Genomic DNA, 144,179 nt, shown 5'->3' on the forward strand with positions numbered 1-144,179 from the left:
AATTTCAGTCTGTTTTATTTGATATGACAGTTATGGCACCTTAACTTGAAACTGTTGGTTTATTCCCAAGTGCAGTCTTTGCAAAGAAGGCCAGAAGAAAATCCCACACAGAGAATAAACCACAGGCAAAATGTTTAATCCGATACTGCTGGCTTCATTGTTAATTACCTCTCAAGGGGCTAGGATGTCAATAGATAGTGATCTGGTATCTTGGAGTCTTTGCTGTTAAATGCATGATCAATACTAAATAGAATTTTAACTGCCCATGATTTAATTAGGAGTGGTTCTTTTTATCCTGCATACAATACCAGAATCTCACTCAATAAAGTACAAAGGAAGATTGCCATGACGGTGGTATATTCATTACATTCTGGGGCTATGCAAAGAAATAGGGAAAGAAGATTGTGCTGCTAAGAATTTGCAAATAGCCTATAACATGGCAGGAGTCAATCTTCTATAAGTCATACAAGGAGCAGCGGCTGAGGGAGCTGGGGTTGTTTAGCCTGCAGAAAAGGACACTTTTGGGAAACCTTGTCACTCTCTACAGCTGCCTGAAAGGAAGGTGTAGCAAGGTGGGGGTCAACATCTTCTCCCAGCCCACTAGCAAAAAGGGAAATGACCTCAAGCTGTGTCAGGGGAGATTCAGGTTGGGGATGAGAAAGAATTTCCTCATGGAAAGGGTTGAAAAGGGTTGCAACAGACTTTCCAGGGAGGTCGTGGAGTCACCATCCCTGGAGATGTTCAAGAAACAGCTGGATGTGGCACTTAGTGTTCTGGTTTAGTTGACAAGGTGGAGATCAAAGATTCTACTTTATCTTGGAGTTCTTTTCCAACCTAAATGCTCAATTCTGTGAGTTTCCCTTCACCCTAAATTAATCCAGATTATTGCAAGTACAGAATACTGAAAACTATAGCTGTATGTACTTAATGTTTTGCAGCTCCAAAAAAGAAAATTCAAATTTTTAATTAAGACAATTGTTTTTAAATGGAGGTTATGTGGCATTTCAACTGGAAATAACCAATCCCTTGAATATTCCTTGAATATGCCACATTCCTGAGCTCCAATGAGCACTGGAAAATGAAATCATATTACTATCTGTGAAAGATCAGATCTTTTAGCATGTTTTATACAAATTTATACAAATACATCTAAGCAGGACATCTTGTTCATCCTCACATACGACCAAATAACCTGTTTCTGTAGAGGCTAAATGCTACAACTAATTAAAACAGAAAAGCACAAGAGTTACCAAATAAAATGCAGTTATCACTTCGGAAAATTAATTAGGGATCATATAATAGCAAAGGGAAATCAATGGGCTATAGGACCAGAGAAAACAGAAATAAGTGTGTGAAAAATATGAAAGCAAAAATATATGAAGAAAGACTAAATGCTAGGATGCAATGGTAATGCAGTTAATGATGGAAGAAGATAGGTCAATATACACTTCTTTACTCAGAAGGAAACAGAATGATCAATCCTCTTATCACACAAGGAAGATAAAGTACTTTCCAATCCATTAGAGAGCAAAGAGGTATAAAACAATATCTACATGTTGTAAACATTTAATGAAGATACACATTTTTAATAAATTTTGGAATACAAGGGAATTTCCTGCAGTTTGAAGACTGATGTAACTATATAACCACTTCAAAAATAAGGGAAGTAACCATAATAAATGCAAGCTGCTACTTTTTCATCAAGTTGGAGGTAAATTGGTGAAAAACAGGAATTGAGATTCAGTTAATTAAAATTTAAGATCAGAAACCTACTTAATCTTCTTCAAAAAAAAATTTTTCAAATAGCTGAAATGAAAAAAGCTAAATATAGAGAGCTGCTGACTGACATTTAAAATTTATTGAGAATTATCTCAAAGAATTGATATGCTATTTATTTTAAAAAATCTTATAATTTATAACTTTTAATAAACAATGCAAACTAACCAGGAAAATACCTGGGAAATATCAGGGAAATATTTCACAGGTGTTAAGGGGTCTTCCTCTAAGAAGGCAACAAGGGTGACAGCCTAGCTGAAGTGAGCTACAGATAAGCAGAAGCCTGAGGTGTTCAACAATTTTTACCTCAGTCCTCAGTGGCAACTGCTCTTTCTACACCTCCTGATTGGATGGGCAGCAGGACAGCAGGGACCAGGGTGAAAAAAATTCTTTCCACTGTATTTAAAGATCAGGTTTATAACCAGCAGAGGAAGCTGAATGTATGGAAGTCTGTGGAACCCAATGAGATGCATCCCAGAGTCCTGAGGGAACTGGGTGATGTAGTTGCCAAATCAGTCTCCGTGGCATTTTAAAAGTTATGGCAGTCAAGTGAAGCCCCAGATGACTGGAAGAATTACCCACATTTTTAAAGGGTATTGTACCCATATACTCAAAGGGGAGAAAGAATGTTTCTGGGGACTACCAGCCTGTCAACCTCACCTCTGTTCTTGGGAAGATCTGGAACAGATTCTCCTAGAAGCTATGCTAAGGCCCATGCAGGACAGAGACGAGATTCTAGAAAGACAGCATGGCTTCACCAAGAGTAAGTTCTGCGTAAGTAACCCAGTGGCCTTCTATTACAAGATGACTTCATTGATCCAGACTTCCATAAAGTCTTTGACACAATCCCTCACAATATACTCTATAATATTTTTCACAATATACTCTCTAATTTGGAGACAGACAGGTGAAACACTCAGTGGATAATAAGGAATCGCTTGATTGTTTGCTTCCCTGGGGTAGTGATCAATAGTTCAGTCACAACAAACATCAATGGCAAGGGGTGACCTTCAGGGGTCTCTATAGGGACCAGTGTTATTTAATAATATCTTCATTAATGGCGTAGACAAATGGACTGAGTTCATTCTACACAAATTCACTGATGACACCAAGCTGAGCAGTGCTGTTGACACTTTGAAGGATGGGATGTCATCCAGAGGAACCAGGACAATCTCCAGAGGTGGGGTCTATTGGACTCCCATGATGTTTAACAGGACAAAGTCAAGGCAGTGCATCTGGGTCAGGGCAACCCCTGGTATTAACACAGGCTGGGGGATGGACAGATCAAGGGCAACCCTGTTGAGAACGACTTGGGGGTGCTGGTGGAAGAGAGCCTGGACATGAGCTGGCAATGTGCACTTGCAGCCCAGAAATCCAATGTCATCTTGGGCTGCATCAAAGGAAGTGTGTCCAACAGGGCAAGGGAGATGATTGCCTCATTCTATTGGGTTCTTATGGGACCCTACATGGAGAATTGCATCCAGTTTTGGGTTCCTCAGCACAGGAAGAGCAGAAACCTGTTGGAGCTAGTCCAAAGAAGGGTCACAAAAATGCTGTCACTAAAGTACCACAATGTACTTTATTTTGAATTGAAGAAAGAAATTAGTTGTAAGAATCAAATTTTTAGGCTTGCAGATTGCTGTTAAGCTTTTAAGATTTCTAAAGTATTTCATAACTGTACTTTCCTCTATATACTTCTTTATTCTTATTTTGTTCTTGAAAGTATTTGACACCTAATACTGATTGAAGCATCATCTACTTTAGAGATCTAGGAAGTCTTGTTTGTCCTGCAAGAAGCAAACATTACGCCAGAATGTCAAGTTATTTCATTCCATGACTAACATGCTCTAATCATGAAAAATATGTCTGTCATGTCTAAGTAGTAACTGTCCCTTAGGACTTAGAATTTTCAGCCATTATGCCTCATCAGCACTTTCCCAGCTTTAGCAAATAATTTCAGATACAGAAACTTCTCAAATAAAAGTTCCCTATAATAAAAACATTTTCTCCCTGATTTTATATAAATACCTGTCACATATCAATTTTTGCATAGAACAGAATCTATATTATTGTTTGTATTTAATTTTTTTTTTTTACTCTTTCTTGTACTTCCTCCAGTTTTAACATAACCGACTGACAATATCTAAAGTCCAGGAATGAGCATCACATTAACAGTTTAGTAATATGCCATCCAAGACTGCATTTCAGAAATGTATTTTTTTTTGATTATGTACTAATAGTTGGAGTTCTCATTCTCTTAATCGTATAGCAAGATGTGAAAAGCAAGAATTGACCATGACAGGAGTGCCCAGAAAGAGAAGCTGGAAATAAAGCCAAAATCTTTATCATTACTCTTAATTAAGAAATATAACAATCTTTCAGACTAATTAGGGAATGTCTTCCTCTTTTTACCTTGAAACAGAGTTTATGTTTAGACAATTACATGCTGTGCTTTTCTCAGATGCACCCTTTCAGTTCACATACAGACACAAGGATTACTATGACATTTAGATTCTTATAAACACAAGAGACCTGACAAAAACACCTGGAAACCTGTCCTTATATTATGATTTTTAATGGTATATAAACATCCAATTAAATAGGTATAAAAAAAAAATAGGAAATGCAGAACTTTGTATTACAGAGGTATCTTAAAATTTTCAATTTCTGGAAGTTAAAAAGAAAGAAAGAAAACAACAAACTTTGGGCTAAAATGTGACTTGAATGCTTTCTAAATGTTTTCCAATGTATGGGAAAACTTTTATTTTTGTATGATCTCTTAAAGAACTAAAAATTGCAACCTCTGGTTGCAGCACACAGGGAGTATATCATAGGACTGCTGTGAAGTCACCCTCACCAGGATTACATTATATATAGAAAATTACTTTTCCAGCTATCATTTTGATACATATGGAAAAATATGCAGACCTTTAAAAGGAGTACTGAATTTCTTGACACCTTGCACAAATGTGAGATAGAAAAATCACAGCATACTGCCTTTTAAGGTTAGGAGACAATCACTTCTGTAGTACAAGCGATTTTAAATACCAGTTTCAGAATCAGATAAGTCACTTAAGATGCTGCATTTTTTCAATTAACTGTAATGGAAGTCTCAGATAATCTACTGTCTGCAGAGGCCAAAAGACAATTAAGAGGAACCCTACCCACTGTGTCTTTCTGAGGTATCCATTAGTGCTCCCTTGCAACAGTACAGGAGTATGCTGCCTGCTAGGTATATACCTTGCTCTTTAATTCTACATACTGTCTCTCCAGATGAAATTCTGAAGTTATTTTTATTGGAGGTTATTCAACATGTATAGAAAACAGCAGGTCTAATTCTATTAAGACCTTTCAGATGATTGTGTTCCTCACTTCATCGGTCATATTCCCTAAGGAGCTGAAACACTATCAGCAAGGACTGAGTTCCACCTTGGTGGCTCCCGAACACTATATGATGGCCTGCATCAACAGAAGATTGGCCAGCAGATCTGTCCCTCTGCTCTGCTCTGCTCTGCTCTGCTCTGCTCTGCTCTGCTCTGCTCTGCTCTGCTCTGCTCTGCTCTGGTGAGACCCCACCTGGAGCACGGCATCCAGCAGTAGAATAATGCTCTAGCACCCAAGAGTCCTAGGTGGCTATTTCACCTATTTCAGAACAGGAGAGGGAACTCCATCCTTCCAACATACCTCTACAGAGTTGCCATTTATCTTTTTCCTAATTTATTGAGGATCTATGTGACCACTGCCTAAAAATTCTGTATTTTTAAAAAAAATCCATAAAACAAACAAACAAAAAAAACCCACTGAAATGTTCTTTAGTGTATTATGAATGCTAGCAAATAAATTATAATTTTAATTAAATCACTAGCATTGTAGAATTTTCAGAGAAGGCAAATTCTGTATATCAGAAAACTATAATATTTTCATTTCATTGATTACAATATCAAGGAATGGAGAAAAATGATGAATGAGAATAATATGTGTAATGCAGTAATATCTTCATATGTAAACACATTATTTCTTAGCAGGTTCTGCTATTTATCAGTTTTCAGTAAAATTTGGTTGATGTTTCTAAAGAAATGATATCTTAGTATGAAAATTTTGAGAGGACCCTGAGCCTGGAAATCATTATTACTGTTGCAAAATTATGCTATCTGCTACCAGAAGGTCACACCTGACCATTTTCCTTGCAGATATATGAGCTGCCTGTTAGAAATATTATTCCTCTTAAGAAAATGACATTGCATTCATGTTAACAGCCTGCCCTCTGGACCACTCTTACCAGATCAATCACCTGGGTAATTTTAAACAAAGTCAAAAGTTTACAGTTAGTCTAAGTCTAAGCATACTAATCATATGCTTATTAGTAATTTTGGTACAATTGTATTAGCATTTGCCGTTCCAATTGCCCAGTTTCAGATAATTCCCAATACTGGCTCAATGAATATTAAAATACACATACTTTCTAATATTGACGCCTTTCTCCAATGATTTAACTTTTTAGTACTCCAGAGAGGGAGTACTAGAAGGAAGTGCAACAAATCAAAGTCCTGCGCTCTTCTTTGGAAGGAGTTTGCTGCTAACTATGATTAAGGTGGCTCTACTTTCTCTTTGCAGGAGAAATAGAGTGTTTATGTCAGTGATATCTTCCTTCTCTCTCTTGAAGTCACTGTCAGTCATCTTTTCACAGTTTCTAACTCAGCTAGCATAATTGCTTTGACTTCATTACTTGGTAATGCCATTTTGCATCTTAATTTTCTACATGTGATAAGGTCTACGTTTTCTTCCTGTCTTCATTATTAAAAAAATAATAATCCCTCTCTCCCTGACTTCCCCAGCCTCAAAAAAACCTCCAAAACCTGAAACAAAAGGGCTCCCAGGGCTGTATTTCTTTATCGACACAATACTGACCGTTTCTGAGTTACGTATATCCATGGAGCCTCTGACACTGCCCCGTGCTTGCATTTTCAATTTATGCTAAAATTTCATGTTTGCCCTTTTGGAGATGCTACTTACAATCCCCTGTGTTTCCTCAACAGCTTTTAAGCTGTAATTTCATAACAGTATACATATATTTATTTTTTATTAGCACAACAAGGAAAACAAATACATGTAGAGAAACTCACAGTGCTCTGATAAACATTTGGTATAAAAATCGCCTGATTTAAGTTATCTCATGTATTATTGAAACTGCTCAACACCAGTAATTTCAGCTATATATCTAATATATCTGACTCTGTCTAATAATGTGTAGATTGTACGATTCAAGATGTTATAAATGTTTCTTAAATTTCATAGTTGAAAAGAAAATGCATACAGGAGAGTACTGACTATATCGATATGAAAGACTGTACAAGATTCATAGCTGCATATGCTTCACTGGCAACCATCTGGAATCAACATAATGAAATAAATCATATTTTCCATTGGTGTAGTAACTATAAGCAGATTGCAAAGACTGTTTGAGAAAACTTCACTGAATGAAACAGTTTTAATGAAATTAACAAAATGTTGCATGTAAGAGATAACATTCACGGCAACATTTTAAAAGTAAAAATAATTTTAATTGACAATGACTCAGGAACCAGAAATAATTGCATTACCAGTAATTTAAAATCATAGAATATAGCGTGTTCTGCAAAAGAAATACCATTATGCTTGGGAAAATGAGACAGTTTGGAAAAGAAGTCCAGAACAAAACAAAGTCCTGGAAGGAAAGGCATGAAAATGCATGTTGAAGGAGACAAAAAGAAAGCACCAATGAAAGCTAAAACTTCTTGATTTGATACATTTTATTATTGACAGGTTAGAAAACAGCTTCTATGTATCAGATCAGTAATTCTGTTTGGAACCTTGTGAAAAACAGTCAGAACTATGTTGAGGTCCCTCTTTCTTCTGGGGGAAGGGAGGAAAAAAATGAAAGAGAAAGAGAGGTGAAAGAAAGAGAAAGAGAAAGAGAAAGAGAAAGAGAAAGAAAAGTTATAAAGAAAAAGAAAAAGAAAAATATATTGAGGCTTGTCTTGAAGGCTGAATGATTTCACCAGAGCAAAATTATGCTAAGACCCAACTAAAATAGAGATGAATTATGTACTGGGAGAAAGAAATACAAGCAGCAAGATTATTGCTGATGTTTATACACTGTGCTTATATGACTGCTTATATACTAACAAAACAATAAGTGCTTTGTAATAAGTGTCAATGCATCTTTTAAAAGTATATTTTGAATTATGCTAAAAATCTGATTTTTCCATTAAATTCAAAAGACCTTGGTATTCTTAATGCCATATTTGATGAAAATGAGTCAAAAAGCACAGACTATTTTTGTAATATGGTTATGAAGTAACCTCATTACAATGGTAGAAAAAAAAAGAACTATTAGTTAATTAGGTAAGAAAGGGTAGAAATCTAAAGTGGATACTATGGAGAACTTAATGAGCTTAAGCTATTTGGGAATTCCACTGCAACTGAAGCAGAAATTTGCTGAATATCTTCCACTTAAACAAACATGATGAGGAAGCAAAAGTCAATATATAACATGTCAACCTGACTGTGAGAAAGTGATGCTTATTATGGCAGATAGCATAGTTTTTCATTACCTATTCTCAAAATTTTCTTGAAATATCTGTTATTAATACTTCATTTACAATAAAACTATACATTCTGACTTCCCAAGATTCTGACAGACTGCTGATATTTCAAATTTTTCCTTAAACTCTATTTCTTATGATCTAATTATGACTGCCATCTATTTAATTAGTTTCCATTTTTATTACAAAATGAAATATCCACTTGAATTAATTTGTTCCACTCTTAATATCTTATCCAGTCCATGATATCACAACTTAACTGTCACTTCTTACTAATCAAAAGTCTAAAAAGCCAAAATTTGAACTTCAGAAAAATATCTTGTGTTTCATTTAATTTCATCTGCAATTGTCAGTAAAAAAAGAAGAAAAAACTTCTGGTTAATGATCTTATGTTTCACTCTACCAACAACTCAATTCATTTAGCTAAAGGAAACTTCTTAGAAATACAGTGTATTGCAAATGTTCAGTAAGTAGATCTCCATAGCCTAAACATATTAACAATATTTATGCCAATAGATACACATTCTTCCATTTTACGGTACAGACTGTTGTGTTGGCAAAACTTTCACAGTATTTCAAACACTGCTGATATTTAGAAAATGCTTCTTCTGCATAAGTACATGCAAAGGCAGCTGTCAGTATCCTCCATTTGTTTTAGCTGCAAGTAACACTTTTCATAACTGCAGCTGGTTTTGAAAAATGCCAATAATAAAAGCAAGCTTTACTTTTAATGGATTGTGTGTTTAGTTTAACAGTCTGCCAGTCTCCTAATTTTCAAGACATATTTAGATTAACTTTACTCCCTAGTTAGAATTCCTGCACTTTGTTTTTTCCTGGGATGGCAGTGAAAGAAATTCTTAGGAATAGGATGTATGCTGGCACAGTATCTACCATTCTAAGAGTGTATTTCATCCAGTATTGAAAAATGGTAAATTGCCACTCTAAAATAAAACCCTAAATGAAGTTAAAGTATGAAGATTTTTGTCAAATTACAACCATACCTTTAATGTTAAAACATATCTTTTTCACACGAAAACACAAGGCACCTGTTAATGAATGCAGTACAAGCAGCTAGTCGCTGTCACACTGCACAAATAAGCAAATGGTTCTGGTTCTGGCCAAGACACACTTAATTTTTGCTGTAGCTGGGAGGGGCATGGCAAGGACCTGGAGATTATTCTACACCACCTCACATCATTGCCAGGGCCAGGGGAAAGGGACTCCCTTCCAGGGAGAAAGGGCTCTTTTCAGGGCAAGTACGTGTGGTGGAGGCGACAGTGGGCTATTGGCTACTGCTGGAGAATATAATGTGAACCATTACTTTCTTTTATTGTTGCTGTTACCGTTCATTTTCTTATCTCATTGCTGCTTCCACTAAATTATTCTTACCTCAACCTTTTGTGCCTCCCATTCTCCTCTCCAGTCCTCTCAGGGGGGAGGGAAAGAGAGGGAGCAAGTGAGCTGCACATGACTTGAAGAGTCTCAGTGGGAGACTCCCAAATTCCTAAGCAGCATTCCTAAACCACAACAGCTTGCAAACAAGCTTTAATATAAATAAACAGACCACTTGAAAGTGGGAGGAGGCGTCATTAAACAGTGTATTTAAGAAATATGGACCACTTCAATATGTTACTTACTGCCTCACCTAATTTTCTTTTATTTTTTTAATACAGGCCATTATTTGTATAATTACACAAGTAAAAGAATTAATGGGAAAAAAAAGTGTTTACAGTGACTTTAAGTTACAGATTTCAAGAGGTAAAGGGAAATTTAGTTACAGGGTTCACTGTTAGAGGTCTCTGTAGAAGATAAAAGGTGAGAACAGGTGAGAAGATGAAAGTATTAGAAACAAATCAGATATATGTCACAGATCAGAATCAAAATTAGTGACAAATTTTGAGATTGAAGATATTAATATTCAACAGAGTTGAAGGTGGCAAAATAGCAGAAAATGATGCATCAGGAAAAAAAATTTCTATGGTTACCATCACCAAAGCAGCAGCTTGCAACTCTTCTTTTGTCGATGAAGAGAACAGAGCATTCAGAACATGTGGGGGACTGGACTGTCTCAGAGGGTTATGTAACACTGGGAGAGTGGTTATAAAAACATGTGAGATTTCAGCCCATTAAAAATACCAATTTTATGCAAAAATGTTTTTTGTCCCCTGTTTTACTTTTTATCCTTATCATTTTTTTTCCCTGGGTGTACATTTTGCAAGATAAACTCCTGATATATCACTGAGCATAGTAATCTGATAGGAATGGGAGGGGCTGCTATGTAACATCAGAACGCATCCTAAAACCTGTTTTGCTCTTTAAAAAGAAAAAAAATTAGGTTCCCACAGTATAAATTGCATATAGGTACACAGTATCATCATATACAGTAAGATATTTTATGAAGAGGGAATGATGGAAAGACATAAAATACACAAATTGCTTTATTGCTCATGTTTGAATACCTGCCATAAAAAGGAAATAATTTAGACAGCTATTGTTATGGGAAAGTAAATAAAAATGTAACAAAATCTAAACATTAAGTTACAGAATGCATTTTATCTGTAGTAAATAGTGGTTAGAGAGTGCAGGAGTTCCAGGCAAGTCTTAACAAATATTAAATTCACTGAAGAAAAAAAGTTGTTAGAAGATATGAAAAAAGTTCCCTAAAAATGCAGGGTTTTTTTGAGATAGAATGACAGCTATTTAAAGAAAACTTGAGAAATTAGTCTGAATGTGAAAGCAAATGAGACTATTTTAATAAAAACTCAAACAGAAGTTTAAAATACACAGAAAATCAGGTCTTTTAACTCAGCAAAGAGCAGCATTGATGGAATGGTAAATAGAAAGTTTCAAACATCATGAAAATTTAGTCTAGGAAATGCAAACACTTACTGGAATTAATTAATTCACTTCATATAATTTAAATCTAAAAAATATTTCAAAATGCATAAAAAGATATTAAACCACTTTGTAATTTTCTCTGATGTTATGCTCATTGTTCCATTGTCTTTTGGGGTCTTAAAGTTGATGGTCTGGGAAGGGGGTACAGTGAACTGTGAAAGTTCCAAGTTCATTCACCAGAGAAGCATCATGTCAATGGTATCTTCTTCCCCACTTTAGCACTGCTGGGAGTCACTTTCATACTCTTGCTAATGTGCTCTATAGCTTGCTCTTTTTTGGGTTTGCAAATCTGTATTATATCTGAATTTACAGTGTGTGGTGTATTTACATACTTGGAGGCATGGGTTGTGGATTTTTAAAAATTTCCTTGTGATCTTTAAATTGGTTTTACACAGTTCTTAGTGATGCATCTCTTTGATGACTAGGAATGCCCATTGGTGAGGTCCTTGGGCTTCCAATACTGTCTGGTGCCCATACATTTGAAGTTTCTCCAATCATCCCATGCCTGTGCTTGCCAATATTGTAGTGTTATTTAGGGTCACAGACACTTTACGAATAGGAAATACTTGCTATTACTGTCACTTCATTATAAAAGATATATAATATGACATTTCCCCACAAAGCTAAACAGAAGTAAGCAAAAGCTAAAACTAAGGGTATAATAATCAACTGTCATTTGATCATTGCTATTACAAGCTAAAACACAGCTCCAAGCTGGTCAAGACCAGTGTGTTTGAAGTCTGTGTTGTTAGTTTAACATAAATCCTGTAAGCCTGTTACAGCTGTACCTTAATACTCCCTAGGTTACAAGGCTATGCTTGTGCACTTGTCAAAATAGCAAAGGTCACTAACAGTGAAGGAGATAACAAGAACAAGGAGAGAAACACCAGCAGCCTTCTCGCCGCAGGAATTGGCTCTCAGTGCTGAAAGTGTCACCTAATGCTATATTGCATTGCACTCAGAAGTGTGACTGCAGCTGAATGTGAAAAAATTAATTTCATAGAGAAAAAAGGGGGTGGACTAGTGGAGATTTATATGAAGTTGTTTTTCAGGACAGGGAAACCTACAAACCAATATAAAATATTTTTTAAAATAAGCGCACTGGCACATAGACACAATTATGACAGATAAATGCTTGATAATAACGTCTCTACTTCATATATAGGCTTGAAATTAATATGATGGGCATCACAGTAAGCTTACTGTCTTTTCAGTTGAAGTAATTTAAGACTGTGAATACTTAAAGAATTACTTAATGACTTAAAGTTACAGTCTCAAAACGCTGTGCCCTGAGATAAGCCACCAGAACAGAACTTGAGGTAGGTGCAGATAGCTCAGCAGGAAGCAGCTAATTCCAGGCCTAAATGAGACAAAGATTTGGTTAGCATCTGGACAAAAATTCCCACCATGGAAAACAGGGGGGAAAGGATCAAGTGCTTATGCATATGCCATTTCAAATTATGAGAAAAACATCTACACCCCATGAGTACCCAGGATATGGACTGCACAAAAGTGGTGCCTCCAGAAGAACAACCTGGGATGCCAACACCAAAACCCAAGGCAAAGAAGGAACAGCAGGATACCACAGGAATCCACGTGGTAGTAATATATTTTCCTTAATCTCTCCTCTGACTCTTTTTCTCTTTCTCCCATGTTCTCTCTTCCTATTTCTTTTTCTCTCTCTACCTCACATTTCATGTTAAATAAAATCTTTACTTTTGATTTTGGCACATAGTCCTATTTGCACCGAAATTTGAGCAAAATAATTTCTTATAATTAGATCATAACATTATTTTGGTGTCAGAATTGGAATGCTGTTCTTCTGTATTAACATTGGAAACCTTGTCATGTCCTTGTTCTGAGGAGGTTGTGTTAACTTTTGAAAATTTTGTGACAAATTTCCTCTGAGGGAATCTGTGTGTGGGTTGTGTAGCTCCCTCTGTGGGAATTTCTGGGAAAATGGCTATCCTGGATGTCCTGTGTAGTAAAGAAAATATTTTGTTGTGCTTCCTTGAAAATTTGTTAGTCTACTCTCTACCTGAGATTGAGGGTCAACTAATTCCACTCCTCCTCAGGAAGGGAGTTGGCATAAGAAAATTGGGATAAAGAGCAATTGGTTACCCAGAAACTTGAAAATTAAATAATACTACTTTTACAAGATTTGGTGAAAGAATTGAACTTTCAGTTAAACGAGGAAAATTTAAAAAGTCTGCAGGCAGAGCTGCTGCTTGTTGATGACCATGACCAATTTAGAAAGCTTCAGATGAAGTTTCGGAATGTGCTTGAAAGAACCATAGTGGAAGAACTGCAGGATGTAGAACTTGTAACATTCTCAAACTATGGTTTTGTGACTCAGATCTTTCATGTTTGGTGAAGAAGGTGAGAGACAGTGAGTGAATCTGATAAATTTTTCTGATGATTTTTATGATAAAGAGCAAGACATATTCTTTGCACTGGCATCTGATGACAAGGAAGTATCATATGACCCTTAATTAAGATTGAAACTACAAATAATTGTCAAGGTCAGCAAGCTTCTGCTAAAATGGTACCCTGTGCAGCTACTGAAATGTCAAAATCTGGCCATAAATAAGTCAAGATTGAAATCCTGTCAGTATTAAAGCAGTGGGATGCCAAGAAGATGGTTAATGCTTCCTGGGCAGCAAAGAGTCAAAAATCACTGGAGTAAATGAAGCAAGGATTACATGCTGAGGTTAATTTATGGCACCCATGTGAGGAACGGAAATCAGTTAATCTTAACCCTGAAGAAAAACCAGAGACACCACTATCACAATACTACGGTTTTTCTGCAACACAGAATGAAATTTCCGAAGTTGTAACTAATTTGACTTTACTAACAGCTGCAGTATTAATTATTGCAAACCTAGTTAGAATTTCTGACACTAGCACAAATGCTTTGGCAGTGGAGAGATGGTTTTACATTTCCCTTCTAATTCTCTAATCTGGTCACTTTGTTACATCTCTTATAACGGAACCATAACAAAGACTTACTCAAATGAAAGTGGGTCAAAACTTCACAGTAAAAATGAATAAAGAATTAAAAATGTGCATTGGAAAGATTCAGCCAGAAGCTGTTTAATTTTTAGGAGCTCATTAAGTTTGGTAAACTCTGAGATAATTAGTCTAATGGCAAAGAAGGTATCATAATCTTATAAAAGATTATTTGCCTTTGAAAGGTTTATTTCATCATCGAAAGAATATTAACCTCTTCATATATTTATTCCTTGAGATGTTTATTTTTTGTCTGACAATTTTAAAATTGATCCTTATGTTTAGAGAAAAAAAGGATTTTCCACATATATATACAGTATTTGTTCCATTTTGAACACAAATTTATAGTCTGTGAAAATTTAATACTAACAGTAGCTAAACACAACTTACTTTATTTATCTTATACATATTTGCAAAGAACTGTTAACCTTTATTATGTGACTAGTCAGTCTTATTTTGCAGAGAAGTGTCTGGGTGCCAGTAACTCCCACGACCTACAATACCTTCTGCCTCCTCATGTCAGAGCTATGGACAATTCTTCAGTTCTCTAAATACCCATAAACATGATTCATTATGCATAACCATGAACAGGGCCACACTGGGATATGACACTTAGGGTTTTTCCATCTTTTTCCTTTGGAGCTCATTGCTTTTCTGTCTTTTGTTGCTGCCTTAGCTCTGGCTTTATTTTCTGCTTTGTCTTATCCCTCCTGAGCCCTTATTCTTGTTCAACTTACATTTTAAATTGATTCTTTTGTTAATATAGTGGAAGTGTATTTATTATTTATTCAAATGACTATATGACATTATCATATTCTTATACTCTAGAACATACAACTCCATCATCATCCTCACTTGTGAAATACTGAGTTATTTCAAATGTAAGTGCAATATTTTTCCACCTACTCCAGGGACTTGGTTATTCATAGAGTACCATGCTTTTGAAGACATACAGAGCGATTGAATTAGTTGTGAATCATTTATAAATCCTAAGTAAAGCAAGAGTTGCAATGCGATACATGTGAATGTTATCTCTGCGTACACAGGACTCAGGCAATGCATAAAAGCAAGAAACACCAAAACAACAAAGGCCTTTAGTACTAAATTATGTGGAATTTCTGCCATGGCAACATTAACAATGTTGCCTTGTCAGAGCTGCCAGCAGTTTAATCTGGTCATGGATTTCCCCCAAAACTCAAAGTTTTGTTGATGACAGGACTGGAGTGATAGTTAAATGGAGGGTAGACTTAAGTTAAAGTCACTAATCATACCTAAAAATACAAACATAATCCAGGATCTTTTTTTTTAAAAAATAGTTGAAATGTAAATTAAAAAAAACCAAAACAATATAAAGGTTGATCTATGTACAGCTCTAGCTCTGGCAAAAAAAAAACATTCTCATGAGTATTAATGAAGCTTCAGCTGACATTAGCTAAACAGGATGCCTTTATTTTACTGATGCTCTTTACTACTATTGTTTCATGACTTCATGAAAATATTTTCCAATTAAGATTTGTATCAGCAGGAACTCCAGAGGCATTGAGGATGGTCCTGTGCATGGCCAGGAGCTGGATTCAATGATCTTTGTGGATCCCTTCTAAATCAGAATATTTTGTGATTCTGTAATTCTTTCACAAGCAGTATGGTCAGGTCTTTTGATTAAAAAAAAAAAAAAAGTTCTTCTCAGTACACTTCTACGTTCTATGCCATTGTTTTTGAAGGTACTGGTACCAGAAGGCTTAGGGAGCTGATTTTCCTCCTCCACTGCACTCTAATGAGACCCCATCTAAAGAAGTGTGTACAGCTCTGGGGCCCCCAGCATAAAAAGGCCAATAAATCCAGAGGAGGGTCAAAAAGATATTCAGTGGGCTTGATCACCTCTTCTATTGAGGCAGCCTGAGGGAGCTGGGGCTGTTCAATCTGAAGGAGAGAAGGCTGCAAGACCTTAGAGCAGCCTTTCAGTACTTAAAGGGGACTTACTTACAAGAAAGCAAGAGAAGGACATTTTATAAGGTTGTGTAGTAATGGGACAAGGGAGAATGGGTTCAAACTGAAAGAGAGAGAAGGTTTAGATTAGATAATAGGCAGAAACTCCTTACTGTGAGGGTGGTGAGGCACTGGAACATGTTGCCCAGACAATCTCTGTGTTCCCCATCCATGGAAGTATTCAAATCCAGATTGGCTTTGAGCAACATGATCTAGTGGGACGTATTCTTGCCTGGACCAGACTGGTTTGAGCTAGATTATCTTTAAGATGTCTTCCAACTCAAACTGTTCTAGGATCCTGTGATTCTAAACACCTTGCAGCAAGGCAGCCTGGACATTTTTCTTCAACAGTCAGATTGCACATTTTCTCTCTTTACCTTGAGTTCAGATACAGCTTTTTTCTCATGGGTGGAACTCATGGTATTTTACAAAAATCTAGACCTCTGCATGTATTTACACACATAGATTCATATATATATATAAATACATATATACATATATACATATACATATACATATATACATATATATATGTATACACAATATAACATATGTTACACTAAGAAGCATCAAGGACTCATCCTGATATTATATTAATAAAATGAAGAAAAACATTAAGGGTGCTTAAAATCAAGCAGAATTGAAAATAAAGGTTTCTATTCAAAAGACATGTCCATTGGAATGTATACCATTACCAGTTGTGCACATTTCACCCCTGCAATGATAAGGAAATGGCTGTAATACATCCACCAAATCTGGAGCAATGCAAGGGAGATATCCAGTAAGGCACTGCATGTTCTGGGAAAAGACAGTCCCAAAATCACAGAGTATTCTCTTCTGAAAAATGATAATATATATGTCATATGTGTTCTCTGAGCAAAAGCTACAGAATTTATTCATACAGGAATTAAAAAGTGCCAAGTTGGCTATGGAAAGTATGAATTTCATATAGTCTACCAACACATGAAAATAAATGCTGCTGAGTTTTTTTGGTTGGTTGGGGTTTGGGATTTTTTGTTTGTTTGTTCGTTCATTTGTTTGGGTTTTTTGAGGAGGGGGTGTTATTCGGTCAGTTGGTTTCAGTTTTGGTTTTTTCCAATAGTGTGGTTAAATTGTCTTACCAGTCAGAACATGCATTTGATATGTAAAAGATTTCTGTTAGCTAATAATTTGGTGTCCAGAGTACATGAGAAAACAGAATGAATGATGAATTCTAAGGTGGTTTGGGTACAGAAAAATGGATCATTTTTATGGTATTCAGAGACATAACTCATTTTTGTATGAAGTATTTGATTACAGCTCCTGCTTTTTGGCAGATTTTTTTTCATAATGGTGCATTGTATATCTGAAATTAATAACATGAGTTGTCATGGATAAATAAGTGCCATTACATAAACTAAATGAGCCAAGCTACTAAAATGACTGGTAAATGGAAGTAAACAGCCAGTGAAAGGAATAATCATTTCATGAGTTAAAAACAAATTATGTTAAATCCTTTGGAAAGCAGTATAGCTTTATATCTTTAGCAACCTAAAGAAATATCTGATCAAACACACCAGCACTAAGTTATAGAGTCTGTTATTAGGTATTCAAAACTAGCTTCACAATCAGATGGAAAATTCAACATTCTGCTTATCTGTTCCTGGAACGACTTTTCTCTTCGTGAAAAAAAAAAAAAAAATTAGTCATTTGGTTTGCTGTTATCTCAGCAACCACAGGACACATCCTGCACATTGGACTGTGGTACCACTTAAGTAAGTAGGACTAGTCCTTTCATTTAGACCATGTCTCAATAAAGGAACTAAGACTTTGAAGTAAAAGACTGTGATTCTTGCATGTGAGCATAGTATACTTTATGGAAGTTTTGGAAATATTTATGCAAAACCTATTTAAAAGGAAGATATTTTTGGTGCTACAGGTTACTGTACAACACAGACAAAGTCATTATTCTGTTCTTCTGCAGGACATAAGCACATAATCAGAATCATCAAGGCTGGAAGAGATCTTCAAGTTCATCAATCCAACCATGGACCCATCACCACCATAATCACCTGTAAACCTATCCCTGAGTGCTCTGGAACACTTCCAGAGACAGTGACTGCACACCTCCTTGAGCAATTTATTACAATGCTTATCCACACTTTCAGTGAAATATTTTTTTCTAATATCTAATCAGAACTTTTCTGGTGCAATTTAAGACTGTCTTTTCTCATCCCTTCACACAAGACGTGGCAGAAAATACTGATTCCCACCTTGTTACCACCTTCTTTTCAGGCAATTGTAGAGAGCAGAAAGGTCTTCTCTGAGCCTCCTCTTTTCCAGGCTCACAGATCCACCCCCTCAGCCACTCCTCACAGGACAGAAGAAAGATGAGACATTTTGAGGAGTACATGAAGTGCACAGTGATGAAGTTGTAGAAGGGATGGCGGGGAGCTGGAGATATACAACTTCCTTATGAGAGGAAGCAGAAGGACAAGCACTTCTCTCTCTGGTGAGCAATAACAGAACCCAAGGGGACAACATGAAGCTCAGTCAGGGTAAGTTAAGTCATGATGCTAGAAAAAGGTTCTTCACACACAGGGTGGTTGGGTGCTGGAAAGAATTTCCCAGGGAAGTGGTCACAGAACCAAGATTGACAGAGTTCAAATGTTTGGACAATACTCTCAGGCACATAGTGGGATTGTTGGGGCTGCCCTGTGAAGGGCTAGGATTTGGACTTGATCCCTGTGGCCCCTTACAATCACAATATTCTATGATTCTGTGATACTCTTTACATCCTTCACCAGCTTTGTTGCCCTTCTCTGGACATGCTCCAGCACATCAATGTCCTTTCTGAAGTGCAGGATTCAAAACTGGATAAAATCCTGGAGGCATAACCTCACCAGTGCTGAGCACAGAGGGACAATCACTGCCCTGGTCCAGCTGGCCACTCAATTCTTGATACAGACTAAGATGCCACTGGCCTTGGCCACCTGGGCACACACTGGCTCACATCCAACTGGCTGTTGACCAGCACCCCAAGTTTTTTCCATTGAACAACCCTCAAGCCATCCTTCCCCAGCCTGTAGTGCTGCATAAGATCATTGGGGCCCAAGTGCAGGACCCCACATTTCACCTTATTATAGCTCATACTGTTGTCCTCAGCCCACTGATCCAGCCTGTCCATATCCCTCTGTAGACCATTCCCAGTGTCCAGCAGATCAACACTCCTGCCCAACTAGGTGTTATCTGCAACTTAATGAGAAAACATACTAAAGAGGATCATATAGAATGTGTCTGTGTGCATAATGAAGACATAGAAATAGTTAATTATTTATACTAGAGAACAGTCAGTTATGCTATATTTTATTTTAGGAGAAACTATAGTTTAGTTTAGAAAATAACCAAACCACAGAGAAATAGAACTAAAAATCAGTTAGTGGACCTTGACTCACAATGCTAGCAATGAAATTTGATTATTAAAGAAAATAGGCATGCAAGAGAAAAAATTAATCCAGTCTGAAAATCAACTCTTTCACACTACCTATAGAAATGATAATCATAAGTGGCTCAAAATTATTTTCAAAATATCCATAATTTTTTATATACATCACAGCCATCCTTTTTCCCCAAAGTCAGTTCTCATGTTTACAATTTATCAACAACCTCTAACCATGGAAACCAGAATTAGTGCTACTTAGACCTTTTCATGAAGGCAAATAATAATTATAATGGCCACTTGCTTTCAGTATAAACCAACACTCAAAGATGATTTCTGAAAAAAGAAATGAATGTGCAAGAAGCAACATGATGCCTATAAACTATTTATGAAAAGAAATTTAACCCACAAATTAAGAGCTAATGGGTAAAATATTGCTAAGCTTAGTCAGGTGAGTAATGTCATCTATTTCAGTACAACTCATACAAGTGCAGCTATGTGATTTCACTAAAATGAAACCCTAAGCAACATCCGTAACAGCACTAATGTGCGATAGATGCTCACCACAAAAGCAATTAAATACTCTGCAGATCATCTAGTCCTCTGATTGTCAGCTTTATGACTAGAAAACAAATTGTTCATTTTTCTAGTCCATCTATGTTTTTTTTTCTCGATTGCTGATTCAATTGCAAAGGCTTCATTGGTGTGGCTAATTTCAGTATAAGTGTTTTTCCCACTGTCTTCACCTCTATAATTACTTGCCAGGATAGAAAGCTTTTTCTGAGGACCTAACATCGGTCCCAAATGGTTGTATGTGCGCCATCTTGTCCATGCTTGATGTGAGGTGTTAATTAGAGACAGTTACCTGCAGTACACCCTTAGATATAAATCAAAAAATATTTTTGCCTCAAAACAGCCAGATCTATCCTTTGCTACATTTAAATTAATTTCCCACAGATTTATTGTGTGATTCAACTATTTACTGTCATCATAATTTCATTGTATTGTTTAGTAAAAATAGAATCAATCCTCTGACCAGTAAACCTGGAGCAAAGATTCTTGCTCCATCTGCCTCTGCTTCAAAATATAGGGCAAAAATTAGTCTGGGGAGTCTTGTTTGTTGCCAGTGTTGCTCCTCCTACTGCTGAGTTAAACCTCCTTTTCTAGAGAACTATTTACCTAACGGTTCTGTCATGATTTACTTAATTTTGGTTTTGTTTATGTACAGTTCAAGGGTATTTTGCACAGTCTTACACCTGTTAATTTCAGAGAAAATGGTTTTCAAAAATTTTAACAGCCTAACTTAAATTATGGAAGAAACATTTTAAAATAACTGCTAATTTCAAATTCGCTGATTTAGGAATATTCAGGTTCATGTACAGTATTCATTTAAGGACTGTAATCAAAATGACAGTAATCAGACAATATTATTAGTTCACTTTCAAATCACACTTGTCCCCAGTCAGTTTTAGGTGCCTTTTTGATTAGTGAAGTCCTCAAAATCTAACCAGCAAAAATAATGTTTTGATATGACACTTGCTATCTTTGATACATGCAAAGTTTAAAACTGCCTTTCCCATAAAAAAAAATAAAAAAAATGCGAAAGATTGAAACTTCAGGCAATGTTCACTAAATTTCAGAAATTAAATTTAGAGTTGTAGAAGAACAATTTGAAATGGTTCACTACAGGTTAAGCTGATGCATCAACCCAGTCATTCATTCCCTGGAAAAGTTGAATATACCCATTGCTATCAAATGTCAACTGGCTCAAATAAAAATCTCTTCCTATGAAGAGCTAAGTCACATTTTATACATAGAAACAAAAATAAAATAAAATAAAATAAAATAAAATAAAATAAAATAAAATAAAATAAAATAAAATAAAATAAAACACAAAACAAACAAAGGTACCAAAACACATAGTTGGTTAAATCAGCACTCCAGGACATATTTACATACATTGGTAACTGACCTTAAAAGTTCACAATGTTTCTTAAATAGCTCAAATATTATAGCATTTATTGCACTTTTTCTTATTTATTTTCCTCATGGCTTTTGACAAAATTTTTGAATATTGTAATACAAACCATAAAGCTATATATACTAACAAGCCAACTTTTAACATTAATTCAATGTAAAGATTTTTAGTGGTTTTACACATGAATTCTTTAGGGCAAACACATTGCCTCTATTTTTTTCTCCACTTTTTTATACTTTCTCACAGGTGAAAGGTGTAATCTGCAGAACACCTCTATTTGTACATAAAGCAAAACTTAAAAGATTAAGTCCTCTGTAGCAAGCAAGGATAGGTCTGTTTTTAAGAAAAGCTGGGACCTCTGAGAAATAAACTTTAGTTTTATGAAGCAATTATTTTCTGACACCTCAGCCTGGATTTTTTCAATTCCCTCTTAAGCCTGCATGTTTGTCAGTGCCAAAGTGTCTGTTGCAAAACCAACTAAAATGATGAGATTTTTTTTTAGCTACATGAAAACATATGGTTGTCTCATAGAGATACCAATATTTTTTGAAGTTGACTGTATTAAGACCATGCTGGGGTTTTTGTATTTTTTTTTTTTTCATTTTAGCAGATACAACACTTTATCCAATATCTAATACACACAAATACATACGCATTCTGTGAACTTTGATATCTGTATTTCCCTAATTAATATTGAAGACAAATAGTAATGAAACACTTAAAAATTACTTTTCTTTAACTGCAACAAAAAATAATGCCATCATCCTGCATTTGGTTTATGCATGCATGACTGGTTTTGATAAGATAGCTGTGAGTATCAAATTGACAGGTACATTCATCGCAAAATGCTGATTGAGACCTCTTGGACAAACAAAGCCTTAGAGAAACAACTTGTTCCTGACTGATACACAGTAAGAAGTCTGGGAGCAAAGGACATGGCAGGGAGAGAGTCAGAATTTCTTTTTCTACACTTTTGCTTTCGACTTGCTCATCAGAGGCGCACCACACTTGCACTGAGTTAAGTCTTTGAGGCCTGAAGACACAATTAGCCAAGTCAGACATCACACAAGTATGTGATCCCCAAATGTTTCCATTTAATGGGCTTTAACAAATTGTTCAGAAATAACTTAATCAAGTAGGAGTTTATGGAAACTGCTTTCAGTTGAATTTCCCATGTTCTTACCTCAGGGCTCCAGTACTTTTGTTTAATAATGCAATAAGAGCATTCATGATCAAAGAATATCCAACTGCAACAAACCAAAAAGGTGTCAGTCTGATAAAACTGAAAGAGGCATTTATGACTTGTATTTCTAGGGAAAAAAGAACTTAACATCTGAACAAAAATTTTTGAAAAAAATAGAGAATCCATGGATCATCAGGATTTTAAACCTCTTTGGATTTTGTAAAGCTATGAAACAACTCTTAAAAATTCGAATTATTGACTTAATAAGGCTTGGCTATTTATTTATTTCAAATCAGACTTTCAAGGTGATATATTTGACCTGTCTAAGGAGCTGGCCTTTTACAGGACTGTGGTAATGTTTTTAGTGGGCATGACAGGTTTCCAAGGTCAGAGAATATTATAGTCACAGGCATTATTCAATGATGTCAAGAAATTACTCTTTTAAAAGAATGAATATTTATCATAAGGGATTAAAATTACCAAGATAAAAACTTCCTTCATAAAAAAAATATCTTTTTACATGTTGACTAAAACTGCTTTTTGTGTAATTCAACACAAAAGCATTTTCCTACTACATGTTCCATAGAAAAATAAATGTGGAATAAACAAAAGGTAGTCATGGACAGGGGGAATCTTTTGACAAAGTATAAGAAGATTCTAGTGGGACTTGAGCTACAGGAAAAAAATTGAGGGGACAAAGAAACTTGTAATATTCAGAATGTGAAAAATCTATTGCTATCACGCTTCTCTTACAGAGCAATAATTCTGCATAATCCACTATAGATCCGTATGAACATTATATATATTTATCTCATACCTACATATCTGCAGGGAGAAAATAAATTTCTTTGGAGTTGCTGAGCTGCAGCTCTCCATGATCTATAATTGGATTAATAAATATGTTCATTCATGAATCAGAAGATACAAGCTGAAGTCACAGAGCTGAAACAGATCCAAAGCCACCCATAAAACCATTCTGATATTACTTCTTACAAAGGATTTAAAAGGTATATTGTGGTTGTAAATTTCTGGTTTATAGACAGTTCTTACTATATAGTAATTTTGCTTTTGCCCTTTTAAAAGATCCCACAAACTGAAAAAAATAGATTAATATAATTACAACAAAATGGATAATATTTTCACTCTAATTTTTTGGCACTGGAGATATTTCTGTTCCATAGGAGAATAAAAAGCCATTCCTGACTTTCTCTTCTCTTCTCTTTATTTTACTCTGCACTTTTGTGAAAAAATTCAAGTATTTTTTGTGTTGGGTGGTTTACATAGGTTTTTCTGGGTTTTTTGGTCATAACAGAATTGTATTACTTCAACTGAGCAGAGTCTGAGGAGTGTAAACCTAGAAAGGTTATTGTCACTCCTTCTGGAGACATTTATAAACTTAATGATGTCTTAAATGAATGATGAAAACTATTCTCAAATGCACAGATCATAATGTTATTTTTTTCATTAAGAATTTTTTTTAAAAAAAATGATGAAACATTGCTTTTCTTTGTGTATGATTTCATCATAAAAAAAATCAGCATAGGATTTTTATTACTTTTACAAGACCTTTTACTCCAAATTATTTATTAAAATATACAGCACAAAAAAAAATTGAGTGCAATCTGTGACTTACAGAGATAGAAGGAAAGGTGTCCTAATCTTTTCATTAGATGCTCAGAAAGACATTGTTGAATGATTATAGCAGTCAGGAGTGCAGTGTGAGTATTGTTAACAGAATTAATTTTTAAAGTATTTATGAAGCTGTGAACTTAGGTGTCTGACAAATGAACAGACAACTCTAAATTAGAGCTGGAATTTTATAGAGAGATCTGATGAGAACACATCTGAATTAACAGCATCAGAATATCTGTTTACAGTCAAGGACTGCTATTATTGAGTTTATTGTTTGCTCTTTTTTGGGGTTAAGACCAGGCTCATGACCCTGCCAGGCACTACATTATCATTAATGTTGTTCCTTGCACCTCGTTCAGTGTAGTTCAGCTCATGATCTTTGACAAAAGGAGGTCAGGTCAGTTTTCTTGAAGATAAACACAAAAGACAGATACAAGATTTAATTCCTGCTGTTTTCTTACTCTAGATAACAGCTTCATCTACTCAAGGCAATTGTCCCTTTAGAGGCTTGGGTTGAATTGAAGTGTGTTTTGGCTGAGACTTAATTCATTGGCATGTGATGGAACTGTGAGACTATAGACATTTAGTTGTGCAGACCAATAACAGTGGCTGTGCTGAGACAAATGCTGTACACATTCCGGGATTTTGTTTAGTTGTTGTTGCTGGGTTTCATTTGTTTTAAACTGGCTGTAGTATGACTGACTGCCCACTTGCTACCAGTGCAGTGCACCTCTGCAGCACAATCCAATTTTCTTCTAAGACAAATCCTGTCCATATATTTCTACACCATGCCAAGACAGGAGAAGAAAAATCAAATTTCTACTTGGAAAGTGCTCTTTGAACAATAAAGGACTTGCATCTTTCCCACTACTGCAGATATCCTTCCTCCTCCTTCATAAAGACATTTCTATTGCATGCTAGTTTTACATAACATAATTAGAAGTTAATAAGTACCAAGCCAGATTTCTCATTATTAAGTTCATCACAGAAACAAAAGGAAAACAGTATTCAAAAAGGAAAGAAACAAATCTGTCATTCTTATTTTTCAACTTTCTCAGCCCATGAAATGTCCCTAAATGCCTGAGATGCATTCAGATCAGTGAGAACTGGGCACACAGATTCTTTTGCCAAGGGCTGAAATGGAAATCTGTGCAGTCTGTTATGACAGAATGGGTACAAGTGCCAGACTCACACCAATGTCACAGAGACTCATTTATATTCAGAATAAAACAAAAGTTTTGGCTGGAAGTTTGGTGCTCACTGAAAACAAACAAGCATATGTAATCACAGCCTGACACATGCTAAATCCCACTGAAGAATTATGTCATGGAGAGGAAAAACTGTCTGAAGACAGTTGTTTAGGTCCAATGTTTTATAGTGATATAAATACATCACATCAATATAATACAGGATTTCTGATTCTGGAAAGTAGAATATTCTTACTGCATGAACTTGTACTGTTGCTTTAGTGCTGCTGTTCCCACTCTGTTCAAAATCTATTTCTCTCTCCATTTTACTTCTCACACTCCAGCAGGCCTCTCTATTCCATACTCTAAAATCTTGCTGACTTGTCTCTTGTTCTCTCTATATTTTCTTCTAGGCACTTGCTTTTTGCACCTATACACTGACCTCAAGGGTATGAAACAGCTGATTCCCTCAACAGTCCTCATTAGGAATTTTTCCCCCCTTCTTATGAGCAAGACAGTGTGTAGACCAATCAGGTCTAGAAATCACCATTAGGAAAAGCAAGACTTGTTACAAACTGCAACATGCTTCTTGTACCTTCCCATCCCCCTCAATAAAGCTCAAAATGCTCAGGAAATAGAAAAATCATACTGTCCTGTAACACTCCCAAAATCTTAACATGTGTTTACATTTAAGGCATGCTACTAGCATATAATATTCTGTTCCTGTGGATGTCAGCAAAGTAACTGAATCCCTCCTCCAAAATCAGAAAGATTTGTAAAAATCCATATATATATATATATACATGCATACACATTCCAGGCATCATAAGGGTTTCCCTTTCTCAGAGATAGAATAATAATTCAGGACTATAGCCTACAAATAAAATTCTTTGTCATATCTTATAAAGACTACAGAATGAAATATCTACAGAGTTTTAATTCAAGACAGCTGATTTCTAAGCTGTGTGAAATGTTGTTATAGTGTAAGCAAGTTAGATAACTTGCAATACAGATAGAGCACAACCCTCAGCCTCTGAGTCGAGCTCTCTGACCCCAGAACTACTTTGGTGCAGCATAGCTGGGTGACCTTGGCTCGGTCTTACCAAGAAGGTTGTGCTAAGCTTTGGGAGTACATGAATGGGAGCCATGTGAAATAAGTAATAACATAGGAAGAAGAGAAATTGTTGCAATGACAATAGTTGGCAGCTCAGGGAACCACAAGGGAAAAACACAGATGTGGAAAATATATCCCCTTAAGGAAAAAGCAGGCAACTCGAACACAATGAATCAGCAAGATCAAAGGTCAGATGCTTGCAGGATTAAAGGAGGTGACACTCCTGGTATGAATGACCACCTACTGGCCAGCAGAGATCATACAAGAGTGTCAGAACTGATAGGTACATTAACGCTTAGCCTGGCACTGCACCTATCTCCTATACATATCAGACACACACAGAACTGCAGTGTTTTTATGCTGTGTGTACATACACAGATTGCAAAGGGCCTCATTACATGCAGCAGTAAAAGAGTATGCCTGGAGGAAAGAGTCTCCGTGGGAAGAGCTACAGAACTGGAAGAGGAGGGTTACAGACCAACAACCTTTGGGCTGTTTCATAGTTTGACACTGGCCAAACTTCAGGCACCCAACAAAGCTGCTCGCTCACCCCTCCTGCCATGGCTGGGTAGAGAGAAAAATTTAATGAAGGCTTCATGAGGTAAGATAAGGACCAGGAGAAAATACTCAAGGGCAAAACAAGCTCAGCTTAGCAGTACAAAGTGAATTTATTACTTACATAATCACAGGAGAACAATGACATGTAAAATAAGCTCTTAAAAACACCTTTTTCCCCCAAACCCTTCCTTTTTCCCACCAATAGTGCAGGGAGTCAAGGCATGGGGGTTTGGTCAGGTCCTCACCTGAAGTTTTCTTCCTCTGCACAGCGAGAGGAGTCCTACCCCTGCTGCACCATGGGGTCCCTTCCAGAACTGTCTCCATTAACTTCTCCAAAGTGACTCCAAATGTCACAAGCAGCAGTCCTCCCAAACCTGCTGCAACGCAAGTCCCTCCCACAGCAGTCCTCCCAAAACTGCTGTGGCAGGGGTCACTGTTCCACAGGGTGCAGTCCTGCAAGGACAGGCTGCTCCAGCTTGGAAGCAGGGCCTTGTCTCTCCACTGGGTCTCCCACTGGATCACAGCCTCCTCCAGGCATTCACCTGCTCTGGCATGGGCACCTCCCCCATGGGCTATGGGTGGATCTCTGTGTTCCCATGGATCCCCACAGGCTATGGGTGGATCTCTGAACCCCCTGTGGTTCCCCACGAGCTGTGGGTGGATCTCTGAATCCCCTGTGGATCCCCATGGGCTGTGAGTGGATCTCTGCATCCCGCCATGGATCCCCACGAGCTGTGGGTGGATCTCTGCATCCCCTGTGGATCTCCATGGGCTGTGGGTGGATCTCTGCATCCCCTGTGGATCCCCATGGGCTGTGGGTGGATATCTGAACCCCCTGTGGATCCCCATGGGATGTGGGTGGATATCTGAACCCCATGTGGATCCCCAAGGGCTGTGGATGGATCTCTGCATCCCCTGTGGATCCCCATGGGTGCAGGGGCACAGCTGCTTCACCACGGTCTCACCACAGCCTGCAGAGGAATCTCGGCTTCGGCACCTGGAGCACCTCTGTCTCCTCCTTCTCACTGACCTTGGTGTCTCCATGTAGTTTCCCTCACGTGTTCTCACCTCCTCCTCTTCTCTGGCTAGAAAAAACTGCACTTTGTTTTGTTTTCCTTTTTAAACATGTTATCATAGAGGCATTACCACTATTTCTCATTGGCCCAGCTTTGGCCAGTAGTATGTCCATCTTCAGAGCCATCAGGGATTTGCTCTGCCAGACATGCTGGAAGCTTTCAGCAGCTTCTCACAGAATCCACCTCTGTGGACCCCCCACTACCAAAAACCAGGGCATGCAAAACCAACATAGATTGAAATCTAGGAAGTTCTGAAGTAGAATAATACAACCTTAGGGAATACATGTTTTGGCAGTCTTTCTGCACTTGTGCAGTATTACACAGTAATTTTTCTCCAGTGAAATTGCCAATCCCTACTGTCTTAAGCCAAGATTTATTGAAGAAAGGATATAAAGAAAAAAACCCTGAATGTATATACCAGTTAAATAAATTAAAATATGTCTGCTAAATTATACGAGGAATTTTGCTAGAAAGGAAAAATAAATTCTTGAATTTTGAATATCCTTTATGGAACTGAAGGAAATGAATCCCTCTGGATGCTGACAAGTCATTAGGCTGCCACATTTTCCTCTCTTTCACTGAGTACAGAAAATCACTGAACACTAATACTATCCTAACTTAGGTATCACTCATTCAAATTATGCTCAAAAGTTATTGAATTTGAATAATCACTGTTCTCTTGAAACTTAGTAGAGATTTTCTAGCAATATGGTGTTCTCTTCTTTGTGCTAATCTCTTTGCTGAGTCATAGCCTTGTTTTGATAAGTGGCAATGATTTCTTTCAGCACTGGAGAATTCTACCATTTCTTAAATATCACTTCTGAAACACTAGAACACACCAATTTAAAGAACCAAAACAAAAAAAGCTGTTTACTTCTAGTTGCCCAAAAGAATTGCATTCCCCAGGTTGCTGAAATAGAACATGCCTAGGCTAATAGATTCACCATACCCTAACAAATCTTAACACTCAGAAAGCTGTGACCAAATTTTTTTTCTGATTTCACAGGTGAGAAGGATTCCCATGCATCTAACAATTCCAATTCTAATTTCTTTATCCTAAAAGTACTTCATTGTGTCGGAATCCAGGACTAATAGCTCAGAAACAAATAATTTAAGATGTATCTTTCCAGTGCATTGGCAAGCTCTTTAAATGAAGATTTTGCAATATTTCACAGGGTGGTAGAAGTCATGTTCCTGATAACAAAACCCAGTTGGATATATTTTGTATTTCTATATGTTTTCAGTATGAAGTTAAATTTTAGAAATAAAGCAAGAGGCTTTTTAATTTTCTAAGCCTCAAGCTGAAAAAGAAGAGAGCTTCAGTATTATGGAAACTTAAGACAGGCAGAATACAGCAAGCCTCAATATTTTACAGTTTCCACACAATGTTTTACTAACTTGTGAGTGAAAAAGATAACAAAAGTTTATTGTTTATGTGATAAACAAAACAAGGTTTAGAGAAAAATAACTTTCTGGCTTTACTAAATGAAAAATCATTTACTTTGAAGTTGTGTAGGGTGAGGAAGACCTATTGACTCCAGACCATTTCTGGACACTTCTACATATTTTTCATGTTTTTGTTAGGTTTGTTAGTGTAAAAGCCATGTTCATTCTGGAAGCATGTTGGTACTGCTTCTTAGTGAAGAAGGCTGCACTACTATTAACATTTGCATAATAAAAGCTCACAATAATTACTGCAAAACAATTAGGAGCACTTAAGAGTGACACTTACCTGGTCTGTATCTCCTCTTTTTAAATTTGGCTTTCTACCAGAACTAATGTGTTTGACAAACATGGAATAATTATTTAAATGGGGAGGTTCCCTACATAATGTTCCCTCTGGAAGCTGATTTAATTAATGCCAATTAAAGCTCATGACTGAAAGGTAGAATAGTCTGCTTATTTTTATTCCACCTTTATCACTAAAGCTTAGGGCATAAAATAAGCTAACATTCAGCGGCTGCCTAATGCCTCCTAGAAGTTGTAGAACTCCAGAAAGGTCACAAGTCCTCTCAGTGTGTGTATATTTATATGTTTGTGTGGCTGCACATGTGTGTAGGCACATGTGTATATCTGTGTAGCACATAGAAATGTATGTATACATATACATGCACAAATATAAAGCATTTTGGCAGACTGAGAATTCCTGTAAACTAGATGAGTTAGAAGAGCTTATAAATTGAAGAGATCTTCATCATGCCTATGTTCCTTCTTTTTGAAATTGTTGTTAGTTTAAAGCGTTAAAACTTTTAAATAACGGAAACAAACTGTGGTAACACTGATGGTTATAATCTTACTTCCAAATTTCCAAACCGTGTTTATACAGGGTTAAGTGAGTAGAACAAGAGAGTTTATACACAGAAATAAGGATCTGAATCTCGGCTTCTTTATATTCCTGATGAGACAACTCTAAAATTACTGGCTGTTTGAACATGGGAGCTTTGGTCAAAGAAAGCAGAGTCAGGGATTAGGGTGCTCTCCTAAAGATAGGAAAGTTTTCATTTTAATGTGGAGCTAAAACTAAGATTTTAGTATTTATTGATTAAAAAAATGAACCTGTATAAGTTTCATTTTTAATGGTATGGAATAACCATCATAGAATGTATATTGAAACCTTACTTCTCTCAGCTATATTTTATTCCATAAATACTTCCTTCCAAGACTTCATTCCCATTTTTATTTATACACGTCATTCCAATTATTTTGTCTATTTTAAGCATACATGAAAATGCTTATAAATTAAGCTTGATACATATTTAGAATGTCCTCTTCTTATCAGAGCTACATAATTGTCCTTACTGGTGATCAGAAGTCGAGTTCTGTAAGAATGCAAAGAATCTTGTTCAGCACAGACCCATATACGATAGTCCTACCCCTTATTATACACATATTAAATAGATAATTTCCATAGCTCGTAGTATTAAGTCTCTTCAATTTTTTAATTAGATTGTCTAGAGGTGGGGAGAGCAAAACCCTCTATTCACAAGAAAATATTACATATATATTACCCCTCCAAACGGAGTTTTAAAGACACTTCAAACGAGTATTAAACCACAGCTAGGAAATGTATTAGGAATTTTGTCCACGAGTTTAAATAACATTTGTTCCATGGTTTTAAATAATTGCATTTCTGCTTGATGTGATAGATATGCAGTGAACTTATCCACTGAGAAAAGGGTGCCTTTATTTAATGTCTAACTCTTTGCTTGTCTTAAAAGTAAAGGAATGATTTGGTCATCCTGCCTAGACAATTATCCAAGGCATCTATATTAAGAAAAAAAGACACCATTATCTCCCTTCTTCTCTTTACTAGAAATAGATAAATACCTCTAACAGTTAATGGAAATCTGAAATGAGTCTCATTGTTTATATATATTCCAGCCACTTTCCTTTAATTATACAGGGAGTAAACTCTTACTTTAGGTCAGTTCTAAGATTGAAAGTAATGGATCAGGATCTAAAACCTGCCTGAAAGAAGGGAAGAACATCCTGAAGACTGAAATTACCTGGTGTATTTCACAGTGCGCTACCTTGCTTATTTTGAGAAGATGACCAATGAAGGTGATCTATTAATGACAGTAGTATAGTGTCTCAGACACTAAACATTTCAAAAAACTTAAAAACAAACAAACAAACAAAAAGAGACAAACCAGTAAACCTTGATCCTAGATCAAGTATGCAAAGGAATAATAGAATTAATATTGCAATAATAATTGCAATAATTGCAATAATTGCAATAATAAGTAGCAATGTTGTAATAATATCTGATTTTTCATCATCAATCAAATATGAATGATATCAACAAAAGGTTATTTTACTTATTTATTATGTAGGAAATAATTTTTTATATTTTATTTATAATTTTTATAATTTATATTTTTATATAAGTGGTAACTTTTGCAATGGACACTCCATTATCTGAAATTTTAGACATTATAGGCTATAAAGATCTTTGTATCTTTTGAAGAGTCATAGAGTCATGCAAGTGAAGGCCAGAGAGATTTAAGGATGTAATTCTTACCAAAAATGACTGACCCTTTGTTGGGTTTTTTTCCTAATTCCTATTAATGATATATTTTCTTTATTTTGCATAGCAGCATACTTGATGTTTCCATGGAAGAGTGTTTTCTCTATTTGTTTTGGAGAAGACAGACTTGTCTTCAGCCACATAGTCTGTTTACTATGAAGTAAACTTGGAGAAACAGTGACATGTGTGGATCTCAGCAGCAACTCACGGTCTCTTGCTCACATAACACCAGAAACTACCACCATGTTCACTGGCTTGGACACTTTTCTGCTTGATAACATTCACTGTGGTGCTACTGGAATAGTTTTGGTTTTATTTTATAAATGGCATCAAGCAATGCTTTCTTGCTACAGTAGTAACTAGCTGTTAATAAATTTCAGCCTAGGTCTGTGCCAATGTTCCCTGAGTCTGCTTTTCCTGCAATTGTCAATAGCATTAGTGTTCACAACCTCATTTTGCAGAAGTGCCATACCACAGTGCATTTCTGAGTGTGTTACAGCTGAGATTTTAATTAAATAATTAAGAGACTGGGCTTCAACTGTTTTGACTACAAAAAGTTAGAGCTTCTCAAATGCTGATGTGTTTTTGAATGCAAGATAGCTATCTAGATGATCCATGGTAACTTTTAGGTAAGTATTATGGTTTTATTCTGTTTTTGAAAAATCATAGACAACTGGTTCAGTAAGCTACAACATAAAGTCCTGCTGGCTATCATTTGTCACTTCTATTGCTTATGTTAAGTTTAAAATTGGTTTTTATTCCTTTTCTATGTGTTCCTTTTAATGATGAGGCTGTTCTGGATAAGTGCAGTCACCAGAAAGCTTTATCATGTCTGTTTTCCATGTTATTTATAGCTTGCATATTATATATCAAATGACATATTCTATACATACACTAAGGCAAAATATCTTTTTATTTTTCATTTCAACTAATTAAGAGAAAAGTTTGCTGAAATTTAATGAGCACTTCCTTTTTTGACCTATTGTTGTCTAGTAGAATTTGAGTTAGAATTAGCTGGAATTCATTTTACTTTCACTTTACATATCATTACTTAGGTTCCCACCTCTTGCAGCAGTACTAACCTCTGGAGCACTATGCTTGCTTTTATTCCCTTTCAATTATTCAGGCAAGAGCTGATTAACCAAGCTGCTGAAAGTATGTCCTTCTTAACACTGTCTACTTTGAGATTGGGTTACATATCTGTATCTAAAAACTTTACTATCTAAACAGATATAACAAACATATTTCTTTTGGAAACTTAGTTTTCAGTCGTAGATCTTAAGTTCTTGTTATAATGTGAAATAAATCAATTTCTGTCAGTTCGAATCAAATTAGAATAGTCAGGCAACTTCAGCCCTGACTGAGACTATTCAAACTAAATTCTGCAATGGTTTAAATAAACAGCTTACTTTCAAGTCTTCATGGAAACAGGTGCAAATATTCTCATAGTTTTTAAGAGCACTTCACACAAAAATCTTTGAGGAGTTCAGGGCTCTCCAACAGTAGTCATAAATTAAAGATTAACAATTAAAAATCTCTGTTTTATATAGTCTATAAATAAACATTTTCTTTTTGTATATATTATACCTCTTTCCAATTACTGCTTTACTATTTAAGCTCATATTTTCAGCTTGAAAATCTGATTTTGTGTTTGGCTGTTAACTTCTTATGGACATTGCTTGAATGCAGGCAACCATTTTGCAACATCACCACACTTTAAAAGGGAGGTCTGTACGTCTATCACCTACTTAGTGATAAACCACTTTTTCTTTTGCTATTTTTGTGTATTATTATTCTGGTACATAGTTCTTGTGAATGATTGTTTTGTAGCCTCTCTCTCCATGACGGTCCTGTTTTATAAACAGCCCAGAAGTCACACCTGCTTCACATTGCAGAGTCCTAGCTTACTCTATCCATTCTTGTGTGGAAAGTCTTCCATTATTTTGGAACCTTGCTTAAATCATCAGTCTTTTCCAGTTCTGTCATATTTCCTCTGAAATAAAGGCACAGAATAGTACACAGTCCCTAAAGCGTGAGCAAGCCAAGAATCTATAAGGAGGTAACATGAAATAGCAGTTTGAATATGATCAACTAGTGTTGTGCAGGTTGAGCCAGTATGTTTCAGAAGTCTGTTCTAAATCCTATTACAGAAGTTGCAACCTAAATGGTGGCATTGGTCACCTTTCCGTCAGTTTATCCCTGTTAATTTAATAAAGGCAAACTTTACATTTCAGTATGTTATTTGTACCTCCTTCTTCATTTTTTCCATGTGTCAGGAAGCTGAGGGTAGCATTTTCTCATGTTGGACTTCATAAACCTTCCAGCCCACCAAAGTTCTTGTAGTTTAACCTGGCCATTCATTCACTCCCCCACTTCCAGTGGGATGCAGTACTCAATAGGAAGAACAAAAGTGAAAGAACTCACAGGTGAAGAGAATGACAATTTAATAAGCAGCAAAGCCAGTAATTTCCCAGATACTCCTTCTTTACCTTTTTAAAAACACATATGACATTTAGGCCTTTTACTGTCTTCAGTGGAACTGAAGATCCCCATGATATTTCAAAGTTAATAGAGAACAGACTTGCAAATGACATCAATCATCTCCAACAGCACAACTGCCAAGCCACCATTCCATCTGTTGTCCTCTCTATGTCCAGTTTGCTTAAGTGGTCCCTAAATTAACCTTTGCCTCCTTCCCAAAGCTACTGAAAAACAAAGTTTTGGTATATGTTGTTATTCTTCTGAGTTTTTAAATGTTTTCTCCATCTCCAAATAGTTTTGGGATTTTTAATTGAGGAAAAGAAAAATAGAAACATTTTCCATACCATGCTAAATAAAAATCTTCCTGTTTTATATCAAGAAAATAATCTTCCTGTATTATACCAAGATAAAATCTTAAATCTTTAAACCTTCCCATATTATATCAGGGAAACTATAAGCCAGAATTTTCCTTTATATAGGAAGACCTCCATCATTTGTTTTTAATTATCTCAAGAACAATCTGTAGACTCTGTATCAAAGAAAACAATTTTGTAAATCAAGAGCCCACTTGAATAATAAATACGCCCAAATGTTAATAACACACTACTGAGTTCTCAGCTATAAAATATATTTTAATGGAGTATCTATGTTTTCAAATATTATTCTGTTTACATTTAAGGGAACTTAACATTTTATTCTTCTTAAATGCAAATAAAGATTCTAGCTGTGGGCACCATTCTGTGCTCCACATGTTTAGTCACTACATTGATTGTTAGAAATGGACACAGCATGTCAGCCTTTGTTTGTTTGATTTTTTTCCCTAAGAGCAATTCATTCAGATTTAGGTTGCAGTAATGCACTATTGATAATTGTTGAACAATCCAATTTTTCTTCTTTATTTTCTTTTAGCCTATAATTTCCATGATGTTTTAAGAGTACAGTGTATGTTTATCTTCATATGCAACCTTATTACCTAAAGTGCTAAAACTAATCATCATCTTTGAACTTTTCAGCTTCATTTCAGCCTGCAGCTACACCACTGATTCTTTGGATCACAGCTTCCTCACTTCAAAGCAAACATTCATCAGAGTAGGTAACAATGCTCTGTGAGGGCACAAAGGTTGTTCTTTGGAGGAACATCATTACCTGGCAAATTATCAGTGGACAGGTGAAAAACTCTGCTAGGGCACTGTTGACATTTAATAGGGAGATGAAAAATAAGGAGGATAAAACTGGCATTTGGTAAAAGATGCCAACGAGAAGTTTCAACACTGTTTAAATTGTCTAGTTGGATTTCAGGACCACAACTTTTGTCCCTAAGACTAAGATATCACAGGTAAAACATGCAGTATCCATGTCCAGATACTAGATATTGATAATTTTTGCCTTCTTTAAGAATCAGCATAGAACAAAACACCCACCAAAATTTTCAAAACTGAAGTACTTCTTTCCAGTCCAAAGCTCAGTATCTGTCCCTGATAGAAAGAATATGAAAGCTGAGCTGTATTTTGCTCTGTCATCCTATTCTGCCTACATTTACTAAAGATCTTTTGTATGAAAAGTCACAAATAGAGATAAATCCATTGATAGATATAGAAATACATAGATAGGTAAATAGAAAGTGGTGTTTAGGATTTGTCAGATCAGTTTTTTCCCCCTAAGATTTTGGATGCTTATTGACATATGAGCTATCTTCAAATATGTTTGTGGCAGTCTTAAAAAAAATGGACAGTACCTCCCAACTCCTCACAACAGCAGAACCAGAAAAGTTTTTTTCATATATCAGGGAAAAGCTTAATTGAATAAATATTCATGTTTATGTTTGAAACAAAATGGATTCATAATGATGTGAAACATTTTAAACAATAGGAATACACTAATTTGTGGAAAAACATGAGAAAAGTAAAAAGATAAAACATTTTTAGTTGATCATAGCAAACTTAGTACAAGTTGATTACAGCAGACAAAACATTCTAATTTACTTTTGAAACTTACCTTATATATGAGCCAAAAAGATTAATCACATCTTGAAATAAGACTAATGAGAACTATTTAAAATAAGAACAAATAGGAATAAATAGGAACACTACTTAATTTAAAAATGGAAAGAAAAGAAAGTAAGCTTTATAGATTATCAACTGCATAAGACTACCTGTAGAAACCCTAAAGTTATGACAGAAATAAATTGACAAACACTATTATGTAAAAGAACAAAATGCTATTTCTTCTGGCTTGCAGATGACTTCTGGTATCAGCATTGTTTGGATTCTCTAGGTACCTAATTATATAATTGTGCATTTTATGTAAATGCATATAACTTTTGGCCTTAGAAAGGATAAGTTTAGAAGACAGCAGGAAGAGTATAAAGGTAGCACCCATGAACTGAGCAAACAGCATCAGCAGATTTTAAATTTTGACACTCAACAGGCTGTTCTTCTGTTAAAACATTTGTCAATCATTTTAAGCATGCATCCTACCTCTAAAAATCAACTATACATGTTTTTAAAATAAGAGATATTTAAAATTTTTACTGTGGATTATATTAAACCTGGACTTTTCTATGTTGAAGTTATTAATACCAGCTCTCTTAAAACTGCCAGAAATGGAGAGTGTAGTGGGCCCACCAGGTAGTCCTAAACATAGGTTTTACCCTGTAATAACTTCAGCAGGAGGTAATGAGTTCACAGAAGGTCCTGTGTAATCCTTGCTACTTCAGGTGATTACCAGAAAACTCTGAACCTCCACTGTGCAAATTCCCATAAGATATATAAAAGTACAAGTGTGGGACACAAAAAACAATGCAATTCTAAAGGCATACTCTGAATGCTTTTCACTATTTTTTTATCTACCTGATGCTTACACAGCTTTGCAGATATCTACTCTTGGTCAGGAAAGCCTTCTGACAGGAGTGTGCAAACAATTTCCTCCAAACATATACAATGAATAAGGATGGGTTTTTTTGCTCCTGTTGCAATTCTATATTTTGTTTTCTCAACTTTATCTCATATTTCAAAAGACAGTAAAAATATATCAATTTGTTAGTGAAACACATTTTAAAAACATATATTTGCCCTTTTCTCCTAAAAGATGAAGGTTTTTCAACAGTGACCTGATGATTTTGTATTTTGAGAAATGATGAAAAGAACTCACATTGCAAAGGATCTTCAGTGCCAGAAATCTATGCAAAAATGGTTCCAAAACACTGATTTTCCATCAAAGATGCAACAATACTAAAAAACAAAACAAAACAAATTTAATATATACATGTGATTTATCAAAATAAGGGGACTAGGTTTCATAAGAATAATGGTGGAGGTTGATGCAGCTGCTGATATAAATTTTTATACTATTGTGTACAAACACTTTGTGTTGTGTACATCAATGGTTTGCTATCCTTGGGACAAAAATTACATTGTGTCAATATTAGAATTGTCTACCAAGTCTGAAACCATAAATAGGAAGCAGAAAATGCAGATGCAAAATGCAATACCTTTTCCAAGTCTATTTTCGATTTTGCATGTTCTGTTCCCTAATTTGTTCAGTGCAAAAACCCCTTATATGTAGGTATATATAGCTAGTTCTTGTGAAGTTTCTTCTCTCCTTCTCACTTCTTCCTTGCTTAATCCCACAGTTCTTGTTGCAGAGAATTCTCACATTTATGTTTAGATACAGCTGGAAGCTGCTCTGAACGTATCTGTATCATTTTTATTCCCCTCTTCACTTTTTATTTTTTTTAATTAAAGGATTAGACCCCCATAATCAACATGAGCATGATGAAAGTTCTAGGTACAGTTTTCTTGCTGCCTTGAATTTTGTTCAGGGTCAAAAAAAAAAAAAAAACTCACTAAAAAATATGGTAGAAAAATTCTGTGACACTTCTTATTGTTTTCTGTAGTAGAAGTATGTTGGAGGAAATGTAAGGAAAAAATAATATAAAGTTACTATACTTTCTCATTGTGTTGTTTGCTTTCTTTGTGATTCTCAGTAAAAAGATTTTGAAGAAAGACAGTTTGATATCTGCATAGCTAAAAGCTACACCTATGGCTTCTTAATGCTGAAAAAGGAAAAAAACAAGGAGGGATCACTATTCCAAAAACACAAGCATATTACTTAAAGGTCTGTTACTACAGACCTTTACCACCTACTTTATAGGTGGTAAAGTTTACCATTCTAAAAACCCCAGATATCTCAGGGAACTAAGCTCCTTGCACTGAAATAAATATTAATTTACCTGCTTTGCTGATTTTGCTGCTATTCTTGCCGAGAAGAGCAAGCAACAAGACTGTTCTATGCAGCTTCAAATAAACCCCTTAGAAGACAACCCATTACACAAATATTTGAGAAGGAGTGTTTTTCTAAGTAAAATACAACTATAAGCACTGCTGCAGTAACAGCCAGCAATGAGAGGGAATCCTAAAGCATCCAAGGACTCTGAAGAAAAGTAGCAAATCCTTCCATGCAGTGTGAAATAATTAATTGAAAAAAATATTTGATTGTTTGATTAGCCGCTGAATCTTACTGAGCTCTCCTGTGTTTGCATTTCCATCCCAAGATGAGAAAAAACAGAAATTCTTTTATTTAAAGCTGTTTCCTCCTCTGGTGTTTCATTGTTTAACCATCTTGTTCAAAAGCTCACTCAGTGACATCATCCTTTCCACACACATTATTTCTTCACCAGCCTTTTATGAGTCTTGTGTTTCTGTCAGTCTTTTTTCACATAACTTTCCATTCATCCGGCTGACATATCTGAAAGACTGGATAACACTGGATACATCAAGGTAGTTGTTTCCTTTGGGCTACAGCCTAAAAATTTGCTTGAAGAAATGCTGAGCTATTTGACATGTATCTGATCATGGTCTCAAGGACAAAGAATGTCCAGGCTTACATTCAAACTACATCCTGTTTGCAAGCAAACTGCACTTCATTGTATATCCTGTCATGGTGAATCAAAATTGATAGTCCATCCCTGGTGCGGATATACTCAGCTTCTCGAACTGCCACTCGATATATTCAGTGAGATTACATTATTGCACAATATGCACATAATTGCATTGATAAGACTATCCAAATGGCGCAGAGATGACATTGAAATACCTCACATGGAAATCTGTTGTGTTTCAAAACACTGATAAGGATGCCATTTGCCTGTACTCCAGTTCATATCTTACTCCATGTAAGTATCTCGACTTTGAGTACCCTCAAAATATACTGATTTCTACTGCCTGTAAAATTCCACCATGTATACAAAAATATACTATGAATTTTTATTTCTTCATTTGTTACATTATTAAAGGATACAAGCAGAATAATTAATCTTTTTCTAAGCAGAGCTCAATGAAATATTTATATCCTTCTTCAGTGCCTAGACTGCCATTTGTAATCAATAAAAATTATTGCCTTGGGATGAATTTTAACTTTAATGTTACTGACAAATCACTTTTTAATCTACTATTCCTATGAAAAAACAATATGATGAACAGCAAAACATGTAGAAGAAACAAATATATCTGTCAGAGATATTTGCTAAATTTTCTGGAAAAAATCTCTGTTGAAATACATTCTTCCACCTCTTTTCTTTTTGAAAATAAAATTAATTTATTTTCTTATCAAACTTAACCATTTTTAAACAAGAAAAACTCTAAACCAAATCCAAATAAAAACCACACCCTCATACTAAAAAAGCAACAAAATTATTTTCTCTTATTTCATTAGTAGCAGAAAGGTTTTCAGTATTTCCACTACACTGCAAGAGTTATCACATATTCCTCTGCAGACTTAACCTTTAAAGATGAAAAAAAAAATCTGTTCTTTCTTCACACCTCAAGCTTTAAAGTGTTAAAATTAGTGTCACACTTCTCTGGTGGAATCCCTGAAGCTTGTCTGCCTCTGACTTCCGTAGTGTTTCCGTAAAGTAACTACTTCTTAACGGTGTTGGATCCCCTCTGTCTTTTATAGTAAATTACCTTTCCGTTTGAAATGTCTTGCAACCAAAAACCAGTATTGACTTAAATTAAATTGCTTGCTATATTATGTCATTTTCTGCCTTTTTAGGTATCACTTATTTTATATATGTGATTTTTTAAATTTATTTTATAGATATTTTGCATTTATCCAAAGTTAAGGGTTTGTTTTTGGTTTTTAGTAAATTCTCCAGATTCACAAAAATAATTTCAGTTGTCACATGGTCTCCTGTTCCACAGTGTTTTCCATTCATTTTTCATTAGTGCAAGGACAAGTTTTCTAAGCATTGTGTCTATTCCATCAAGTTTTTCCTGTCCCATCACTTAGAAGCTGAAATGTTTAAGATAAGGGCATAAAAAAGAATATGTTAAGATGAAGTCAGTGTCTTATAAATTATACAAAATGAGCTCTTAAAGAGGATCTTAAGTCACTAAACTTATTGCTTTGTATGATTCAATTCCCTTACAAGGTAATCCAGAAAAGGCCTATCTTCAATCAGCTCTATAAACCTTCATATATCCTGAAGGTAAAGTAGTCCTTTGTTACAAGCCACTGCAAAAGTAGAAGCTGCCAGCTCTCTACCTTACATGAGTCATCCAGAATGCATTCATTTTCAGGAGTGAGTTCATATTCCATTTTCAATGTATTTCTTCAATCCACAAAGAGTAATCTACCAAATGGGTGTGCTTTGAGAATGCCATGGAGGAAAAATAATTGGGGAAATACTTGACAGGATTAAGATATGAGATCCAAAGTTCCCGGCCACACTATATCTAATGTATTTGTGGGTATATTGAGGGGAAGATCATCAAAACATAAAGAAGATTTAGTGTGTAACTTTGCTTCCTGAGAGGTCTGCATTTTGCAATGATCTGTTGACATACACAGGTCCTACTGCCTGGGACCCAGAGGCTGTTTATCTTGTGTTAGATAAACAACTAACATTATTGGTTCCTCTGATCATTCTGTGCCCACACCCATTAAACGAAGTCTTGTACAAACCATAACTGAAATTCAAACTTCCAAGTGTTATGTGTCTTATTAAGTGAGTAGTCAATATCCTCCTGAAGGAAGTGAAACACATTTGCAAGTTGCAATTCTGTCTAATTAGCTTGAGTCTAAGCCTCTAACAAATATTTTTCCTTTTATTTGTGTCTAAATTAATAATTACTAATTCAATACATTTTACGGATTTTTCTCAGCTGCTCAAAGGAAAATTGAATATGATTCAGCAGTGCACCCTGGCAACCGGGAGGGCCAGCAAAGGCTGATCAAGGGAGATGATTTTCCCGTTCTGTTCTGGTGCAGCCTCAACTAGAATATTGTGTGCAGTTTTAGACACCAAAATATAAGGATATTAAGCTATTAGAGAGTATCCAAAGGAGGGCTATAAATGTGGTGAAGTGCCTTGAGGGGAAGCCATAAGAGGAGTGGCTGAAGTGACTTGGTCTGTTCAGCTTGGGGAAGAGGCTGAGGCAAGACCTCAGTGGACTCCAGTTTCCTTGTGAGCTGAAGAGGAGGGGCAGGCACTGATCTCTGTGGTCAGCAGTGACAGGACCCAAGGGATTGGCCTGATTCTGTGTCAGAGGAGGTTTAGGTTGGATATTAGGAAAAGGTTCTTCACCCAGAGGGTGGTTGGAGACAGGAACAGGCTCCCCAGGGAAGAGGTCACACCAGCAAACCTGACAGAGATCAAGAAGTGTTTTAACAACACTCTCGGGCCCATGGAGTAACTTAGAGATGGTCCTGTGAGGGGCGAGGAGTTGGACTCAATGATCCTTGCAGGTCCCTTCCAACTCAGCATATTCTATGATTTCTTATCTTACTATTTAAATAATTTAAACCAGCTGATCTTTAGAAGGGATGCAGGCTTGTTCTGTGTTTCAAAGAAATAAATCAAGAGTCATCTTCATTTATTTAAATACAAAATAGCAATTTCAGTGAATTTAAAGATCACTCTTAGTGTTCTTAGGTGAAGATCACTGACAGCCTGAAACATTTCTGGTTTTAGACGACAATATTTGGTGTGTAAATCAAAACTTTCTTGTTTGGAATAAGAAAGATAATAAGAATAAAAAATCTCATCACCGGAGTACTAGCAAAACTGTCAAACATCACAGAGAAAAGAGAAATCTATACATCTTAGTCAGGGTGGGAAACAAATTACTCTCCCAACCCTCTGTACAGATTATTTTCCTTGCATCTTCAAAATGATGGAAAATATGTATGAGATTGCAATGGATAGTAAATTCTATATGATATTGTCCTTAGGCATATGTGGTCCTTCAATATAAATAGTTACTCCCATATATTATGAAAAACTAAGAATTTACTACACAGCAAATAAAAGGAAGGAAAGAGATTAAGGGCTTCTGATGTAATTTGATCAACTATCACTTTTTCTTTTTCCTAGAATCTCACTTTCAGTTTTGACTAGTACATGTACAAGAACACAATAGTTTGAAAAAACATTATATAAATGCAAGGGCCATTGTCTGCAGTGTCCAAATAAAGTGAACTCAGAGCTTCTCACATAACTTTTGGAAAGAGAATGCAACACAGCTTATCATCAAAACAATAATACTTAGTACATATAAAACACTGTAAAGTAGTGTTTGACATTCTCCAAGAGAGAGTAAAAAGACAAGCTGTTAACCTAAAAGTCTGCTGACAGTGACACAGGAGCTTCCCACTTTATTTCTGCTTCTTAAAGCTTACAAAGCACATGGAGTTATAACATAAAACACCTTTGAACTTCAATGCACACATAGATAGTTCCCCTCTTGCTCACCTCTTGCAATTTTTATTTAGAGATAGGATCTCTGTCTTTAAGATGTTACACTTCAAAACAGTATGTCGTTTAGCATCTTTAAACTTTCAGAAAAACAAACACTCAAGAGCTCACAAGAACTTGTTAAAAAAGCAATCCAAAACTTCTGCACAAAGTGACTCAACTACTGAGATCAGTATTTAAAAATACAGTAAATTATCTCTCAGGATCTCCATAAAACACTCACTGCATACAAGAACTACCTCTTCTTTTTATAAATTCTGTATTTGACTTCTCTTCCCCAGAAACAAAAATTCCCATTAAATCAGTTAAACATTTTTCTGGATTTTTGTGAAAACATAACACAAGAATTCATTCCTTCCCTCTAATGTAAAAATATACAGTTATCTAACACATATTCTTTTCATTGAAGAAATAAAGCTTGAATAGCAGTCCTCTGTGAAGAATACTGTTGCTCTTGGAGCCAACCTGCTGGTGCTACATGAATAAGTTACAGCTCCTCTCTGTATAACGTACCCCTGTTTTGGATTGAGTCAGATATCAGAAGGTGACCAAATTTCCTTACAGTGACTTTTTTTGTACACTGTCAGCAGCTGTAGCTGAGGTGTACTATTTCTAGGCAATCTGAGGTCCACACATGAATTGTTGTTCTATACTTTGTATGCAAGTAAAAAATAAAAAGTAACCTTAATAAAACAATCATCTTTTTCCATCTTTTCCTTTGACCCAAATGCCCACTTTATTTAAAAAGCATCTGGATCACGGAGTGAAGAAAATATTATTAAGAAGCCATGTTTAAATGTACATCCTAGATGCTTTCAAAACTCTCAGGGGGCTCAGGTTTTGACAATAAATTAAAGCTTTCCAAATTTTTTTTTTTTTTTTCACAGTTGCTGCCAGTATCAATGGAAGAAGAAATTACTTATTTTTGCATGCAGGTAATGTCCATCCTCTTGGGCTTTTTTTTGTCTTCCGTTATGTCAGATGATCAGAATTAAATATTTCCAAAACTACAGTGACAATGTAAATTTGATTTGTGAAATCACCTGTAAATGCAGAGGTTTATCACAGATAACAGAGCATTATGCACCCAGAGTGTGAAAGATCTCTATGCAGCATGGTTTCCTACGCCACAGTAGATCACCAGGCAAAACTATGCACAGATACAAAATGAAACTTTCCTGAAATCTTTCCGATGTCTAGGTAAGTTAACCAAATTAAAACACATCTAAAAAAATAAAATAAAATTAAATATTTTAAATATGTTTTTTGCAGTTGTAACCTTTCTATTTTTCTTCCTTCCTTTTTATTCATGTCACTATGACATGAAAGAAATCTAACACTGAATAACACTGCAGTTGGTTACACAGTAGGTTGCTATAGCAAAAGGAGAATTTCTCAATTGCTTTTTGCTTGCATCCAAGTAACCTTTATCTTGGTTTACTGTTTTGTATTTATTCCACAAGGGTACCTGTCGCCCTGAAAACTCAGCTTCTGAGCTTGCTAACATAGTTTTCTAAAGACTTTCCCAGGACAGTAACTGTAAACATAGATATGTGTACATTCTTTCTGTTACACGTCTTGTGATGGGCATCTCTCATGGCCAGTGCTGTGAGAAAGTGTTATCCTGACCACCCAATCCCTGGCTGTGGTCAGGAGCCTATAAATCCTGGAGGGAAAAAGAAACTCTCTCTTCTCTTCACCACACCTCGACCTGTGTCCATGTGATCTATTCATCTTCAGTGGCAACAGGTACCATAAAGAGACAACCTCTAATATCAAAGCCAAAACACACAGTCTAGTCCAACCTTTCATACAAAGTTTTTGCAGGTGGTCACCTGTTTCCCTTTAACTGCTGCAGAGAGAACTGGGGATATTTTCATTAAGTATGTCATGGTAAAAAGTGAAAGGATAAAAAACACACATGGATGAGAATGAAAGGAGAAGAAACAAGATGATCTGATTAATTTAAAATGTCATGCGACTATAGATAATAGAAGTTTTTATTCATGGAAATGTTCACTTTAGCTTTTACTGCTTCTGCCTGTTCTAATACAATTAAGGATATTCATTTGAAATAACGCTTATTGAGCTATTTTAAAAATTAATGCCCCTTCAAAATAATGTCTATATGTTTCACATAAGTTTCTTTTTAATAAAAAATGTTATCTTTAACAGGAAGACTAAAGAATAATCAAGTTTTACTTGAAACCATAGACACATCTGTTCTTACAGAGAGAAATGGCTAACCAAAGAAATGAAGTGAACAGTTTTAATAAATGATTATATACTTGATTATTTATCTTAATGCAAAGCTTTGACTAAACTTGTTAATTCAAGAACATATTTTTTAGAAAAGTTGTTTTTCATTCTGTCTAGTGTGCTCAGTTTAAATTAATTGAAGTCACACAATTAAAAATTTTATAACTAAAAGTGAAAATAAATATGGAGCATATCATAAACCTAAGCAAATGATGTGTTATTTACCAAAGCTACTACATTAAAAAAAATATTTTGAGATGATACAATTAATATGACCTTCCAAGGAGTCATATTTTTATTGATATTTGTCTGTGCTAAGAGGGCATTATTTTTTTTTACTTTTATTTACAATATCATACTATAACAGGATTACTTCCTCCCAAAGAAAAAATTGAGATCATGACATCATCTTTGTGACATCAGAAATATTCCTTCAACAGGAAAAGTATTCTAGCAGATGAGCATATCTACTTCTTCTCTTTTGGAGGACTGGGTTCTGGTTAAACTACAAGGCACCAGAAAATTGAAGCAAACTTCTTCATTCTTCTTAGAGCCATTTTTAACAGAATTCTACTTTAGCTTTACCAGCAGAATGATGGACACAGTTACAGTCCATCCTCTGCTGTCTTCCGTCACTCTCGCACTTTTTATCACAGAACTAAGAGAAAATCTGTGATGACCTAACTTGTTTTATTTGAAAGCAGTTGTTAGCACTCTCAATGCAAGATTCCATCTTGTCCTAGTTGCAGTTATTTTGAATTTTAAAGGTCTAGTTTAAGAAAAGGTAAAGAAAAAAGGCCTTTTCCCAATTAATTTTCTATCAATAAACTTCCAAAATCAGGAAGACCGAGGAAAAGCTGGGTCTTTTGGGGAAACCATATATACAGGTACCAAATCAAAAGAAAGATCTCTGCAGAAAGGAATCAAAGAAAAATCAGTGACTTTCTATCTTATCATAAAAAAATCATAACTTTTTCCAGAACTGGAGGAGTCTTGGTAACACCAGGAGAACATGGCCTCTATAAGACAGTGATAATGAGAGGAATTGGATTATCTGTAGTATAAATAGCCTGCAAACCTATGGGGAAACTTCCATTACTTGTCCAGGGTCATGACTCAAAAATATTTGTAAAAGACTGTGCATCCTTGCTACAATGATAATTTTTCAGCTTCAGAAGTTTATTTATTGATCTGATATTTCAAGTTCTTTCTATACACTGAAGTTTTGTGGAAGTTTGCTTTAGGTTACTGTCTTAGTTTAGGGCAAATTAGGGAGGAAAACTCTGGATGGGGATTTCCCTAGGGAAATGCCCCTCCCCACCAACTGGTCCGGGAAAGGGAAAAAATTTCTTTGGAGAGAAGTGGAAAAAGCTGTTTATTTAACAGAAAATTGAATAATATTAAATAATAAAACCTCTTGCTGTTCGATGGGATGGCAAATCTAGGAAGAAAAGTCCTTTTCATGTGGTGTGTAGCTCGGCTTGCTCAGTTTCTTATCAGTCCCTCCAGCGCTGGAAAAGTGCCGAGGCCCAGGCCCCGGTGGGCCACAGGCGTGAGCTCCTGGGGTTTGGCTGGGTGTTCAGTCCAGAGCAGGCTTGCACAGATCCAAGAAAAAGGAAAAAAAAACCAAAGGTCCGGGGAATTCTTCTGCCTCAGCTAGCTAAAACTAACTAAAAGCCAGGGAGAAGCTCTGTCTCGCTGTCTGTCTGTGCTGCAGACAACACAGTCCAGGAGCGAGATGTGTGGGAGTTATATTTTCTTTAACACAAACTGCGGCTTCTTTTTCCTCCTCTTTTGCTCTCAGAGCCAGTCTTAAAGGTACAGAACTTAATATATAACATAAACCAGACGATTGGGGATACCAGTATCATAAAGTCACCCCAGGACAGTTACTGACACCATTATTTTTTCTCAATATTTTCTCATGGCATATTGAGCTCAAATCCATTTAGTAAATAAAAATATGTATTTTAATATTGAACAATATTAGTGTTATTTTTAATGACTTTGTCACTGGAATCTAATACATAAAATTATACAAAACACAAAGAAACTGATAAGACACTATAAAAAAAACTCTGTCCTTTTTTTTCCCCCTCAAATTTCTTCTGTAACTTTATCCTTTCTGCCATCAAACTTTATAAGGAGAGCTTCACAGATCATACCACCGTCACATATGTTGTCTCTATGCAATGAAATATTCTTTATGCTTGCTTATCAACAATTGATGTCTCTGGTTTTTTGACTTGATGACAAAAAACTTCAGTCCACCAGTGGGGAACTGTAATCCTTAGAATTCACAACTGACTTCCTTAAATCAGTAATTTCCTTATAAACTATGTGCATCAAAATATACTTGAGAAAACCTGCTATCAATGTGTGAAATTAAAATGCTTTACACTTCTAAATTCTCAAGAGAGAACAGATTTAGTATGTGAAGCAAATACTGTTTGTTTTCAGAAATGTTGACTCATTAGCTCTCCAGGTGTTCTGTTCAGGCACCCATAAAGCTACACATCAGACAAAAATAAAGATCAGACAGATTTGGCAGTGTGCAATAATCAGAAGCATAATTTCTAAAATACATTATTTCATTTTTTATCTATTTATTTTATTTTTCAAGGTGGGAAGACTGGAGTGATCATTAATGAAAGTGAATTTGATCAATATATAAACCAATAGTTAAAAAAACTGTAAAGAAGAATAATGTTTGAAAGTTGAAGAAGCACCAGCCAAAAAAACTTTTTAAAAGTAATTTAAACTGTTTATGATAAGAAATTCAATGTGGCAAAATATAAGCCAAAACGACCTTTTGAAAGTAATTTAAACTGATTGCTTTCTTATAAGAAATTCAAGGTGGAGAAATATAATTACTTACTGTACATTTTATACAAGGTTTTCTAGACATCTTAGAGCATGTGGGCTTTGGCTAACTTCCAATACATTGCAGTAATTGTAGTATACTGCCCAGTATCTGAATAATGTCCATCATAGTTCCCTTCTTTTAATTACCTCAATGGCATGTTACCCAAAACATTATAAAAGGCATGGGTGTGCCTTCTACACAAGGAGAAGAAAGCATAAAATTCCTAGAGATAAAGAAAGGATATAGCTTGACAAAATGTGGTTAGTTTAATTTCCAAGAGCCCTGTGTAATATCAAGCCACATAGGGTTGTATGTTCTGATAATTCTTGGTAATTATAGTAAAAGCTGATTTATCTGGCCAAAGAATACCAGGAAATTGCCATCATTTTTTTTTTCAGATTATAACCTCATGAGTTTGTTAGCTCCAAATTTTCTTAAATTTGGGTTCAGAAGCTGAAAGAATATCTCACAACAGCCAAGTTTTATCACATTTAAGTCAAAGTACTTTTTTGCATAATTTAATTTAGGAAATATAAAACAGTATTAGTGTATTAAGGAAATGGACACAGAGTCATTATAAAGATTTCTCAAGTACACAGAATGTTTTGAGGATGCTCCAGAGGGCCAAATTGCTCCAAGTGAATAGGCAACTCTGCTAACTCTAATTTGGTGTTTGGAAGGCCAACTCGACTATATGGATTTCCCACATAAAATATTTTAGAGATAAAAATGTCACTTTGAAGATGTTTGAGTATTTGTCTGATGGTTTTGAATTTCTGATCTCTTATGATTTGAAGCAGGAGAAGTAGAGATTTTTGGTAGAAAAGAAGAATTGGAACATAGTCATCAGAAAAAACCTACGGTTTGCCTTGAAGTCTGTTCTCAAGTTTGTCTTTTGGTGTGCATTTGAAATTCAAATTACTGTCAAAATGACCTCATGTTCTTACTCAGCAAAATGTGCTAACAATATACTTCCTCTGCTTTACTGTAGATCTCCAAGGTAGCTGTTTCAAAAGCTGCCAGAATATAACCATAAATACTAAGATGACAAACATAAATACAAGGTGGTAAATGGATTAGCACCAGACCATGACTGTTTATTTGCTTTAGGCTTTATTATTCTAATATTTTATTATTCTAATATTTATTATTCTAATGAAAATCAGTCCTATCATAAATTTCTTAAATATCATAAATTTTCCATGTTCTTAGGCATCAAAAAGTTTGGGCTAAAAAGTTTGTTAAGAGTGTAGGCTTCAAATTGTCCAAAGGGTCAAAAGGTCCAAAGATCCAATAGTCCAAAGGGAGATTCATGGGAAGCAATGACAGAGAGAAGACAAATGTCTCTGACCACAAGGTCTTGGAATGCAAGCTGTACTAGCCGAGATATTTCTGGAGCACAGAGGAGTCCTCTGTGATGCACAGTTACTGTTTGGGGCCAAAACCCCTCTATATCCTATTTCATGGCAGTGGAGACAAGGGACTGAGACAAGGAGCTCCACCTGTGGTCTGTACCTTAACTGTGTAAGTGTCCAGATAGCCTCTGACATTCTTCAGAACGTTAGTAGATGGTACCAGAGACCTCTAACCTGCAGGCCCATCAAATTTTTTTTTCTAATTATCACATGTCCTCAAAATATGAATATGCCTCCCCTAACCTCTGTGTTCTTTGCTTTCCAACTGCTTTGTGAATTCTGTGGAGGCACATGGCATTATGCTTTAAATACGGCGAACAAGAGAACCAGGCACCTGCTGATGACCCCTGGTCTACTTTTAATGATCTCCATAGCATAGTGGTGAATGTTTTGTTATCCATGAGAGAGGTCAGAGTTAACCTGCTCACTAGGCTGAATTTAAAGACCAAAATATGTTTAGCTTCATGGTAGCAGAATCCTTACCCTAAAAAAAGGACATTAGAATTATATATAACAATAAAGTTCTTCACCTTCTTTAATCTGTCAGCTAACCTCTGCTTCTCTTTCAGACTAAGTTGGAATCTTTCTCTAGCAACTTAAGATATATCCTCCTGAACCGATTATGTTGGATAAAATGGTCCTTGCCTTGCCCCTTTCCATCTTTTGTAAGACAAAAAAAGGTCAGAGAACAAATCTGATACATTTCCTGTAGCTAGCAAGAATGCAGCTTTCTTCCTGGTGTGAACACTTTTGTCCTTGATCTTCACCAGGTTATTGTAAGGCATTTTGGACTTTCAGAAAATAACATTTTACCTTTCTCATCCACTGCTATTATTGCATAACCTAGCAGACTCCAGATTTTGATCAGCTTACCCCTTGCATTACTAACCCTACTTATCAGTATAGATGCATTGATAAAACACTCTATTTGACTTCCTGGATTAGTTTTTGGTTGCTCATCAAATGAAGAGAAATCATGAAACTGTATACACTGAAATAGGGATAGGAATCCTTATTTAATAGGATAATAAGATAATAGCTATTACTTCCTGGTGCAACTCTTCCCTTCATAGATTTCTTTGTTGCAGAAAATTGAAGCAAAAAACCCCACACCTAAACTTCAAAATCTGTTTAATAGAAATAGAAAATATATTAAAAATGTGTATATAAGTGTTCCAACCTTTTCCTCCACTAGAAAGAACTAGTATGTGGTATTAAGTTAACATATTACATATTTAAAAGCAAAATAAATAAAATTAAAAGAATGCAGCTCAACACCGAGGAATATATCACTGTCCTGGCACTAATTTTCAAAAAGTATTCCTAATGTTCATTACTGTCTAGTGCAATTTAAGTCAACAGCAACAGAAGAGGCATTTAATGCTAAATCCCAAATTCTTAAATGTACAATAGGTACATTTTCAACAATTTTATGTTAGACCAAAAATTTTTTTCCCATCTTCACTTTCTGAACATCCCGCTTCATAGAATTTTGTTTTTCACATTGCTTAACAAGAACAAGATGTTTAAGGAGGCGTTACAGCCATAAGAAAAAGGAAATGGAAGTACAGAAAATGTCTAATAGCCCAACTTTGAACAAATATCAAATTTAAGTAACTTAAAAAAAAACCTGAAAGCAATAATTCCTTGTTTCATTTAATAAGTAGCACTGCTACTCAACTGCAGCAAAAAACACTGCATGCTCACTGTCAAGTGTTGGGCTGCCAGCCATACATCCTGCTTCATAACATAAATTCTCCCTATCTCCAAATCCAAGAATAATGAAAGTGAAAAATTTCAAATTAATTATAGGTTTGTTATCATAATTTATAATTAATGTATTTTGTTTATCAACAGTGAAAGCTATTGAAGCAAAGAAATCTCAATTTTATTTTTTTTTTTAATGTTAGGATACTTAACATGCCCAGAATAGTCAGAGATCTGAATATTCTTACAACATTTTTGAAACAAATATTAAACTACAAATCTAATTGGAATATTAATATAAGAACATTCAGTTCTGTCTTCCAGTTTTACCCATCTTCTTCTCTGAAATCTCAGCCTGTGGTCATTATTAGAGATATGGGACTAGAACAGGCTTCTAGTCTGTTCAAGCATGGCACTAGTCAAGTTCTTCTGACTCATTAACTCAAAGATGGTATAGGATTCAAAAGAACTAATTGAAAAAGCTTTTTAAACCACTTGGTAAAGTTATTTTTTACAAAATTGTGTGGACTATTACTCTTTCACTTTAATCTATAATGACATCGGTTTACTTACATCTTCAAAGTCCATGTTTGCTTTTTCCTTTTTTCACCCTTTTCAAGGTCTTTCTTCTTTTAAGAGATATGAAGTCATATGAAGTTCTGTCAATGTATCAAACACAGTAATCTATGCAGAAAAATGTGTTTGAGCATTAGTTCTCTCCAGTCTACATTGTTTATAATGAAAGACAGCTCATATATTGCTTGTTATTAATATCCAAGAGAGTTGAACAGCAGAGAAGGAAACTTTCCACTCACAGGAACCTTTTATCTTGACTCAGCTGAAAGTTAATATACTATAGTCTCAGTTAATAGATGATCAAAGACATAACCTAGTGTGAGGATTAAAGAGATCTCTGCTGTGACCATCTTCATATATTCTGCACAGCAAGGCATTAATGCAAGCAAAGATAAATCCAAAAAGCCAATATTGATTTTAAAAATGAAACCATCTTTTCATCTAAAATAGGTGAATATGACAAAATGTCACCATGCACTTGAAAAACAACAATGAAAAGATAGCAGCAGGAAATTAATTAGTTTAGAGAAAAAGTGAGATTTATTGTATCAGGTTTTCATTTAGCAAGCCATTCCTAGTCAGCAAAAGACATTAATGTATGTTTAACTAGAAACATATTCATAAGTTCCATGAACTTTGATGTGGTATTTATATTTTAATATTAAAGCAATGATTAATGCCTAATGTTGTTCTTGCTAAACTCGATAGCATTTGCCATGAACTTCAAAAACAGAATTACATGGCTTGATTCATTCTCATAATTTCCCTTATAAATCTAATGTGTGCCTACTGTTTATGTTTGGTCTTATTCTGTTGTTAATTTTGTTATTTGAATAGGAAAATAAAATATTATTGCAAATTTTTCTGTCCTGGTTTACTTCTAGACATTATGTTTCAAAAAATTAGGCTCGACAAGTATATGATCATGCGTATGCAATGCTGGCTTGCTAGATGATCCAGATTTTAAAATAAAAAACTGGAAGATTGTTCATTCTAATAATTATTTCCTCCTTTATGTGCTTTATAAAAATTCCTGACCACTTTATTCATAAAATGGGAGAGAGAGAGGGTAGGTCTAAATAAATTATACTATCAATTCTGCTTATGTTTTATGTACATATCTAGGACAGAAACTCAAATATGTACATTTTAGGGAAATTACACTCTGGAAATTACGATTGTAGACAAAAACTGCTGTGCATCAAAAGCAAGGAAGTCAAATTGTAATACCAAGGGAATGCTGCTATGGGGAATTTAACATGACATAGTTACACTGTGGAGGGCTTTATAAGTAGCACTGATGCTGTGAGCATTCTTATGTCATGGCAAATGAGAAAATGAGGCAATCAGTTCTTCACTGTAATTGTGACATGCTGCTTTTCATTACTGAAGAAGATGAACAAATGGACAGAGAACCATTCTGAAGGAACAACTGCACTGGCAATACACACAAATCTTAATCTCCTTTTCAATGACTTGGTCACAAAACCATCTTTTGAAGCATTGGCTGTCAAAAGTTTATATTCTAAAGGGTTTAGGTCTCACAGTCATATTCAGCTGACTAATAAAAATGTTCTAGAACACATAGATCCTCTCAAATTTTTGTTTCTGTTCACTTAAATATACATGTGCGTGTGTTTATACATGTGGATACATAATGTAAATTTTTTGTAGGTTAAGGGTTATATTATATTATAACACTATGATGCATGAGATTAATCAAGTAGGAAAATAAAACAACTGTAGTGGCACTTCATGAATGCATGTGTAATTGTCATTTCCACTTCCATATACAGTAATGATAGATGTAATACACTAAGCAAATAGGCATATCTAATACTAGTTATATACCAGATATATTTATATCTAATACTAGAATATACCTATGAACATTGCTACAAAATAGACAACAATATCTAGGCCACCTTTGTTTTTAAAAGCTAGAGGGGGTAAGATTGGTAGTAATAGCCTTTTTTTAATGAATCACCCTATTTTCCTTGAAATTATCATTGATGTGACAAGGTTGCAGAAAAGTGTAAAAGTTGATAGAATTTTCCCAGGAAAAAGCTGTGGGAACAATTTGCATATCTATATTTGAATTCCTTTCTTCACAGGACAGTGCAGTTGCTAGACACTGCCAGGGGAAATTTGCGAACAGAAGATGCTTATGGTTTGTACACCAGTTTGCTTTACAGTCCTAAAACAGAACAACAGCTGATTTTTTGCTTTGATTTGTAGATTAAAAAATGAAGTTTGCATGTTGCTAAAATTGTAATTGATTGGGCTTCCGTTGCATATATATTGACTGACACTTTCTGGGCTGCTGTCCTAACAGAATTCACGTAGTTTGGAGGCTCCAGTATATGCTATAATAAGTCCAGTGTATTATAAATCACATTAAATCTATTATATGTTATTTTATTATTCCAAGGAAAGCTTGCTGTTTTACACTGTTACTCTGTTTGATTTGTTTTATAATAAAAATAAGTATGGGCAGATGTCTGTTCCAGATTTAAATGGGGCAGCTTAAGGAGGAAGTCCAACAGTTACTGTTGACTTGGAGAAAGCCCAAATATAGCTAAACTTTACATTGAAATGAATGGAGGTGATTTACATAATTGGTTACTGCAGGTAATTTGCTGAGAAAGAAGTCTACCCTAAATTAACAAGTCCTTTCTCTTTTCTTCCATTTTCCTTTTTTCTTTTTTTTTAATAAAATTAAACTTTTTTTTAATTGCATACCAAAAGTTCTTTTAAAAAGTTCATAAAGCAAAACATTAGAATAGCCAGCTTAAAATGCCACAAAATAATCTTCTGATGCAATACCCATATTAGGAGCTTAACTTGAAAAATTTGGAGTTAAAATTCTTTAAAATACTATTTACTACTTAAGTTCTGCTGTCATATTGCTATTGCAAAATGATATTGCTAAAGGCAATCAATATAATTAATTGTAATTGTAATTATATTTTATAAAATACTCTGCTAATACTCAATTATGAGACCTTGTAATATTATGCAGATATTAAAAAAAAATGAAGAAATTGTTTTGTCTCATACTGTGTTGATAAATATTGCCTCTCTGAAATCATGAAATTACTATTCACTGGCATAATTTTATCTGACGTTCAAAAGCCCATGATAAAAGCTGGACTTCATCTCTTTCAAACCTTAAATCCAAGCATATTAAATGTATATTAAATGAAACACATAATAAATAAAAATTTATGTTTTAAAGGATTCATTAAGTTGCAAATAGTTAAATGAGTTTTAATAACTCGGAGGTAATTTATCTTGTGAGTTACAAGAGATACTGAGTCATTGGACTTTTGTCTAGATTATTGGGGTACATCTGAACTACCTCAGAATAATTGGAAAGTCCCCTACATGACTGTAGATGCTGGTAATTTAGAGAAGACTCTGCTGTACTTTCATAAGCCTCATTAAAGAAATTTCACTAAAGTATCCATGTAATGATAAAAACACTTCCTCTTTTCTAGACACCTAATAAATAAAAACATTTCCTTGTAACATGAAGTTAAATTTAGTGATGGAAATTAAGTTAGAATTTATTATTTTTTGCATTATCAACATAATTTCAAAACTATTGAGAGCATAGGGTGGAGTTATCCTGACATGTGACAGATGAGGTGGAAATACAAGTGTGAGAGCCATTGAACACCATAAATTTTTATAATACATCATCATTATGAAAACACCTGTGCTGAAGGACATTGTGCTGATATACAGAAAATACCTTTTCTGTGGTTGATAAAATTTTCATTTTTCCCTGCAATGGTTACAAAGGAGAGCAATACTGTCTGCTAGATAGAGTATTTGTAGGCTACATGAAAAGCGTTCTATGCTGATAAAACATTGAAGATTTTTCTAGCAGAAATGAGGCTGGACAAAATCTTCTCTGTCTTTCAAGTCACTGAACTGAAAAAGAGCCACTTCAGCAACTATTTTTGAATGATTCTGCAGTTCTAATCTTCTGCCTGTCTGAGAGATGAAAGGACTAAAGGTATCAAAAAAAAATTATTAATGAAGTACTTGGGACGAAGTGCATCCCCAGAAAATTTTCAGATGATACAAAGCTGCTAAAGTTGATACACCACATGGTTTTGCTGTCATTTGAAAAGACCTCAACAGTCTGGAGAGATGGCTGCCAGGAACTCCATGAAGGTTAATAAAGGGAAATGTAAAACCTTGCACCAGGATCCAGTGTCCTGCCTGGGTTCAATAAAGAATTTTTGTGGACTTACACAAGCATGGTATGCAATTGGACCTTTTGAGCCTGTATGTTGAAACGAAGTCTGTCAAGTTCTCTACTTTCTCCAAAGTACCTTTTACAAAAAGATCACAAACTAAGAAACAGGGAAAAAAACTAGAGAGAGCAATATAAATAAACATGAACATTCTTCAAAGCTTTTTATAGCTGAGTGTTCAAAAGTATTCCTTTTTTGGGTACTGTACTGATCAAGAAATGACATAGCTTCTTGGATTTTCAGATACTTGTAGCACAGTATCTGCAGAAAGCAATGTAGTGAAGATCATCTACTGTTCCTGCACTGTCAGTGCTGGATATGATTATGTGTTAAAATATTTTCCTTTAGACTAAAAATTTTGTTCCGTTGCTTCATAGGTGGCATTTCATTTATCAGTCATTGGTAAAAATGACATACCCCTTACTTTGGACATATTCAGCTAATCATTCCAAAAAATAATTTATTTTACAGTGTGTGAAGTTGATAGAGAACACCTTTCTTGGATATCAGAATTTTACAGACCTGGAACAAAATTCTCCCAGCAGTAGTACAGAATAAACAGTGAGCCAATTGCTGCTCTATTTTGTATACTACTATATTTAAATAGCCTTGGTTGATGTACTGAAGAGGAAAACATCAGTTACAGCTATAAGAACAGACCAAAAATCTGCAAACAGTTTTAAATTTCACCAGTGAAAGTGCTTAGTTATTAAGGACGACTATAAAATAAGACTGAGGAGAATTCAAAGACTACCTAGCTCAGCCCTACATATACGTGTTGAAAGGAGGAGGGTAATTTTACATGAGCTCAAAATATTATGTGTACTTGCCAAAAATATTAAAGGGTTATAAAGTTCTGCAGTCTAGAATTCAAATTACAAAGATTAACATGGACACAGATGACTGTAAATACGCACAAGAGTCTAGTACTTAATTTGACAGTGACAGACTTTTTACTGTTTCATTCATTGCATAAAGTGACATTAATTCTGTGAACAAGTATGTCACAATTTTGTTTCTTTTTGTCCTTGATATAGACCTACCATAATGACAGGTACTTTAATTATTTTTTTCCTTTGATTTGCTATGAATTGCTTTTCCTGGTTTTTTTTATGATGTTCATTGTCAAATAATCCAATATTTCTCACTTGCCACCAGTTTGTGAGACCCCTATCTAAAATTATCCCACATTTAAATCAAAGCACAGATGTATTGAGGTTATGTCTCAAATAGAATCATGGCCCTAATGTGAGACACCCAGGATGTAATTTTTAAAATACTTAGTTCTTATGCGGTTCATTGCACAGCTTCCATTTTTGCATCATAGGGAACGGGGAGGGCATTCTTTGTGAATATTTCAGATGTGCTCAGTGTCACATAAGCACTTTCATCAGAGGCAGCAATGATTTCCAGTTTCCTGCCAGGAGTCAGTAGGAAAATGAGAAGCTGACCCTGTTCAGCTTTTTTAATAGTTTCATAGTCCAGAATGCACAACTACACGTGGTAAGTCAGTGAGGTGTGTTTGACTCCTTTCGAATGGAGCCCTGGAACCAGGTCTTTCCCAGCTTAGTGCTCTAATGACTGCACATTTGACAAAGGCTGGATTCTGGACTGCAGGAGCCTGTGTCCTGATTGAACAGAGATGTTACTCTTTGAGTCAGAAGTTTGTCCTTCAGTGTGTGGGAGTAGGCTAGATAGCTAGACAGCTGTGGAGCTACCATTGATTTCTGAGCATTCTTCTGATAGGTAGAGCTCCACTTACTCATTATAAATTGCTATTTTGGGGCACTTTCTTCCCAATTTGACTGTTTAGGAAACTAGTTCTCTTTCCTTCCCTAGCATAAGACACTGTGCCCCATGACTTGTAAATGACAGTAGATTCATTCTGTAATTTTGTGTAAGTTCTGAAATCACTGTTCTGCTAAATCCAGATCTACTGCTTTAGACGAACACACAAATGAAAAAATCACACTTCTTAAAATTCTGGTCAGGACCAATTTTATTTTTAAAAAAGCAAGAATTGTCAAGCTAACTATATTTGTTGTAATCTCTTTTGCCCAAAGCATGCTGATTGATCGTTCCCTGATTGTGATTTTTACAATTTAAACACCTCATTCACTCAGAATAGGTTTATAGGCATAAGTTAAATTACATTTTTTCCTGTGGCAGAGATCCAGCATATTTTACAACTGATTCACAATAAAAGCTCAGAACACATCTCATCCACATGCCACATTTCACACAGTGTTTACCTCATTAGTGCCAGTGGAGAAAGCCCAAGAGCTGAGGAATTTTCAATATACTACATTTCAATAACTACACAAACAGATTTTTGACTAGTATAACATGTAGAATTAATGCATGTTGATAGCCAAAATATATCATTAATGCTTGCCTAACTGTTTCATCCTTATTACCCTAATGAGCTAACTTCTAGGTTACTGAATTTCCTTGCCATCACACAAGCAACTCTAATATCACAGATTTATATGACTCTGTAGCATGACAAGCTGATTCTGCTGATAGGAAGGGGGAAGAAAGATTAATCATGTACCAAAATATGTTGACAGAACCATTCCCACTTGGTATGAAGGTTATTTGAAAAATAGAACTTGTATATCTTGGCTGAGTCAACCCTCTTTTTTTCAGTTTGCATTTGTAAAAGTCAAGCCCAGTTCTGCTAAACACATGCTCTGCTTCTACTGACTTCAATGTTCAGCATTTTTTCAGGATTAAAAAACAAGGTAACAGATTTAAGTATTACATTTTCCTGCACAAATTTTCCTGCTTTGGATTTTCTTTCTTTTTTTTTTTTTTTTTTTTTCCCTTTATCTTTTTCTAGTTTGGGCTTTCAGCAAGGATTAAAATCTTCTTGAATCTATTTTTCATGTCATATGTGTGTGTGGGTGTATATTTATATATACAGACTTCCTATATATACATAGAAAAGTCCTTGCTAAATAATACACTGAAATTACACTAGCTGAGGAGACCGAGCAAGAATATAAGCCACTTCTGATTTAGACTGATTATTTAAACAGACATTAAGGCAAAGTAAAAATTTTAATTGTAAAGGACTTTAATATTTAAAATCTCGTTCACTGTGATATTGTCAAACAAATTTGTCTTCGCAGTGTTTTCAATCTTTTCAGTTGACTGAAAAAAGCATGTTTCCAGCTAATTGACAATAACACCTGTAGAAACTGGACAAAATTTTTAAGAAGACAAAGAAATATAGATTTTTTTACATATTTTATTATGTATACATATATACATATATATATATATACTATCTATAGTATAGATATAGATATACTGAAAATATGCCTTATCAGAAAATACTTTTAAGATGTTATCTTTTACAGATGATTGAGTTTCCTTAGGTCTATGATTTCTTTACTGATGAACTTGAAAATAGAAAGATTGACCACACCAGTGCAAATAACGTATGGTTTCTTCTTAATTTGAGCTGAAAGATATTGCTAACCATATGTCTTTTATTTTTTTAGATAACTTGCTCATTGTACATGGACTCACTTCATGGTACACAATAAAAGCAAGTTGGGTAGCCTCTGGTTTTGATGCTACATAGGTAAAAAAAGGAAATGGAAAAAAATATTCAGTCCTCTCCAGAACAGTGGATGCCAGCCATGGATAAATTAAAAAAGATTGTAAATTCCTCTGAGAAAAATGAATGGACAGAGCAGATTATTTAGGATTGTTCTACATGAAATCATACCTGAATAATGGCATCTAATCAACAAAACTGAAACACATCTTAGAGACTACAAATTCATCAGAGAAAAATATTACTTTACACAGTTCTTATGATAAAGGTGACTCAGAACTCCTGTGTCTGTTTTAATCCTTTTCTCTTCTTGTTTTCTAGCTTCAATATTCTCCAAACACCCTCACTTTCTTCATCCTTCCCATAAGATTTGCAAGGAAATTAGAAACATTTGAATATTACTCCAGTTTGTTAAGCAAGCTTTTGAATTGCCTCTTCAAAGGATAAATTTTCAAATAAGGGATGCTGACTTACAGAGAATATTTAGTTTCATCAGATCTGTGTTTCATATAAAAATTCAGTGATGGAGGGCATGGGAAAAAGTTCTCCCATGAGCAAAAACCAGGTATTTACAGAAAAGTTCATTCCATCTTCTTTAGAAAAACTTACTGTACCCACCATGAAACTTCACAGGTCACTGGGTTGAGTCAAGATATAAAGTCCTGAATTATGTTCATATAAAGCATTGTGCAAAATTAATGCAGAAACACTTTTGCTCAATACCTGTCTCTCTTCAATATAAAACAAGCATCTAACTTGTAGCTCATGTACTGAGTTTCTATTAACACTAATTCAAGGCTAAATTAATTTAAATAATTCTTTGTGGTTTTCTCTGAAATATTCAGAGTCACTATTTGGCTACAGAATGGCATGATTACTTAAATAGTATTGAAATAAAGAAATTAGTAGCAGCTTATTACATTGGGACCAATTTAAGAACTTAAATAAGATATCTTCTCTTACAGGCTTTTGAAAAGATTTTTTTGAAAGGAGTAATTTTCATTATAATATAAAAAATATTGAAATAACTATGACTCCTTAGAGAAGTCAGAAATCACTTTTATTTCAATTTTCATTGAAATTTATAGAATTAATTTCTAGTGTCACTTAAAAATCAATTACTTTTAAGGACATATAAAGTGTTACATCTTTTTTCAGTGTTTCTCATAAGAGCACCAGCCAAAGTCATTCAAAAACCAAACAGTCATTCAGAGCATTATAAAAAGAAAACGGTTTAGATTAAAAATCTTTAAAAATCTTTAAAATGAAACAGATTGTTTGTGTGTGGTGTTCAGGGAAGTGTTAAGTCATATTTTAAAAATATATCCTCTCTGCAAAGCTCTAAAGCCAGTAGGTCACATGGATCTGAGGACAGCACAAAACTGAGGGGAGATTTAAAAACGTCATCTACATTTGTCTGTAGTGGTCTTTGCTGTATTAACTGTAGCATTTACTTAACTAAAATTGCTGCTAAAAATCTGACTATGTATTTTCTAACAAAGTTTGTAACTTTGGAGAATAAATAAACCCTAAGAAGCTTTCTTCTTTTCTCTTTTTGTTCACATCTTTCTCTCCCTCTAGCTTATATTGATAATTTACACTCTTTTACTTCAAACGTAGGATACTTCAGCAGTCCTTAAAAATGCAAAGTGACAAAATAATGCTTAGAATTTTCCCAAATCCTATCCTAAACAACAGGATAAATGTGGAAGGGATCCCAGGAAACTTGATAAAAATTGTTTTTTTTGTTCTCCACTTCATAAAATGTTTCTTCTTCCTAGAAGTAAAAATGATGCCAAGTGTTTTCCTTTTGTAGAATCCATTTTAAGCCCAGAAATTTAACTTACTGCATTCCTTCTTCCTGATATATTTCTCTGGATACTGAAGCTAATTCAAAATGAAATTATCCTTGTTGTAGAATCTTCACTGATACTCACACAGATGCTATAAAGGCAAAGCAATGTTAAAAATTAGGGAAACATTTACCATGCCTGTTGAATGTGTAGCATATTTTTTTTTTTTTTGACTGATGGAAGGGGACTTCTGTGGAAGTCCTGCAAAACATTATATTCCAGTTTCCTAAAAGCCATACCCAAGTCACAAAAGTAGCTCCTATTAATTTTGTTCCATTGCAGATCTGATATTTGGAATTTTTTTTTAACTACCCATCTCTTTAGCACTCCCTGTAGAAACTAATCATGAGTCATGAAAAAAGCTGTTGCAAAAATTGTCTGTATTTGTACTGAAAACTTTACATGATGCTGCCATCTATTACACTCTACAACCCTCAGGTCTATGAGGATGGTCCCTCATGACCATCCACTTTTGGTCCTGGAGATGGGAGGGAAAGCTTATCTGGACTCTGAAAATATTACAGTCTTTTAGGAGGAATGCAGCCCACACATGATGAAATGTCCTGATCTTTGTGACTACTCCCACTGCAGGAACACTTATGGATATAGCTGAACTGGGAGAAAGCACAACTCACAGAGAAGGCTAATAATGGTGAAATAAAAATAAAATTATATTCCATAAGAGTGTTTCTAACGTTGCAATATCTGAAAATATTAGACATGTAAGAAGTCGACACTGATTGACACTTTAGTAAATAAAATGCTAGTAATTCCACTGATAGAAGAAAACAGAATACTGTCACCATGCAAGGTTATAAACAATGTCTAGGTTCACAACAGTTACAGTAATTTTCTTCAAAAATGTCATAAATGCCTATTAAACATAGAAAATTTAAAAAAAATAGCAGAAAATAGCTGTTTAAAATCTCAGTGTTAATGATCACACAACTCAACTTTGCATATTAGAAGATATGAAAGTATTCAAAGAAGGGCAGGGTGAAATAACGCAAAGAAATGTGAATATCAATGGTGAATTTTTTTCTATAACTTTTGAGAAAATTTAATTCTTATGTAATTGGGGTTTTACAGAATTAAGAGTTAGAGAAGGATTTTGTTATGATCAATAAAACTTTGGAAAGCTTTGTATATCAACAGCTTATTAAAGTCAAGGATCCTTATGTGGGTTTTGTTGATATCATTACTCTTTGGAGAGTTATGAGTTAGGTGACAATGCAATCTCACTCTACCTCTGCTGCCTTTTCAGTGGGACTGATGAATGAAATATTCATATGCCATAATTATCTTCTTAGATAAAGTCCAAGAGCATTTCAATAAATCACACAATAAACAAATTATCATGGAATATTTTTGAGCCGTCCATAGAATAGATATTTGCACAAGAAGCAGAATAGCACTAAGTTTCCAGTCTGGCAATTGATCCACATTATTTTTTGCTTTGTTAATGGTGCAGGCTGTAGTTGAAACTTAATTCTATGTGAGCATCATTTTATCATGCAGTATATTATTATTAAAATAAATCAAGTGTTCAAAAGATAAAAAAAATATACAGCTATTAAATAATGAGTTTATGACTGTGTATTAAGCTATATACTAAAACTGGTGTGTATTACTCCTGAAAATGCTTTGTATATTGAATAAACTAAAAAAACTCAAAAACATATGAATTATAGAAAAAACTCAGTCATAATTGGCCTGCTCATTTTTTGAAAGCTGTACAGGCTTGACAGATTTGTTCTCCAGTCCCAGCTGACAACTGTATGGAAAAGTTTTAGCTGTTGGCTTTGCCTCAGGAAAAATAATTTAACAGGTAAGTCTGTCTGAAAATTCATACTTTTCAGTTTACTACACACTATATATTTTCATTGTCACATAGACAAGATCAAAACAAGATTCAGACATTTAATGGTTAAAATTTATTTCCAAAGTTATTTTCAAGCAGTAAATGAGCAGGAAGTTCTTAAAGTCTTTGCTAGATTTCCTGGAATGATTGCAGTATGATTCTTGCTGAAGAGATACAAACACTCGCATCCAGCTGCATAGACTTAGTATGATTTTTAAGTACAAAACTCTACAGTGAGTGTCTGGATAGTTCTAATTAATTGTAATGAAACAATCAAATATGTAATTTCCTTACATTTTGCATCCATTTTTTGAATTTAAAATAAGGATTACCTTTCCATTAAGGACTATTTTCTTCTTGAAGTAATCCACCTTCACTGATGTTTGCCCAAATAACTTTTTCATATAAGGAAAATAAAAATTGGTACAACCACATAGGAAGATGTACTCAATAATTTCTTAGAAAGATGTTATCCTTTTAATTTTTTTTTTTTGCATTTTCCTAAAATATCTGCACCTCTTACTGCCCTGTACTTAGCTCTAAGCCATATGAGTACACCTAATAAGTTTTACAATTTTTTTCAGAAAAAAACATTTTTGATTGAAAAGTCATTCAAGATTATTCTTCCTGAAAATAGTTTAAAAGGAAAAATCAAAATTGAAAGCCAAGCCATGTATCTGAGGCTTCATTTGTTCATAATAGTAGCAGATTTTGTGTAAGGTCAGTTTCCTTTGCTGAAAGCCTCAAGATCCATATAATGTCCACCTTGAAAACTTCTTCCATGATACCTATTATTTAGGCTCAGGGTGTCTTGTCCCACTGTGTTCTCTCATGTGGAAACAAATCTTCACCTCTTCCTTTGTACATCAATGGCAAAGTAATGATAGGAGCTGAGGAAAGATGGTGGCCAACCATTTTCACCAACACAACTGTTTCAAAATAACTCACAGGACTCACACTCAGACATCTCTTCTAGGCCTTCCAACAAGATTAAAGCTTAAATTAGGAAACTCACCAGATCACCAGATATTGTTAATGAACAATACCAGTGCAGGTCCTGTGAGCAGAGGTGCTCAGGCAGCACAAAAGTAATTAAAAATGTGTGCCTTGGAAAGGTATCCAAGTGCATGCTGCAGAGGGAACCAGTGTCCTACAATGTTTCAAAAATATTTTAAGTGTGTTCAGGTTTTACCGCAGCACACAGTACACTGAAATGTATTCACCAAAAACCTTACTTATCTCTAAAATTTACTTATCTCTAGGTATCTAAACTTTTGCTGCTAGAGAAGCACTTTGGGGTCAATGTCAAGGTTTACTAAATCAGTAGTACAAGCTTTTCTTTCTTTCCATTCTTGAAAGGAATGTGGGGGATTTTTCCTCTACCACCTGTATATTCTTTCTATTCAGATACTTCTTAAAACAATATTAATTCCTTTAATCGGAATGATTTCGTCACTTTTTTGCTTTTCCATAGAAAAAGACATATAGGCACCATATAGAGAGACAGGATTACTATCAATAGGTTCCTATATAGGTGACATTTACCTTTTCTTCAGAATGTGAATAGAGGAGTTCAGAAGGAGCTGCACTTTCTCTGCAAACAGGATCCACAGTAGCAGTTTGGGTCAACTCTCATTTGAAACTGTGCTCATTTTTTTATTTTTTTTTTCTCTCATATCTTTTTACTAACCAATAACCTCTTGAAGAAAACACAAAATTTAATACCCAGTGAGCTACGGCATTCATGTAAATAAACCAGTAGTAAGGTTCGGAAAGTGCTTACATTCACCTGTATTTTGTCACAGTACGAAAAAATACAGAAAAGAGCCTATAAATATTTTTTAAATAATAAAGTTAAACTAAATCTTAAACTTAGAAATGTATTTAAACCATAATATTTAAATATTAAAAATGAGAAGACTGTACTAGATCATCAGGAGCTTTAATCCAGTGTCATTTCAGTACATTTCAAGAGGACTAGACTTATATGTATTAAAAAAAATAATTCTTTATTTATTTAGTTGAGCACTTTGCATAATAAAATATAGTAATTGTGTTGGTATGTACTCTCTTAACATGTGAAGGTTTGTAATTAAAACCATGTGTAAGATGAAGAGACCCTTTTTCTGTGCTTCTTCAAGAAGCACAAGTTTTAGATGTCCTTCCTATTTCATAACAATGTGAGGATCCAGGTGCCAAGTCATGGAGGCATTCTGTCAGTAGTAACACACTTTCTTTATTCAGAAGTTGTGTCAAAGACTCATTTTTCCCTGGGCATGCATGTTCTAGCCCAATAGGGGTAATGCAGTTTGAATTTTACTCTGCTCAAGGTATTTTCTTTAGAGAGAGCACAACTTTGGTCTCAAGCAAAACCTCTACTTTTAACTGACCAAGAATCAATGATGCACATAAGTTTTTCTCTTCTTAACTTGGCAATAGTCCAAAGGTTCTTAACTATGGCCAGAGGGTGCTGCTGGCAGTTGTACAATAGAGGAATAATAATTTATTTAGTTTTCTGATATTTCTGAAAACACTTCCAAATGTTTACCAATAAAAATTATCATATAATCATAGAAGTATTTGAGTTGGAAAGGACTTTCAAAGATCATATAGTCAAAATCTTAATTTAGTAGCTTTATCTTTGTCAACAAGAGTAATATCTTGATTCATGTTACAGTAGCATATTTTAATACCAGAACTACATTCTTTCAATTTCACCTAAATAAAATGTAGAGAGATTCCTTCAGTGCATTTCTAGATTTAGATATTTCAGTACAGCATTTGAAAAATCTGAGCAATAGAAGTATTTAGGATTATGTTTTCTTTTTAAGCTTCATGAAATAGTCCTTGACAGAGATAAAAATCTGTTTGCATCCCTATGGGCCAACTCTTACTGTTTGCAACACACTGACCAGGACAGAGAGATGCTTTCTATTTATCTAAAACTTCATATATAAGATGAGGAATCATTCATAAAACAAAATTATGCTTTTATTTATTTTTTTTTTAATTTTTTTTATCATTCATTATTTTGAGGGCATTAAGAGCTGTAATATGATGCAAATCCTACCTAACTTCATTGCACGTCGCAGCTAGGACACCATAATGACATGAAAAAATTAACTAATCGTTAAACATACATTTGCTATGTTTTCTTCAGAACACCTATTACATGCTACAGTATAGTGCAATAATTAGATCTTTAGAAACAAAATAAAAACCAGCAACAATAAAAGAGTAGCCTTCACATATAACTATCTACTTTCCAAAAGTAGGTGATACATTAATACAGGCAATGCACAATTCTACCTCAACAGACAACCCCCTCCTTAGCAGCCCAAGGAATGAACTTTGAAGTACTAATAAGCTTTGTGAAGTTAAGAAATCTGGGGGATGACAGACCAAAAGAGATCACAATGAAAACCCCTCCTGAGAACACACTGCAAGCATTCGTTTCTCATTTAAGACAAAGTAAATAGCTTGATGCCACTCCATGAAATTCAGAAAAATCTAGTATTTTTGTCATACTTCCTTTAAAAAAAAAAAAAAGATGATAATAATAATAATGATAATAATAGTAATCATAATAATAATAATTTTTAAAAAAATCCACTATCTAATGCCTCTTTCAATTGAAATCTCTAGTATGGAGAAAAAAAAAAAAGAGAAAGTAATTTATGCTTCCTGAACACTCAACATTCATTTGGCATGGCGATGAGTGGAAGAAAACAACAAACAATACATAAAATTGAAGCTTTCTCAAATATATTGTGATAGTAATTTCTGACTCTGTTATAGAAACTCACCTGTCACAGACATTCATGGAGCTCCCAAAGATTATGGTGAGGGCAAGGATCTCAGGGCGTCTATACTCTTTCCTCTCCTAGGATAAGTCATACTCACAGGCTGTGAGGGTTGCAAGAATTTTGAAAGTTTGCTGATTGTATTACTCCATACTGGTGAATCTCAACTAAATTTTGTTGCAATCTCCTTAAAATCTATGAATGTCTACTTGGGATCTTTTTAACATGCTTGACTTGGGAATAAAACCAGTTAACATAATTTTGAAGATAACAATGGACTTGAGCTTGCTTCAAACCAGACATTCTTTCCTGGCTATTTGGCATCCCAGCATTGTGGCAGTGAGCATGTTAGAGAGACCTAGAATGGTCTCATGAGTGAATTGTGCCTTGCAATTGCTACATCTTTTGAAGTGTAACTAATTCATGTATTTGTCTTGTATTGTGTTTCCAAGCTTTTTTGGTAAATTAGAAATCTCTTGCAAAATCATCTGTCTTCAGATAAGTAAATATGACATGAAATATTGCAACTTCCACACACAAGATATCTAAAAAAAGGTGGCCAGAAAGTATTGGACTCTGATAGCAGCATATATCTACAGGATCCATTCAGGAGAAAATGCACCCACCAGCTACATCCAACCATTTGAAAGCTGTACTGGGATATTCCAGTATGAATATGTCATTCCTTGAGCTGCTACATTAATCAGATGCCTACATTTAATCACACTGTACTGTGATCACCCTATAAGTAACACCACTTGAATTTCCTTCGAAGAAAAGTGGTTAGACTAGCGTGTGTGTTTAGTGCCTTTACGTGGCTTGTTCCCATTAATGATTTTCTTCTAAGAGTATACTAGGAAGGTATGGAAAGCTCTGCACATTTTGAAACTAAGGGAGAAAATTGAGAGCTACAAATAGAGCATCAGAATGATAAATCTTTCAAATTGGGTAGTTCCATACTCTTTTTTTGGAAAGAAATATTAAAAAATCACCCTAAGTGAAAGAGGATGCTGATATTAAGAAATACATACCAGAAATATATGCACTGCTGTCAAACAAAGATCACCCTGTTAATTTACCTAGAGATACAGTATTTTACTTCCGTATTTTTCCCTCTTCATATTTTAATTATAGCAGAGCATCAGCAATAATATAATATTTATGCTTTTAATATTGATGTACAGGAGAGGGTGCCAGACAGTATGCAACAACATTTCCTCTGCTAATAATTTCTACATGTAATGATTTAAAGTGATGGAGAATGGAGGTTAATGCAAAAATATTTCTAAGTTGCAACTATGTTTCCTAAGGAAAACAAACAGAAAATCAAGTCCTCTTTTACATGTTTTAAATTGCTACATTCAACATCAGAGCACCATGCTAATACCAAGGTTGTGGGTTCAATCCCCTCAATGACCCTTGTTCAATCCCCTCAATGATCTAGAACTCAGAATATTCTGTCATCCTGTGATTTATTTTTCCAGACATGTTAAATAATGCTTTACTTCTTTCTCCATTCTATGCTGTACACTAAGTACAGGCATTAGGAGGAATGTTTAATAATCTTACAACTGCATTTTTTTCTGTGGAGAAAATACTGGACTCAAGGAGATCTGTACTGTAGTCCCAGCTGAGACCCTGATTATCTTGCTGTTCTTCCTGAGGATTTTAACTCACTGTGAGGCCACTGGACTTTTTCAGGTATTTTCTTGAGATAATGGTATATTGAATTCTTGGAAATATCAGTGAGACCTGCTACATGCAAGTTAAATATTATTACTACCATTGTATCTTTACTGTTAATATTATACCTATATGACTATGAATTTGTCCATTAAAAGCAAAACTAATCCACTAATAAAAGACAACTTTTATACAGAGTTCAAATTGTGCATGCTGAAAAAACATTATTAGTTAATGTCTCCCAAACTGGATGGATGGACATTCACAAACTTTAGCCTTGGTTTTGTAGTATTCCATGTGCATTTAATACAAGGGATAACAGCAGAGTTAATGCCTGCAATCAATTCACATATGATGCTAAGCAGATTGGAGAGCAATGTTCCATTCAAATGTTTCTTAATAAGTTTATGAAATTGCCATCAAGAAGAAAATTATATACAATAAAAAATGCATCTTAATTTCATCCTTCAATCAAAGGAAAAAGAATAACAAACTTCAGCCATAACAAACAAGTGATGTAAGGAAAAATCAAAAAAAGAAAAAGAAAAAAAAAACCAAAACAAACCAGTACATCTGATCTGTATGGTGCATCACAAAATACACTCCTAAAAAGCAGTTACTCTCTTTGAAGCTCTGTAAACAAATATTGATCTATGAAATATGAATATATGTAATATAACATACCTTCATTCAGAATTATCCATAAAAAAATTTTAGATTTTACTTTAAAGAATTAGTTTCTAAACCCCAAAGAATTTTCATAAATGGGTAAAACAAATTATTTCTCATGTTCCAATATCCATTCCTTGTCAATCATGGTGCTGATGGAGTGTTTGAAATGCAAATCAAGCTTTCTGTTTCCACAGATTTAAAAAAAAATTAATAAAATGCTGAAATTATTTTACTCTGCTCAATATTTACCATTATTGACTAATATTTTATTGAGACAAATGTCAGTCTAAAGCAGCTCTGGAGCCACTTCAGGAACTATTCACTGTAAAGTTTAATTGAGCATTGTTTAACCTAACTGACTCTCTCCCAGATTCACAGGTTCAAAAAGTTTATTCTTTGGATAGTTTTATTTTTTATTCAGACACCACTTTTTTCAGCGCATATTAATTCATTGTGTATACTTGCACATAACTGAGTACATTCCTTCATGTGTGAGTGACCTCAAAATATTACATAAATTAAGCCAAATACAATTAAAATATTTTTAATTTGAATTTATTTTTGAACAGCTATTTTTTTCTTATCGCCTAAAAAGTTTATAGTTATGTATTACTCATATTGCTAATGCAAATTAACAATACTACTCCACAAAATGTCATAGGTGTCTGTGCACATAAATGTACTTTACATGGTTAATATAATCATGGTCATGGCCAGTTCTGTGTTATTTATTATACAGGAAATGGTGATATTCCAATAGTGAATTGGAAATTGGTGAAAATTAACATTTTCGCTTTCACTTTTTAAATTTACATATGTCTGCTATGGTGGAAAAAGTACTTTAAAAAACCTGGAGGCATATTGAAAGTGTGCATATTGTGCTGCATAATTGGCAGGCACAGTATCACGTTAACTTGTACCACATGAATTTTGCACTTGTGAATTAGCTAGATGCTATTTGTCACTGCAGATACTGCTGTGCTACGAGTTACCCAAAGATCAGAGCAAAAAGCAGGGCAAAACCACACTGCCTCTAACATGTTCTTTTGATTGCCGTGCAGTCAGGCAGTCATTACTTGTCTGAAACCTGTTATCCAAAGTTCATTCACACACACACTGCCATTCTCCCAAATGTTAGGAATACGTGCTGTCACAACCAGCTCTAGCTCTTCTATTGATTCACATTCTTTCTCTAAGCATTCACCTTTGTGATAATTTTTTTTTTCCTTTTTTCCAACATTTTAGACAAGTAACAGGCTTAAAGGCAGAGAGGTAGTTCTCATAGCACGTGCTGAACTGTGTACATGCTTGTAGCAAAGTGTAAAACAAAAGGATTTTCAAGTCAGAGAGTTCTGCAGAAAGTTATTTCTTCTTTAGGTGATGAATACTCCTGGCCACCACTGTAGTACTAAAAAGAACTGTGTATATGCACCAATGAGTCTCAAATGGACTGAAAGAGGCAAGGAAAGAAAACCTAAAAAATCTATACTGTTTTTTGTTTATCATGATTTTAAAAATAATTGGTAGGCACTACAGCCGGAATTCTAGACTTGCCAAGTTTGCTAGAGATATCCGAGACCTTAAAGAGAGCTTTATAAACAAGTCTGTTCCTTCACTGAAAACTTCAAGGAAAAAAAATGACAAGAAACTCAAAGTTTTATCAAAAAAATCCACGGAGTTAAGTTTCAAAATGTTAGCATGTTGACTATGGCAGCTGCATACCAGTGCAAGAGAAGCTTGAAAACTGAAGCATTCAAGGAGATAAACACAGCATCCTGGTTCCCTGGCAAGTACACAATGAGTGTACCTACATGAGAGTGGTATTTTAACACTTAAGTACAATTCCTTTCTGACATGTAAGGACACACTAAGACTCTTGATCCCTTTGGAGAGGATTTAAAGAAGGCTTTCTTCCTTGAATGGAAAGACATAAAATGATACAAATGCATTAGAAATTTTTGTGATGAAATAGTGCAAAAAACCCAGGGCATGAAGTTACATAGTCTGTTCTTTCTTATCAGACTGAAGTTAACACAAGTTTTTGCAACACTTTTGAGCAAAACATATTCTTCATTCTTTGCTAAGTTCTACAAATAGAAATACCTGAAAAATGATGAAGACATTTATTGAAATGATGAGAGCTGCACTGTGAAAATAATTTCCTACAGTGAAAGAGCTAGTACCAACTAAATTCATAATTACCCTTCACACAATAGTGTGAATTAAATACTGTGTTTTGGCAGTAATGATAGATTTGTTGCTACTTTAGTGCGTATTTTGTCTGAGAGAATTTGCCTTCCTAAGTTACCAAGAAATGTTGCTCAACCTTTCAGTTCCTTCCAGACTGATATTATTTAGCAAATAACTGGACTCACATGCATGTCCAGGCAAAATGACTGAAATTATTTTGAAAATCAACAAGCTGAAGAGAGGAAAATGTCATTTTTTAAAAAAATTAATTGCTTTTTATTATTCTTTTGTAGGTAGGCACTGCAGAAGAGTCAAGTTCAAACTAAAATTTCAGACACAATATCAGATACATACCAGAATTTCTTCCAGTTACCCTAGAAACTGAGCCAAAGATTTTGGGTTTGAACAATCTTTATACAAAGAAAAAAATTAATAATAATCTTTGGATTTGAATGCTTTATTGCCAAATTTTGTTCATCCATCTTGTCCATCAGCCCCCTTATAACTGTAAGTTGTGAATGAGCTGGTTGAAAGGAACAGAAATTCCTGTCTACTCATGCACTGAAATGAAAACAGCAGTTTCTCTTGAAGGGATATTTGGCAGTCATAGCAGCTTAGGCTTTGAGAGGCTTAGGCTTTAAACAAATTTTTGTTTAAAAATTATGTCTGGAGACTTGAACATTGCCCATTAAAAAGAGCACATTTAAAGGTGATTCTCCTGGCATTAGATAAAGTTTTTCAAGAAACTATATTATTAGGCTTTTTTGTACATAATCAGAAATCTAAAATCCTATGTATAGATTAGGGAGAAAAAATGTTCCTTTTCTACAAAGTTTCAACAGCTTCAAGCTTTAAACTGGACAGTCCCAATGTCTCTTCTGTCCTTTGCTGAAGCTATGATAGAGGTAAAGTTAATTATTTAGAATATAAGCTAACATTTCTGATAATATTTTGTGGGGATTTCTTAAGTTTTGGGTACAAATTAGATCAAAACCTCCTCCCTCCCTCCACGAAACTGATTCTTTGAGAAGCATAAATAATTACTTTCTGCCATAAAGATCTCTGACAATTTATTTTTTCATTTGATTTAATTTCAGTTCAGAACATCATGATTTCTGGACGCAGATCAAGACAGGATGTTCAAATTCAGATAATTAAAAAACAGGCAGTGTTAATGGTTTTTGTTTTAAACCTAGTGATATGCTATATAGTACTAGGTTCGATCTGTGCTGCTGTACGCAAGCAATCCTGAAAAATTATGTAGCATGACAGCTGAAGAAAGCAACTTAATTTATTCTAAATCTGCAGTTTAAATATGAACACTTTGTCAGTTACAACTTGCTTTGAACAATTTTGGCCAGGCAGAATAATAGCTAGCATTTCTAAACTCAGGTATGCCTGCAGGATTTTCTTGCTTTTATTTTGAAATATAAAGATATGTTTGACTGTATTTGTGACCATATAAAAAGTTTTCATGATGAAGCAGTAACCATAGTAGACAGCAGTAAATGACACAAGTGCTACAGCAGCAAAAGTCAGATTAATTCAATGATTATGCTAGCAATTAATTCAGAAATGTCTGAAAGGAAACAAAAATCTTTTGCTTATCAGAGCCAAACCTTTGAGTAAACATTAGAATATGGCACAGAAATACTCTAATCTATTGTGGAGTCAAAAGTGAAGTCAAAAGTCTTCAATGACAAGAGTCACAAATAGAGACAAGGTGGAATAAATACCATTATCAATTTAGAGCAAAGATGCAAACTTTTTTCTGCTTACTTGATGGACTCTATATTGTTTTTTAAATAACATTGAATGATATATTTCCTACCTACAGCATAAATATCACTTGTTGTTCATAAAACAGAAGTAACAGTGTGTGAATGAAAAAATATTAGTGTCTGCTGTATTGTTTTATTCCTCAGTCAATAACAGGACATCAACTAATGTGTCCTCAATAGATTTAGAACTTCTAAACAGTGTTGAAAATTAAATTAGTCATCACTGACTACACACAATGCACTGGTTTTATCCAGTTTTAATGAATGATTGAGCTATTTAGTGTAATCACATGGCTCATTTAAATTATACAACTATATATATTCTAGAAAGTAGCTGGAAAATGTTTCTTCAAATTAAATAGTCACATTAGATAAATACATATGTCAGATACAGTAATAAGCCTCCAAAATATGAGTGTTGAGTAGTAATGTACTAATCTTTGGTATGAGATCTGAATTCAGAGTTTCCAGATAATGATAGGAAATCTATTGGACTGCAATGATTGTCAAGAAGTTCACCTTGTTCAAGCTCTAAGAAACATGAAACTTAAAAATCTTTAACTTAAATTTAAGAATTCTTTCCTTTTCTATTATTAGATAGCATTTACAATTAGGAAAAAAATGTTGCTAATGCTTTCCTTTTAAGAGTGCAGAATTGTCAAATTATCAGTATCCCTTACAGTGAGATAATTATGAACAGCAAAAATGCAGCTGACTTACACTAAAATATTCTGTGTTCTGTGTTAACAAATACTGAAATTGTACTGCATCTCCTGGGTGGAAGATCATTACATTTCAGTGTTATCTTCCATCTTTTAATCTCCTTTACTCAGGAAAATGTCACAAATCAACTATTCAGATTTAGGCTCTGTTATTCAAGTATAAAGCATAACCAGATGTGACGACCCTGATGTGTTTGCTATTTGTTCATTCATATTTGTTGCCTAAGCCAGTGGCAGACCTGTTTTCCATTTGGATCTGGTTCTACACAATTGCTTTTATCAATTTCACAGCTGGTCTGGCTGGGGAACCAGGAGGTCAAACATCTTGTCAAAGCCTGCATTGTCTATAGCTCAGTTAGGATTATAATTTGCTCTGGGTAACTGGTTCCTCTGTGTTTTGCACTAAATGCTAGATAATGGACACACAGATATTTTGAGATCCCTGAATATACTTATGGATTGCAACAGGAGACTTTGGTACTAATTTTGGTACTAATTTTGGTACTAATTTGCTATTATTTTACATTATATTAGTTTGTGTCTTGTCTAACTCCACTTCTACTGAGCTGTAATTTGTGTGTACATGTATTGTTCACGCAATGTAGTCACATTAAAATTGAATGTAGTCACATTAAAAATGTGGATCTAAATACAGAGATTGTATAAGTCACCTCTATTCATCCTTTTCATGATTTGAGTTTTGAAAGAGTGAAAATTGGATATTTACATAAGAATAAATGTCTCCCTACTCATCCCAGGAACAGCAAAATCCTTACTGATGTTCAGCTATCTCTGTCCTTAATTTTTTATGCGTCAATAAATTCCTGATTCTGTTGGAAAAAACAAAGGCCGTTATCAACTTAAACCTCAAAATAGTTGAAGGAGGTGTCCTTGACTTTCCTTTTACATTCAGTTTATCTGTCCATGATGACTTTCTGAAAGCATTCAGTTGTCCAGAGTTCACAGAGTATACATTTGGCTTGATTGCTTGATATTTGCAGAAAGTAAATTTTAAACTGAACATCTGATTATCAAATTTTTGGTTTGCCTTCATGCTGGGTTGGTTAGATACCATGAATCATATTATATCTGGATTTTGATTGCCTGGCATACATTGCTAACACCTATTATAATCAAACACAGTTGGAAATTCAAAGTGAAATGCTTAAGTTAGTCAAATACGTGTGCTACTGCAACAAAGTTAGAGCACAAACTGATTGTAATATCCATAATTCACAATTAAAATTACTCACTAAGAATTATTTGCTAAAGGAATTACTGAATCACTTTGAATAATGAATAAATTTGAGAAAAGAATCACTCTCAAAGAGAAAGGAGAAAGGAGAAATTCATCAAATTATTTCTTCTGAATTACTTTCTGATTTTCAATATTAAAACATTGTGATGATATAGTTAAATCAAATAAAAGGTAAAGAGTTGACTATATGCTATGAAGATAATACTTGGAATACTCTAAAGAACAAGAGCAGAGGGCAGAGACTAACAGTAGAACTACAGAAAGTCATAAATATTTCTTTCTCCGAAATACAATTTTGAAGTTTTAGTAATTATCTCCTGAACTTACTTTTTAGTGGGTGATGGACAAAATTTTCTGGTCTTGTATAGTCTTGTATGCTTCTAAAAAATTTTATCTGATATGTAATTGGTTAGAAATACATTCATTGTGCACTTTTACTTGAGATCCTATAATGAGCGTGAAAAGATTCCTTTCCCAGAATTGTCTCTCATAGAGAGACATAGGGTAATGCTATTACTAACTACTTGCTATCTGTTTTAATATGCTATGTAGCAACCCTCCAGTACCTAAAGAGGGACTGCAAGGGAGCTGGAGAGGGATTGTTTAAAAGGACATGTGATGACAGGACAGGGGGGAATGGCTTTAAGCTGAAAGAAAATAGTTTTAGATTAAATACTAGAAATAAACCCTTTACTGTGTGGGTAGTGCAACAGGCTGCCCAGAAAAGTTGTGGATGCCTAATCCCTGGAAGTGTTCTAGACCAGGCTGGATAGGGCTTCGAGCAATTTGGACTAGGGGGAAATATCCCTGTCCCTGGCAGGGGGGTTGTAACTAGATGGTTCTCACTGTCCCTTGCAACCCAAACCATTCAGGTATGTTTGAAAACTACCTAGTGGAAGAGATCAATTATGCATTGTATCATACTCAATAAACTTTACTCTCCAACAAGCCCTAAATTAGACTCATTCACTCCACTGCCTAACACTTGTCCACAAATCACTACTGAACTAAAATCTGTAACTTTACCATTTGCTATCTTCAACAGAGCTAGCTAAACTTTTCTGATGGAAAGTAACTGGCAACTGGCAACTTGGCCAGAATCTGTAGAGACTGGAGGCTCTGTCAAGTTTATGGATAGAGTCAGAAGGGGGAAAAAAATCTGAACACAAATCAACTAATTTTTATCTGACTATGGGATGGTTAAAAAAAACGTAATGCTTTAAAGCAACCCATGCCCATTCAACTGAGCCTACACAAATAATAACCTCATCATCAATAAAAGTTATGTACAGAATTCCAGAGTTATTCAGTCAACAGTTTCAGGAGGTCGTCTTTGTTACAGAGTATGAAAAATATGGGAATCCTTTCCTAGGATATTAGGTTTCATGGAGCAGCACCGGCACATTTGCAAGTATTTGGTATGAAAATGGCATTCCTTCAAACATGTCAGGGAGCACATTCAGCACAACGCACTGAGATTTAGCTGTCTGATTCTCATTAATGTTAATAGGAGTTATGTTGCTGAATCCCAGCAGACTTAAATTTTTGCTTTTTCCAGTTCACAGCCACACACCACATGCCTGTGCAGTGCATTCTGACTACTGGACTACTTTGTCACATCAGTATCAGATGCTTGCACAGCACTAAATGTCTGAACTGTGGTAGAGATCTCATGAAATGAAACTTTTAGAGACTTTTTAAGAAACACAAGCCAAGGATAATGCAATCTAAGAGAGATATCCTCAATAAATGTGGAGTGTTGCACTTTCAAGAAAATTCATTATTTGAGGCAGTGATTATAAATGGTCCCTTGGCCACTGTCTAGAGGAGGTTTGAGCTAGGATGATCTGCCTTAATGCTGTGCCACTTCACGTAAATAATTTCACTTTCTCTGTTCTGTTTTTGTAGCAGTGAAACAGAAACAGTTGAACTCACCTCTTCAACATATTGCTCATCAGAAAACAATATAAAATAATTATTATTTATCCCTAGCTCAACTGAATGTTCGTGTTCACTGATATGATAGCCTAAGATCAAAAAATCAGATATATATTTAATGTTGAATATACAGAATCATTGCTCAGCTATATTCAGAAGTCAAACTTCTCTCAAATCAAATTCATATAGAATGGACACAGAGTTAAAAGATAGTTTAAAGGATAGTAAAAATAAACAGTGTGAGCCAGATGTATTTTTGATTAGTGAACAGAACCTTGCCCAGGAGCTTTTATGCAATGCTATTAATCTTCTATAGAAAAACTTCATTGATAGAATAGCACTTTGACCTATCAGCTGTCATTATTCCTCCTTTGTTAAATTACTTCAACTTCTCACCTAATTTGCATAGATTTTTAACTGCTTCTGAAATTGCATGGATAGCCATAGCTGCTGTTTACATGGGAAATTCACAATGATGAGGCAACAGTAACTAAATTATTAATAGCAAGTCATATGATTGCCAAATCTTTTCTCTTTTTTTCAAAAACTGAAAAGATTCAGAAATGTAGTATTGTATAGTATTGTATCTGATGTGGTGTTATTGATTTTTAGATGGGCATGACAAGGTTTGTGTGATTTAGGATATAAAAGTTTATCGAAGTATATAGCATCACAAAGCAAGCTTGAAAAAAATTGTAAGCTTTGAGCATTGGATACTCCTGCAGAGTCCATGACCCAAAATTTTGTTCTTAGGGTCTGGATGCAACTTATGAGTCAAGTTACGTGATCAGACAGGATTTACACACATCTAGAACTGTCTAGCCGCAACTAATGACACACTTAAGAGAGATGTTGGCCTCATGTATATAACATGCCTTGTATGATATGTTTCCCTCTACCAACTTGCTGTCCAGGACTGATAAACCTAAGAAGCTATGAAGAATTTTTTAGGAACAGAAGCATTTATTCCTATTCAAGTGTAGAGAAAGCTTCTATTTCTCATTTAACCCTGACTTCCCCACACATGCACTCATCAAACTTAGGAATAATTCGAACTAAAGCTACTCCGACCAGCAAATTCATTTCAGGATTGAAATGATTCTTGCTTCTTGTGAAAAGAGAACTTTAGACTCCTAGAGAATCATAAATCTGAAAAGTAGCACTGAATTACACCTTATATTCAGTTGCCTACATTCCACTTTTTATTTTTATTTTGCTTTTATCTGATATTAGTTATCAAAGTAAGGTCTCATTAGGATAGTTAGGATATGCCTAACCTTCCCACTTTCTACTTGAAAACTCATTGCAAGGAAATGTAATTTATTATAATATACTTGATATTTAGTATCAAGTTTGGTGTGTCATGTCTACCCTTTAATTGCATGTGGAATACGTTTTAAGAAGCAAATGAAACACCTTGAAAAGGTGCTCTCTACAGTAATCTATCATCACAGCCAGCTTTAATACAGTAAAATGGTTTAAAACAAATTCTGCAAATTTTTAAATATATATGCAGACCTCCTACTGTCCCACTAACCCAAAAATCAGTGAAGATAATTTGAACTAGAAACCTCAGATACAAAATCACGTGTCAATGAAACATGTACTCACACTGTTAAACCCAAATGGTGAATTCTCGAAAAGATAGATAAAAAGAGTCTCCACATACCTCTTCTACTGCATTTGAATGAAAACTCTGAATCCCAGTTCTATAAGAGAGTGTGCTGGGAAATAACAAAGTATTTTGGCACTGGGCCTGTATACATCAAGCTCTGATGTCTGTAGAGCATTTCCCCACCTCAATCTCCACCCATTTTAAAGATCTGATAACATTTTGAAGCAGCATCTTCATTGAAGGTCAAGAAAAAATCTTTAACATGTTAATCAAAGTGAATACTTATGGTCATATCTCAATTCTGACATTTAAAAGAAACTTCATGCAAATGAGATATGTGACTGTATTACTAGAGAAGGCCATCAAATACTGAATAGAGAAACAGAATGAAACTCATTATATTGACTGAAGTCCTTCATATGCATCCTCTAAAGTGAAAATTAGACTTAGATTTGTAAACTTTGAAGCTTAAGAACCCTTGCTCCTTAGTGCATCCTGATCTCTCTACAACACAAAAATTAAAACATTAAACAAAATTTCCTGCTGTTGCATTATCTGTTCTTGTAGACTCAGAAATGAAGGGCTGACAAGTTGAACAAATTTCTCTGATAACCCTGAAGATTGCCTTTTAAAACAAAAAAAATCTACATTATTTTATGATGGGCTCCTTTTTAATATTTGGCTTTACTACTTCCCTCTAATCTGATTTTATTAAAAAGTAATATATTCTTTAATTCACAGGCCACCTCTTTCAATAAATACTTAATCAAATATGAAAGGTAACTTTCTTATTTCAGGAATGAATAAGAACTGAAAATGAAAAGATATTTGTAGTAGTCAAAAAAGGGCAACATTAGTGAAGAGGCGTAGTGCTATAGATGGGTTAAGTAACTTTACAATGCTGAGGATTGCACAGCTGAGCACTGAGCACAGGTAGCTCAGTGCTCAGCTGCAGCAGGGAATGCAGATAGAGCTGTGGCTGATGGGAGCTGGAGGCAAGAGGCCATGAGCTGGTACCAGCTCTGTATGTGACCAAGGGCCTGGGGACCCAGACACCGAGAGACACAGCAGGAGCTTGTCTCTCAAACTTGCACTGCCTTAGACTGTGAGCGCATAAAAGCTCAGGCTTCCTTTTGCTTGTTGTTTGTCCTCGGAGGCACCCAGATCAAGGCTGCTGGTTTCTGTAGAACGATAATTAATTTCAACAATCAAAATGTTTGAGCCTCTACTCTGAGAAACCTGAGGTTGAACTTGTAAGGAAACCTGGTCTGACAGCGAGTGTAGGGTGTGTGGCGAGTTGTAAGACCCCAAAATTTGCTCAATAAGGCTCTTAAAAGGGATTATGGTTTGTTATGCACTCTGAGTTAGACACACAGGTAAAACATTGACAAGATCTTCTCAAGAGGTCAAAACAACAAAACCTGTACTGACAACTTCAGAAAATCAGAAAACTTTGGCAAAAGATTAGATCAGCATTCAGTCAACATGAAACATTTCACAAAGTATTAACTTTGCCCATTCATCATAGCAAATCCAAAGCCCATGCAATTTAAAATTACTCAAAACTCTGAGAAGAGGGAATTGGAAGAAGAAGAAAGAGTGAAAAAATATAAATAGGAACAAATTCTGAACTTAGGGTCAAAAAGTAGCAATGACAGTGCATTTGCTCTTTGAGAAGACTGATCAAATTTCTGCTGTTAAAAGTTTACAAAGTCTTGTATCTTCAGCAAGGTGATTAATGGTAATATTCCTGCACCGTCTTTCTGTTGTCTAATCTTGCAGAAGACCTCCTGATGAATTCTTGTCTCTCACAGGTGTCAGTGGTGACAAACAGCATACAACAGCTCATAGATATATTCAGTAGCAGAAATATTTCCCATGTCTGGAATCCAAACCAATTTCAGATAGAAAATAATATAAACAAAATAGATATATGTTCTTGTTCAGGCACATGGAAGGCTTTCATAAATTAAAATCCTTAATAGTCTTCATTTCTCAGGCCAATATAGTCAAGCATCAACCTTTCCTTTGAGCACACAGCATTCTCTTTGGTGTTGTATGCGGGCCAAAGAACTACATTGAAGACCCCTACATAAAACAGTCAATTCAACTAAGACCTAAGTCCAAGTCTTTTTCAGTTGTTACCTCTAATTATATAATTTTTCATATGTTCTGAAGGTCCTATCAACAGGTAATAAAAAGGGTCACTTTTTTCTCAAATTATTCTTAATCTACTTCAAAGTCAATTATTTTTAACAATGGCCATTTTATTAGCAGTCAGTTACAGTAGGTGTTTGGCAATATTTTATCTTATTTAGGAACAATAGAAAATACAAATTCAAATAACATTAATGTCAGTTGCATAATATCATCTAAAATAAAAATATTTTTCTATTTTCTTGAGGTATCGTAGCTTTTAAATAGAAGCCTTTTACTCCTTCAGGAGTACAAAATATTATTTCTTAACAATGTGGTTGTGATCGTTGGAATTACAGCCAGCACACAAAGAGAATTTGACAGAAGCTCTGAACCTGTAGGGCTATCAGAGGGTTCTGACTTAAATGTTAATTCTTTCTTCAATATACACTCACAGATATTACACAAAATTAGAGATTGTGAATATGTATAGATTAGGATTTCAGCCTAATCAAATATATACATTTATTAGTTGTTGTTGAACCGAAGGAATTGACTTGTGTTAAGATATATATGAAAAAGGGCAGTTGTAAAAACAAGTAGATTTATACTTAAATGTTAACACAAAATATATTAACATAAGTAGGATGAGAGGAAGTTAACAAAGGAGTTTTTGTAAAGACATTGAACTGAACACATAAGAAATAGGAAAGTCATCGAAAAAAAGAACCCCAGTACCATTAATAATAGATCTTTCTAGTAATGCAAGCAAAAAATATTTTTATTATAATAAGAAAGCTAAAGCAGTCTGGTTTTTTCCACTATCACAGAGCTTAAGAGAAAATAAATGCTATTATACTACTGATTTTGAAACGAGAAAGATTTGTAGAAGGCAAAAAATAAAGTCCATCACTAAAAAAAAAGTAATAAAAAAAATCAGAAGTCACTAATCTTCCTCTGGACAAGACTGATTTGCTCATCTGTAAATTTATAATATAAAAATACTTCCTATAAATTTCTAAATTCATTAAAAGATGACTAGCAAATTCTGTTTATCTATTTTCCCATTCTTTTCAGACAAAAAAAGCAACAGATAAAGCCATTACAGTTATGACGGAGAAAGTTAATTCAGAAGACAGAATCATTGGCAGACAGAGACTGAGTGAGGCTTTAAGGCATTATTACACAGATGGCTAAACATTGCACCACCTAAACAGTATAGACATGTTCTCACCAACTCTACAAATTGATAAACATATTTATCATATATAGACCATAGAAACATGGACCAATACTTCCATTTCACTCAATATCTAGAATGACATAAAATCGTGGCTCTAATTAAGTATCTGAAGTATTCCATCACTAGCAGCCTTCTCCTTTTAACTCTCAAAAGCCTCATATAACCCTAGACATTGTGATTTACAGTTTTAGAGGTTTTTGTGATAGATCATCATTCTGTGATTCTGTGAAAAGTCTTTATCTACAAACCTGATATTTCCTATAATAAAGGCAGAAATATCTAATGGTTTTATCTGAATGTACTAGTTTTGGCTGGGACAGAGCAAGTTTTGTTAACAGTAGCTAGCATGGGATTATGTCTGCCTTTGTGGTGAAAAGAGTGTTGATCAGGCAAGGATGTTTAATTATTGCTGAGCAGTGTGTACACAGTCAAGGCCTTTTCTGCTTCTCACAGCACCCCAACAACCTGGAAGCTGGGCATGGACAAGAAATTGGAACTGGGAGTAGCTGGGACATCTAACCCCCACTGAGCAAAGGGATATTCCAGATCACAGGACATCTTGCTCAGTAATAAACACAGAAGAAAAAAAGAAGAGGTGGGAAGGACACAAGATGACGTGACATGCCATGACACACAACATGTAGACATGTGGCATTTTTCTTCTCAAGTTATCACTTTCCTGGAGATGACTAAACATCTGTCTGAAAATAGTGAATGAATTCCTTATTTTGCTATGTTTGCACAAGTGGTTTTTGCTTTACCTATTAAGCTGCTTTTATCTCACTTTTTATCTCAATTTTTTTGCATTCTCACCCTTTCAATTCTCTCCCCCATCCCCCTAGCAGAATAGATGCGTTGCATTTAGTTGCCAGGTGGGGTTAAACTAGAACACCAGAAAAATTCTGAATTTGCTTACTTTTTTATACAAATGGCAATAAGAAGATATATTAGAAATAGTCAGAAATATCAACAGCTTTCAAAATAGTAAGAGGAAGGTCAGATTTAGTTCTATCAAATGGCAAAATCTTCATTTGATATTACTTAAAAAAATTGAAGCCTGTAAGAATGTAATCAAAATGAGACAGATCACAAAAAATTAAACTATGCTATCCATGCACACAGCTGAGAAAATGACACGTTGGGATATTTTATAGTTTCATTTCTTATAGTTTGATATGGAATCCATACATTTTAATATGGGAACAACAATTTCATATAAACAATTGGTGAATCAAAAAATTATTTTTTTCACTAGATCCATACAAGAAAAAACATGAAGTAAATGGCTTTCCAAAAAGACCTGGCTGCAGCTGCACAGGTTTATAGTGTCTAGCAAAGTGATTGTTTAAAAAAATGTGAAATACCTTGGGAGTCAACTGTTACCCAAGAAGGTACGATTTGATTGAAAGAGCATCATTTTTTGCTTTCATATTTCTTTCCTGTCTGCAAAATAAAATTATATTTCATCTGAGAAGCACATCTGACATAAATATAAATTTACACCAATGATGAACAATCTTGCTGCCTTAGGAACCAAACAGGCTTTTCTTTATTGCTACAAGAGACATTTGATATTCACCTCAAACTTATTGCATTATAATTAGAGGAACTTAGAACTGGTTCCATTGATTCATAGAATCATCGTAGAAACATAGAATACCCTGGAATGAAGGGGATCCCGAAGAACATCTAGTTCCAACCACCCTGCCATAGTTTGGGACACCTTCTATTAGACCAGGATGTTCAAAGCCAACTTTGAACTCAACTTTGTTGGAGTCTGGAATACAGAGTGTGTGCCATTGTTTCTGATATTTAGTTATAAGGTCCAGAAAAACACCGAATTTCATATAATATGAAATTCATGAGCATGTTTTCATGGTGATACATGAAAACAAATGTTAAAGTTAGATAGAAAAAGCTAAAAGTGTAAGTGTGTAGATTAGAAAGTTTTTTTTAAATCACTGGGTGAAAAAGTTAGTTTAGAGAAGAGGAGACAAGATGGAGGATTTAGAGTGTTGTCTCTTGTCCCTTCTTCTTTCTTCTTCATGTTCTTCTTGAGGTTTTTGGGTAATAGTAAGTGATTGGGTAGAGAATGCTGCAGTGCATCACAGAGGTGATGGGTCATTGGGTCATTAAGAAAAATAATATACGTGTCTATTGTTAATTGGGTAAAAATAGATATAAAGATAAAAGAACTGCGTAGTTCGGGGCCATTTTGTGCATCAGACACAAAGTGTGCCACAAGGCCTTGTTTGTACCATCAGAAGAAAGAAATTTACCAGATTGCAAAGATTAACCTTGTGTAGCCAGCCTGGAGAGACCTGTCAAGTTTTGTGATGACCTTTTAATAAACACGAGAAACAAGATTCTAACAAGCTCAGGAGTTTTCTTCGAATCATAAGAACTGAGATAAGCAGGGCTCCCCACGAGGGAGGATCCCGACAGAATTCAGTCCAAAGGAGACTGAGAAATCCAAGAATAAAAAGAAAAATCCAGAAGAGATGCAGAGAAGATACAGAAGAGAAACAGAAAAAGGATTTTTTAGAGAAAAGTTACAAACTTAGCCTTGAATACTTTTAAGTTTGGATATCCACAACTTCTCTGGGCAACACGTTCCAGTGCCTCACCACCCTCACAGTAAAGGATTTCTTCATAGTATCTAATTGAAACCTCTCTCAGTTTAAACCCATTCCCCCTGTCCTATCACTACATGCCCTTGTAAATCGTCTCTCTCTGGCTTTCTTGTTTTCCTGCTGGAAGGATGCAGTTTATTCTTCCTGAAGCCTTCTCTTCTTCAGGCTAAACAATCCCAGCTGTCTCAGCTTTTCTTCATAGAGCAGGGGCTCCATCCCTCTAATCATCTTCATGGCCCTCCTCTGGACTGACTCCAACAGGTAGATGTCCTTCCTGTGCTGAATACCCCAGAGCTGGACACAGCATTCCATGTGGAATCAGAAAAGCGGGATAGAATCATCTCCCTTGCCCTGTTGGCCACACTCTTTTGATGCATCCCAGGACAAATTTGGTTTTCTGGGCCACAAGCACACATTGCCTGCTCACATCCATTGTCTTCCCACTCACTGGACCCAAGTCCATCTCAGCAGGGCTGCTCTCGATCTGTTCAGCCTGTGTTGTCACATCCCAGGTGCAGCACTTTACACTTGGCCTTATTAAGCCTCATGAGGTTCCCAGGGGCCCATTTCTTGAGCTTGTCCAGGTCCCTCCAGGACATCCTGTCCTTCAGGTGTGTCAACCATGCCACTGCAAACATGAAGAATAACAGTTTCTGTCTAGAAGACATTTTTTGGTACTAGGTAGCAGCTGTCCTTCATGGTTGAAAAAAAAAAAAAAAACAAGGAAAAGCAAATGACAGTCTTTATTAGATTTAATTAGTTGTGCACCATTGCTACTGTCATGTCATAACACAATTTTTGACAATTTACACTATGACATGTCACTGGAAGTACACCATCAGCTAGATCAAATGCACTGCACACAAAAATAAAGACAAAACTGCATTACAGAATACTTTAAAATTTTAAGACAAAGCATTGTAGAAAGCAAAAAAGGATGATATAAAGGCAAATAATTCCTGCATAAGTTTCCAAAAAAAGTGTAGAATTTTAAATCTTGAGGAGTTAAATGAAAACAGAATTTTTTGTTAGGAAAAGTCCCTAACTTTCTGACACAAAAAAACCCCAAACTGCTCCACTGAGAACTAGTTTAGAATTGACTCTGCAATTAAAAGAGTACATGTTGTTTTACACACAAGGTAACACACATTAATTAGCTCATGTAATATTACGACTAACAGATGGGATGCATTAAACAGTGCCAACAACACTTCAGCAGTTCTTATTTAATACATTCACCTTTAGGAAAGTTATGAAGATTCAAGGATAATGTCATTACCTTTTCCTTTTATGTTTTCAAATGCCCTGCTTTGATACTGATGTTTAACTGTGAGACTGATGTTTTTCAGGACGCTGCCTTTTTTTTTCTTTCAGTCTAGTTGGTAAATTTTGCTTGCAGTATAAAAATATTGGTTATGTAGAGCAAAAAAAATCATTTTAATATAATACTCTAAACTTTCTAAGGACATTAATTACCTCTTCATATCAAATATATATATTGGCATAGACTTCAAATACAGAAGGGAGTCTTAAGTGTGAATCTTTAATAGATTGTGCTTAGTCTACTGTCCCTTTAAAAAGTTTCAGATATTTTTTCAACAAAAAATGTCATGATTTTACTGGCAGATATTGCTGCATTACAGATGGTCAAGGACATATGTGGTTAAGACAGAATGAAGTGAATTAACAGAAATGGACTAAAAGCTGTAAATAACTACTTTTCTCAAAAGCTTTAGATAAAAAGTAAGCTGCATGGATGTTTTCCAAGCATGTTTGCTGCATTAAAATATTTAGTAGAATAGTTAATGCAAACATTTGAATTTTAGAAAAACAGAACTCCGTAAAACGCCTGCAGAAGCCTTGCAGATTATGATCTTCCCTATTGACTACTAGGAAAATCAAATATATAAAATAAAACCTGAGGGTAGAAATCAGACCTCTCCTTCCAAACTGCCACCTGCAGATCAAATGCATATTTTTCCTGGGCTACATGTTCCAGCCCTAGTTGCCAAACTGACAGAGCAAGATCAATGGGGTGCTCCTATCCTTGTTTTTTTTCGCTAACTGGAAAAGTAGGACAGCATCACCAACCTCCTGCATCCAAACTCCAGAACAGGCTGCTTGATCTACCATTGCATTGCATGCAGCCTTCCTGTCAACATAAGAACCACACTGTCCTTTTATTTTAAATGATTATTAGTTTCATTCGTTCCATTGCTACAACATTAACATTGATACTTTAATTTACACAGTTAAAACTATACAAAGAAAAACTGCCTAATAACTACCCCTTCCTCTGGTGGTCTCTTTTCTCCCTTAACTGGGTTTCTGCCCCACTGGGTTTTTTAAAGTAAATGTCCAGTCTAGGGGAGGACAGTGTATAGCTAGTCACCAACATCCTGGTTCCACAAGATTATGTTATGAAAGACGGAACTACCTTTATTTCTCCCACATAGAGTGTTTTATGCATATAGATACCTTTGTTTCAGGGACATAATCAGGTTTAGGTTTGAGCTGAGCATTTTTGCAAACCAACTAAAAAAACTAGACATCCAGAAATCTACGTTTTCAGCATATTCAGCAATTGTCCCGTTTTTTCTATCTTTTAAATATTGTTTCAGAGAAATTTGCTCCTATTGAACCTACCCATGAATAGGCTCCTGTTCAAGATACAAGTGTTAAATTTTGTAGAAATCTGTTTACCTCATCCTGCAATTTAATCACAAGTTATAATCAATTGTGAAGGTTGTCTCAAAATCATTTTTTATTAGTGTCAACTTGTGCTATATTCATTTCCCTGGATTACTGCAATTAATTCACAACTGTCATTGTTCTACAAAAACTGCATTTTTTCTCTTATGCTACTTTAACATGACAAAATAATGCTGATTAAAAGTTTTATATGCTTTATGAAATGCTTTGTTTTGTTTTGTTTTGTTTTTTATTGAGACACAGCACAACTGCAATGATATAATAAACTAGTTCTATTAAGTTGGTCCTGCACACTGACTTCTGTTAAAAAAAATAAGGGAATGAACATCTGAAATTATTACTACAGTTTATAAATGATCATTACATGCTTTATAAATCAGCTTTTTGAGCAGTTCACCTTGTTTTTCAAATATGGGCAATTTATTTCTACCTAAGAATTTCATGAGTGGAAGAATCAGTATTTTATTTGGGTGAAGAGCCCCTCGAAATACCATTTAGAAACTTTAGTTTAGGTAGAACTACATAATTTATGTTGAGCTAAATAACTGCTTTATATATTGATTTAGGTTTTATCCCTTTTTACCTCATCCCATTAATGAGGATCAAAGAGCAGAGCATTTAAAAGAGAAAAAAAGGGGGTAGAGATACTTGTCTTTCTTAATGGTAAAAATATGTTTATTTTAAAGTATAAACTGTACTGTAAAGCATTGATTTTGATTAATGATTTAGATCATCTTGAGCAAAATTGAGAAGAAAGGCAGATGATTAAGACATTTATTTAAAGTATATTTTCTGTCTTTTTCTTAATGAAAAAGTGTATAGAATTGTCTTAGAATAGAAGGCAATACAAATCAATAGGTATCATATATTTAATGAAAGTTCCAGTTCAACTTTCTGTTATGACATGATTCTTTGTTTTAAAGTCCTGAAGTCACTGATAGTTAAAGACAATCAGAAGGTGCAGGACTTTTCCCAATTTTAGCTAAAATTTATTTATATTTTTGCAGGTTAGACTTTTGAAAACTATTTCTATATGAGGGCGGAATTTGTCAAATTTTTCACAATTTCATTGATTTCTGTGTGAAAAATAGGTCTGCACTTTATACATTGACTGGAGGAAGAGAGCTTGAGATGGACAAAACTATTGAAGTTTACAATACACAAGTATAAACAACAAAATTTATGTCTCCTGTGCTTTCACCAGTGAATACTTCATTATCTAAAATCTTTATTTACATTCAAAATTATCACAGAATATGTTTTAATTCCAGATTTTTTCACATTTTTCTGGATTATGGTTGCTAACTTCCTTTTTATTTTGTGTATTTGATTCCTTCCAGATGGTATTATATCTAAAAAATAGACATATCTATTGATACAAAAGATACAAAAACCTTTTCATTTTATAAATGCAATATTGTGCAGAGGAAAATTAATTACATATCTAAAGACACATGGAAATATTTGCCAGACACATGGAAAACATTTCCCAGGTTTCCTGAGCATCCTGTTAACAGGGTAAAATGGTTGCTAGAAATACAAAATAGTCTAGGGAAATCACCAGTAGCCTCAAGACTTAAACTTCACAGAAAATCTGAGCTTAAGGACCATATGTGTAGATCACATAATTAATGAAACTCTGATACATTAGGGTATAACTGTTTTAAACTGAATTTGAAGTTTATAACAGTCACCTCTCCCCAAATATGTCTAAAGTCTGTAAGAATCTACATTTTTCACATGATAAATGCCCCAATATTTGCTTTAGCAAGCATGTCAATTTGCTATGTGAGACCTATTCTAACATCAAGAGCCCAGAATCAGAGGAGGGAAAGCCCAATACAAGGGGCAGTCAGTGAATGTTGGCCCTACATAAGCATGGCAGCTCCCAGGGTACTTTCCCTCAGAAGAGAAATTCCCAAGGCAGTTCATTTGTTTCTAAATCTATCTACTTCTTCCGCACAAGATGCTCTCATTTCTCTCTTTGCTGAGCAATAAATCTGGATTTTATTTATTCATTAGGGATTTTTTTATTTATTTATTTTTTCCTAGATGATTCAGTTCCAGCAGGGTGGGCTGGCAATAACTGCCCCACACCACTGGTGGTACTATCAGGGTCCGTGGGGCTGGGGTGGGGGAGAGAAGCAGTTCTGGCGCAGGAGCCCCTTGTTCACCCAAAATGCAGGAAATCACAACCCTCTAATCTCGCCCAAGTACCATCACAGCACCAATCCACAGGGCACTTTGATGCTGCTCAAGAAGCCTAATTAAAACCTGGTTCATTATGAATACTTTGCAATACTTTATAAGCTGCTTTCTGCATTGTGCTTTCTGTGGACTCCTGGAATTAGAACTACCTCACAGCCAAACCCCTAACAGGAAAATCTATTTCTAAGTTTCCCAAATGTCTTTGTGTCCAAGAGCATGGGATTAGTTTCTCAATCATGCTGGTTGAGAGCTAGATAGTTCCCTTTCCTAATGGCTGCACAAGTTCCCACATGATTGTAGTAGGAACAATTTAAGTATTCAATTCTGCGAGGTTAACTAACAGCACTGAATAAGAGTTTTTGCCTCAGAGATTACCAGCACTTGGGATTGTCCAGGAAGAGGAGATGGACAGGACCCCAGGAGCAGCAGGAGGGTTGCTGCTCTCCAAGGTGGGCAGGCATGAGGCAGCTGGGCTGTCACCTCAGTCACTGATGTGGTCCCACAGCTGGAGGCAGGCAGTCAAGGTACCCAGTCAGAGAGCATTGGGAAGGTGGCAGAAAGCCATGTGTGAGATCAGTGCAGGAAACCAACCTGCCCAAGGACAGGGCTAGGGGCAGACAGCACTGAAACCTCGCTGGGGCAAGGGCTGGGACACCTGGCTGGGCTGAACTGGCATCCTGTGCCATGGACTAGGCCCTAATCCATGCTAGGATTACTGCAATGATTGCATCCATTACTGCACTGAGAGCCCTGAAAAGAGGAAAAGGTTTTGCATGTATGCCTCTGATGATCCTAATGGAGGAAGAAGATTCCAGGTCAAAGAATTGTGGAAGCATTTTTTTCAACTGTCAGGATTTCTCTCCCCCAGGTGTATGTCTCTTTGACATAGATAATATTGTCAGTAGGACAGCCCCACTTCTTTTTTTCACTCAATGACTACTTGCTGAAATAGGAACTTGCCTTACTTGCAAATAAAAATCTTAGTTATTTTGAGAGAAATTTTCAGTAAAGTTACATAAATATATTTCCTTCAAAATAGTTTCTTAATTAATACATTACTTTTATTTAAATGCAGTTTAACAAGGTGTGGTGGGGCATCTGTTCTTGTGCCTGCTCTGTGAAGAGCTCCTGATAATCCTTGAACCAAACAGCTGAGGGATGAAGTGCCTCTTGACCATACCAGGAGCTCTTGCATAGTAAAGGCAGGAACAATTCCAGCTGTAACATGTATGCCTGACCAGGTGCGGAACAAAGGATAAGTGACTAACCACATTAGCCTTGGTAAATCATTTTCCTGAATCACCAACCAAGTGAAATGGTACCCTTGTTATCAGACCATCTGAAAAAATTAATCTTAGTCAAGTGAAATGCTACCATAGTTACAGAATTTTGAGCAATTTCAGGAATTATTGATTTAACATAGAGCCAGGATGATACTGATGACTAAAGGCAATCATCTTGCAACCCAATAAAAAGCAGGCCTAAGGGAGGCCGTTTGAGCTCTCCTGGGCTGCAGTGGGCTGTGTCAACACCTCCCTCTGAGTGGGACACTTCTCAGAGCTTGAAAACTCTCAAGTTTTCAATGCTTGGAATTAATCAGTCACTGACTACGAGGGCTAGGCTCGTACCCACACACACACACTCTACTCGAGGTGCAACCCACGGCTGCTGAGAAGCACTGAGGGGTTTGATGTGAATATTTCATTGAACCTAAAGGGTTGGTAACTTTACACACATATAGATGCACACATCTCTGCCTCTCTGTGTGTGCATGAATTGTTTATGGGGTGAGTGTTGCTATTTTGAATCCGTAACGAAGTCACTGTCTAAATTGTAGAAAATCTCATTGAATCCATTTGGTATTGACAGCAGACCGGTGCATCTTACAACAGTGTGGAAAGGGAAGGATTAAATTCCAGTTCTCAATTCCCCCCACAATTCTGTTTTGAAAATAAATGCAGAGCCTGCATTACAGATTATTTCTAAGAATTAGGAAAAAAAAACTATAGCTACTGAGAGAGCTGCAGAAAAGGCTGGCTCAGGATCTGTTGACTCTGAAGATACATGTTGCAGAGGTTCCTGATTCATAGCTTTCACAGAGACTCCTAAAGCAAGCAGAATTTACATCTGCTATGAACTTAAACTGCTATCCTTACATTTTCCTCTACTGCAAACACAAATTAATAACACTGCAAACAAAATCAATTATTTTCTCAAGGAAAAAAATAGGAGCTTTCAAAGTAGGATTTCAGAAAACAAGACAAATTTCCTGTTAAACTAGTCAGGTCTTTAAATACCACTTTCATTAGGGTATGTTTTAAATTAATAAAAGTAATTTCACTGAAACTCAGAAGATTTTCATGTCTTACATTCTTATTTAAAATTACAAGTGGCTAATAGTATTTCTTTTTTACAAGGCAAGCCTTTAAACATATGTGTCCAAAGAAATTTAGAATGAGTTTGAAAAATTAGTTACTCCAATTGGAAACATCATTGGTATCCATTCAAACACAACTTTAAGTTATACTGTAATTTTCACTATTAAATCAGTGATCCAGGTTTACAAATTTTTTTTTTTATGTGTTTGGCATATACATAATTTATATTTTCACTTGCTTCTGTCCTTAAGCTATTCCATGCTTCTCACTTTATTTTGGCCTGAAACACATGGCCTGACTTCGTCTTTAGTCTAAGCCATCTCACCCACCTGCAGAAGACAAATGGCTGATGAAACTTCTCATATTAAGCTTCAAATGTGGCTTAAAAGCCCAACAAAAAACAAGCCAAAAAACTTCGTGCACCAGACTAGGAGGTATGATTCTATTCAGAAACTATTAATGCCTTTCCTAAATTCCTCATATTTATCTTCCTAGCTTCATATGTGTATGTTGATAGACTACCTAAAATTGATTAATACCCTGATCACTATTGTGGTACTTCTTCATGTAAAAGTATTGCCTTACTGGTAATCAGATGAACTGTATGTGACACAAAATAAAAGTTATAAAGATTAGGATATTATTACATACAAATCCTATAATAAAAGTGCTTGTCACATATAAAATCTTCACACCTGAACTAATGTGTCATATCTGGAATCCTGTGTCCAGCCCTGGATCCCCTCGTACAAGAGAAAGATGGAGTTACTGGAGAGACTCCAGCAAAACTGCAATAACATAAGACACTGGAGCATCTCTCAAAATCAGAGATAAATATTATATCTTAGTGGTCTCACACTTTGACAGCTCTATAGCTAAGAGTCTCTTATTGCCGTTAGTTCTGAACTCTGATTTGAATAATAAATTATAACTCACAATAGGTTAAAAATCTAACATTAAATTACTGCTACCAGAGAGAAATTATTAAAAATAATATGCAACCTTCTGTATACTTTTAACACAATATGGAGGAGAGCAAGATGGTGCCAGTGTATTTTTAGCCCTAAACTATTTATAAAATCTTGCAAGAACACATATTTTATGTATCATGTAGAATTTATATTATATAATATAAATATATAGAGCAAAATATGTATTATAGCAAAATATGTTATTTAAATATTATTTTTTTTATTTTCTTAGAGCTTCAGAACCAAAAAATTAGGGTAGGGTGAATTGTGGGTCATGTTAGATAATAATAATAATCAGAACTGCAATATCAATTGCATATTATACCTGCTAAATGTGTACAATTTTTATTGTGTATCTGCAATTTAGATTTTTTTTTAAACTCCAGTTCTGTGGCAATTGTTTCATGAGCAGTAAATGTATGTGTACTCATAGCTGCCCCTGAAAATATTCCTTGTATTTATCTCAGTGGCTAATTCCATAGTTACATCAATGTGGAAAAGTTTACAAAAACAGACAACTCTTTATCTATGTGTATATCTATATCTATATCTATATCATCTATATCTATATCTATATCTATATCTATATCTATATCTATATCTATATCTATATCTATATCCTCTATATCTATATCTATATCTATATCTATATCTATATCTATATCTATATATTCTACCTGCTTTTAAAAAGGATAAATAATTTATTTAAGAAATATATTTAATTTAATTTATTTAATATATTTAAGAAAAATAGTAAAATATGGAAAAAAAAGTATAGATAACATTCTTCATCAAAGGAATGGAAAACTTTATGAGGCCTGAAGACAGTGTTTTATTTACTTTTTTCCATTTTTTTCAGCAAATGTCAGACTGAGGGGGGCTCTGGCTGCTATTTTAAATACACCATTGGGTAACCACTTAGGAGGAAAAAGAGCTATAGAAGACAAAGCATATTGTTGGCGTGAAAATAAATGTGTAAGCACTAACTAAGAAAAAAAATATGCTAGAAATAAGGGAAAAAAAGCTCCACTCATCAAGGAAGTGATTCTCTGGAACATTCCAAGAACAGTACCTGGTGACCCAGCAGAGCACTCCTTATCCTCACTCTTCACTTTTCATAAGTTTAAAACGTTGTGGGCTGCGGTCTCAGAGCCCTTCCCAACAGCTGTGACTTCTTGCTACATTAGCTAAATGTCACTTTAAAGAGTACAGAGGAATACAAGAGGAAAAGAATTCATGCTGTAAAAAGGGAAAATATATTTTTAGAATAACACTAAAGCTGAAAACCTCATTTTTATGGATTTCCAAACACAGTTTTTCAAGGTTTTTAAGTATTTTGCCAGTTTGTCAAAAGTAATGCCGTCCTTGAGGATTTGCCCTGCAGTTTTATAGCTATGAGCCTTTCTTATTTACAGCTGTGTTAAGCAGGTCACCTGGTAGTAGCATAAATGGGTATGAAGCAGTGGTGATATTTAGTCACTCCTAATAAGAACACCAACTAGGAGATATGTGTTCCAAGGGGTCAAGAGATGAATTATGTTATGGAATACAGAGCATGGAAACCACAAGCTATCAATTAAATTCTCAGCATTTCCATGGAAAGAAATGTGGATTATCAATAAGACTAATTATTCTGAAATACTAATTTTGAAATCTCTGGCAGACTATTAGGTGTTGTCAGTGTTACAGATGTATTTACTAGGACAAGGAATATGTGGTGGATAAGAGAGAGGTTTATCCTCCTTACCATACCAGGTATGACAGGGCTGAATAGCTCTTTAAGCCTGTGCATCAGAAGCTGACACACCAGTCTCCTCTTTATAAACAACATTTCTTTTCTCATAATCACCACTATTTATCTTTGGTTGCTTGCTTGCATATTTCTATATAAGAGGACACATGGGCTCCAAGAGGATACTGAGAAGAAAAAAAATTGGAGATTGACTGAACTACAGCAGCTACACCGTACGAGCACTGCAACACCTCATACAGTCCCTCCATGTAGGAAGGCACATCCAGAGGTCAGGAATGGAATTATGGAGCCACTTGATGCAAAGATGCAACATCCTTCAACTCTTCACATAATCCAGGAAGGACTGGAAAAGGTTATGTGAAAGCACCTTTTTGTTCCACACACGCACAATCCTCTCAAGAAATATGAAAAGAAAATTAGCATCACAATTAGTTTCTTCTAATGTACAATATCTGCACATTTCATACCCTGGGGTCATTTTCAAAGAACTCTGTTTCCCCACCACCACCATCTACTTATGTTTTCAGATCTAGAAATACGCAATAAGAATTGTAGTTGCAATTCTTAACTTAATTGGCATTCTTTCAAGTGCAATTATATCTAAAAGATTGGCCTTTATTCTTGCCACACTGCTACTTAAAATGCCTGATTTTTTTTAATACACTGACCATATTCACTCATTTTAAATATCACTCTGACAGCTCTATACAACAAAAATCAGTGGGCTTGAGAGGTTCACTCAGTTAATAGTTTTAACATTTAGAGTAATAAAAAGTAGATATTTTCCCTATAAAAGCTTATATTGTATGGTCCTTTTTTCCTAATTAGGATGAAGTCAAGGAAAATAAAGAACTGAAATGAACTTCATCCTTCATCTAGCCCACTTTTGAAAATAGATATTTTCCTTGCGTTCAGCTAACTTTAATTTACTCAAGCAAGATTACTCATTTCAGAGAACAGGGTTCCTAAGGAGGTCGCTTCTGTTTTTTCCAACTGATGGAAAAAAAGGAAAAATATTGCTACTACTCATGGTCTGGCAGTTGCTTACAGTCTCCATACTTTGATCAGATTAAACCTAAATACACTATCTCTGTGCTTCTTGAGCCATTTTTGCATCAGACTGTTTTCTTTAGAAGGAAAAAGAAAGAATACTGAGGGTCTGATTTTTGAATTTTTTTTCCTCTACCCTAGAGAATGTATTTAATGTAAACGGGAATTTAAACTAGAAGACAATAGTTTTAATGAGTTACATTATTTTTAAAAAGTAAAGACTCTAAATTAAAAAAAAAATCTTTAAAGACTTAAAACATAGATATATATTTTTTGTTGTTGTTGGGATAAATAGGTTTTATTTATGAATTTAGTTTTATTTATAAAAATACAAACAACATAAATATTTCTGAAATTAAAAAAAAATGTTTTTCTTTAACAGCTCAAAATACTTTGTATGACTAATGCTCAGTTATGGGTACAGAAATTCAAAAGCCAGTAATTCTGCAAAGTGTAAACTGAAACATTTGCCGCATAAGTATGTTAGTTCCTCAGCAGATTAGAATTCTTCATCCTATTACAGCATACTACAAGTCTCCATAAAATTCCAATGAAGAGTGTCATCAGGAAGAAAATAATAAAACCAAGATGAGTGGCATCCTTAGGCAACATGCTGATGCCTTTGCAAGGCAGAGGCAAACATATACACCAACAGATGAGAAGAAAATTGAAACTTCTTAGCAGAGACTGATGTATGTCTGTGCAAGTGGTATGGTAAGTTTAATTTAACACTTTCAAATACTCAGAAACTGAAAGAGAATTTATCTAGCATGCAGAAAGTTGTTTCAGTTTTATTTTACACTCTTCTTTTCATAGTCTCTTTTCAATGATGCTTTATTTTGGCATTTTTGTGATACATTACCCAGCGCAAAATTATTGTGATGGATATGTTGCTTTTAAGCGTGGGGTAAATGATAATTTCAATGGACAGTACACATTGCATAATGGATCATCAATAGAGGTTAGATTTGGAGCAGATTATTCTGCATGATACAAGCAAGTACTAAGAAATTCAAATTTAAAATCAAGTGGAATGAAGTAACTTGAGGGGGAAAAAAGAAAATATTTGATAGAGCAGGAGTATATTATAATGAAAGAAAAACATTCTGAATTTAACAAAGGTGATTTATTCAGTGTTCTGAAAATTGTAGCATCCTTCTAACATACTAAATTTGCCTTCCAAATAATGTGTAAAATGATGAGCAAGAGGTGTGGAATGACTGGTTTTATTCCAAGTGCCACCATTCTGTTTCTTCTTAAATTAAATTGTTTAGGAATGTAATGAAACTGTCCTAATGTAGTACAACAATTTAAACCCAAGGTATCACTTTGCAGTTCCATAACACACACTATATTTACTATGAAATTCTTAAACTCTTTCTTCTTGTAATCTTACTTAGTTCTCTTTCTGAATTGCTTAAAGGAATTTATCCCAAGGAACTCTACACTGTTTCAAACAATCTACTGTTCCAGAGATTTTGATGGGGCAGTGGGAAAACTCGCGAGATAGTAAGAATCATGAAACTGATCTGTCATCTATCTAGGAGATGGCAATACACGGGTGTTCTGTGATTAAGTATGCTTGTTCTCAGGAAATTTGTATCTTGAAAAGCTATTGTCTTTCTTGAAAGCACTGATTTCACTGGATTCTATAATTTAATCATATTTATCCATGTAACATATATGTAGAAACTTTTCCTCATAATGAATCTAAATGTAATGCCATGTATAAATGTAATAGCCAGAAGGTGGCATGGCTGTTACCTGAATATTGTTCTACACCACCTCACAAAATTGCCAGGGGAGAAGGGGTTCCTTCTGGGTCCCTTCCAGTTTGGCACAGTGTCATGAATGGAGCAGTCAAATATTGTCTCCATCTGAATAATTTGCCTCTTTCTTGTACTGTCTGTTGTTACCGCTGAAGATGAATAGATCACACGGACACAGGTCGAGGTGTGGTGAAAGGAAGAGAGCGTTTATTTTTCCTCCCAGGATTTATAGGCTCCTGACCACAGCCAGGGATTGGATGGTCAGGATAACACTTTCTCACTGCACTGGCAATGAGAGATGCCCATCACAAGACATGTAACAGAAAGAATGTACACATATCTATGTTTACAGTTACTGTCCTGGGAAAGTCTTTAGAAAACCATGTCAGCAAGCTCAGAAGCTGAGTTTTCAGGGCGACAGTCTGTGATTACTGCTGTTGCTGTTACTCTTTGTTTTCTTATCTCATTGCTGTTTCCCTCAGATTCTTCTCATCTCCACCCATGATCCTTACCTTCCCTACCTCAAATTCTCCTATCCAGCCCTCGGGAGAGGAAGGAGGAGGGTGAGAGTGAAAGGGCAGTGCATGGTTTCAGTGGGAACAGAAAAGTGGAGAATACCATTCCTAAACCATAACAGAAGTATTTACACTCGGACAATGAAAGGGTCAAGGGGATAGGCTGGCTGACTTGCAAATATCTCAATACATTGAGCTAAGTTTTCCTTGAATAGTTTTCCAGAAAGTTTCAAAAAGGTCTTGTTTTAGAAAGTCAACTAGTGTAACACAATTTCACTCTTCTTAATTGTCTTTCATTCTTTAATTTTCTTGTTGACATGCCAACAAGAATAGACTTCACATCCTAGATGACATGATTCAAGGAGTCTGACATAATGCCTTCAAGGATTTAAGTTGTCATAGACTTCATTAACTCAAAAAGAACAGTTCAAATTGTCAATAGGCAACAGAGAAAACAGACAACATTTTCTTTATGTTGTAAAAAAAAAATAAGATGCAAAGTGTAATCTTTTTATTTTCCTTTAAAAACAAACAAGCACATCAATTGTGGTGACAAAAATGTATTAATTGTTATAGTATGAAAAAGCATCCTGAGAACTAAAGCAAAGACAATGTTGTCAGTGTGGGGCAATTTTTTAAAGTTTTATAATATTTGACATTTTTCATAAATGTTCAAGTCCTGGAACTGTGCAATCATAAAAGTGTGTAGTTTTCAACTCCTTTATTTACTGTAAAATTAAGCTCTGAAGTTCTCATCATCATGAAAACAAGCTTGAAAAAAGGACTGTGAGGGATAAAAAAATAGGATTTCTTTGAAAACAGAGGGGAAGTCAAAAGATCTAAACTCTTCTGTCACTTGGAGTGTCATGAAAAAAAAATATTTTCAAGAACATAAGGATTTCCCTTGCAGTGTTGAGCACCAGCTCAGTGATGTTAAGGAAATTTCCCTGTCTGACCATCCAGAACTCACACTCAGTCACTCTCACAGCACCTGAGCTGGGACCAAGGACGCCTCCCTGTTTCACATCCCACTAACACAGTCACACCTGATTCCCTTACCAGCTCAAACCCTGGTTTCCCATAGCAGACATCCAAATCCTCCAAACAATTTTATCATAGTGTAACAGCTAGATAGTAAAATAACAGCTCCAGATGGTGCCTATGAGGAGGGACCCAGAACAAAGGAACTCCTGGGGTTTTTAACCCTCACAGTCTAAGGGGCAGAAGTCTGGGATCTTTGTGTCTCCCTGTGTCCAGTCACTTGGATGTCACTTTGTTATGCCAAGGGATGGCTGTTCACAGCTCTTTGGCTCAAACTTGGATTCCTGTCCCTGTAGAGCTCAGCCTGCAGCTCACACTGCAGCTGTTCTACCAGGAACCTGCCCTGAATGGATTCCCCAACAATGTGAATACTAGTAACCTTCTTGCCAAGTACCTCTTACAGGCAGTTAGGCTTGAGGTTCTGTGGAGCTAAAAGGAAAAGAGTCTGTCTAAAATATGTGGATCTTCAAACTTTCTCTCACCTCATCACAGAGATTCCTGGTCCAATATTTAGCTTCCCTCTTTTTTCTCTGTTTAATGGCTGAGTTCAGCAGATCCAGGCAGAAGTCAGATGAGGCTCTGCATAGTTTTTCACCGATCCTTATTTATTTTGTGAAACTCCTGAAAGCAACTACATGTAGTGAGCTGCTCTGTAGTACTGAAGAGATGTAAAAGTTTACTTTTTTTACTTTATTTTTTCCAAATATTAAGTTTTACTGAATAGTGATGATACTGATGTGGACAAAATGTCCTCAAAAGTGGACATATTTAGTTTTATATTATTTAGAAATTACTGGAATTTTTCATAGAATAGCACATTCACTTCTAATTATAAGCTTGGAAACTGAGAGCTTTTAATCTAATGGTGTATTTGAGAACAAGAGAAGGCATCACTGAATGTTTTTATTGTGAAAGTATTCAACCTGTCATATTTTAAAACATTCTAACTCCAGAGAACATTTTGCATATGCAATAACTGCTGTCATTGCTTCTGTTACTATTCAATTGTATCTTATCAAAAACCTTACATAATATTTTGTTAAAATGCCAGTCCAAAGGTTACCCATAAAGAAATGCAAGAGGATTTGCATAATAATTACTCATCAATTCAATTGAAGAAATAATGAGTCTTTTAAAAACCTGAAAATTTTAATAAGGTTATAAATCCAACTTTGCTAACAATATACTTGTGGTTTTCTTCTAAGGGTGCTCAAAAATCCTTTTAGAAGTAATAGTACAGTATACTCATAGAAAATAAATCCCCCGACCATAATAGTTGCAGTCTTGGGAGATTCTTTTACTTAATTAATAGTGGTAATAATCTATGTTTCTGTATTATTTCCCTCTATTTTTAATCACATATTTCATAAGCACTATTAAATTAAATCTCCTAATACCTTGTGAGGTGAATAAATACTATTATTCCAGCTACAAATACAGCAGAGGATTTAGGTATGTAAAGGTGAAATAACTTGCCTAACACAGTACGAATAAGGACAAAAATTAAGAAATTCAGAGTAATTTCAACTCCTAGAATTAGAATATATGTTTAAAATCATATGGTTTATATTCTTCCATGGAATTTTTAGTTTGCTTTTGTTTTCATGGATTTTGGACTTCAGTTTTTTTCAATAGTTCTTTTTAATGCTTGCTCTCTACAGCTGTGGAGTCTAGAGAATTTTTTTCTTAAACTAGACTGAGAAAGATAAAATTCACACATCAAAACTCATCCCCAGTGGCCTATACTTCAAGCAGAGCAACAAATTATTTAATGCTCAAACAAAAAAAACAAAAAAAAAGCAAAGAAAAAAAATGTAAAATAATCCAACACAGCAGAATTAAAATCAAATATTTTTCCTATTTTTTTTTTCTTGATTAGGTCATAAAGTTGAGGTTTAACACCCATACTCATGTGTCTTGCCTACACAAGCATCTTGACTTTTGTCAGCTAATTATATGCACACTGGTGTTTCTTGAGTTAACTGAAATTTAATAAAGCCTCAGAAAAATTGAGCACCAGGGTTATTTTTAAAGTGTGTAATTAGAGGGTTCTGGGTTGAACTTTAGGTTCCAGCTTTGGAAAATCTTAACCTATGTCTCCTGACTTTTACTTTTGGCTTCATGGAACATTTTTCTTAACATTTTTATTTATATTGCACTTGTCACCATAGCAGATTAGGGCAAAATAAATTCCATAATAATTCACCAAAAGCTGTGAGTTCTATTTTAAGATTAAGAGCAGTTGGTTCATTATAAAGTATTGCCATGTTAACTACATAGTCTAGAAATTGATGAAAGTATTTGAACAACAAAACTAACACTTTTGACACATACACTACAGGAACCATAACAAAAGGAGAAGGTAAATAAAAACTGTGCTTCTTGAAGCTGTAGATGCTCTGTGAGACCTTTGTTTAAAAAGACCTTCTTAATGGATTTCTTTTTTCAAAATTTTCTCTAATTAAATTCACTTTTCCCTTCTACAGTGTAAACAAAACACGTGTAAATTCAGCAGGTTCATGATAACCCCTATGGCAGAATTTCTCAGCTTTGTGGTGTTCTTTAGCCTCAATATTCTTTCCAACCTTACTACTGTCAGCTTATGTGAAATGAGGAGCAGATAGCTTAATATTTTTGACCTCCAGCAGAAACTTGAATGGAAACTACAGAAGCTCAAGTCCAATTAAGTACTAATATAATTGTCTTCATATAGCAGAAATAAGTTGTCCTTTCACTGCAATACTTCTATTTTATACTTGAGAGAAAGGACAAAAAGGGATAAGGAATGATTGCTTCAATGATCTTATAGATCAAATATGAACTTTAACATGCAAGTAAGCACATAACTAAAGGAGTGTGCTCTTTGATTGACTCCTGGGCCTAGTGCTGTCATAAATATAAGGTCAGACACTCTTTCAGTGTCTAAACCAGACATTATTTTTTCCTTTATGAACTGTACACTCCATTTGTGTACTGCACAGGGCTAAACGTCATTTTTCTCTGTTTCCTTAATAATTGATACATAGCTATTATCAAAACAGAACCCTTTCACACAAGGGTTTTCAAATTCCCTCCACAAGCAATTTGACCTGCACTTGCAAAATAGTGAGATAATTTGTAAACCACCACTGCCATTTTCCCCTTCAAAATAAAATTATTTAAAGACATTACACTCTAGATGAAAGCAGCAACATCTGGTAGTAAAAAAAATAAATCATCTCTGTATTAGAAATAATTATAATTCCTCAAAATACATATTTTTAACTTGATTTTCCTTGGGAAAATATGCTGCACATAACAACAGTGCAAAGCAAAGTTCAATTCCCGTAATCAGTATTTAAACAGACTTTAGTTAGGGATTTCATCATTATCTTCTAGGGTTTTGAGAGCGGCTCTCCCTGCATTTTAGGAACTCTTTTGAAGGTGGGTGGTACTCTGAAGCCATTTATTTGCTTTTTGGATTCAGTTTTCAGTGAGATTAGAGTTCTTTTTCTTTTAATTTTTATTTTTATTTTCATTTTTGTTTTATTTGATAGGGACTGTGTCTGTGAATACCAAACTATATTAGCTCACATGTTTAGAGCATGGTGCTAATAACATCAAGGTCATCAGTTTGATCCCTTTATAAGCCATTCACTTAAGAGTTAGGCTCAATGAACATTGTGGGTCCCTTCCAACTCAGAATATTCTGTGATTCTGAGTGAAATTGAATTGAAAACAAAGAGGCTGTCAAAAGGCAAAGTTTCAAATAAATGGAGGAAAAACACACTAGACTGAGTGAAACATTTATCATCCTGTTTTGATCTTTTGGTCATGTGTTTCTTCTTTTGCGTCATTCCACGTTTTGTTTTCACATTTTTTGTGCATTTGAAAAATTGTACACTTCCTCCAAACTTGATGTTTAACCAAAAGGAATAATGAAATATCATTGTGCCTCCACTTCACAAAAAATTGAAATTTCCCTGTATAGGCCCCAAACAGGCCTTTGTAATGCTTTACTGTCACCATACAACTTGTAAAAAAATCACCTTCTACACAGGCATGCTTATGTAAGCCCAAAACGTCTTTCCAAGATATGCAGAGATACATTCTCCATAATGATCTCAGACAACAGAATTAAGCACTTTAACCTCTCTGAGTGATACCACTAAGGTAATTTTAAAACTTCAAGATTTAAATGTTTTTAAAAGTCCCTAAACCATTTTCTAACTATCCCATGTTCACACTATCCATACTGGTATGGATTCAAATAAAGATTTAATTTTTGGCCATATATACATATATTTGTTTTTCTCATTTATGTTAAAAGTTCTGCAGTAAAATTTAATGTGTGGAAAGGTAATTCATGCAACAACATCAATAACAATAATTCTTACATTCTGCTAAAGGACAAAACACTGTCAAAATGGGTTTCATATTGTGATTTCCTCTTCCTTCAGATAAAAAACTATCCATTTCATTCCTGTAGCACATTCAATGTCATTTGTTACAGCTCTGCCGCATGTGCTACTGGTGCTGTTTAAGCATTATCTGTTACAAGAGTAACCTTGTCAGCTACAATGGGATATATGTGCACATACTTATAAACCATTTTATTGTGATTTAGCTAGGCTAAGTGATTTATTATTGGGATGATTATTGTGCTTCAGCTAGGATTATTTTACCCAGAATAAAAGGAAAAAGTAGAATATATGATAATCTTACAGATGTATCAAGAAACTGAACTAGATTTTTCAAAAAATTATACATTTCTAAGTGCTTTTAACTAAAAAAAAAAGGCAGATATATATAGACTTATTTTCCTTAGGGGGGAAATATTTATTAATAATCATTAGTGTCTTTACCTTGGGATTATGCATAGATGATTCAATCAAATAAACAACATTGTACAAATATATAGGTAAGACATATTACAGTCTCATATAATTGAAAAAGTTTAGCAAGCAACAGAGGCTGTAGAAAAGGTAGTTTTGTTAAAAGATCTAGTATGTAATGAATACAATTGGGATCAATTAATTCATTATTGATTAATAGTTTTGTGTTGACTTTGGGGTTTTTTCTTTCCATAATGTACCTATTTCTTTTGTTAATTCTTATCAAGACTGAAGGGAAAAGAATGGTAATGGTGACAGCAGATGGGCATGGCAATTTCAGGTACTGTGAAAAGAGGGAGGAGAGAAGAGAGTCTGTCCGTGGGAACAGGTCTGTTGTTGTACTTCTGTCCAGCTGTAGTTTATCTGCACAGTAAATTTTTCTACTCGCATAACAATTGTTCTTCAGCATTGCTAGAAATAGTCAAATTCGTTGAGATTCAGCTTTTTTTTTAATGTAAACAGATAAAGACAAATTCTGCTCACACTTTACCAGCTCTTATCTTCCCCACAGTCTGTACACAGACAAATAAATTTACCTGCCCAAATGCATAAATAGCAAGATGTTTTTCATAATTACTTACTATCATTATGGAAGAAATCTGATGTATTTATAACTTCATATAAATTAAAGAGAGTGTTTTTGACATGTTTTTGTGAAAAACACATCTCTTATTTTCACTTACAGCTGACATTAAGAGAAATAGCCCCTATCCTCTTCCATGTAATCAATATAAAAATATTGCTGCATGTCTTTCCCAATGACTTGCAGAAGATGCCCTCCACTCTGCAAACTTAATTAAGCTTGTCTCCAGTACCAGAAAGCCAAAAGGCTGCCATGTATATATGACATATAAGTGTGTAATATTTTACTCCTTTTAAAATTTTAAACTATTTCACAGTGGTAACACTTGCAGCCAATTCTGTTACAGAAAGCAAGATATGCCAGGAAATCAAAGACCACATTTCATTTCTAAAGCATGAACTATGGAAATTAAGCTAATTAATATGTCTATTTGCACATGTTGTCTTGTATATACCAGGTATCTTGGAAACTTTCTGAATGAGATTCTGTGATTTAAGAAAGAAAATTAAGTAAGGATAATATCACAAGACTGTTATACTATCACTCTTCATTTTTTTTTTTTTTTTTCTAAATTATTCCTCTTTAGCTTAGCTGCATTTCTCTGTCATGAAGACATGGTCAGCTGAAAACTAATCCACAAGCAAGAAAACTCCTGTCATCTTCTACCATGGCATTTTCAGAATATCTATCATGGTCACAAAAATCTTGTATCTCTTGACAAGAGTGATCTTTTCCAAGGCATGGAAGATGTCCTGCACAAACTCTACAACATCTGTCAACACCCTCTGTCAATATGGACAATATAATTTGAATATTAACATCTAACATAATGGCTATATCATTACAAAGTTTGAAATATCTACAAAGATAAAACGAACTGTCAGAGTTTTAATCCAAACATACTCAAATCAAGAATCATTCAAAATTAACTCTTAAATGTGCCATCAGCAGCAATAGTTTCTCTAAAGAAAGAAGCACAGCTGCAAATATGTAGATTTATAGTGTGGCAGTATTATCATAAGCTCTCTAAAGAGTTCAATATGCTTGAGAACCAAAATTACTCTGTATGTAAGATATATGACATTTTCAACATCTGAATTTAAAAATTGGAATTTCTCAATTCAACAGAAATTCAGTAATTATGATTTCCCTATGAAACTGTCTCTAGGAAACTTCTAAAATAATGACCTTTCAAAATACCCCATGCCATATCAAAATGGTAACCAAAAAATTTATATATACATCTAAAGCTTAGAATTAAAGATGAAAGGCAAGAGGAACAATGTCAGGAAAAAGACCACTGCACACAGGAAAACACTGCAAAATTGACTCTAAAGTAGCCTTTGTGACTGTGAAAACATATTGTGAATCATCATGAACAGTTCTTTCAAAATGTCACCTAAGCACTTAGCAGTAAGCAAGAAATTTAGAAAGAATATTAGGAATTATCAATAAATTCATACAGAACAAACCAGAAGAGATAATCCCATTTTATATCAGTATAGTAGAATTTGAAAATCTAGGCAAGCACAACGGAGATGATCAGAAATGTTATTTTCTACAAACTCTAATGGACCTGGCACTGGCTGCTTGGATGTTGTGGGTTCACTTGGAGCTTATTGTTTCATCTACTACATAGTCAGCCACAGCTGGCTATCATTAGAGACACAATACCAGTTCACAGAAAGTTTTGATCTAGTCTCATGTTTTACCTTTCTTCTTCACTGCTAATCAGCATTTCAAATTGGAAGGTAAAACTCCATATTGAAATGATGAAAAATATGTTTGTTTATATAGATGATAAGAATAAAAATAATCTCAACATGGGCAAGCTTGAAAATATGGTTTTACAAATTATTAAAAATTACTTTGGAAAGTTTCAACAAACACATATACTTAGCTACTTGTTTCAAAATCTTACAGTTGAGTCTCACAAAGCCTTAAACCCTTTTGAAAAAGGAAGATTGCTAAAAAAATATGAAAGGTAACTCAAGCCTTTATTTTAAACATTCAGTTTTATATCATGATGTCTAAGAAATATGATCATTAGTATCTAGTATTCTTGTAACTAAACATTGCTGTGTAGCTATAAAAAATATATACTTAGTTTTTTTGATTATTTAATTTCTGAACATATGCAGTAAAGGCGAATAGTACAACACCATTTATTAACCTAAAACTTCCACAGCTAAACCCACTGCTGCCAGTGTAATATCCCAAAATCCACAATTGAAAGCTATTCAGTTTTTCTTGGTTTGTCAGATATTCCTTGATAAGAACTTACCATTAATATATTACAAAGTATTTAGGGACATGTTTTTCAATTTGAGCCTGAGAATTTTCAGTTTGTGTAATTTCTGTCACTCAGTAAGGTTTGTCTTGCCTTTGACATGTAGGAAACAGCTAGAATTTCTTCTGTAGTAATAGGCTGTCATATATAATAGCTGATACTTGGTTCAAAATTCATGTCACAGCTTGAAATGGCCCAGTGTACATAGATATGTAGTGGTCCTCAGCCTCCCCTGGAGCCTCCCCCATCCCCCTCTACCCCTGCCAAAGAGCCAAGCACCCCATTTCAGCATAGCCTGGGGGATGCCCTGCCCCCTCAGGGACCTCAGTCCTACCTTGTGGGTACTTGTAGCCTGGATGTTCCTGTCAGAAACCTTCTGTCCTGCCCTGTCTTTGGCCCCACCGATTTCTGCTCCTGGCTGGGCTCCCTGCATGTCCCATGGGCCTCGTGCACCATCCTCCGTATCAGGGTGTGAGCCAACCTTGAGTGCCAGCTCACCTTTCTTAAGGAGCAGCCAGCCCCCACTGTCCCTGGCACTGCCAGAAGACAGTCAAAATACCTGAACTCTTTTTCTAGCTGATGACCCCAGGTACTGAAAAAGGAATAAACCCATCTAAGAAGTATTTGTATTTACATTTTCAGTTTTGTTCTAGTTCAGCTTATAAAACTAATCTGAGGTTTATTGAACTTCTCTCTTGATCTTCATTTGAAAAAATAAACCACTACCAAATAAAGAGCCACCAGATTAGTCACAGGTTTATGTTCATCTCTATGTGTTTACTTTCAGCACAGGTTATGCACTCATATGTACTTAACAGTGCAGAATACACATGCACTGAAAATATGCAAATTTATATTCAAATATTAAACTATCTAACCCTCTGAAGTCCTTGAATAAAGTGCTAAGCATGTAAAAGGGTACTTAGAGGGTTTTTTCTGGAGCGCAGTACACCTAGAAAACTATATTAGTGGGCCAATATTCCATAAAACCCTAATGTCAGCATTTTCTCTTTTTTTTTATCTAGAAAATTCCTTTTTCAAGTCCTATTGCATTTTTAATTTTCTGCTGAAGAAATTCTCTCAAGATTCTTCTCATTCTGCTTGTGATTTACCAAGTCCTAAAAATTCATCACATTCTCTGCAGTTGATACCCATACCCTTATAATTCTCAACTTTACAATAATCAGTATAAAATTTCTTTATTGCAGATACTGAAAGCACACAAGTTGAGAGTATGGAGATGGAAAAATAACTCTTCCAGCATGTTTTTTAGGTAGCTCATGCTGTTGTCCAAAACATAGCATTTCTGCCTATTTTCAAAGTCAAATGTAAGCAAAGCAGCTTTTACAGTGTCTTTCATGTGATTCAGGCTGTAGTCCCTGTTGCTAGGCAGGTAAGCCAGTTTCCTCAACCTTTACCTGGTCTAATCCAACAGTAACAGAGGAATATTTTAACACACCGTCTTCATTACACATAGCCTGATTTTAGTCCATTGTTCCTTTTACTAGTCTTTTCTTTGTATATAACACACTTATCCCCATTAATATATCCGGAAAGATTTCCTGTGCTTACGAATCATAAACTGAGTAAATTTGCCTCCAGCTTTCATATAATTTCATGAACCCAATTAACCCTCCATGCAAAAAAGGAGGGGGAAAAAATTTTAGACATTTAGTATTACTTGAATTTCTGTTTCTGGCTGGACATAATAGTCTCATTATTTCAACAGGAAGGATTTGCTTAGCTGCAATTGTGTAGATATCCAGTTTCCCTGGCAGCTACTGTAGGACTGCTAAAAAATTCCCTCAATATTTTAATTCCATCATGACATCGGTTCAATGAAACCATTAACTATGCTCTTAAAATTGAAAGTTTCATGGATTTCATGATTCTTACACCATACCTCAAGCTTTAAAACTTTGTTAAACCATGGAAGTACAAAATCCCATAGATGAAGGGCAAATGAGCAAAGAATTGTTTTCAAAATTATTTTTTTATTTGAGATAAATTTATGATTTTTTGTGTAATACTTAAACTAAAAATAAATCCACCTTCCTTAAAATCAAATTCACTTTCTTAGAAACTGAGATGAAGAATTGGTGACATTTCAGAGGAAAATTAATTTGCTACTCTAAGTTCATTGTCTTTTGATAGGTTTTTGGTGTAGATTCTTGACTTATTTTCATTTTCAATGCACTATGCCAAATAAACAGGGGGTTTTGGTAGAGAACCCTCAGTGGAATCCCACTCGAATTGTGCAGGGATGCATGTTGTTCAGCATATTCATAAATTATCTAGGGAAGATGATGAATTGCAGTGCTAGTCTGCTGATGGTAGTAAATTAGTCCAGGTAGTGAAAATGAAACCTGAGCGCAATACTGCGGAGCATTTCATGCTATTGACTAAGCCCGTAGGAAACCTGAAGTTGTTAAGTGCTGGGCGTGTGGAGGAAGCTGAGCCCCCAGTTGTGTGTGTGGAACATCAGAGGATTGTTCCGGTTGGCAGGTACCTCGGGAGGCACGCGGTTCAACCTCCCGCTCAGAGCAAGGTCTGCTGAGAGATCAGAGGTCAGCTATGAGATCAGTAACTCGGACTCACTACTGAGATCATCCAATCATTTTTCTTGCCTGTTAGATATTCAAGAGAGTATTCACCGTTCTCCTGCTCCTCTTGGGATTCCAGGAGTGTGCTTCTTTTATCAAAAAATGTTGTTATTCAAAACTAACGTGTTTGTTCTGTAGTCAAAAGGGTCTGACACGGGAGTGTTTAAAACAGGTACACTGCAACTTTTTCCAAATGTTATATAGGATCTGCAGAATTTCATGCCACTATTTTCACACTTCTATTTTGATACGAGGGAGGGTTTTGTCTTCTTTTCTATAAAATTTTATCATTCTCATAGTATAGTATAGTATAGTATAGTATAGTATAGTATAGTATAGTATAGCATAGTATAGTATTATAGTATAGTATAGTAGTATAAGGCACATATTACTGGTTTTATTTATATGAAATATTGTTTATTAGTATAAGAATTTATTTTGCAAGCACATTTGAAGCCAGCAAGATGCTTAAATTTCTGTCAGGTCTCAAATATTAAGGTGCTTCTAGGAAATCTTACCTGACGAAACATCTGTAAGTTAAGATTCATAAAAGTGGAAAAGCTGAAAGGAGCTTTGATATGACAAAAAGTGAAACATTCCTATTTCTGCTTTCAGCAAATTTTTGTCATTTCAGCTTCTCCAATGAAATCTATTCCAATTAATGCTATTGACAACCACTTGCATAAAAATATATACATCAAAATTCACACCAGACTTTATATAAACCTGACTGATGTATGTCAAATAAAAAATAGTACTTCAAAATGTCGACTAAATATTGCTTGGCAACAGAATGTTTGACTAATGCTGGGAGTGTCTATTTATGCAGTTATTAAAACAGTGTTCCTTATAAGCAGGAGGGAAAGCATTGTAATAAAATACAAACAACTCAATTTTCTTAATTTAAAAGTCCCACGCTCTTCTGTTGTTACTGAAAAAAACCCAATAATTGTGAAAAAGCAACTGCCTTAAAATCATAGTCTATTTCCATTGATATACAACTGCATTTGTAGCAGGTATTAAGGTGGATATTTAAAGAATTTTATTTTCTTTTAGTTTTTTTTTTTTTAATTTGATAATTCAGTTTACAAAAATACCTTAAATAACTTTTGTTTTGTACTACTCAGATTTAGTACAGATAACTTGCTTCCATATTATCTCAAGATAAGGAAACTGAATAAATGCAATATTTTCTGTCCAGCATTTAATGTAAGATATATTTTTAGACTCTACACCACAATTTACATTTAATTTCTTGGTAGAAACTAAGAAATTAGGTCATTTGCACTGTTGGAACATTTGCATTAATCTGAGGAGGTGCACAATCACCAATAACTGATATGAACAATGGGTGAAGCTCGGTTTACAAGGCCAAATCCAAAACAAAATATTTTTAATGAATATTTTAATTAATTTTAAATTGCCTTAGCTCAGAATGCAAAAGACATTTTGCCTACTTTGCCTTCCAGAATTTAGGATAAAATTTTAGCCCTAGGGCACTGGGGTAGCTACCTATGTAAAACTGCTAAAATTAGAATAGTTCTCCTAAAATGTATAATCTAAATTTGCCTTCATAATAGTGAGCTTGTGTATTTCTAGCTGACTAGTTGAAATAACTAATATGATCCAATTAAAAAAGCTAAGAACATTTTCCTCCTTAGAGTATTTTAATTTGGGTTAAAAAATATGAAAGCTTCCTTAGTGATGAGATTGTGTGTGACTTTAGAGTGATAGTCTTCTGTGGAGTTGTAAGATACATCAAAAAGTAATATGTTCCCATAAATTGTGAAAAGATGCTTTGTATACAATGACATAAATTTCAGGTGGGTTATGTTAGTACACTGTCACTGTAATGGACTAAGGATTGCTATCAGAAGTTCTCTCTTCGATTTTATGTAAGGAAATCTGGTTTACACTTCTTCACATTTCTTCAATATTTCATCATATTTGTTTTTTGCATGTTTTAATTAGGCAGGGGAAAAAAAATTAAATGCATTTCTGCAGAACTTAGCAATTCAGGGCTGAAATGGAAAAGCCAGTCTTCTCTAATGCTACATCATAAACTCTTCTGGAGTGATACATACTTGATGTAAAGTATTGCAATACCTAGAAGCAGCAAGATCACTAAAAGCCAAAATTTTGATTTCATCTCTGATCTTCCTTCTTTCTTGTTATAGGCCTATATTAGCCAGTGTTCAGTATTATTTTGATGTATTGCAGTATTTTTGATGCTTCAGTTGTTAAGTGACCATATGTAAGTGCATGTATATACAGCAGAACTATCCAGTCACAGATTACATACATCAGTCATTCCAATAACTTCACTTCCAACATCAGGGGGAAAATGAAACCATCACAGGGAAAAGCAATAATCTGAGGCTGCAGCAAATGCTTTGCTCTAAATACAGAACTTTCTTGTCATGTACACTAATCTCTTCTTTGAAAGGAGGAGGAATATTTTGCCTAGGTGTGTTACCCTCCTCCCTCCTTGGGTCATTTTTCAGATGTTTCTAACCCTGCACAAAGACCATCTGCCAGCAAGACAGTTTGAAAGTATAAAGCAGTAATTTATTGGCTGATGTACACAGAGATATCTAGGATTTAACAAGCTTCTAGGGACTAATACGCACTCTGGCATGATAAGACACCCAGAGTCTCCACTGGCCAGGCAGGCACCAGCCTGAAGGGGAAGTGCCAGTTTCCACCGCCCCTGGAACAGATCCTTTTTCACTGACCCTGATTTTTCCTCTGGGGTTTTACAACACTTCATGCTGATGTTCTTCCGCTTGAAACCTTGAGCTTCTAATCATCCAGTTCCAACAATCCTACTCTATTCACAGTTTTACCTTTCTTATCTTGCATGCCTCTGCTCCACAGAGGTCCTCTCAATTTAGCGGTTTCCTTGGAGGTCTGAGCCAAGGTTATGAAGCTACATCATACCCATTCTGGGTCTTCACAGGCAGCCAAACCCTGTGTAGAATGAGGAGGCTGTTGCAGAGAGGATCACATACAGAGCTGGGCACAGATGCAATTCAGTGCATGACTGAGGACAGCAACAAAAGCAGGACTGACCCTAAAAAGCTGTTAAAACTGCACATATTTCCAAAGTGACTCCCCTTTCCTACCATCTTCAAAACAGTCAACCCTATACAGCACACTTCACCTCACTATCATCACCCCTGGACTCACACTGAATCTCATCCAGAGTCAGAGAAACATGTTGCTCAAACCCTGGATTTTAACATGGCAGATCTCTTACTGGATTCTATGATTTATGTTTCAAATGGTGTCATGTGAAGCACAGCACCAGAGATTAAAGGCTGTATGGGAAAACATGGGAAATCATTCCTTTCACTTCTGAGAAAAGACAGAGAAAATATTTTTGTTCTCTACCCCCCATATTAAAAATAAAGATAGTTTGAAAGTAGTTACATCTTTCATCTTTCCACCCTTTTTACCTCGAATAGGAAGCAGGGACAGGAAAAAATGGAAATTCTTATCTTTTTGTCAGAGTTCTCAGTCATCTCTGAGATGACTGCATATCTGGAGTTTCTGCAAGCAGCATAAATACGTCACTGTATTTCTGATTTAAAAAAAATTCTATATAGCAGTTTATTATCTTCTAGTTAGTTCTACAGTGCCCACTCTTGAAAACTCATTTAAGCCTTACCATGAGTTTAGTAGACGGGACGTGAATGGACCACATTTCCCAAATGAATTGAAAAGAATCATGTTAATTCCATTAGGTAATTTCCATGCTGATTCACCATAGCCAATACAGGTGAAAAATGAACACGCCATCCCAGATGCACTTGCTTGTCTAAGTTTGAGAGTCAGAATGCTATCCAGAGCCTGAGGGAAATTCATGCAGCTATTGTGTTGTTAAATTATGCTCACTCGACAGGAAGCAATTTTGCTCGTTTGCAGAAGTATCTAAGACCCCAAATGAACTACTACAAGAGACCAATTAATTTTTCATACCTTATCCCTTCCCAGTTTTAGAAAATGCCAGAGACTTCAGACAAAGACAATTGTGAAGATAGTACTTTCCCACAGGACGACAGCAACTTTAGTTCATGTGTTTAGTTCTTTTTATAGGCAATCAAATAATTATTGTATTACACTTTATGTACACCCAGTTAGGGTTGGTTTAGACATGAATAAGTGTTTATTGACTAAATCAATAGTTTTATCCATGTTACAGAACACATAAAATAGTTACAAGAATAAAATCTGTTGTTACATTAACCACTTGCAAAGAATGCTCAGGCTAAGCTTTAAACTAATATTGCCTCATTAGGGTATATTCTGATTAAGAAATAGACAGGAACAGAAGGAAGCAATTTTTTAGAAAAAATTAGTCTTCCATTTCCTTTCCACACTTTAGATTAATTAGAATTTACCACTAAAAGACACAGACAGTACAATTAAGTTTTACAGCAACCATATTAAGCTTTTTAAAAATTGAGCTTTGACTTCCCCATAAATCCCAGGGATACTTACAATCAAATTAGGCTTTGTCATCTGAAATAACAGAATGAGGTACATAATATGCCACACACTCTCTGGTACAGGAATCCAGCTAATCAAGAGGGTCACCTAGCGTATTGCTTCTTCAAAAATAGCAGCAGTACAGCACTAGTCTATTTCCATATACCTGGGGACACCTCGCCATTGAGAATGTACACTTATAAAAGTTATTTCATGTGCCTTCTCCTTGATATCAGTACAGAGCTAGAGCCAAATCAACATTGCATGACAAACAAGTTATGGAGTGGATTTTGTGTCTTCTCCCCTTCCAGTTGTAGCATGTTCATGAAATGGCCAAGTTGCTTCCATGTGTATTAGGTGTTAAATAGAAGACAAATAATTTCCCTCCTCTGCTGTTCTACTCTGAACTCATTGCCAAAAGCCTACATTATGTTTTTAGTTGACAGCTCTGCTCTTCATAAACATATTTGTTATAATACCACTGTATTTCACAGACAATATCCAAATTTATAACTCATTAACAGAATTATTTTAGCAACTTAGTAAGTGATTTGGCTCAGCTATTTTTCTGAGTCTTTTGGTTAAACACTTGGTTATTGACCAGACCAGATGAGCAAAGTCTGTTTCATTGCTTCTGCTTAATACGTAGTGGGCTACAACCTCTCTGAAATGAATTAATAAGGCTGCTGGAGTAGATACTGGCCTCTATAGCAGAAAATTCATTAAGAGTTTTCTTTAAAAGTCCCTGAGAAAATTCATTAACCCAAAACTGTGTCCAAGGCAGCCAATAGGAAGCTCATGAGAAAGCCCACTTCCCTTTGGGAATTAGTGACTTCATCTAGTGGTAAAAATATTTGCATTTTCCTCCACAAAGAAAGCAAGAAAAATCAGATATTTCATTCAAAATATGACCACAAAAAGATTGTGGGGATAGTATGTCCCCAAACAGTATTCATCACTTCCAAACACAATAGCTAGAGCTGCTTCTTTGTCTGATGAGGAATTACACACCTCACAGCAGAGTAATCTACTTTCCAGGTTAAATTATTTAGAAGAAGAGGGTTTTGGGATGAAGACTCTCCCATTACTCAATTATTTCTATTGATTAAGCTATTCAGTTAATATTAACTTAGGCATAAAGAGGTGTGAGTGTATATTTTATTAGGCATGATATACCTGTGCTGACCTGCTCATCTCAAGCGACTGTGAGGTATATGTCAGTATGCCCAGAAATAAAACTTTAAGCTTCTGGACAAATGTACAAACATTGTAAAGCAACTCCTGCAGTGAGTTCTGCAACCTTGAAACAAAGCAACGGTTCTGGATTAGAAAAAGTAAACAGGGATTCAGAGAGACTGCCTGCATGTTGAAAAATCTCCAGGAAAACAATCAGGTGTTCTAAGTGCTATTTAGGTCCTATTTAAGCATTTGAATTTTGATCTGGTTATCTGGTTGGTTTCTTGTCTTTGTTTAGTTTTGGGTTTTGCTTTATTTTGAGAGGGGGAGTGGACAACTGTTTGTTGTTTGCCGATTTTTTTTTTTTCAATTACAATGTTACATGTGAAAATGTATGACATTAGGCATGGAATGTTCTAGAAAATCAAGTGAATAATTTGCAAACTTTTGGCATTATGCAATCTCACATGTACTTATGTCCAAAAACCCAATTCATCTGTCTTTCCAGGTATTTCTCTTCTGTCTTCAGGATATCAGAAAATAAGCACTCAAATCCTGTATTCCTTGAACATCAGTTTACTATGCATGCTTCAGAAAAAACTACTTATTGAAATTGGTTTTGCTGATACTGCAAAGCAAATAATACCAGGCCACAGAGAATGAAGGTTAGTTGCCTAAGAGCTGTTAATGTAGATTTTCCAAAAAGTTCTTATAAGAGGACATCTTCTTGCAATTTGGATGCTAAGTATTTTGAAGACAGTCTGTTGCAAAGAAACTTTTCCAGAACTGAGAGTGAGTGAGTGAGTGAGTGAGTGAGTGAGTGAGTGAGTGAGTGAGTGAAGTGCTGGTGAAATATAGGAGAGATTCAGTGCATTTTGCTCCTCACTATGACATTACAGTCCAGACCTATGTAGCTACCTGACTGTGGTATGCAGAAATATTTGCCCACTTCCATAATTTTGAGCACAATTTAACCCAGGCAGCTCCCATTCTAACAAAACACCAGCAGCTCATGTTGATAATTGGCATTAAAATTTAAAGAAAAGAATATAGTGTCATTTCTGTTTCGACAAATAAATTAGAGAATACATGCATATCTGTTTTCATTTATATTATTGAGTACTTACTTGACACTTCACAGATTATGGACCGTTTTAAACAGTTGATATCTATCACCTGTGAAATTATATTTGTCTTATGGCATCTGACATATCTCGCATGCTTTGCAGTAGCTTTTTTCATTTCTGGAGTGCCTGAAATGGATGGAAATATACTACCAGCAATACTGCATCTTCAAAAGAACCATAAACAGGCACTTAGGAACTCAATGAAAGATTATATCACTTTCTAGTGGACAGAATGCTTAACTCCATTAGTGTCACAGGATGATTAAATCTTCCTATATCACATTTCAAATGTACTGCAACCAGTTATGATAGTACCTTGTAGCTCAATACATCTTTATTTTTCCTCAGTCCTAAAGATTTGTAAAAAAAAAATTCTGAGATTGCCTGTAAGTGAAATGACTTATTGTGCTATAGTAATGCCTAACTCAGTTTTGTGGAAATAAAAGTGATTAAAACGCATCCAATCAGGTGGGGGTTGCACAGAAAATAAGTGTAAAATAAGTCTTTATTGTAGACTTCAGAGGGCTTTGCTGAACTACAGCAGGGAAGTGAGAGACTATGTGAACTAGCCAATTGGAACTGAGAAAGGAATAAGATACATTCATTTTCAGTCAGGTCCCTATTGTGGCAACATCTTGTTACTTTAATATTTCACCTGAATGATAATATAACCAAGCCGACCCTGAAAAGGATGAATTTGATCCCTAGTGTAAAGTCTAGCTAGATTCATCTAGCCAGCACATTTCAAAACCATTTCTGATTATTTGGTTGTTCAGTTTATTTCCACATCTCTAACGTCATACAGATGCTACACTAGTATCGCAGAAATTACCAAATGCTTTCAGCAGTATATCCAGAATTTATCATGTGTTCACACTGAATGTTAGTTATTATGGGTTCCTAACTGAAATGAAAAAGCAGATCGCATCTATACATACGTAGAAAGTTTGGGGTTAAGAAAGCTTAAGATTCTTACCAAAAAAAAATTTAAAAAATATAAATATTTACATTCACTTCATATTTACTTGGGTTTTTATGAGGGATAGAAATGGTTAGTCTATCCACTGTCTCTCATCCCTTGTCATCAGTGAAGGACCAACTTCTAAGACATACCAGGACACTGCACTGTCCTGCTGAAAACAGAAACAGACTAAATACATTGCTGTTCTCAGACCGAATTCCATTAGAGTTGAGATCTTACAAGTAAGGTTACTGGAATAAACTGTGTGCAGCCTTTTCATTCATGAAGTTCTTTAACCTTATATTGAGGTGAACTGGATGTTGTGTTGGTTAAAATACTACTGCTTGATTCACATAAAAACAGTTATTGGAATTTTGTTTTTTATAAGTAGAAGCTTAACACCAAGGGTACTGGGTCTGGATGGGATGTAGTTCATTTTATTCATAGCAGTCCATATAGCACTTTTTATTTTTAATTTGTGACTAAAAGAGCCTTGATAATACCCCAAAGTCTCACACAGCATCAAAGCCACCTGTTTCTCACCCTGCCCACACAGAGAGCAGGCTAGTTGTGGGGAAGAGGTTGAGTGGGGACAGAGCTGGGAGAGCTGAACTGAACTGACCAAAGAGCTATTCCATGCTCTGTAATGTCATCCAGCAATGAAATGGGGGGAGTGAGCAAGCAGATGGTGGGTGTTTAGCTCTGACTCAGGTCAAACCCACTGCAAAGAGCCTCAGTCTTTGCCCTATATTATGTATCCCTGTATTTCAGCAGAGATGTTTACTAAGAAGATCTTATCCTTTGATTACATTATACCCTACCCAAAACTCTGAAATTCTCAATTATGTAGTGGTAGACATATCACTTTACACATTAAGAGCAGAAATGAAGACAGGGAAATATACAGGAAGGTGAGATACACACGGATTAGATACGTAATACTGTCAGAGTGAAATCCTACCTTCCTTAAAGTTAATGACAAATGGAGTTGAAAGAAGCCAGTATTTCAGTTATGAAAATTCCCATAATTCTTCTAATTCTATTCCAATACTATTAGAAGCAGACAAACAGAATGGAAATGCCATATGTACTAATGCTAATTCCTATGTCTTGGAAAAGTGAAATCTAGTAATTGTCTTGATTTCCAAGATTCATAGTAGCCTTGGCAATACTGGGATATAATAATATATTGACTGACATATGAAAGGACACAAGAAAGTATCTAATCAAGACATCAGTATTCAAAGCAGAGAGAGCATTAAAATAAAACATTTTCATATTATTTTTAAGTAGCATTATGTAAGTTTTGTGTAAGGAGGCAGCTGAAATACTGGAAACTATTTTCTTTGTTTGTGGATGTAGGGCTTCATTCAGCCTGCCCAATTTCCCCAATATTTTTCTGGGTTTATAACTGGAGGTGCACAAATTACTGTGCTGCAAAGGTAGTGATAGTTTCAGGGCAAGATTTCTTTAGTTCATTATTTATAGTTTTCACTGTGGGCCAGGAGAGAGAAGGAAAAAGGGAACTTGCATACTAAAATCAATACAAATAATAATAGCCTCTTACAAGACAAGCCTCAGGGGCTGAATATCTCTGGGTTCCTTTTTTTACATAAATGATCTCAGTGGATTATTGTTTCAATGTTTTGTGCTGTCAGTCACAGTCAGCTACCAGCTCTCTTTCTGGTCCCATGGAAATCTTCTCACTTCTGTGTGCCAAAATAAAACAAAATTACATAGCAGAAGGTAGCCCATGGTGGCTTTCCTGAATGTCTTCAGCAGAACTCCGTTACAACAGAAGCAGTAATCCATGCTGCTCAAGGTTCTTTTTCAGACACGCATCCTGTCAGTCAATATTGAAGTGGCCAAATGTGTTTCCACATTATACCTAAACTTTCTCATTGCAGAGCAGCTTGGGGCTGGGGCTCAATTATTTGCCTTGTTTTATTTTCTCTTCTTTTTAGGAAGGAAAACACACTGAAAACCAAAAAAATATTCATGTGGGTCACAAAAACATTCATATTTGATAACTTTGCTGTCAGTTTAATAGGAATGTGCATCAGGATTCTGCAGGATTGATATTCAGTAAACCAAAGACATTCAGGTATTTCAGTATTTTCAATATGTGCATATAATAACAAAACTTGTGCCTATATTTTTCCATAAATTTCTTTTTCCCACGCAACCCACTTACTTCTGTTATTTTGCTTACTATTGTATTATGTACTGAGAAAAACAGACCACTTTTCATAATTCTTTTTGCATCATCATAATCGTTTTTTTCTTCTTAATCATCTTCATGTATCCACATAAATATTCAGAAAAAATACATTTTAATTGTTTTTTTAAATGTTTATAATTTTTATAATTGTGTAATTATTTTCAGAGGGTACAATATCTTCCATAAAATGAATTGTAAATCTTTTTTAAAAAACAGATTATTATAATCCTGTTCAATGAATTATTCAGTGGTTATAGAGAGCATATTCTGTTCTCTATAGAGCAGAACAGAGAACAGTCTCTGTATTTCTGCATTTTTACTTTACCATTTTACTAAAACAATAGCAATTTTGTAACCACAGGCATATTTTTCATTGACTACCTTTTGGATTTTTTGTTCCCTTTCACACTCAGAAAATTTAAGAACACAGGGGGAAAATTAATTAAGATGTCTGCATTCCCTGTATCTTAGAAAGAAGATGAGCAATTGGCATTTGGCTCATTTTTGACAAGGAAAAACGTTTTTTCTCTCCAGGGATCTTTTACTGGTAACTGTTCAGCTTATTGCAGATATTTTGGGTCATATGCAACAGTGACAATTTTACAAAACTGTCTCAAAAGAAATGGACAGAAAGTAGAGATTTGACCTAGATGAGAAAGGTTGCTGAAAGACAATTAAAAAAACCCAGGCTTAGTGTATCGCCCACCTGTGCGTATCTACACAACACTAATTTTTTAAGACTACATCAGCTGGAGAAGTGCTGGAATATACTGTCAGAAGCTACACAGTGAAACTAGAAAGTAAGCAATGGACCAGCATATCAAAGACAATTCGGTACGTTTGCATAGCTCCTCGAAGCTATACTAATGCCAATGGGAATTGCAAGCAGTACTTTAAAAATAAGACCAAAAGTATTATAGCAACAGAAATTCTGAATGTGTTTCAGGCACAAAGGAAAGCATAACAGGAGTTCTAGCACTTAATGTTGGAGTGTTTAAAGATCACTATTTTCCTTTCTTTCCTAAAACAGTCTCACACAGTTCAAGGAAATGAAAATAAATTAAAAAAAAGAACCTTCTTATCACACCTATGTGACAGACTCTGTGCTGATTGATGTTTATGTCCCACATCTGATCTGGCAGAAATGCCTGTGACTTTGGAAGCATGTGATGCTTTTTCTGTCTACATAATTATCATAACTCTTTATGCAAAGTTTATTTTTCCTTGGTATTTAGTGTCTCTTCCATTTACTAAAATGCTTTTTCTTGTACAAACTCTTCTATGCTACATTTGGTAGTCATGTCAGACTTTCTACATTGTTTATTCTAATCACAATTACGGATGTCACAAACCTTTTCTCTGCAGCACAGTTTGTATTTTATGGTTATATATTATGTCAAATTATTAATACTGTTTATTTCTTTGTTTTTATGAGAAATCTAGTTTGTGATGCACTGTACAATATTATTAAAGTTGTAAGTGTAGGCTAGTTGAAGGCAAATATTTTTCTCTAACTTAATGGTAATTTTAAAAGCAGGAAAAATAGCATTAACTGTGTGATATTTTCAACCAAGCTAAAATTAAAGAAGTGCTTCTCTAACCTAATTGAAGTGTGAGTTAATTGCCTTTCTTTTCATTTAAAACCCCTACTTACATCTTTACCATAATAAAGATTTTATTCTACTCTTTTTTTAGTCTTTAAATAAAAAGTAATACTAACTTATCTTGTTCATGGATCAGAATACAGAATGTCAAAATCTCATCGATGGCAATGATATTGCTGTTATTTTTGTACTTACTTGAATTTTAAAATTTTGTTTATACTCTTACCGGTGAGTTGGTATAACTATGGCTTCTCACATTGTCATCTCACTTTCTAAATGTGTAACACTTCACACTTTGTCAGATGGGAATTTAGGCTCAACACAGGCACAAGAGCAGATCCACCCCACTGACCAAGTCCTTTCCAAGGATGGTAGAGCTGAAATTTCTAATTTATCACATGCACAGACATTTACAGATATGATCCAGACAGAAACACATTGCCACTAGTCAAGACCTCTATGTCCAGCACTGTGGAAGTTGGGGGCATCTGTGGATGCATCTCAGACCACTCAGAGCTATTTGAATTACATACGCTTTTCAGCTTAGATGATTGGCATGAGTTTCCACTGACCCTGTTGGTCATGTCACCTCAGGAGAGTCCCTTGGATACTTCCCGGGTTTAAAGCTGATTAGCTGTTGTTACTTAGGTCGTCATCACCTTCTGGACTCCTGCCTCAAATGCATTAAAGTGAACAGTTGTCATAATTTCACCTGTCCTTTTCCCCCCTGTATGTAACTAAGCCACTAGAAATGAGCAGGTGTAGCTGAGGGCTTTTGGACAATCCTCTCCCATGACCAGAGCATTTGGGTTGTTTTCCCAGAGCATACCATAAGAATCACTTAATGAGTGAAGAGGTGAATTTTGCCAAACCAGGAATCAATCTGAATAATTTGAACTGATACACTTATTTGGCTTGGGATTTAACAATTTGCCATTCTTCAACACCAAAAGTAATATGTCCCCTTTTCTCCACCAATCATTGGTAACTTTTGCAAATAGGGTAAAGTTGGAGATGTTTCGCCCCATTTAGGCAGAGCATTTAGGAGGAAAGAAACTTCTTAATTGAAACACAATATATTATCTGTATCAACAACTTTTTTTTTTCCATTTTCAGCAGTCAATAAATGTAAACCACTTGTACCTAGAACCTATTGTACTCTTGGTGACGATACAAAAGATAAACCTCTGCCAATGTACACTTTAGCAGAGGAAAAGGGCAAATATGTTTTTCAGAGAAAGCATATTTAAATGTAAAAAGGTGCAAAGTATGCATATGTAATGTAGGGTGCAAAACACTTTTTATTGTCTTCTCTTGAAGACTTTAAGATTTGAGTATTTCCAATTTTGTCGGAGGCAGATAAAGCATAGGGCTGGAACATTTTAAATGGAGCCTCTCAGTAACCTAATGCAGCTAGTTCTCTTATACTTTGTTTGTGCAGCTTATACATGCATGGAACTGAAAATGGTAGCTGTCTCTTCAGCTCCCCTTTTTCCTAAAGCCCTGAGCTTTAAACACTGAGCTCCTGACCACTAGTAAAGTGAGTTGCATTTTTATTTAGTCAGTACTATCTGTTTAGAAAAGTAAACAAATATTTGACAAACTGCCTTTATTAGGTTGTGCCTTTTAACTGGCCTGTCTGCATGTCTTCCCCTTGGCTCACTCTGTCCTACTTTTTCTCAGCGACTTATTTAAGATTACAAACCCTTAAAGAATTTATCTTCATTTCCACAACACATCTAATACAATTAATCTCTAACCCTAACTACAGCTGTTTATTATTATTTATAAATAAAACAATAGCTTTAAGTTTAGGAATTGAGTTTAATTAAATAAAGCAGCTTAGCACTCTATCTGTATAGAGCATCTCTTTATTTCCACTCATTTTTCATAATCCTTAAAGCAAGTCTTACAGCATGTGGGAGCAAAGTTAAAAAAGAAGAAAAAGTAATCAAAGAAACCTCTCCTGAGGTATCCTAAGTTGACATTTATTATGATAGTTACTTGTGATTACAAAAAATTACAAGATTTCTGGAAAAAGACAGTTTACTGTTACTGCAAGTTCCATTAGGAATGCAAAATTCGAACTTACTAGTATTTGGATCCTGTGTGCTGAAGGAAATTATCTCAGAGCTGACACTGTCTAGCCCTAGGTCTGATGCACACTCTGTGCTGTGGCATATGACAATTTTATACCATTCACCTTTATTTTTTTTTAAAAACTGTGCCTCCAAACTACATTTTTAAGTTTTCTTTGAGACTGTCTCATATTTTCACTTTCATTTTAAAATTGTACCCCATACATAAAAATGTACCCCAGACACGAAAAATGATACTTAAAAATGCATAAACAAGGAAAACCTTTGTGTAATAATTTTCTCATATGAATGATTTACTATAAATATATGTGACTGACATTAAAAAATTAAAATTTACATTGTTTAAGTAATACAATATGCTCTTTTGATATGAGTTTAAAAAAACCAAAACAAACAAAAACAAAAAAACCAGAAGCCTTAGAAATATGTCTATAATGTGGAATGAGTGGATGTCTCCCCATAAGAATGTTTCACTAGGTTTGCTATTTTTGAGATGCAAACAATTAGCAGCATATAAAGAGTTTTGTTTTCTTGCTGCACCACCTTATCTCCAAGTGCCAATGCTACCCATATCTACTTTGAGCCTGTCTGAAAAGCTATATACAAAATTCCTTCTAAATGATAAAATGTCACTTACCATGACTTGGAAAACTGCTGACAAACAAATGTGTAACAATTCTTTCTCATGCATCTCTCAGCCTTTGTGAACTGCTGAATGCATAGAAAGATGAATGCTAGAAACAGGGGCTGGAATCTACAACTATTAAAATAATACTGATGAAAAAAATGCTAAATCAGCTATTGAAACTGTTGTTTTCAGCTTCTGTGCAGTCTGGTTCTCAGCCTTGCAAATTTTGAAGCTCATCCATGATCTTGTTAGAAATCTGCAGATGTACTATTGACAACTGCTTTTAAAACTCCTACCACGAATTCCTCAGCGCACTTTTATGATATCCTGTGTAACACATGGAACTTAGGGAAGATAAATCATAATAAAGAACTACTTTATTTCCCATGTGCATTTTCTCCTGTACACTTGTTTTTTCCTCTTTAGCACAGTTTACTAGCTGTAAGCATTTTAGTCTTATTCGAACATCATATAAACCATATAAAGCATATTCTATTTCATGATAAAAATTCAAAATCAGTAATTTGGGAAAATCTTATCATTTATTAGCTATTATTTAATTGTGATAATTTCTAAGCAATTGTGATCTAAAATAAAAAATTTGAATTTTAATTCAGAATATAGTAATAAACATGCTAAACATTCTAACAAATCACATTTAGCAAAATCTTTATGGTTTATTAAGCCACAGTCTTAAGACTAACAGTCTTTGTGGCTAACTCTCATTTGGGAATATTGTTTCTGTGATACCCGCCCCTTCTACCATTCAAATTACAGCTGGCAATATTTAGGGGGATGAGTGTGTGCAGCTTTTCTTGAGGATTAAAGCATTATGAAATTAAAAAAAAAAATAATAATAATTCCAGCATAATTAGCAGTTATATTTACCCATATTACAGACAATTTATTTTAAAAAATTCATTTAAAAGTCAATTTTGTCTGCTGTCTGTAATAAAATGTTTATAATTTACCTCTTTACTAAAACATTTTCCCTTCACAAATTAATGGAACAACATTGAGAGGTTATTGATGGTGATGATAGGTTGGGCACATATGGGTAAGGATCAGGGAAATCTAACAAGGCAAGCATCATGGTAGGAGTCTGTTACAGACCACCCAGACAGGACAAACACTAAGAGGAAATTTTCTATAAGCAGCTGGAACCTCTAGGCCTTGGTCTCATGAGAGATTTCAATTTACCAGATGTGTGCTGGAAATACGACATGGCAGGGAGGAAAAAGTCTCGAGGGTTTCTGGAGCATGTGGAAGAGAACTGCCTGACACAGCTGGTGAGGGAACCAACTAGGCAAGGTTCCCACTGGACCTGCTGTTTGTCAGCAGAAAAGGGCTGGAGGGAGATGTGGTGTTTGGAGGCCATGTTGGGCATGGAATGATTCAGCTTTTGATCTTTGGAGAGGGGGCCCAGCAGAACTGTTGCCTTGGACTGCCAGGGGACAGACTTTGGCCTGTTTCAGACACTGGTTGACAGAATCCCTTGGGAGGCAGCTCTGAAGGGCAAAGGAGTCCAGGAAGGCTGGGCCCCACTCAAGAAGGAAATCTTACAGGCACAGGATCAGGCCATTCCTACGCGCAGAAATCAAGCCAGTTGGGAAGCTCAGTCTGGTAGAAAAGAGAGCTCTGTCTGGAATCTGGGGGAAGAAAGGGGAGCTTATGTTTTTTGGAAGAAGGGGTGGGTAACTCAGGAGGGCTACAAGAACGTCATGAGGTTATGCAGGGAAAAGAAGAAAAGGGCCACTACCCGTACAGGATAACAGTGTATGAGATTTTAGAAGGAAAAAAGATTTTTTAAAAAATAGCCAAATGACAATCAAATTTGCTTATAAACCACACTAATGAACATAATACAAAAATTATATTAGACAAATCAAATATGGACCAAAACATGTCATTTTTCAAATGTAACATTAATCAGGATTTTATGGCTAGAACTTCCAACTTTTATTAAATGTTTCAAGTACTCTTACATCAAGAGGTCACTTTGATTTCAGCTGGATAATCAAGAAAAAAAAAAATCTTTAAGCATTTTCTTGTCATAATATTATGTAGTCCTATTAAGTCAGAAACGTTATTTTCTCATTGAAATTTATTCCATTTCCTGAAAGGCTGTTCTTCTCTGCCTTGCTTTCCTTCTGTTTTCTTACATTTCTAAGCATCAGTTTCTTTTTCCTTCAGTCAGTTTCTCATTTGCAGAACAAAAACCGTTGTCCATACTCTGTCCATTGTGCCATTTCTACCTATTACTTAGATACGCAAAATGAAGATAAATTGTCCCCATTTCAGAATGACTTGAGTTTTAAGAGCTTAGTTACTTTTTGTTAGAAACTTAACTTTTGATCATTAATTATGAATAAATTTCTCTAAACAGTCTACAAATTATAAATGTGATCAATAACCATTCATAGATATTTTAGGAGAAAAGGTGAACTTCCCTGTATGAGAGTAAAACTTTGGGAGATTACTTGTAGCCTCTATTAGCCAGGGAGCACAAAGTGATCTATCTCAGGGCACTGATAAATGATAATTGTCGATGGTATTTTTACTAATAAGTTAGCACTTTAAAAGTTTATGGCAAGTAAGGTTGCCTAGCATATCAGGATACTGTTTATCCTTAATACATTCATGGAGGCTACTTGAAGGACACTTTCAATGCAGGGGCCTGTATACATAATACAGCCTTTTATTGTTGACAGAGTCCAGAGCCCTGTATTTTTATAGCACATTATTTTTTAGAACCAATAAATTACTTATCTGAACTATCCAAGTATAAACATGGCAACTTTTTCCCAGGCTTGATTATGATACTATTACAACGAATTATGGCTTTCAGTGGTTATCTAGTTTTGATGCGTTGCAATAAATCATGATCATTTATGATTGGTTCTGAAATTCATAAAATTTTTTTATATAGTCTGTCCTAAACTTGTAAGGTGCCTCAGAGTTATACTTTTAAAGATATCAAACAATTTCAAGGTAGCATTAAACAGATTTAAAAATCTTTTAATAAATTTAAACATATTTTCAGACCTCTTTTCTACTTCAGAAACAATTATAAAAGCTCCACAAATAAAGAATAAACTCAAAATTCCTAAGCTTTTGTTAAAGTACAGAAGAGAGATATTTTAAAAGATAAAAATTTTAAAAAATTCCAGTTTGAATTTGCTTGTTACACAGACTAAATTAGCAGCTATTAGCAGATGATTCATATAACAGCAGCCTCCAGATTTAAAAAAAAAAAAAAGTAAAACCACAAAACAACAAAACAAAACAAAAAGGGGCAAGATGTCTTTAAGCCATATGTGAGGTATATGAGTGCAGCTATACTCCATACCACGAACATACCCTAGAGGAAAAAAAAGAAATCTTAATCTCACCTTCTTTAACAGCATCTATGTTTTCTATATCTTCTGTTGTCCAGAAATGGCATTTCTGCATTAAGCGTTCATCCAGTTCCTCAGTAGAACTAAGATTTTACTCTAATTCTCTTTTACTGTGATTAATTATTCTATTCTATTATCTAATTCTGAATTTCCAATTTTTTAATTTTACACTGAAGTTAGATTTAAGGGGTATATATGGCCAGTACATTTGATGAAAGAAGGCTTTTATTTTTTTTTTTTTAATATCAGTTCAACACTTAAGTATTTATAATAGAAAGAATAAAACACATTAAGTAATTTTTTTTTAAGAACTAGAAGAAAATAGTTGATTTTTCACACCCCAGGGTTGAGAAAATTCCTGTATGGATTTGAAGTTCTGGAGGTGTCGTGGTTTTAAAGCATTAGCTAAAAAAATCACTAGAAAACTTATTTATTTCTTGCTGTGAGATATGGATTAGAACAAGAGCAAAACAGGCATAAAACTTAAAAGGAACAAAGAAAGTTTATTAACAAAAACTAAAAGAATAAGAAACCAGAATAAAACTTCCAGAACTCATTTTTACCTACTACCCAACAATTATCTCATTCACATGACAACACAGAGACAAAAAACCTTGGTGGTTAAAACAGTCCCAACTTTGCTATAGTCTTTTTATCAGTCTTTGTAGAGAAAAAGAAGTTCTCTTCTGCTAATCTATGGAGTTTTTCACAAGAAAACCATTTTCCTATGGTTTTCTATTTCTCTGATGCCAGCTGCCCAGAAAACTGTCATCAGTTCTCTCCTCCCATTTCACATCACTCTGAGGTGTGTTATGGGTCATAGGTCAAGTGGTGTCATTTTAAGGATGAGTTATTCAAAGGCAAAAGTTCTCTTCATCTGTCTCTGTGAGCATTTCTGGAAACAGAAGTTTCCTCTTTGCCTCTTAAGACTAAAAATTTTCAACAACTCTCATTTCTCTGTTTCTGTTCCAGCATCACATAAGATCACAACTACTTCACTATTTGCTTAAATCCACGCTTTGAAATACTCTATTCCCCCCAAAATACTCTTTCATGAATTAAAGGAGCTTTTCAGAACACTGTTGTCCATCTCTATAGTTTTAGCAAAAGAATATTACAGCTTATTAAAGCATCTCCTTATTTCTCTCCCCATCTGAAGCTCAGTTTCTTTCTTCACTGTCTTTGATAGTTTATGTTGTCTCTTTACCTCTTGATCACTCTCTCTCTTCCTCTCTCTCTCTGGGAAAACAAGGATTAATCTGCAAGTCTCATCTGGGAAGTGAAAGAGTTAAAATCTTGCCCAAGTTTTGTAAATGGTTCTGTGATCTCTGCCGGAGAAGCTGCTGGAGTTGTCTGTGATAGAAGGTTTTTTTCATGGTTGCTCTGGAAAATGTAGTCACTGTCTCAGCCTACTGCAAGTCAATGGCTTTTTCTTTCCTTACTCGGCAGTCTCTGGTGAAACTCAGCAGTGGCAAAAACTGCAGCCGAGCCAGGGACCGGCCCGGCCCGGCCAGAGCCCGGGGCAAGCCCTGCAGGCCCCATCTCCCGGCCGGGAGCCGCTGGGCCCAGCCCAGCCCCTGCCCGAGCCGCATGGCCGGGCAGGGAACGGGAGGCCACCCCGAGCTCTGTTACCTTTCACAGCCAGGAAACAAAGAGACAAAGAAATTCCCAGGCTTAGGTCTTAAGGTGGTGTTCACAGGTTGATCTCACTTTTCAATGGTCAAAACTACTGTCAATTCTCAGAAATGGCCAGTTATTGGCCAGGAGAAAACCTCCCATCAGCCTCCAGCAGTTTTAACTTCCTTAGGTGTTTTTGTTTTCTTAATGCCAGTCTATCACAGGAGGATACACGGGGCACAAGAGTGACTTCAGTGCCTAGGGAAGCCTTCATATAGGCACATAACAAAACAGTTTTCTCCTTGTCTGTCATCTGACAATTTGCAATAAGAATCACTTTTTTCCAGAACCAGTAGTATCCGTCTCAGATGTTTGGTGCCCTTCTTGTCAGGAAGTACTGGGTGACTCAGTTGACATGATAGTGTTGCATGCATCTGTGTTCAACACAGGTAATTGCTCTGAGCACAGATTTAGCAGTTTTTCAGCTACAATTTACCCTGCTTTACTCCTATTACACTTCTATTAATGTAAGGTTATAGCAAGGTAGGGGGAAGGGGTTTTTTCCCTAAGTAACAAGTTATAGGACAAGAAAAGTGGCCTCAAGGTGATCCAGGAGTTCAGATATCTAGATTGGTGATTAGGAAAAAATTCTTCACCAAAAGGGTTGCTAAGCAGTGAAACAGGTTGTCTGGGGAAGATGGAAAGTCACCATAGCTGAAAGTATTTAAAGGATGTGTAGATATAGCACTTGGGCACATAGTTTGGTTTGAAGGGGAAAGTGTTAGGTCAATACTTAAATTCAGATCTTAGAGGCCTTTTTCAACATTTATGATTCTATGAGTCTGTGCTTCCTAACTCAGTGAATCAAAGTTTGTTTCACATTTCCTTAATATGACTGCCCGAATAATCACAGTCAGATTTTACACTCCAGAAAATGTGTAGGTTGTAGATATGCCTGGATTCTCTATCAAAGGCATAGGAAGGAAATATAAATCTCTTTAATGCTTCAAGTATACACACAGGGTTTTTTTCCACTACTGCTAAGTTTGGTTCAAAAATTGCATGTCGGTATCATTCTGAATTTTTAATTATACTGTAATTCAAAGTTGCACTTAACGTATTGTTTCACAGTACAGAAGCAGAAGTAGTGATCCACAGTTCTCAACTCTTTTAGCCCTCCTGTCTTTCAATTATTCACTAACCATTATTTTAAAAGGATTTGTTTTATTAAAGAATCTCAAGAAAAAACAGCAATTATTTTAAAGTTCGCTTCAAAGATCCAGCTAGGTCAGAAACAGATGGTGAACAGCAAATGCCTATTCCTCTTAGCTACACATTAGCCCTTATTCTTTAATATTCCATCATATAATAGAAATGACCCTCCATATTGTCTCTAACCTTAACTTTCCTTACCTTTATAAGGCAGTGACACTGCTTGCCCACTTCCCCCTGAAACCAGGCAGAGGATGACTCTTACCAGCATGGAGCAGAACAGCCTCAGTCCTGCTATGCACCATTCTCAGCTGGGAGTCAGAAACAGTATGAGGAAAATAAGCATGTGTAGAGCTCACACCCATTTGAGCAGCAACGTTGACATTTAAAAGATAATTTTCTACCTGGAGCATATTTACTGGCAGCATAGGAAAATATCAGCACAATTAAGCACATTCTCTATTCTGACACATTCCACTGCTGAATACCTAGCACAAAACAAACCTTTGAAAACAAAACATACTGGAAGGAAAACTCATCCAAGCAGATCCCAGTCTCAGCAGAAAGACAGTCAATATGACCACTGCCTCCAACCTGCAACTGATGCCTGACTGCAGTGTTTGTTATGTTAAACCATCTGGCTGCAAGGAATAAGTTCTTCTGAAAGACAGAGAAGGCTGTGAGCTTCTACTTCCTAGTCAGCCTGGTGTTTGCTCCTTCCCAGCTGGAACACTAGACTCGCCTGAGACCCAGCTGTGACATATCAGACACAGGCTAAGAAGCCAACTCAAACACACTCAGTGGGAGTGGATAAATCTACTGTAATTATTGGCAAACTACTCAGCCTTTCACCTGTGTAGGCTTGAAGTCTGTGGTTCAACACTCCTAGGTTCAAACCTGAGGAATTTAATATTCATTGTAACATTGTAAGTGCCTGAACAGTTATTGGACAGCTCAGGTGTGATTCAGATTATTCTATGATATTTTGTCTTACAGAATCTGCAAAATCTAATTTTACTAGCTTGTGTACAACCAAGCTGGACCATTTTTTAACTGATAGTTCTTCACAGTGTTTCCTTAATGTGGATTAATTTTGCCTCTATCTATTTTAACAGTCTCCAGGATCTAACTCTGCATTGTCAGGCAGATATGCCAAGTAGATGATCAGAAATATTTGTGATATTTATAAAGAATAACATGCACTTCTTTATTCTCTTCATGATGCCATCACACTTATTGTAATTACTTGTCATAAACTGATGGTTTTGCAAAAAATTGACTTCCCAAAAATCCAAATCTAGAAAGGTATTTGCCTTCCAAATTTAATTTTAAAAATCCTTTAAACAGTTTACAATGCCCCTGTTTCTTCATCCATAAACAATAAACATTGCTACTATTTCTACAAAGTAGCACTGAAGCATGTGGTTTGCTTTGGCTCATTATTAAAGCTGATAATAAGCTACTGTAATAATTTCTTAGAAAGTAGAGATGTTACAGTATGGCTTGTATTACCAAGACCTCCATTTTCCAGCGTGAGCCTTCCTGATATTTGTTGCCAAATAGGACAGTATCTGTACCTCTAACGAACTCCAACATACATTTCCATCAAAAATTGCTTGCAGCTCACATCTGAGATGCAGTATGGGTTAAGAAAAGAGCTAAAAAAAAAATTTATTATAATTCTGTCAGCACTCGAAAAATATAACACATGTAAATCATAATACTCTCCTTGGAAGAAAATATGTAGATTATTTCAGGTTTTGGCCACTACTGCAATACCTCAAATGAGAGTTTAATACAATAAATGCTCACAACCATGAGCTCTTACTTCACACAGTCCTAGAAGATGTTTTCAACCTGCTGAATAAATACAGATAATGAGATTTGTATAGTGTATACCATTTCAATGCTGCTTTGAATTTTTTGAATGCTCTTGTTTGCTAGCAGGTAGCCTAAGGAATGTGAGTGAGCCAGGTCTACTTCCTCTCCAGCATGCAGCAGCATGCTTTTACCAGCTTTACTTTTTCTCTGACAGAAAATTTAAGAAAAAAAAAAAAAAAATCAACATCTTAATCCCACACAAGGCTATAGAATGCATCATGATTTTTACATAGCTATGGCACATATGCAAACAAATTATTTAATCCATGACTAAATTAATTACTGGGTCAATGTATCTTAAGGCCAGTAAGGGCCCTCTATGGTACTAGAGATTCACATTGAGAGCCAGGGCCAAGATTTTATCTCTGTTATGTGTCTGCAAAAACTAATGCATGTGTTGTTTCTCCTACACTTAAAAAAGGTTTGCTCTTGCTCTTGGAAAAATGTCAAAACCCGATGGCACACCTAAGCAGAGAAACACAAACATGAGCCAGAGCAGGAGCAGTCCTACCTTCTAAGGATCTGCTGGATGTCAATTCATGTCTGTAACGTATGGCCAGTTCTTCAGTGGGCCAGGCTGATTTCAGAAATGTGCATACAATCCCAGTCGTGCCTGATGGGGAAGCTTACTTTTTTTCAGACTGCTGACCAAAGGTAAGCTCATTTTGTACATAATAAAAAAGATTATATCACATACATGCTGGAAAAGATAAGGCAAAAAATATGTAGTATGGTATAGATAATAAAATCTACTATTTTGTGTTGCTTTTATATATTTGTAAAAGGCAAGAGTGATACTATTTATATATTATACATATGTATAATATGTGTATGTATAATTATACATATGTGTATATATATTACATATGTATAAAAGGTTTATACCTGAACAAACTTTAAACAATATTCCAGAAATATAGATATAATAAAAAAACTTTATTAACCCTCTAGAAGGAGTTTAAAAGTAGTTTGAAAACTCAGACACTGTAGAACACATTAATTCCAACTGTTGAAGTCATAGCCCTGAGTCTCCTGGTGTAGTCTTTCCAACTCACTAGCCCATACCTGTCACTACACAGACAAACAACTTCCTGATATATTCTGAAGTGCTAAAGCTAAGAATACATTATGCTCTTTTCAAACCTTTATGGCTGAGAGATTCTTGCTTAGTTTATACTCAGCTCTCTTAGTGGCTTCCATGGAAATTAGTTCAAGTAGGGTGAGTAAAGACCAGGTAACAATTTCAGAATAATTAACAGCTTTCAATGCTGAATGGCAATGATACATTATGAACAAAAGGATATGCTCCTTGTCCCTGAGTCCTTCAGTGGCTCATGAAATAGAAAATGTTTTGCAAATGAGCAGAGAACAACAGGTGCAAGCAGAGGAAGAAATATAAAAGAAGTACTGTATTAGAAAGCTGGGGACACATTGCAGCATGCCAGCAGCACAGCAAGTGAAGTTATATGATTCTGTTTATTTTCTGTTACCAATACCAAGATGTATCAGAACATGATCCTGCCTTCAAGCTATTCCTCATAAAGCGGGAAACATTTCAAGAATTTTGGTGGTTTTTTTTATATCAACAACGGACTAAATCCTAGAGATACTGGAGACACGGAATTCTCAGGGGTCAAGTTATCTGCCTACCTTTAATGCTTTGCACACATCTTCATACAGGAAAAAACAATAATGGCTTCCACATTTGCAGCCATTTTTCTTCTTCTTTTATAAAAACTCCTCATAAGTATGATCCTACATTAGATCTTAGTCATTTACTAGGGTTTTTTTTAACTTGTCCTTTACTTCCATACCATGAATCCACTGCAAGCAACCAACCATATATTTTAGTTGACAGCTATTGTATTTAGTAAAACTTGCTTGTGATTCATTATTCATATTCTTAAACACACTCAGAGACAAATTCCAATGAAGCTCAGAGATTCATCTGAATGGCTGCTGAAACAATATTTCATAGTACAAGACTGTGTTGAACATGTTGAGATAAATTGGATTCCATGCTATTATCATGCTCTTAAAAAGACTTCTAAGAATGACTTATGCAACACTCATTCAACATAATTTTCTTCACAGGAAAAGTTAAAGGTCAATGTATGACAGATCAAACTGATCTGCTGCAGTATCTGACTGAGAACACACAGAGGACTGGCAAGATATTCTAGAACCCCAAATTGTAAGAAGCAGCTTTTCAATCAGAATTAGAAAGTGATGGGGAAGGAAGCAACTCCTGTGAAAAAAAACATGCTCTCTATATTCAGTGTTGACAGTGTGAAGTGGTGCAAAAAATTTAATATAATTGTTTTGCCTGTTTTGTCTTTTTCAAGGCTTTTCTGTGTATGAAATATGTGCCTTTAGCCAGTAATTTCTGTGTGTGGGATCTGTAACCGTGCCACATATGTACAGAATTGTATCTAGTGATTCTGCCAATGGAAGCCTCTAGAGAAATAGAATTCTGTTCATGTTCCCATGTTTATCATGCTTAAAGGATAAGAATTTTAAGATCCCTGTAAAGGACTGCAGACCTTTTTTTAACATGCATAGGCCTCAGGTTTATAATATGCTCAATAATTTCTTCAGTACTCAGGATAATTTCTGTGTGTGCTCTCCAAACATGCATGTCTGACCTCACTTATAAATATAAAAGTTTTATCTTCTGTCATCATAAATATGGATGAGTGTATGACTCAGTTCAATCTTTGAACAAATTATTGCTTCCTGCATCTGTGGATGATTCATGGCCCTCACTCTTCCTTCGCATTGGACAATGAAGGCTGGGAATAGCATTTAGCCTGGTTAATGGTCTAAGAATAAGGAAAGACTTAACTTTTGCAGATTCATGGATTTGGAATTTGCTGAATCGTTACCTTGAATAGGGTAAGGAAACATCAGCAATGCATGCAATGGTAGCCTGTAGGCTACAGCATAAGAAATCACGGGATGCATTTTATGCAGATTTCTGTATCTAGTCAGTTTTAATAGTATTACCCAACACTTAGATATAGCAAAATAACAATGAATGATTTAATAGTTTTCTTTTTAATATTATTGGCATGGCATAACCATGCTACTCAAGAAGACAAATTCTTCTTTAGCTACTTCAATAACTTCATACTTGAAATTCTTTGTCTTTTAAAAATTACTTCAGAAATTTTCCAATTTGAAAGTTTTATAGGCAGACTAGGTTTGGTCCAGTCTAAGTTCTGAAGTTTGATTTTCTACAGCAGACTGTTTTCAGCACTCTATAAACCCAGTCTTTATCAAGATATTACCCAAGGGTAACTGTATGATGAGTATTTGTATATGTAATTGTACATGCCTATCTATAATGGTATTTGTGTTATAAGCACAAATCAGCAGAAGAGTTAAAATGTTTCTAAATACTTCACAGAGAATTGTGTTCTTTGTGTATTGGAAATCTATTCTGTCTGATTTCCTTAGTGCTACTCACTCCCTGCTTCCTCTTAGATAACTGTCCTCTGCCTGTGGCACAAGAAAAGTATTTTAATTGAGTTTAAAATGCATCTGTTGGCTGATAATCTCAATTCCCAGATATATGGCCTAAAGAAGCATTGTCGGGTGAATGCTTGTACTGTTAAAACAAGAATTTTGCTGTTTCAGATGCCATCTTTCAGATTAAAAAAAAAAAAAAAAAAAAAGTAAAGTAAAATCTATAATTCACATGGATTTGTGAATGAACCAACTTTGAATTACTTTGGTAATCATTCTGCTTATAATCATTTGAAAGTTCACTGTACAGAGCAGTGCTGCAATACCCAGCTCTCCAAGATAAATATATTATCATTAATCAGCACTAGATCATACGCTTCTGAGAACAGAACATATTTCAAGTAAGATGAGGTATGTCAAGTAATGATGTAATTGTAGGTGGATAATAGTAACAAGGTATTTTGGAACAAAATTTTTATTTATATTGTTAAAAGGTGCACAGAGTCACTAATCTGCACTAGCTCTGGCTTATTGCAATACCTGTTTTATTATGAGAAAAGGGGGGATTTTTACCAATCTCCTCTGATGTCACACGCAACAATTCATTGTCTATCTCCAGACAATTTAATTATGAACGTATCTTAATTTCAGTAGTCATAATAAGATCAATTGATAATCATAGACTAGTCATAATTATTTCTAAATCTCATTTTAATTAAAAATTCATTAAGCTGACATAGATGGGCACTTTGTGTGAAGTACTTTTGCTTAATAATGAATCAAATCCTTTGATTTTGAGAAAGACTCAACACTTATTTCAGAAATTACATGTTTCCTTGAACAGAGCATGTTATCAAAAACAAATTGTCAGTAAAGTGGTAGGTATTAAGAACCTCAAGTAGATATTTACAGAAAAGGTACTTGTGATTTTTCCAGAAAAAAATAAGTATTTGAGAGAGGAGAATAGAAAACAGAAAAAAAATCTAGATTCTCTTTGGACACAGTCTACATTTAAACAGTGTCTCAAACATAAGGACAATCATTAAAGGCACATCATTAAAAACATCTTTGATATTACATTATGTTATGCTTAATTACTTTGCCTTACATTATGTTACATGCTTACCATGTCCCATAGAGCAGAATTTATTTGTTTAAGCTTGAGACAAAAGCATAACCTTTAAACTAAAGAAACTATCAAGAAAACATCTGTTTTGTTGGAATAGGTATCTTTAGTAATGGAAGTGTCTACTCACATAAACAGCTGTAGCAGTGAAAAAACTATTATGGAGAGAGCTACTAGTAAAACAAATAACTCAGCAATCAAAACATCTAAACATGTTGAAGGGCAACTCTGATGATTTCTAGAACTAGGTAGGAAAATGTATAGATAGATTATGTCAGTTTAGAAATTAAATTGCTTGAAGAAGTTCTAGAAGCTCTCTAATGAGTGAGAAAGTATTGCATGCTCTTTGATTTAATTCAAGTAGGCAGAAGTAGCTATCTCTAAGTATTTATAGAGAATATTATTACTATTTGCTCTGGAGACAGACTGAAAGTAAAAGGATCAATTCTGTATTGATGTATTCAAAGGATGTCTAAACTACCCATTCTTCAATGGCAACATACTTATTTGCTTCTGTTGAGAATAGTATTTCTTTTAATCTTATCACAAAACTTAGTCTAAGCATGAGATTATAAATCTGGTTGCACATGATCTCAGACAGTATAATGTCTCTCATACATTCACAGAGGGAAAAGTTTACCTTAGGCAGAAGCCTTCAGAAGGAGTAGATTTGGGGCAGGAAACGTATTTTCTTGTTTCTGAGAATTTCTGGAAGTAAAAAGAAATCCTCTAAAATTCAAATTGAAAAATAAAATAAGTATTTCAATAAGAATAGTAAAAATAAGGATCCTTTTCCTTAAAATACTCTTTTAATCAATTTGAATCTCAATGTATAAATTCTGGAAAGTTACCACAAAATATACAATAAATTGTAGATCTTAAAATATTAACTTTTCTCTAGGTTCTGTGTTTTTAAGACATATTGGATTTATTTTGAACTTATACTTAAATCACTAATAATAGAAGTAACAAATAATGGTGATTGGGAAATGAGAATGGATTGAAGATTGAAGATGTCCAGGTAAAATGATGGAGATTCCAATCTCTCAACCCAGTGCCAGTGTTCTGTCATCCTTACAATAAAAAGTGTTTCTTGAAGTTCCTTCTGTGTTTCAGTCTGTGTCCGTTGCCTCTGACCCTGTCACTGAGCACCACTGAAAAGAGCCTAGCTCTGTTCTCTCTAAACCTTCCCTTCTGGTATTTATACACACTGAAGAGATTCCTTCAAGCCTTCTCTTCTCCATGATGAACAGTCCTAATTCTCCTAGCCTTTCCTCATAGATAGGTACTCCAGGAACTTTTTCAGTGGAACTTCACTGGATTTTGTCTGAAATGTCTCTTTTTTTCTTGAGAGCCCAGAACTGCGTGCAGTATCCAGGTGCAGAGTCATTAACAGCCATTTCACATTCGCAGTTATAAACGCTCCAGGAGGAGAACATGACAGAAGTTTCAGACTTTCTACCATATGCAGCTCATCCAACAGCCACAGGTTTGTATCATCCCACCTTTGTCCAGAAATGAAATGGACATGAGGCATGGAAAAGGAGAACACACATAACATGCATGCTGGAGGGGCAATTCCAGAGTTGGTACACCTGTAGTCTCATCACTTGCCTGACCAACACAGGAAATCTTGCATTGCCCTGTGCTGCTGAGCCTGTCTGGCTGCACAACTGGATCTGAAAATATTTTATAGTTGGAAAGATCACAAAGATATTTTCATAGTCTTATTACATCGACCTGAAAAAAAATTTAGAAGCATATTGATGGAAGCTGTTGAGACTAATCATTTAAATTGGAAAGGTGTAAGTACCTTTGGCTTACTATGACAAGGAAACAAAGCTTTTTCTTCCATGTTAACAAGAAAGATGAAAAAAATAATTAGAAGCAATGGAAATTTGTCAGAAATCAAGATCATCTAATCCAGCCCATGTTCCTGCTTACAACCATGCAAAACAATTATTTCAGAACCTTATTTCTTTTTAAGGTTAAATGTCTTAGGTTTTGTACACCTGGTAGATAATAGTAGAAGAATTTTCAGCTTATTTATCATTAGCTTTAGCTATTGCTTCATAGAAAGGAACTCATAGATTTCCTTATCTTAAAGAGCTGTCTTGTCCCCAGTTACTCCTACACTATACTTTGTGAATCTAGTTGGCACGTAAGTTAGATTTCTGTTCCTATGAACCTAGCAACATCTATTGCAAATTTAACTCATCTTTCTTGATCACAATTTAGACAAGTTAACAGAAACAGGCCTGAAACTGAAATGTTTGGAGGAGAAATTCTGAAAAAAGCTCTTAATATACATAAAGAATAGATCAATTATTCTGAAAAATCTGAGGTGCCAGCTTTTACAATAAAAGGATTGCGTCATTATTTGTTCTCTCTTCAGCTATAGAGAGCATATGGAATAACTGTGACTAAGACCTACACAATTACTGAGAGGCAAATTAGATGGCAGAAGGGTATCAAAGGGAGATCATGGCTGCAATATAAGCACCTTCTACAAGTTTAATAGTGCAGAAGTGTATCACATGATCATAAGAATGGTGAGGACATTGGCACAGGATGGCACGAAGTCTGTCAATAGCTCTTAACAAGCTCAGCACAGGTGCTGTTAAGTTGCATATTGTTACAGTAAAAAAAAAAAATACTTAAAACTATTTAACTTTTTGACATTCAAGCTGTTAAAGATGATTAAATATAATGTGGCAATAGCTATAGGGCATGTAGAGATCATAAAAAGAAGAAAGAGGCATGGCGTGATAGCCCAACAGAGCATCAGCAGTAATGGCAGAACAGTAATAGTCTACATATTCTTCATGCAGCTCCCATGCTGCTCAAAATCCTCTCTGTCATGCACTAGATTAATGAAACAGAGAAGAACTTTATAAAGGTAGCACTTTGCTGCTAAAAACTGTTAACTATCTAATCTTTCTGTGACACTAATGCTACCTTTTTACACTGTAAATTCTTTCCTAGAATTCTTCATTTTCTGTGTATCTAGAGACCTTGATTATTATAAATTACTTGTGCTCTATACCTGGTAATTTTATTTAAACCAGACTACTTATTCTTCTGTAAATTGGCACAGAAAAAAACACATACAAAACAAAACAAAATCAAAAGAAAACCATACAAAAGAAAAGACACAAAGGGCTCGATTCTAACAGCTTTTTCTGTTCCATCTAGAAAGTTGCAACCTATTCCTGTGAAATTACTTCCATTTTTTGAATATCTATTTCTTAGAATTTAAAGGAAACAATGTTTCCTGTTGGATTACTTGAAAACACTCTCCCTATCATTTTTTTAAGACCTTTGCTAGAAAATAACTTTCTCACGAAAATTTAGTGGATGGCATACATGAATTTTGTAGATTTTTTAAAAATATAATCTTGAAAAATAATTAATTCTACTATGCCATTGTGTTGAATAGGAAACATTTCATAAATCTGTTCAAAACCCTGTAATGCTTGCTCAAAATCTATATAGATTCTACCATGAGCAGCTCTTATAACAACAGTGAAATTACCGGTATGAATGCACTCAAGAACCCAAGTTTTGCAGTCCTGGATATAAATTCTTGTCATATTAAATCTCACTAAATACAGAAAGCATTTAAGGGATTGACCTTAAGAATAAAAATAGAGAACCAGTATTGTCTTCCGTGAAGAACTGTATGTCAGCATTTTGTTTTCACTTAATTCCCTCCTAGAGTCAGCATCTTTTCAACCATTTTTTATTAACGGAGATCATATCTGATAGAAGATTTTTCATTTCATGTGCTTTGTCCAACCTTCTCTATTCCAGTATTTGACTTTCTTATAAAAGCCCTGTTTGCATACATCTTAGGGAAACAAGTATCGTGGTTCATTATGAGGACTCACAGGTATTGTACATTTTTGGTAACTTCAGCAAGAGATGCAGGAAGAATTGTGATTCATGGACCCTTGAAGCCCTGAAGGGATTGCAGTCTTCTACTAATTTTTTCTGCTTGCCACATATTCTTTCCTCCATATTATCGTCTTTTTTTCAGCACCTAACAATACTTTCTATGAAAGTGCTTTATTTTGTCAAGAAATGTAAGCACTATCTTCCACAGTTCTAGAAGCAAAAGAGACTGTCTTGTAGTTTCTGCCTTAGAACTCTTTGAAATTCAACATGATAAACATAAAGTACTAAATGTTTCATTCAGATTTTAGATAAAATGAATATTTAGGTTCAAAAATACTTAGTAAAGAGATTCTGAAAAAATATTCTCAGAATTTCTTCTCAAGGGCAAGGGTCCCTAAGAAAAATTCTCTGTTGCAATAGTGTTGTGATCTAGCAGTAATATTCCTCAGTACAGTGCCCCACTGAGACTTTCACAAACCAGATTCCACTCACATGCCTTCCCTCTTTCCTCACTACCTTCCCACTCCAGGGGTGGAATTGAGAATTTGAGGTACAAAAAGTGAAAATCACAGGTTGAGATAACAATCTAGTGGAAACAGCAATGAGATAATAAAACAAACAGTAACAGCAACCATATTAATAGCAAAAGTTTTGAAACAAAGGAGTGATTTACACTGTACTGTTTTGCCCACCATGCTTTCTCCCCTGACTAAAGAAGGGAGAATCCCTTACTCCCACCCCTGGCAAGTGAGGTGAGATGGCAGTGAATAACATCAGGGTCTGTCTCTGTCTGTGCCCATTTGGCACAGCACACTGCAGCCCAGAACTCCTAGGCTGAGGTGATCCAGCAAGCTCTGCCTCCCCAGTAGCTGGGGCTACAGGTATGCACCACTGTGCCTGGATACTTTAAAAATAATACCTCTGTCCTGGCTGGGACTGGGACAAATGATTACCTGACTTTCAGCCTGTTCTTAGGAGTTTTGAGACTGATAAAAACAGCTAAACAGGAAGAAGAGTGTCTAAAGAATATAACAATACAGGAACAAGGGAAAAGAAAGAGAAGTATGATACTTTGCACAATGATACATTGCATAAGGATAAATAGGTGTACAAAATTTAAGCATATTCCTTTGGATAAAAAATTCTGAGATTTTTATTCAGCCTTTTGTATTTAGTATTTCCATAATGTTTTTTCTTTGTTTGTTTCAAAAACGTATTACTGAGTGCCTACTCTTTTACTGTAGCTGAAACAACTGGAGATGATTCTGAGAAGTGGAAATGTATGAAGGCTTTAAAGGAGGACTGCCAAAGCATCTTGTCAGACAGGCCCTCTGATTGAGCCATGTCAGCCAACACTGACAGAAGAGGGCTACTTATTCAAATATCCCAATTAGAATTTACTCTAAAGTCAGTGTGTATAAATAGCAAATGCATTTTAGATTCCAGGCCTTACTGTGCACTTTCAAACTTGGAGTGGTTATTGATGTCTGGTTTTCATGAGAAATTAAATTTTCCACAAATGTTTATATGTGTGTTGTACATGTTTGATCAGGTAAATTTTACAGCTCCTGGGTAAAATTTCTGTGTGAAAAAGAATAGTATGACAGTATCATGTTTTGGCACCTGAATTCAAGAGATTTTATTGAAATTTGGCAGGAAATCAAAGTTTTGGTCTTTGTTCCAAATCCTCTAAACTCAAATCCTTTCAGATTTGAGGAAAGAAGCATTATCCAATAGGTTACTGAAGAATGGATTATGGTATAGGGTGGAGGCACAAAGAGTATAAATATTTTGGAAAAAGCTTAGGTTTTACTTTGCATTAGAATAAAAAGAAATAAAAAAACTGAGGGGAAGTTTTCCAGGAAAAAAAAAACAAAAACAAAAAATCTAATTTTTCCCAAAAAAACCTCCTCTTTTTTCTCCTTTTGTTCTTTTATTTGTTTTCCCCAGACAGTATTATTTTAAATTTAGAAGAAATGAGTTTTGAAACACAAGTGAGGACAAGGTGCACAAGCATGATTCTAAGGCTGTATTAATCATTCATGCAAGTTAAGTTGTCCTAATTACTTTCAGACTTGATTACTACTCCTAGAAATCCATCTTTTGACATAGAAAAGGGCAGGAGCTTCATCACTTTTTAGTCTATTCCTAATAATGTTGGAGTGTTTTGGGGTTGCCATAAAATCCTTTCAATGTGCCATGACTAAAATATTATGGAAGGATCATACATGGAGAATTCTGTGTTGAAGGTTGAGAAGAGTTTTAGGCTCAAGAGAATATACAAGGGTTTTCTTTACTAAGTTATAACAAAACATATCCTTCCAAACATTACCACTTTTATACTAGTACATGAAACACATTTTTTTTCTGAGAAGTTACAAAAGAAGTCAGTTATTTATTCTGAGTTACTGTAATTTTAAGATATTCAAGTATTATTTGGAATAATTTCTCAGTCCCTACTGATCATTATAGTAGAAACAGCCCCAGCATTCAAAATGAATGCTTACTGAAGTTCTGTGCTATGACAACACCTCTCTCTCTGCTCCTCTCTTCCCCCCACTCTCCCCATCTCTCTGTATTTATCTGATAATAACAACTAATCCAGGCTTTATTCTGAGTGAAAGTGTTAGACAGCAAGCTGTGAAAAAAACCACAATTTTGCACTGTTTTTCCAGTATTGATCAATAAAACCAGGTTAGGAATTCAGAGAGATTCTTTCTTTCTTACAAACAAAATTATTTAAAATCAGTCGGAAGCAAACTTATGATTTTTTAGCTGAGACTGGAATCTTAACTTCTGGAATTATCAGTATTTTAC

This window comes from Poecile atricapillus, chromosome 4, assembly GCF_030490865.1.
Source record: "Poecile atricapillus isolate bPoeAtr1 chromosome 4, bPoeAtr1.hap1, whole genome shotgun sequence".
Lineage (NCBI taxonomy): Eukaryota > Metazoa > Chordata > Aves > Passeriformes > Paridae > Poecile > Poecile atricapillus.